The sequence below is a fragment of the Labrus bergylta genome, chromosome 3, assembly GCF_963930695.1.
Source record: "Labrus bergylta chromosome 3, fLabBer1.1, whole genome shotgun sequence".
In the NCBI taxonomy this organism is placed as follows: domain Eukaryota; kingdom Metazoa; phylum Chordata; class Actinopteri; order Labriformes; family Labridae; genus Labrus; species Labrus bergylta.
Genome location: NC_089197.1, coordinates 9,006,056 through 9,116,335, shown reverse-complemented (window position 1 = coordinate 9,116,335; position 110,280 = coordinate 9,006,056). Strand labels below are relative to the sequence as shown.

The following is a 110,280-nucleotide window of genomic DNA, read 5'->3' as shown; positions in this document are numbered from 1 at the left end:
GGTAGTTTGGTACCGGAGCCCCTGGACAGCAGACAGGAGGATTTCTTTTTGAGCTCCCTCAGGTTGTCACTGAAAAACTGAAAGTGATATTTCTTTGATAAGCAGCGATATGGATGATCCTTCAATCCTTATGATAGACTTCGTCCAGGGTTACCATGTTGTGCCAAACAACTCTCTAAGGTCGCTTTCACATGTGAAGTCCGGTGGACTCGGTGCGATTCAAGGGTGAAGTCGTAACAGTGTTGCATTTTTCATGTGGTTTGGTTTGCTTTCACTCTGCTCTTTGTCAAGCGCACCAAAGTCTGTCAAATGTCGTGTACTGTAGCCACCCGCCACTAGGAGGAAAAGTTGGTGGGACTTTGAATTTAATTTGAACACTTTAAAGGAAGCGAAGGTTGTTATTTAATCATATCCTTCATGAAGCATGTTCCTCAAAGCAAAATTATGTCACTACCTTACCTTACAATTCTACAATTCACTTAGCAGATACTTACATCAGAGAGTAAGTACAACACAAGCAAGGATCTAGAAAAATGGGAACAATGTCAGTAAGAGCAAACAAACAGCTTTGAGTCAGCACAGAGGCAAAGCACAACATTGAGGGCAGTTCTTGAGAGCTCTAATCAGTATAGAAACCATCTTAAGTCGTCGTTATCAAACAAAAACCATCGTCACAGCCATCATCATCATCATTAAGTTAGTAGGTATTCATGAAAGAGCTGGGTCTTCAGCTTTTTCTTAAAGGTGCAGAGGGACTCTGCAGATCGAAGAGTTTGGAAGTTCATTCCACCACCGGGGGGCGACAGAGGAGAAGAGTCTAGTCAGAGACTTAGGGCCCCTGTGGTGAAGGTTGGATCAGACGGGGGGAGTAGTGGGGGGAGGGAGAGTAGACCTGGATTATAGAATTTAGGTAAGGAGGAGCCGTTTTGTCGCTGTTTTGTAAGTGAGCAGTTAGGTTTACAATCCATTTTGATGGTATACTGCCTTGAAATAGCACAAGATACCTCCCACTCCATACACTGAACACCTCTTCCTGGGGTGACCATGAACTCCCTCCTGAAAGAAGTGTTTAATACTATTCTCTGCATCTCGCTTTTCTGTCAGAAAGCCCTGAAGGCAAACTGCTCCTCTCCCTCTAAAACAGTCTGAGCTCTCTGTTCTCGGTCTTTACACCAGAGCAGGGTCATGTTGTGTTTACACGGCAATATTGCAAAGTGGGCTAAAAGCCCATACCATCCCAGGGCTGTCTCTGTGCCTCTACATGACAGCCTCCTTTCCCCTCTGCTTAGGAAACTAACGGCGTCCGTGCTTGTCACACTTTGCATTGTGGCTCATTTGGGACTAGCTGTAGCTCTTTTTGGTCCGACTTGGAAAAAGAAAAATCCAAAGTAACTATTTAAAAAAGGGAAACATTGTCAGCAGAAATTATTATTTGCAAGTCATGTCACTGTGTTTCCCACATATTTTCAGAAAGAAAGAGGTTTTTTGATTGTGGCTCTTGCAGAAATATTTTTTGGTCAATGTGGCTCTGAAGTCTAACAAGGCTGAGTACCACTGCTCCAGAGGCATTTGCTAGTAGGCCTACTCCTACTTGGTCACTCTATAAACCTTAACACAGTGTTGGGCAGTAACGTCACTACAAATAGTGACCTTAGTAGATTGAAAACATTCTCCATAGTGTTGTGGGAGCTTCACTGTTTTTCTACCCCCAGCCGCTGGTTTAGATATGTGGATGACGCTTCAGAATTCAGAATTCGTCTGGATGACGTTGAAGCCTTCACAGAACATCTTTTTTTAAAACCGCTTCTTAACTGTTCTTTTTTTTTATCATCTCACACCCTCGCACGGACACACACACTTCTTCTCCGAGGTGTTTCCAGGGTGTGAATGGGATGGATGCCACAGGGGGCTGGAAAAGATGTCTGGTCTGGATGGATGGATGGAGGAATGGAGAGATGAATGAACTCTGGAGGCTCATCTGCAGCAGCCGCCATGTTGGAAATGCTGTCTCAGTCTAACTTTCAGTCAACCTAATGACAGGCTGAGAGCTGGAGCTGAGGCGGGTTTTAAACCTCTTGACAAACTGTTACATCGCGCACACCTGTCAATCATGTCAGCTATCCCCCTAACTATGGATAACACGTATCGTTCATAAAATCAAAACAGAGCCGTTTCTAAAAAAAATCCCCCCCTCTGTGTGTGCCCATGAGGACAATAACTAATCAGACCTGTTTAGTTTTTTCTACCAGGCTGTAAACATGTTAATTTATGCTGTGAAAACTTGCTTTTTTAAATGGGTGTGTATGTGACTTCTAGTGCTTCTAAAGCCAGCCTCTAGTGGACACTCGACGAACTGCAGCATTTTACACTTCTGCATTGGCTTCATTTTTCAAGACCGGATCTTGCTTTTAACACATACACTCACACAGACATCTCTTGTGAATCTGTTTATTACAGTGTGTATGTCCACTCAGTGCTTCAGTCTATACATGGAGATTCTGCTACGAGCGTCTCTTACCATACATTTACTAAAACTATAGTTTGTGTTGTTCTAATGCCAGTGTTTGGATACGCTTATTAGTGCAATAAAAATAAAATAATAATGCTTTAACAGCCTTCAGGAACTGTGGGGGTCCCCAGTCTGCTGCAGGATTATTCTGGGGGTTGCAGGCTGAAAAGTTTGGTAACCCCTGCTCTGTGTTCACTCAGTTGCATCCACCTTAGATATCAAATTAATCCAAAAACAGATTTTGGAAGAAGAGATTCAGACACTGTTCCGCTAACATGCACAGCCACAGCGTGTACATAAAGCTGCCGTATCAGTGAGCAAAAGATTGATTGCTGATTTAAAGAGCACAGTGCAGATTTATTAAATGTCTTGAAAGCAACATCAACATGATGAAAGTTCCCTCTGTGCACAACACTTTTTACACCTGCACGAGAAATACTTTCATTTCTATTTAATCTGCTGGGAGATTTGCTGTGTCGTAAAATCTTCCAGGGAAGGAAATTGATGTTTACAGCGATGCAGCCGAGATGGGAGGGGGGAGTCTGTAAACCGTGGGAGGGATGCTGTGAGGGATGAAGGGTGAAGGACAGCGTGTGACAGCTCGTGTAAAAGATATCAGAGTGAGGCCGGAAGGTGAGGAAGGAGGAGGAGAAGCAGATGTGTTCAAAAGGGGAAGAAGGTCCTTGGCACTGAGCAACATCCCTCTCCCACTGGGTGTCATTACTGACACAGAGCCTGGAGTCAGTGGCTTAAAAGACTCCACAGGGCCACATAAGTTGCTACACCGTCACACAGTCACACCAATAATGACAAAGCAATGACAACCATCAGTTTTGTTTCTTTTTCACTGGCTGTCCGTGAGCCGACACCCTCTGCAGCCTTCTCCTCTTTGACATTTCAGTCTGTTCATGCTCTACCAAGGGCGCAGGAGCAACACTACTGAATAAAGATGTGCTTTGATTTTCAGGCAGCCAGCTTCAGTTTTATTCATATATTTTGATCCTTTTTCACTTTCAAAACGAGGCAAAAGAAAGAGTGTTCAGCCTTGCTATAAGCTCGGGAGGCTGTGCAGAGACGGTGTTTGAGTCCATGACTATGACCAAAGTGTATCAAGACCGAGACATTCAAGGATTAAGACCAAGATGATTACGATTCAGGACCGATTCAGGACCAGCAAAAAGCTATAATGTGGAACCTGCCAACCATAGACTCCTCATTTTGCTCCTGAAGATCTATATCACTGCGGCAACACAGAAATATTTGTACTCAGCTACACAGATGAAAGCATAGACCATAAGTGAACAGAAAATATATTATTATTTCATCTTTGTTTTTTCATTTAAACATTTCTGTCATCTCATGTCAGTTGTATTTTTGGCCTTGTTTATTTATTTCACACATGACATCCTGTATCCGTCATTAGAGAAGGATGTACACATCTGCCTTTTTGTTAGTACCTGATGTTTCTTGAGAAAATGACTTTAAAAATGATAGCACCAGGTAGAATGAAGTTGCCAAACATAAGACAGAGTCCTTGACTGCTCATTGATGAAGAAAACAGCCACACAAAACGTGAATAGTTCAAGGCATTTACTTACTGCTAATTATACTATAGAATCAAAGCTTACTGTGACGGTCTGTCCTCGCTTTTTTGCACTTGCAGCGGCAATTTTCTATACCAGTGATTCTCAACTGGCGGTTCGGGACCCAAAGGCGGGTCGCAGAAGTATTTTCAATGGGTCCCGAGCAAAAACCTGGTGTCAAACAGTTTGGCAAGTGCTATTTTGTTGCAGATTTGTTGTGTTCAGTTTCTTGCTTCCGTCAGATGTTTTGCACCATCTGAGCTACAAAACATTTCACGTAAGCTGCAACCTGCAAAAACTGCACAATTTTATATTCAATTAATCTGATTGGTTGAAAAATATCACAGATTTGGGTTCCGGTTTTTCAGCGACGAGTTGGTGGTGGGTCCTGAGGCTAGACGCGTTGAGAATCACTGTTAAATCAATTTAGCTTAGCATTTTGTGGCCTCACTCCTCAACGTCACTTCTCCCTCACTGACCAATCAAAATCAAGAAGGGGCGGGACATCTGGTACCAGCTTTGTCATCTTATGGGAATGACTTGATATTGAAGCATTTGCTTTGTGAGTATTAAGTAAGACATTAACAGGAACATTTTCTCTCTGCAGGAAGCAGAGCGACCTGTAAGGGCTTGACGAACGCCCCAGAATAATTCACCATCACTTTTTAAATACTCCTCCTTCTAAGACATTTAAGACAAGAGATCTGGAAGGCAGAGACAAACATTGGCATCAGTCTGATGAAGGCATCAGTTCAGAAAGTGTTTATATAACGGGTTGCTCTGGGAGGTATTTTGTCACTTCGTTTGCAGAACTTATTGACTTAAGCTGTCACACTGGATGTAACCCAGGCAGCATTTGGCAGATCAAATTAGTCGTCTATAAATATATCTCCTGCAGAGACAGGGATGATGTGGAAGTGAAGAAAAAGGAGTGTGAGGTGCTGATTTCCTTCTTTTTTGCTCACACCATTAGATAAATCGTGCCTTGTTAACTATACATACGGGGGTGAATGTGAGAGTAAACAATGCAAGCAGCACAGCATGCCTCGTTAAATCTGCACAAATCATCCTCTGTGTGTGTGCATATATAGGCGGGTATGTAATGCGAGTGTGTGTGTGGGTGTCAGAGCGAGGAAGAGGGGAGGTGGCTGCTGCTGGCTGGATCTGGGGCTCGATCTGAAACACCGCCTGTCTGCTTACACAACACACACTCTATAATTGGACTCAGAGGAGCGAGGAGATCCGCCTGCAGGCTCAGGATTATGCTTACATATTGAATATATTGCTACCCTAACATTCCTATATCTCAAATCTGGCTCTGTCATAGGCTGGCACTTAGCAGACAAAGTGAAACAAGGGCGGAGAAGAAGACATGGCGATCTGTAACGGAGCGTTAGAGCAGATTGTCGAGTCGGAGACAAATCCGACGTTTCCTGAAACAAATCAGCGACAGGCCTGTTGTGTTTTTATCGCTGGATACATTTTGATATCAAACCAAAGATCACTCCTCTGGGGCGTATTACACACACACACACACACACACACACACACACACACACACACACACACACACACACACACACACACACACACACACACACACACACACACACACACACTGAATGAATGACTTGAGTAACAGCAGCTCATTCATCGCAGAGAATTCTTTCTGATCTTCCTTCTCGATGACATCAAACTGTTTAGGAGTGATGGAGAAACATCGAGAGACAAAGAGACTTCAGTGTGCAGAGGGGTTCAGAGTGTCACCAGCACAGATGATGCAAACACAGTTTAAGAATGAAAAACACATGAATAGTAAACAAACCTACTACACCACAAACCTACAGAATCATTTTTGTTATTTGACTAAATTTTGAGAATAATTATCTAGATTTTTAAAGCTTTTATATTATAATTTTGGAAGAGTATTATTTGGCCTCGGCCTTCTTCTGATTGGACACCGAAGAGGGAAGTGAAATAAAAGTATATGCTACTAGTGTTGCAGTCTAGACCACACTAACTGACACCAAGACATACCAGAGACCCCCGTACAGTGTGTGCCCATGAGGAAATAAACTAATCAGACCTATTTAGTTTTTTGCACCAGGCTGTAAACATGTTTATTTCTGCTGTAAAAACTGTTTTTTTGGCTGTTAGTGGGTATGTGACTTCTGATGTTCCTGCAGCCAGCTTCAAGTGGACACTCGACAATCTGCAGGATTTGGCACTTCTGCATTGGCTTCATCTTTCAACACCGGAGGTTTCCAAAACCATATCAAAACAAAGACAAAACCAGTCATCGTGATCATCCTTCTTCTAAGCATGGCCTTAGTGCATCCTATCTTATTTCATAATCATTCATCTTTCCCTGTTGTGATAACGCCCTCGAACCTAAAATAATGCTTCAAGAAAGAGATAAAATGAAGGAATGTCGAGCGTTCTTTTTCTTTCAGTTTGAGAATAAATCTCTTACCCAACAAAATAACTGTATTTAAAAGACTTGGACGTCCATTTTTTTTATCCCCCCCAAGAATTATTGTTTCAGGGCTCATTGTGAAAATGCAGTGAATCATTTTTTCAGGGTCAACCAAAAAAAATCCCCACATGTGGACAAAACCAGAAAAAATGCAGCAGGTCTTCAATTTCAGATTTACAGAAGTGACAGTTTGGATCCTTTTCTAATCCCACATGGAGAGCATTTTTCTTGTGGGCAAGATTTTTTATAGGATTTTAAATTGCACGTTCTGTGATTTAGTATCTGGATCAGAATTATAGGTTAAACTTTACACCTGTCTCCATGGCAAAGGAGTATCAGATCAACATCATCAGATAGGACAGTGGATAGAGTTGGTAATCAGGGAGAGAGTGAGTGGGGAATGACATGCGGGAAAGGAGCCACAGGTGGGATTTGAACCTGGGCTGCCCGACCCGTGGACCACAACCTCCATGCATGGGGCGCGCACACCAACCGCTTCGCCACCAGCGCCCCCTCTCGGAAGCTCTTAATGAGACTTTTATTAAGATGATGAGGGGAGATCTTGATGCTTCTGAATTTTCATGTCTAGAGTCTCAAACCTGATAACCAGTAAATATTGGTATTGCATTTCTAAAGCAACAAGACAACAAAAGCTGTCCTCCATTGAAATCTGTTCAACACAGCTGCTTTATTATGAACAAATTAGAGTGTGTGTCCTTGTCTAATCCGCGTCCTTGTCTAATGACGTGATAATAATGTTGGAGTGGATTCAGACGCTGAGAGCTGAACTCGGCAGCTGTTTGATGTCTGAGCAGCTCGCTCTCCATCATCGCCGACCTCTTAATTTAAATTCAACCCTTTTTTTTTATATCCTTTAATTTGTATGACTGTGAATGCTGGTGTGTGTGTGGGTTTGTGTTTTTGTTTTTGTGTGTGCTCGAGCTCTATATCCACACTTTGTTATGGGATGCAAAGTGTTGCCTCAGAGGAGAGCACTTTCATTTGCGCTCATTATGAGGCTGAGGTGTGCCGGCTGTGAGGCTGTCATTAGCAGAGGCTCAGACGGCGGTAATGAGAGGGCTGTTTGTGCACGGAGCTCTTTAAAACCTGGAGGAACGGGGAGACAACAGGCTTTCTATGGGGAATAATAAACTTAGAGGACTTATAAACAGGGCATATTTGCATACTTATAGTCATATAAAACAACAAATAAATAGCCTATAGCTGACTCCCTCAAGCAAATACACCTCCTAAAAAACTCCCAGAAGTTCCATAATTTCACAGAATTACAGTATTTTTTCTTTGTTTTGCTGTTGTGGCTTAAATATTTAAATTTTGTCCTTCATTGTAGTTTTTCTCTTGTGTTATACCTCACTGACTGCCCTTGAGCTCCAGAATGAAACCAAAACAAACTGCTGTTTGGCCACACCTCCTCCATACTGAACCCCTCTCTACTCGCGTTCACATGAAGGAGTTATCAACTAGAACGCACCATAAATAAACACCATAAAGCGAAAGTGGCCGCCAAAATTGTCCTTTGCTCGAGCTGCAATCACCTGTGTCCTGCATTGTTGTGTTAGCATGCTAATGTTAACGCTCTTTAGTTAACCCGTAGCTTCATATTGCACATAAATTGACATTGCAATTTAGATGCAAAGGGGGCAAAACTTTGGAACTCTGCCCACTGGCATAAAATTAGAGAGCAACAGTAATGCTTTTAACAAAGGACTCAAACAATGGCTAAAATCAAAACAACAGTGCTCACATGAATAGCTTCTGACTGGGTTATTGTTTGATCACGCTGCCTTTGCTCTACGGTTCTATTTATTTATTCTCCCGTTATTGTTTTCTCTGTTTATCGCTTTTCTCCCTATCTTAATTGTTTTATTTTCAAAAGCCTCCTGTGGACCAGGTGTTGAGAACTAGCATGCTTGCTAAAACACTTAAACAATGCATCTGGTTCATCCATTGTATCTGTGATGTCCATGCCAAATAAAGTCTATTATTATTATTGAATGACCGTTATCTAAAGACACATACGTGACAGCCAAATAATCAGTGAGTATGTTCTTCTTCTTCTCTCTAGTTCTTGATTAAAACAGCTTTTATACACAAGGGGAGGAGCCAGCCGTCCCGTCCATGTAAACACGTCTCTGACAACAACACAGCCAGCAGGACTCGAGCTTCTCACACATTGTAGACAGTCATGACTCAGAGACACATTTACAAAAGGATAAACTTAATTTCTGTTGTATTTATGTGTAAAACGTCACACATTCTTCCTTTGACACTACGTGATATGGACATGGTCGTTTGCTCCACGTAGCTACTTTTCAGTAAAATCCGAGCTAAAAACAATGTTGGGGTGAATGAACGTTGATTGGCCTGAGAGGGAGAAGTGACATTGATGAACTGTTTTCTGCCGCAGTGAAGGTGTCGTACATTTTCCAGGGAGCTAACAACGTTAAAGCCAGCATTTCATATGTTAAATCCCCATGGGTGGACTCACACCCATCTCACACACCGAGACCTATCCTGTCAATAATGTGTGAAAGACTGTGACGTTTGAGCAATTTAAATAAAGAGAGCATGTTGACCACCATCTCTGCAGCCTCACATCTTGTCAACACAAACATGATGATGCTTTGACAACAATCAAACCAACAAAAGCATCATCATAAAATAAGTCTGGGAATAAGTGAACGCCACAGGCTTTTGAGTTAAGATTTTTTCTGGCATGGAGACTTTCTCTAATTTCACAGCTGGTGTTTGGCATTCAACAGCTAATTAGAAAACAGCTGCTTTGTTATTCCTGAAGTGCAACAATGACTCGGCTGCCATGCTCGATTTAGACTTAATTTACTCTTTAATGAGGATTCCAGTGTACAAACTGTGCGTTTTGTGTTTGTGCATTTACGCGTGAAGATCAATTTGGATGCCTTGGGAGTGTTGATGACCGGCCGGTCGATAGTGGCCGTTCCAGGAGCCGAGGCTCAGCAGCTTTAGATGCTCCTGTCAGCTCTGATCAGTGTGATGGAGCAGAACGCAGGCGAGCAGGGCAGCACTGTGCCACAAAGGTTACTGCAGTATCAGGAAAACCAATATCTGTCTTTTTCCAAGAATATTAACCCCAGAGCCACTGTCCTGGGAAACCCTTTGAAATCCAGTTTGGTTGATCTTTGACTTTATCATTGGGGAGCCATGATGAATGTTAATAAAAACATTTGGTTCTCATGCAATCACATAATTTGAAAAGATTGTACTTTGAGTGCAGAATGCATGTGATAAGACCAAAGACTGTAGATAAACATGAGTGACATCACCCACTGGTTTCTGAAGGGCTGCTTTGGAAGCTTGGGCTTTACTTGCCTTATAATCTAATGCAACATGAAGGAGCAGCTCCACTTCACTGCCAGTCCAAACAAATGAACCTCTTGCCATATTTACCGTTTTGAAAGGAACAGGAAGTCGGTAGTGTTATTCATTGTTTTTGTTGATTCTGAGGATTCTGATTGGCTTGCATGGCTTTCTCCTTCCCGTCACACTGCCGCTTATAGGTTTGGCATAGTTATGATGGCGCTCGACTGTGTATTTATGCGGGTTCACAGAACCCAATTTTTTTTTTTTAACGATCTGGTGGGTACGATGTTATTATTGAAAACGGAGGGGGGGAAATATTTGTTTCTGTGAATACCCGGCTATGTGTAAATGTGGCCCTAGTCACCTGTTGTGATAATAATGGAGTCTCAAGTGAAATGTTTTTAAACAAGAGTTTTGTTGCGTTTTACGGAGCCTGTGTGCATTGATGGACTTGCTCTGGGAACTGCGAAAAAAAAAGGTCTGAACGTTTGCAGTATTTCTGTGTCAGCGTCATCATATGAGCTCTCTCACGCAGAGGAAAGAGTCACATCTTTGCACATCAGATTCTTGTTTGTTTCTATTGTTTGTCATTCTTGAATGGCTACTTGTATAAAGTTACAGCTTTAGAAATTCTGCAGGGCTTGAATAGTGCAGAAAGACACAAATTGATCAGAATGCAAATTTGATCAATGCAATGCAAAAATCTGCACACGCTAGTGTTCAGGACTTTCGAGTCTTTTGAAATCAGCCTCAAGTTGACAACTGGTGGAACTGTAGCTTTTTGCACTTCATTGCCGAGGGCGCAGCTTAGATCATGATCACACATTGTGTCTTGAACTTTGACCAAGTCTGCAGCAGAACATTTTAGTAGTTTTAATTCATGATCCATGGATGTACAAAAGACCATTCTCAATGCTCACAAGACTGTCATGAACTTAAGTCGACGAGTGATGCTGTGCACTTAAAATAATGTGCAAACTGTAAAATGGAAAAAGAGTCTGTGTCTGAATCAGGTTGATACAATCTACTGTACTTTTTCTTAAAAATAATGGGACTAAAGTCAGATGAATGACCTCATTCTGAATAGAAAAAAAAAAGATTTGGACCTGTTAAACAACCCGGCTACAGTACCATTCCACCCCTGCTTCCAGTTTTTGTGCTGAGCTGAGCTACAGAGAATACCCACAGCTACGTTGGCATGACTACAGAGATCAAACTAAACTTTAAGCCAAACTCCAAACATGAAAACACAACGTTTCCAAAAATGCTGAACAAAGTATTGACTTAACCAAGGGGAGGAGAAGTTTACTCTGTAAATCCTGTATCTGCTGGAAAATAATCACAGTCAACTGTCAACATGGGTTTGTTGGTCCAAGTCTGCCTCGTGGTAAAAAAAAAAAAAATCATGTCAGAGTTTCTCCACGTCTGCCAACATACCGGTCTCAGTATTTAGCAGCAGTTTATCCAATCTGCGGTGTTGTTTGTGTTCTAGTTTGGCAAAGTAAAGCGGCACTCAGACGTAGCATTGTGTGTTGTTTGAGGCAATCTGTCTTTGCACCATTTATTCACATGGTAACATGTCCGACAGCCAATCAGAGAGCCCCTGGAGAGCCCTGAGGAGCGCTGTCTTTACTCGATAACAGCAGAGACTCGCACACTCCCCTGACCTTGAAAGCATGTGAATGTATTCCTCTCTTCTCTGTTTTATTCCTGTGTTCATGTGATGCTCCAGATCGAGGAAAAGATTCCAGAGAGGTTTCATTTTTTTTAACTGATCTACTTTCATTTCAAACAGATTCCTCTCTTCAGGAATCCATTTTGTCATTTAAGAATTACATACAGTGTGAGTTAGAAGTGTTTTCATTTTGGCTCTGTAATGAAGTCAGCAGGGAAATGACCGTTCACTGAATCTGGACATGTGGCAGGTTCATTAAGGACAGAGTTTCTGAAAAAGGGATGTAGTTAGAAATACTCCACCCAAAAAATGCTTTGAGTACATTAAAGTGTATCATGTTTAGATGGTCACTGTGACAGATATGACATTGTATCTATACAAGTAAATTCTTGCTTTGACATAAACACATTTTATTCCAGTCCAGAATCCCTTAGTAGGACATGAGCTCCCGAGAGCAGGATTTATTAAATTTTGTTGGGTTACTTTTTTGTATCATCATGGTTATGTGTCACATTAGGCTGTACAGTATGATTCCCGCATGAAGGAGATTCATCACTGATTCCCTTTCATAAAGATGCTGACATGTTGTTCTTGCCATCACCCATCAAAGAGTGGCGTTGCAATGTCACTCCGTCCCTCACTGTCAATCACTGTCACTCACTCACCTTCATTCAAGAATAAGAACTTCTTTTAGTGTCACTCAGTCTTTGTACTTTGTGTGTAGTCACTGAAACCTGATGTCAAAAAGTAACAAAGTAACGGGTTGAAACGGCGCGACAAGCTGACCAAAGACGCTGTTACTACCGGTAACACTTGTTTACTAGTTTACTGATTGTGGATGGCAATCTAATAGAGATTTAAAAAAAACATTTAAAAAAGGTTCCTGCTTGGCCCAGCAGCCAATAGTCAGAGTGTTTACACCTGAGTTAATTTAAAAACAAGAGCGCAGTTACTTAATTTGTTGTCGCAGTCATGCAGCACCTCAACCTTTCAATAAATTCAAGGAAATTATTATTATTATTATTATTATTATTATTAAAGTAGGCTTAAGTGTAGAAAAGTATTACTTACTTATTATAAGTATTACCTGAGGACTTCTGATCATTTGCCATAATAAGGAGGTCTGAGGTAATCTGATAATAGTAATCCTCAATTTAGTAGTTTTTGGTGGTCATTTTCTCAAGAAGCTATTTCTGCCTCTTTTTGTGGTCGAGAATTATGCAGGATGTAATGTAAACAAAGGTTTGACTGCATTTTGGTTGCAAATTCAGCTGACTCATCTCGCTTCACATTATGGAGAAATAATATCAGAAGAAGCAGCTGTCGAAGATTAGATGGATGACTTGCTTTGCAGCATGAAGTGAGGAACACCCAAATCGCCTTTGTAGTTCCAACAGTTTGTGTACATGAAGGTATTGTTCCCTGCATTTCCTTTTTCCTAAGAATTCAAAAAGAAAAGAGTGCAGCACATTATTTTTTGTCCTTGTCCTGCAGCTCCAGCCCTGTTTATTCAGTGTGAATGCGTTGCACCAAACACTGATGTTGGGGAGTTATTCCCAAATGACCAGAGGTCTCGGAGGGATACTTATCCCATGTGAATAGAGCTTAAGAGGAGACGGTTGAGGCGATAACAAAGGGTCAATAAAGCATTGGAAATCCATCTCATTACCTTTCACCAAACTAAATAGTCTACTTACTGATTTTACAGTAACATGTCAACATATTGATACAAGTGTCATCCAGCGGGATGCACTGCAGACAGTGGATTTACTGGAACTCTGTGCCAGAGAGAGATGACACACAGAGATGAGTGGTGTTGATTCTGTGTGTGTTTACAGACAGTTTTTGGATTCTCATTATCACTTGCAGCTCGTGGGAATCATTCAAACTGTCATTCACACTCTCCTCTGGGACGTCTGACTCGCCAGTGTTTTTTTTTTGGGGAGGGTTGGGTATTTTCCTAGGAAGGGACAACAATTAATTCTATTTATGTCACTTGTTCTCCGCGTATCTTTTTTCCTTACAGTACATTCAAACCTATCACTCGTCAAGGTAAACACTTTAAATATTAAAACAGTTTTTTTCTTTTGTATGCTTAATTCACTTTCACTGGTCAGTAGCATGAAGCATTTGAAAAGTAGCATTCCCTCAGTACGCAAGGGGTAGAGAACAAGCAGGGACACAGGGAGGCGTGTGATTGGTTCATCAGATTGGTACCTCGTGGCAGACATGGGTTGAAGTTTTTACACGCTTACAACTGATATAGATGACAGATTTACTTCATTTCTTTTTCAGGGCACCTGAGTTATTCATTTCTGTCAGGACCTAAAGACAATTTCATCCAGAATCATAAATGGATCTGAAGAAAATGCCCAACCCTGCCTTTAAATCAGATAAATACTCTTTACATTTTATGCATTTCCAACACAGCTGAGCATGTACGGTGTTTGAGTGCATGTTAGACTCCTTTAGTAAAGTTTCATCTGCAGGTGTGATTTCCTAAAAAAAACACACTTCCCTTTAGTCAAGGTAGCATGTTTCGTCAGAATCCTGCCGTGTGGAAAAATGTATTAAAATATTGTGCCAGGTAGGCTCAGCAGGTATTAATAGTTCTTAATACCTTTCATTCTCGTCACACTGCAGCTATTTATTCCTCCTGATGGAGCAGGCAGCTGCAGAGTGTAATAAGGTTAAAACACCTGAACCGCACTTAATCATCCAAAAGTATCATCAAATTTGCAAACAAAAAAAAAAAGATCAAAAGATGAGGTTTTAATAGTGGACTGCTGCAGTTTACAACAGTCCACTGCTAAACAAAGTGCAGTACAATCAATGTATGAAATGATAGCCAATAGATTTAGACTGCTCCATAGCAGCAGGTCGTTCCCACCAACCATCCTGAGGGACCTATAGGAAGATGTAAGAGCACAGGAGCTCCCAGGAAATGATGTGGTTAGTTTAGTTTATTAAGATTTTCAGATAGTGACATGCAGCAATATGATGTGAATGCACAGAGAGAGAGAGAGAGAGAGAGAGAGAGAGAGAGAGAGAGAGAGAGAGAGAGAGAGAGAGAGAGAGAGAGAGAGAGAGAGAGAGAGAGAGAGAGAGAGAGAGAGAGATTGGAGCTCAAGGTGCCAGTTCCCCCAGTAGTCTAAGCACATAGCAGCAGAACTAGGAGCTGGTCCATACCTGCACCAGGCCTAACTATAATATTTATCAAAAAGAAAAGTTTAAGTCTATTCTTAAAAGAACAGAGAGGGTACAGATTTTAGTAATCAATCTTCAAACGTGCCCTTCGATGGATGCCTCCCCCTGGAATTGGGACACAGCTACGTTTTGCTATAGACGTTAGCTATAGACGCAGGTGAATTGTTAATGTTCCTGGAGCAGCTGGTGTGCTGACTCTGGAAAGCCATGTAGGCCTACTGTATGAACGCTTTACAGCAGCAACATTAGCAACATTTTGCTAAACAACAATCAATCATACATTAGTTACATAACATGCTATGGGCGAGTTTGCTTTAATTTTAGATGATGAAATTTGCCACTAGGTTATTGTGCCACGGTAAAGCTATAAAAGGTAGTTTCAACAGAAGGGGGAGAACCAATGGACACATTAACAGCAAAAACATCAGGTACAAATATATTATGAAATACTTCTCAGCTTCAGTCCCAAGTTTTTGATGTAAGGAGACAATTTAGTAAAGTAAGCAGTGCCTGTCCTACATGACATGACACGACACATTTTATCTATAATCCTGAATAAATAACATTATAAGCGTCCTTTTCTGTATTCTCTATTTCATTCCTTTCAAACCACACTGATCCTGTTACTTTCTATCTCTCTGGTGGCAGGAGCTTTGACATCTATGTCTGATGAAATTCAGCATGGTCTACCTTTTAAAGTGTCCTAATCTAATCCGTTTTACATGCATACCATCATCTTTTATGAAGCTCTCAGAAGGCCGGAGCTGCGCTCCTTTTCAGCCACTAACCGGCAGAGAGGCTGAGAGCAGCTCCAGGCCATGAAACTCTAATGACACCCACATCTTCTTAAATCCATCATCCCTGACCTCTGCGCTGTGAGTGCATCTAGCGTCCTGTGGGGGATAAAGGTGCTGCCGCCTCACGTCTCCCCCATTGCAGTCTGATCAGGTAGGAATAGCAGAAGACAGGCGGGCAAGAAACCCCAAGGAATTATCGTGATCCAACCTGTAAGAAAAAAAAAAAAAAGTCAGAGAGATGAAACACAGAAGAGGCGAAAGATGAGACAGGAAGTAAATGGCACCTAGAGAAGAGCGAAAGAGAGGGAAGGTGTCGGATTAGAAGATGAAAAAGCGGTTCAAGGAGGAAAAGAAGGAGAGGAATGAGAAGATGAGAAGGGAGAGGGGGGGAGAGGAGAGGTGAGCAGTGATGGCGGAGCTGAGAAATTGCATTTTGATGGAGGCAAATTGAATCAGCTCTGCAATGGACGCCTCCGGGCAGAGAGACAGATTGAGACGGTCATGTCAGCACAGAGAGATTACTGCCACCTGTGTGTGTGTGAGTGTGTGTGTGTGAGTGTGTGCGTGATGTGATGATTGCCTGCCGTCATTGTCTGCAAGTCTCACACACTTGCACTCACGCTGTGACGGTCACAACGCCTTCTTTGGAGTGAATAAAGGGGAACACACACACACACACGCACGCACGCACGCACGCACGCACGCACACACACACACATACAGTATGTTATTATGTGGCTTTTCAGCTAAAATAACACCAACACACACTAACAGGATTATGGCTGAAAAGTCAAAGTCACATTGAAGAAAGTCAGAATCTCACTCTAAGCTATGCCTTGTCTTGAATGCAGATGAAAGTCTGTAAGAAGATCGTTTGTCTCCCTGAATGAGCCCATGTGATCGGTTCTTAATTTACACAATGATGGTTTCAGAATATAAGCTCATGATCTGAGATAAACAGCAACATTTCGTCCCACGTTAGTGTTTTTGTCTTTGTCTCTTTTCAGCTGTCAGTCATGTTAGAAGTGAGCTCCCTTTTCTTCTCTTTAAATTGCCTCAGCTGCACCTCCAGGAAGTTTATTTTCAGGAGAGGAATTTCACATTGAGCTGCTGAGCAAGTTAAAAACAGCAACGACAGAGGCTGTTCAAAACTGTGAACTTTCAAAGACCTTACCTCTCAATATTAGCAAATTAGAGGCGGGAAAAGCCAAAGAAAGCATGGACTAGTTTTGAGATATTCTTTAAGAACAAGTCAGAGGAGCGACGAGGGATGGAGCTGAACTGCACAACAACAGGCATCTTCTACGGCCTACGTGTACTCAGGAAAAAAAAAGAGCTTGTATAATTCGTCCATCGTTTCAGGAGCTGCCGAGCGTGTGACCCCTACTGACCACCGTAGTCTTCACTTATTCTGGAGTTGAAGGTGGTTAGAGGTTCACATAAGTACCGCACTGGATCTACTTATCATACTGTTTTCACACAAAACTAAAACTCAAAAAAATGTCCTGAAATGTTTTGGGTGAACTGCAAGTATGAACACAAACGGCACATTTTTTATTAACCCAGAAATGTTCCCTCGAGCCCGCAAGTAAATTTATTTTGGGTGAAGTCAGTGTAAGCTGATGTAAGAACGCAGCAGGTATTATCCAAGAATAATCACAGCATGATGACATTCGTATCCTGCGACTGATGCTGTGCTCTCTCTGTTCACATAATGAATCTTCATTATGTTTCTTGTTCAGCAACGGGTGTAGGTGAAGAGGCTGGGGGCATTAGCAGTAAGCAGAAATCAAGGGATAGCTGATAAGCTCAGACAGTTAAAAGGATGACAGAGTGGATTTCCACGTGTTTATTCTACAATACTTAACATCGACCATACAATGCCAGGCCTCCTGGACGCCTCCCTTTGGAGGTTTTCCAGGCACGCCCAACTGGGAGGAGACCCTGGGGTTGACCCAGAGTCCGCTGGAGGGATTATATATCTACATCTAGCCTGGGAACGCTTTGGAATCCCAAAGGAGGAGCTGGAAAACGTAGCTGGGGAGAGGGAAGTCTGGGTTGACTTACTGCGCCTGCTACCACCGCGATCCAGCCTCGGATAAGCGGAAGAAAATGGATGGGTGGATGACTGGTGGTTGTTAACAGAACAAGTAGTATAAGTAACGATGCAGAATGTGCACCTGTTGCCTCCTTTGCAGTAATGAAAAATTTACGCCACCCTGTTTCAACCTTGAGTTTTGTATATGAGTATAACTCATCTTCTCTCGACCAAACAGATGTGTCATTATCTGGGTTCACTTCAGGTAGAGACTTTTATTAACTGCCAACGTATTAAAGAGGCTGCATTTAAAGCTTTTCAGGACCTTCTGCTTTTCCTATAGTGTGCTACATAGCAGGGAAAAACAATATGTGCAAAGCCTGACTCCAAGCTGAAGAGGTACTTTTTCACTCAGCTGACACAACTGAACTGAATGCAAACGTGCATCATCTTTTTAGTTCAGCAGTTTTTGCATCCTGTCTGCTAGTTGCTAGTTTAGCATGCCCTTAAAAAACCTCAATAGTCAGAGTATAGTCAGAGGCATAATTCTGGGTCCAGGCTCATTGCTAATGTGAAAGTCTGATTTTAAATTTGTTGAAACTTTAAATTTCCTCCTGAAAATGTGAGCAGAGTTGTTGTTGGCGGAGGTGGAAAAGCAAGCTGTGTAGGTTTTTGTTTTTTTCCTCGTTGAAACAAAGGTCTGTAGCTCTCTAGGTAATGTTGTTATTTTTTCAAAGGTCAGGTAATGTCCACCGCAGAGAAGACCTTCATCAGTCCATTAGTTTTAATGGGAAAATTGGATAGAGGCTACAAAGCTTTCAACTATTGTTTTTTTTTTTCTATCAAATATAGACACTGCAGTACCTGAGGCTGCTCGGGCACAGACCACAAAGACACAAAGTTATGGAAATGGTAGGAAGTAAGATTTCCATGAGATTGGTCCATGGCCCATTCCCACCAGAGGAGGTTCAAAAATTAAGAAGGGCCACAGAATTGTCTGGGACATTTTTTTTTTTTAAGATTTATTTTTGGGCATTTTGGGCATTTTAATGGAGAGATATGAATAGAGGATAGAGTTAGAAATCAGGGAGAGAGAGAGGGGTGAATGACATGCGGGAAAGGAGCCTAAGGTGGGATTCGAACCTGGGCCGCTCGCTTGGAGGACTACAGCCTCCATACATGGACTAGCCACTGCGCCACCAGCGCCCCGTCTGGGACATTTCTAGCAGGCTGGACAACATCATTAGCGAGCGATTGAGGAACACTTTGACATTATCTTGAACCTGTTAAAGGATGCAGCATGTTTGAGATTCAGGCAGAGGTCGACAGTTTAAGAAACTGATGTTGAACTCGCTCAAACAGCGGGACACAAGAGAGAAGAAGAGAGCTGTGGGTGTTTCTCTGAGGCGGTGTGAAGGAGTAGTTAAGTGTCTGCCAGCTCCTACAGAGAACTCTTGGTAAAAGACCCTGACTCTGTGACACCTGTCCAAGTGTTTGAAGAAGCACCAGCTGCTATCAGTGAAGGGCCAGCTGCCAGTGTTAATGATGCTGAAGCCGTTCCTGTAAGACCACCGCACACAGAGTTCAAGAGCGGTCTGAATATAACCTCTGGACTGTGAAAAATCTCAATAATCTGAAGATTAACCGGTCAGGTAATGCCATCAAAATGACAACACCCTGTGACAGATGGTGTGGACGGATAACTCACTGTGTGTCAGCAAGGCTTGATACACACTTGACGATTTTTGGCTTGATTTGTTGATGTCAGAGGTCCCGCCCCTTCTTTGTTTTGATTGGTGGGTAAGAAAGAAGTGCCAAAGAGTGCAGCAGTGGTCAAAACATTAACTATCTGTAACTGAGAGTCTGTGAATGCAGCAACAAAAACAGATGATGCCAAGGGCGTTTGTGCACTTACAGGAAACAAAGCAACAAAAACACTGAACTGGGAGGTGATCAAGCACTTCTACCAGCCACCACCATTGGACTGTGTCCTCCCCACAACCACCGGCGTCCTCATGCACGCCCGGCCTGCTCCGAGCTCAAGTGTAGACAACAGGAACACGAGGAATACAAAGGAAGATTCTTTCATGCATCTTATTCCATCTCCCCCTATCCCAGTTTTCTTTTGTAACATTACAATGAGGTCTTTACCTGCTCTTTTGTAAGTTAGGAATTGGTGCTATACAAATAATGATTGTGTACATTATGTACATAAACTAGGCACTTCCAGGGAAAAACCCCCCAAAAATTCAACATTTTTCAGAATCAGTTAATATCACTGTCTTTCCTCTGTGACACCCGTAAGCCTGTTTTTTTTTTTTTTCAGACAAACGTAGGAGTGAGGAGTTCTTTGTGTGTTTTGTTTTTTATGCCCTCTTTCTTTTTCTGCTCACCTGCCCTGCTTCTGTAACCAACACACCTGCCTGCCATCGAGCAACAACTCCTCCAGAAACCTGCAATGACAGTGAGTCCCAGCAGGATTGTTCTGTTGTTCCAGGTTTGTTTATGTTCCTCACATCCAGCTCGAGTTCCAACTTTTGAACTTCTCATTTCCTCCCTGTTTGTTTGCCATGCCTCAAACCTGCTCTCTACGATCTCTAGTTTGCCAGCCAAGCTCGCCAGATCATCCCGCGAGGCCTGCCAGCCCCCGTTCCTACTGGATTACTTTTCCACTCACAAGCCCAAACCGGCCCCCTTTTAAAACCCTTCCCGCTAAATAAAGCTCAGATATTTTACACCGGATACCTGTTAGTCTTTACACGTCTAACTCCTACGTTATGTTTATAAACGTAGACTCACAGTTATTGGTGTAATCCCCAGACGTGGTTTCCTGCTGCTCTGAACGAGACTTTACGAGAACTTTGTGAGACTTGGCCAGAACCTGCCGACTTATTAGTGCAGAAACAAGCATGGAGCAAATATAGGACCCGCCCACCTTGGCAGCTCTTTCAAGGACACGCCTACCCAGGAAGCTCACTCAAATGTCCCTGCTACTGCAAACAGAGCTGGCCAATCGGCGGAAAGTGGGCGCATAGAAGGGGGGGGGGGGGGGGCTTAAAGAGACAGCGGCTGAAATGAAGCGTTTCAGGCAGAAGCTGAAATGAGGGATTTTACTGACACCAGTATGAGATAAATAAGGGCGTAGTTGATTTACACATCACACAACGCTACTCTATAGGTGTCCCAGACTGATATCGTGAGTATAATAGAACTCCTTTAAAAGTATTAACTCAACAAACTTTTATTTGTCACATCAGATGTCTGGCTCTCGTTGCTACTTTAAACCTGAAAGTTCAGAAATTATCGTGACTCAGCTACATAACAGCGTTGTCTTCATTTAGCATTAACAACAACAGGCGATGGGTTTGTTCTTTTTCTGCAGTGTGACTGAGCCCACTCTGCTGCTATATTTAGTTTTCTATCCTGCTCCATAAAAACAGACCTAATGATGAAACTAGGGCAGCCCACAGTGACAGAGCCTCTCGCAACCTGCAGCAACGCTCTTGATGTTAATAACAACCCCAAGTTTTCTGTGGACGATAAACTAAAGTAACCCCAATCTGTTTTCTGTAAGTAACCAGAAATGGTTTATCTTTTTGTTATTGAGCTTTGAAGATATCAAGCCAGATGATTTATGGCTGCAGGAAGGAAACTGGTTAGTATGCAAATGGAGCCAAAAAGTCTGGATTTTAAGTATGACGCATGCCAGGCTGCCATCTGTGTTTGGGAAATTAAGAAATAAAATATGAGATGGGGATCCAAGATAGGGGGAAAAATTAAAAAAATATTCAAATTGATGGATATATATATAGATAATCATCAACAATTAAATGCAACAACTCAAAATCCACTCAATCTTACTTTAACATATTCAAATATTTGAAAAAGTGGAAGCATGCTTTGGCTCCATGGAGGTTCAGCTGGAGTCTGGAGTCAGTGAGCGTCCATGGATCTCTGTAATGAATATTTAACAAGAGGGAAATCTGAATCTCTCTAATGAAAACAGCCGGTTACATCACTGCCTGGAGGAACACTCAATCATTTTTCTCATCAGCATATACTCACACACTCACGTTCACGCTCTTCATCGTAAGCTGGTTTCACATCTCCTGGAAAATTCTAGAAAAAAATTAGGCAGGCTGCCCCGGCCCCCATAATGAAGGAGTTTCCTTACATGCATAGAGATTAGGATACAAACATCATCACCAGTGTAGTGCAAGTTCACACTTAAAGTAAAAAGAGCTAGCTTAACGTTCAGATCACACGGCTAATACAGATGCACTGAGCTTCTTTTTCAGTAAAACCCTCCATACTTCTGAATCTTTTTGTAGTCCTCATTCAGATGATCTTTAAATACCTCTTTTCCCCCCATTATGATTCTGCGAGTGCAGCTACCACCATCACACAACCCTAACCCTAACCCCTTGTGTATTTGTCATGATTTGGTCTTGTTTAAGTTGTATACGTTGTATTTTCAGAGTTTATATTTATATTTCCTGTTCTAGTAGTTCTCGTTTCCTAGTTTAGTTACGAGTGTTTTTATTTTGGTATTTCTTATCCCAGTTTTCTATGTTCTAGTGTTTGTCTACATTGAGTTCCCTGTGTGTCTTCAGTGTTTCATGATTTATTTTGTAGTTGTCCTCAGTGTTTCTTGTCTTGGATTTCATTCCTGCCTCTGTGTGTTTCCCTCCAGACTTTATTGCCCTGATTGTCTTCACCTGTGTCTTGTTGGTCTCACCTGTGTTTGATTACCCCATGTCTATTTAGTCTCAGTGTTTCTTCCCTTCTGTGTCAGATCATTGTTGTAAGCTGTTGTGGGTCTCAGTTGTTGTATGTCGGTGTCACATGTTCTTTGTTATTTCCTTATTGCTCTCAATGTTTTTTACCCTTGGTGGTTTTTTCAGTTTAACATTTTTGGATATCAATCCAGTGACTTTTGTTTTGTCTGTCTCTTTTAAAATAAATATTTTTAGTTTATTCTGCACTCGAATCCACCTCCTTGTTTTCCCACAACCGTAGTATAGGAAGCTGTGCTGGGATACATAGAGACGCAGAGCAGGTATAGGCAGCGCCACTTTCAAACATCTTTTCTCCCTTGTTAGGTCACAATCCTATATTAAAAGAAAACTGTGGTATATTGTTCCGTAAATAAACCTTGTGGAGTGCTCCTTTGATTGAAGGATTCCTCGATTAAAGTTAACGAGTCACGAGGGTGGAGGGTCAGCGTGACTCGTGGGCTGTGGGTCCATGCTTCAGAACCTTCACCACAGGCTGATAGCTCAAGCGTATCTAGTAGGAGTGCAAACTCCACAAAGTGAGAACAGATTGAAAGACACTGCTGATTCTGGACTTTGCTGAATGCAATGGAAATCATCACGCAGGAAGACAGCTTGAACCCTTTTTTCTCTCTGGGAGACTCCTCCAAAAACAGACTGTATCTTCATGGTGCAACTTATATTCTGCATAATAGGGTTTTTACGTTTCTTGGTTTAATAAGGATCGATCACAAAATGTAATTACCAAATTAAACTAGACTGTCAATTTTTCTGCAAAAGTACTTGATGCAGAAAATATGGCAGTCTCTTGGTTTGAGTTGTAACAGTCAGATTATTTGAACTGTGACGACCTATTCTGCTATAAAAGTACTAAGTATGTCCAGATTATATCTTGAGTGTCAGCAGGTGTAGAAATACACAAACAAAAACTAACCATAGAAATCAAACCCGACCTCAATCCTTTAACCTAGCTTAGCATTAGGCTAGTTTGCTGTATAAACTAGAGTAAGTGGCTGCATCATCATCATGAAGTTCTGCTCAGGTATTGAGTGAGGAGGATTCAAAACGACTGTGACTTTAATAAACTGACTTTATGAGAGGCTCCCAGGGTTTACAAAACAGAACTCACTGTGGTTAATTAAAACTCAGGCAAAGATCAAGGTTTGATTATATACCAGCTCTATATGAGAGAGTGAAGAGGTTTTTAAAAAATGATGAATGCAATACAGTGTTAGCTTTCCTTTACAAATTCTTTCACAAGGTGTCTGTTTGTCATTCATCTTTCTCTGTTTCTCTGATCACTTCCCCGCAAACCTCCCCTCATATCTATTTCTCATCCTTGCATCCATCCATCTCTCCCTCCATCTGTGTCTCTGGGTGGCATGCAGCAGTATAAAAGCATAATGTCAGCGAGGATGAAGATGTCATGCAGCAGGCTTATCGTCGTATCTATTTCCGCGGATGAGACTCCGCGCTGTTATTAACAAGGTTGCCTGGAGCTGCCTACACACGGCGTCACCTTCTAGCTGAAGATGAGTCTTAATTTTAACACTGGGGAAAATAAAATAAAAAACAACTCTGCTGTTTGCGTTTATGAGGAAATATTCCCATATCTGCCTCCTTTTGTTATCTGAGCATCCGCTTCTCTTAAATTGGTATTCCGGGAGATGACATTTCAAAGGCTTTTGGACTAGCAGTTGCATTTGCAGCAGATGCTTTTCTCACTAATTAATGCCAGCAAAGACAACTCTGACATTCCTTCACCAAGAGCAACAGAAACATGGGCTCCTTCTTTCCAAACACGTAGAAAGAGAGAGACATTGGCGCTGTTCATCTCTCTGCTTGGCACTTCTACACCGGCTATAGGTTAATTGGCTAATCCCAAGTGGACTGAGGGATTGATGGCCGAGGATAGGCAGAGAGAGAGCGAGTAAAAGACTGACAGTGAGGGTGGAGATGGGGAGAAAATGGCGGGAGACATCGGGACTAATTTGCAGTCTTCTCCCGTCATTAAGTGATAGCTGGGGCGGGCCGTTAGCTGAGTCTGTCCTGCTTGCTGGTCTCATGGTGCAGGATCAGAACACCTGCTGGAGGTGGCAGATGGTAGAATAAAGGGCCCAGAAATAGACCTCCACAAAGGGAACAGAAGATTAAGCCCCTGCCCTATTTTCAAATTTATTTTGCAAAGGAGAAATGTGGAGATTTTTAAAACTTGTAAAAATGTGTTGCTGTGAAGTGTGAATCCAATACAGGGATGTGTTGAAAAAAAATAACATGAACTATGAGCTTTTAGAGCCGACGTCTTCAACCTTTTTTAAAACTTAGTCCCAATGACAATTTGACAATTTAATTTCACAAAGTTGTTTCACAAAGGCGCCTCTGCCCGTCAACATAGTGGGAGCTCTAGTTTGTTTTTGTCTGCCGCTGATCTCATGTAAACAAAAGTGACAGCGTTGCACAACGATGTCAAATTCTGCTTACTAATTATGTGATTGATACATTTTTAATGAAGATTTCTGATCTCAAACATGTGATATATAAATGGATACTGCCTAAACATGTAAAATTAAAAGAAATTGACATTTGTTACATTCAATCCCTTTCCAAACGTATCACTGACAGGTAAATCTCTAGATATAACTGTATACCAGAATATTTTAATCTGGTGTGTTTGGTGTCTTCTCGAAACATGTCACGTCAGTTATGATGTGTTTTAGAGGTTTTAAACTTTATAAATTAGTTGTTCATCATTTATCTGTTTTTTAACAAGAGCAGAATAATTCAGAGAGGTCGCCTTCTCTCAAAGACAAACACGCTGTTGTCAGAACCGGTGAAAACGCTTCATAAGTTTTACTCAAACACTCAGTTCTTAATAAACTATCCAAGATGTCACCAGTTCTCTGATAGAAATGTGTCAGCCTGGGGTGCTGATGGTTAGTGCTCCTCTAAGCGGGCGGCCCAGGTTCAAATCCAAACTGTGGTTTCTTTGCCGCATGTCATGTCCTACTCTTTCTCGCCCTGATTTCCAACTCACTGTCCTGACTCTCCAATAAAGGCACAGAAGCCCAAAAATACATCTTTAAAGGAATATGTCAGCCTCTTAAATAATACCTTGTCAACAATGTCTGATTTGAAGAGAAAAAACAAAAACGATTGTCATACATGGAAGATTTTTCTGAACATCTTATTTCTTGTGTATTTGTGGGTTAACTAAACAGCAAACTTTCACAACAACACCTGATGTGAGTAGACCTGAAGAGACCTGTCCTGGGCTTCACCCTCTATTACCTTCCCCCTCCCTGGTCAAAGCAGATGCACGATGCCAGCCTGCCATCAGACCTGTTCAGCCTCATTGCGCCGCCCTGCTTCCCACTCTTTTAATTCTATTTCTGCACGTGGCCAAAAACACAGAGAGAGCGGTTTGCCGAGAAGCATCCAGGATGCTCAGAGGCAGCAGAGCGCGGCAGCCTGCCAACGCTGCCAAGAAAAGCAAAGGCACAGGAGGGATTTAGTCAAGTGCTCATTTAAATATGAGCGAGCAACAGACTGTGGATTTTGAATGAGATTATAAAGGGAGACGTGGTAGGATGAATTTCAATTTGAGAGCATTACATGTATTCTCTCTCTCCCTCTTCCCTCCCTTTGTAACTCCCCCGCTTCACCTCCCTCCCTACCAGAGGTGAGATAATGACTTCCAACAACAAGCAGGAGGGAGGAAGTTGGCAGCGCTGTCGCCACGTAGCGGAACACCAACGGTTATTATGGCACACTTCTCCTCCCCTCCTCTTTATCTGTGAACATAAAACACACACAAACACACAAACATACCAGTGAGGGCAGGACATCAGCACCCTTCATCCGTCAAATACAGGTGTTTCTTGCGGTGGTAAATTTGCTCAACCTTTCGGCCACAGTGGCAGGTAAATAAAAGATTTGTGACAGAATACAACATTTATTGAATCCCAGGCTTGTTCCACTCTGACTTGATGAACAGAAGCAGGCGGGTGGATGTGCTGGAATGGCATACAGACACTGGCCAATTGGAGACGTCTGTTTCTGTAATTAAAAAATGTTGGATAACAATTGTCTTCTTTTGTCTGCCATCTCTTCACATCTGTGAACACATACTCACACACACACACACAAATGTATACCTATAGTACAAACAGGGGACTGTCAGGCTAAACTCACCAAGTGGGGACCTCTGATTTTGGTCACTTAAAAAATAAATCAAGATTTGACTTTAAAGGCTGGACCTTCAATCATATTTATCCATGAACACACACACACACACACACACACACACACACACACACACACAGACATTCCTATAGCACCAACAGTGGTCATTAAAGGCTCATTTATTATAGCTAACCATATATTCCCATGCATCCTTTGCATTCGGATGGATGTTAAAAAATGCATTCACTAGAGGGCACGGTTTGCACCAACTTTTACTTCTTCTTGGCTGCCGTCTAACTGACATTCAGTTCCCGTCTGCTCTCAGCCAGCTGTGCTCAAGTAGTTGTCCCGGTGCCGGGCGAATTATTCTTCTACATTGTTTTTTGCTTGTCTGGCTCAACACTGCCCCCAATATTTCCAGTGGTATTGCAACCATTAGTCCGTGTCCATAAGCTTCCAGAAAACGTGCAGAAATATGTAACGCAGAGCTTTGAGTATCAGTATATGCAAAGTGGACGTAGAGCATGAATTAGCCTTGAAGCTATACTCAGCAACTTTTAACCATTAAATTACTTCAGTTGTGTGTGTTTTTTTAAACGCACAGTATGTAAAATCCACCACCAGGGGACTCTCAATCAAAACAATAACAAAAGATGACTTTGAGGCTATAGCGGGGAATCATGGGAGTTCTCCCTGCTACCCCCTCCTTCCCCAAAGGTGAAATCCAACTCCGTCTTGACCGTAGTCAATACCAACGGGCGAAACCGACCTGAGAAAGAGAATATGTTTACCTACGATGTATCCGAGTATAATTTACATGACCTTGTTATCAAAGCAGCAGATACAGCAACAGCAGCTCTCCGCAGCAATTCCCGCTTCCTTATGCAACGTAACATCCGGTGTTTCCACGGCAACGATAAACATTTCATGCCTGTCGTGACGGCTCATCATGCCGGCTGCCGCGACAAGACACGTCCCATTACAACTTTAAAATGATTGATTTCTCTGATTTTGATAACTGTTGAAAATATTTATTCTTGAAAGTAAGAAGCCAACAACAAAATAAATATAATTATTTTTTATTAATTTAGATATTTGAATGCAAACATTTTCATATAATTCTACATATTATACCTTTAAAAATAAGTTTCCAAGAGGGGTCTTGTAGGCTTGAGGGATATCTAAATAGGGGACCTCTATATACTGCAGTGGAACCGTGTGTGCTCATTTTGTTACTCTTATGAGCACACTCACTCACTCACTCTCACACACTCTCACACACACACACACACACACACACACACACACACACACACACACACACACACACACACACACACACACACAGAGGGTAGGACATGATTTCATAGAGCATCATATCTGAGTCTAACCAGCAGATCACCAGCAGATCAACTGCAGTGGTGCGCATTGCACCTCTAGAACCTCTTTATTATCACATCCCTCCTTGGTATACATATCTCTATTTGTGTAGGTGGTGATGCTGATGTGGGGTCGAGGGGGGAGGTTATCTATCGAAGCTTCAAAGACAGCAGTAGGTTGAAGAAAGACACTGAGGAGGGTGAAAGCAGCAAATGGAGAAAAAAACAGCAAGTGACAGGAAAAAAAGAGCAAGGAGGGAGAGTGAGCAGGGTGGGAAGGGAGCAGATTGAGAGAGAGAGAGAGAGAGAGAGAGAGAGAGGGTGAGGAGAACAAGAAGGAGGAGATAGAGAGAGTAAAGAGGGAGGGGAGGAGGGGGAGTAAAGGGAACAGAGAGTAAAGAGGGAGGAGAGGTTTATTCAGAGACAGAAGTTTGAGATCTACGTTTCACACACACAGCCGGGAGAGAAGATATCACTCACAGACAAACAGGTGAGACAAGTCCTCTTCTTCTTTGTCTCTGTCAGAGATTTTATGAAGCGTTATTGCATGTTGTAATAGCGTCCAGATTCAGAGACACGGAGTGAAAGCAATTAAGTTCGGGAGAGTGGAGTGTGCAGGCATGCAGCGTAAACACCGGAGCGTCATTCAGAGGGTTTTTGTTGCTTCCAGAGGGATGAATGTCAACAAAAAACAAACACAAAGAGAGAGAGAGTCCAGAATGTGCTGCCTTCAGTATCATTCTCCAATTCAACTCTCAACGCAAAGAGGGTGCAAGTGTTGGTGTAATATTAATGGAAGCTTTCATAAGTGTTGCATGCTGTGCGAGTGCTGCTGGAAAAGCGCTGTATAGTGTCTGTGTCCGCTCAGCAGTCGTGCCGCGTCTGAGCCGCATGCATTATTTATCTGCACTGATCTCCAGAAACAGCGATACCTCTGTGGGAGGAACTGTATGCACTGTAATGTATTCATCAGTGTTAATATCGTGTGATAGCTGGGCTGATATAATGCACTGTGTGAGAGGAGACCTGCATCTTTTATACGTTCAGCTGTGCCACACTTGCCTCCTCTTGTTTGTAGCATCTTGTCACAGTAGGATGCAGCATGGCTGAAACAGTGTGTATGGATATCCTATGGTTTATTCATTGCCATTGTCCATGAGGGAGATACCAGAGTGTGACCCACAGGATGATGAGGAGGCGGTGGATATGGTGATGAAATCTTGCTTATCTTAAGATGGTTTTTTTCCACCCATTCCTTTTGTCTCCAGATAGAGTATCTTCACCTACATCGGTGTAACACACATCTGCTGCAGGCTACAGATTCATCATCTTACTCAGTGTGCGTGCACATTACACATTGCTAAGAGGGCATATGCTCGTGTTATTTACAGCATCTGTGCGTCTTTGTGCACCTGCATACAGCTGCTTCTCTCCTCTTTTATTGCAGCTCCTGCAGAAGAGAGTGCAGACAAAGACTGTAGTCACATTTCACCTGTATCTAGATCTGCAAACACATACAAACTTACAGGACAGACAAATGTTAGACATGCAAAGGAACAACTCACATAACCCCCCCCCCCTTCCCGTAGTAGAGAAAGTTTGAGCTTTGCCAATTCAGAGGAGATTGCATCAGTCTTCAGATTGGATTTTCAGAGTTTGGAGAAAAACACCAAAACATTTATAGAACTCTTCACACCTCTATTACAGTTTGCTCCAATTCTTTGCCAACGGTAATGTTTTTGCCAAAGTAAGGCTGAAAAAACTTCTACTAGAGAGTAGTTCCTGTTGTTCATCTCAGAACAGAAAGCTTTTAAAAGACATTAATGAAACCTGCAAAGATTGGACACCACACACAGTATGTAAGGGAAACACACTGGATGTGGCATCATGCAACTCAAAAACCTCACCTTATTTCATGTCTGTGTTTAATACTTGATTATGATCGGCCAATTACGCATAGCAACGGTCTGCTATCAGTCAATAGTTGACCGGCGTTAAGAAGAACGCACTGTTACTAAGACAAGCAGATGGTTGCTAGGGACGAGTCTCAGAGTCTGAGGACTTCCTGTAATTGTGTCAATCCACTGTGAATGTAACATCGGCCTTTTTACTTTAGGAAAAAAAGAGAGATCAGAGAGGAGAGTAGATAACAGCGGTTAAAAAAAGTGGTTCAAGGGCATAAAAAAGCTGTACACTATGACAGAGAAATCCACAAAACTGAAGATGGCACATTGTTTTGGGGTTTTTCTCACATGAAGGAAACGCAAAACTTGGCGGTGATGTTTTAAGAAGGGTGAACAGAACAAAAAAAGTCAGGAGACTGACATGATAAGGCAGAAAAACTCAACCAGGTGCGGTGCTGATTCATGCGGATGTGTTCACCTTGTCTCACAGTGTCTCAATGTGACTGATGAAAGCTTCTGTAGTTCATTTTATGAAGGCTACAGAGTTAACTGGTGCTGATGATGCAGCTCTAACTGTAGATTTTAACAGACTATTTGTAAAGTGGAAGAAATACATCTTTAAATGAAAAACAATACTTTTTGATAGCAGGAGATTTTAAATGACACAATCTTTTTTTTAATGATGATTTGTCAGATTTTTTTTAACCACAAGCTGCAGCGAGAGAAAAGGGAAAGGTGGTGTGCAGGAGGGAGTCTGCAGTTTGTGATAATTAAAAACAACAAAAGTGAATATCAGAGCGACCTGCAACCTCCGGTCTTGAAAAATGAAGCCAATGCGTGTGTGCAAAATCCTGCAGTTCGTCGAATGTCCACTTGAGGCTGGCTCCAGAAACACCGGAAGACACATACACACAACAGTCAAAAAAGCCGTTTTTACTGCATAAATAAACATGTTTACAGCCTGGTACAAAAAAATGGAATAGGTCTGATTAGTTATTGTCATGAATGGCATACACTGTACGGGGGGGGGGCATTTTTAAATTCAAAATTACATAATATGAAGAAAACGCTCTTTATTTTTTTGTGCAACGACCACTTTCCCAACATCTCATCTGAAAGACACAGGGCCGTGACCCAAATCAGAAGTCCACAAATCCCCCTGAAACAAAAACAGAAGAGGAGCCTTTACAGTTTGTTTTTTTATCCAGATCACAGCTCTGACGCTCTCATTTAGTCTCTCACCAGGTTCCTGTTTAAGTTTCAAAGGGGACATATTATGAAAAATCCACTTTCACAGTGTTTTTGAACATTTATTTGGGTAACCTGAGTGTCTACCGACCCACATAAATGTGAAATAAACCCATCCAGTCCTTTGTTTGTGGTCTGTGTAAGTCTTAAAACACAGAGAAAAATGCTCCGTTTCACATTTGCTCTCCTTGTGATGTCACAGTGGGATTCTGGTACAAAAAAATCTGCTGATATCGCCACCTATGGACACCCCCAGCCTAGAGCAAAACTTTTGCGCAGGTCTGCCATTTTTATTCTCGCTACAGAGGAGTGATGTCTACCTGGAAAACTCAGGAGGCCTCATTTCATTTAAAGAGACACACACACCAAAACGGAGCGTTCTGAGAGAGCTGGTTTATACAGGGTCACAAACCTCGTCTGGTGCTTAATTCATGTTATATTTTGACCAAAGCACAGCACATATGTTTCATTTAGACCACAGGGGACTGTCTGAAAAGGTGGAGGAGGGGAATAATATGTCCTCTTTAAATAGTTTCACTGCACAAAGAATGAAAAGGATTGATCTGCTCATTATTGATGCACCTGTGACAGGTGGTGTTCCTTACAGCGTGAGTTCTTCTGAGGGGATTTTTTGGACTGAATCCATTAGTCTGAGTTCATTTTAACATTTTCTTCTGCCTTTAAAGAGAGTGAATAACAACACGCCTCAGACTTTTCATGCTGCAATTATTTTTAACAAGTCCCGTCACGTATCCCACACAGACTCCCTCTGCCTCATGCAGAGCTCTGAATTACTGAAGCTCAGTTTCACACAGTTAATTCTATTAACACATGCACATGAGCGCAGACCGATTCTTAATGTTGTTGACGGATGATCCACTGCAAGATCGCAGCTCTTTAAGAGACGCTGAACGTGATGCAGTGCAGCTCCGACTTTAAGTCATGCTTTATGGTTTACTGTTTGTTTAAAAAATAACTCAAAGAATTCACCAGAGAAGAGGGAAATAATTATGACATCCATAACATACAATTAGCATTATCTCATTATAACAAGAACGATAAGATTTTTGAGATAATTATCTCATAATTACAGGACAAGGCAGTGGTAATTAGCCTGAACGCACCCAATCATTTATTATGCACAGAAAGTAGAATATTAATCTTGTTCATATTTTAAGCAAATAGATGAACATGATTAACAACATTAATCACGTTCCAAGAAAACTTAAAGGCAGGGTTGGTAATTTTCTCCAGATCCACTTTTGAAGATTTAGGTTGAAATTGTCTTTAGGTCTTGACAGAAATTAAAAACTCATGTACTCTGAAAAAGGAACGAAGAAAATCCGTCATCTGTCGGTCAAAAAACTTTGACCAATGTCTGCATCGAGGTACCAATCTGATGAACCAATCAGGCGCCTCCCTGTCTCCCTGCTCGTTCTCTACCACATGCGTGCTCTAGCTCACACTCAAAGCTCGTCACCGATGACAGAGTTTATACTGTGAGTTTGTCGTTGTTCATTGTGAGTAGTAAAATTGTCATATTACTTGGTGCTAATTTTTGCTTCAATGAGCACTTTAAATAAAAACACATATCTTAATTTGATTCAACAATATGCACTCAACATGAAGCTCACAACATGTAAGTTATAGATTTGTTTGTGTACATTGAAGTGAAGGTATCTATTAAAAAAAACATGTTCTAGTGAAGACATAATATGGATTTTTGTGTCTGTGGTCCTGCAGCACTTTGTAAATGTGCAATCAAAAACCTAAATCAAATCTGAAATTGATTCAGAAACTGAGCTGGTGCAGAGATCTCAAAACTGAAATCAATCTTTTCTACATTTTGCAGCAGAGTAGAGACTCGTTGTTTTTTTCAGAGAAGACTGCGGAGCGAGGCATGAGCGTCTAATTGCATGAGCGACCTTCTGTAAGTCAGTCGAGGACAGCAGCAGTTTGATCTCTGAAATATCTCTAAGATGTAGAATAAAGTCCCGAACAACAGTCATGAAGCGCTTCTGCAAAAACAAGATGAATATTTCAAATGAATAATCATTTCTCAGCCACAAGAAAAAAAAAACACGTTTTCTAGGGATCGGTTTTTCAAAGTGTGAGGAGATGGTGTTGTACAGAAGAGACGCAGTTAGAAATTGAATGTTTTTTGACCTTTGCTTTGCTGTAAAATCACCGGTTTGCTCTGAATAAAAACTGAATGTAGGCCATTTGCTCAGGCAGTTTATAGCTGCTGTCGAGTACACCTCTGCAAACGACGAGCAGAATGCTCAAAGCAGATGGAGGTCTGTTTGTTCTGAGCCTGCATGTCTTATAACCACAACATTAAGCCTACACAGGACCCTGAAACCACACAGCCGGCTGCAGGTGAGTGCATTAAAGCAGCGAGGAACAGCTGTGAGGAACTAAGAAATAAACTCAAGACTGTTCTAAAGCATTTACTTCACACCTCCAGGTTTGGATTTCTGCGAGTGTCTGATATAAATAAGCTCAGAGCAAAGAAACATGACAGCACTGCAGCAGGGGATGACTTTGACTTACAGAGGGAGTCATCTGATAATCCCTCCGTTGCATCACTTATCTGTCTCCTGCAACACCCGGGAAATCTTGCAAACACACAAACATACACACATTTTACCCCTTGACACTAATCCCTGAACCCTTCCCATATGTGCCCAAATTCAACCTTCACCAAATCTTCAACTTCTTGTCCCAGACTTAAAGCTTAGGGCACGATTTCTGTCTACTTTTGACTAGACTCGGTGAAGAGTGTTTGAAATTAATTTGGCAAATTAAAGGTGAGAAGCTTTAGGGTGTTTTCTGCATGTTGAAATTTCTATGGCGGCAGGGAGTGCAAATTAAGCATGACACATTAGACCATATGGCTTCAATTACAGAACTATGTCGAAAAGATGGCAGGTGCTCTTTCTTGTTTCTTACAGTGTGTCTTCACAGAATTGAGGCCATTTTTTAAAACAAAGTGCGATCGCATGAAGAGTCAATGAAAAGGAATGAACAGAAAAGACGGATGCTTTGTGCAGCTTAGATTAAGCTGACTATATGTCTGCATATGAAATATATAAATAATTACATGAAAGACTGCCATATCATTTTAAACAGACATTTGGAGGCCCTAGTGGATGGATTGTGATGATTGCCACAAATGTTTTGAACAGGCATTCATAGGGCCAAAAAGATGAAATGCTTCATCATCAGGGCAAGTTTTTTTTATTCCAGTTATTCTTTTGTTTACGACACACTATACCTGAAAAACTGATGGCATTCAAAACAACATGAGCTGTACTTTATGTTAAGAGCTAAATACCAAATGGTAGAATATTAGCTTGCTAATCTACAAGTATGGATATAGTGATGAAGCATTGTCTTTATGAGCATGTTAGCCTTCAGAATAGGGATTATCTCAGCCGACTAACTTCCACAGTGGTTAAACAGAAATGTTAAATTTGGTTCAACCAACTAGTCTAAAGAAAAGAAAACAGAAAATCAGTCAAAAGAGAGCACAATGTATAAAGAATTGTCAGCAGGTAAACAAAGTCATTTGGTTAGTCAAAGTCAAAGTCAAAGTCAACTTTATTGTCAATTTCAAAATATGCCAGACATACAGTGGAATCGAAATTTCGTTTGTCTCCGTCCCGCGGTGCAATACAACCAAAATAAGGTAAAATAAGATAAGGTAAAAATAGATAAATAAAATGAGGTAAAAATAAGATAAATAATATTTACAGTAATAAATTCTAAATTGTAAATTGTGCAAAAGGTAGTAAATAAAACAAATACAATAAAATTTAAAGAAAAAGTGAACTTGTGCAGTATGTGCAATGTGCAGTAAACTGAGTGTACAGAGTTTTTAGTCCAGAGTTTTTAGGTAGAAAACGGGAGGGGGTTTCAACGTCCAGTGTTCGTGGGGGACAGAGGGGAGGGAAGGAAGAGAGGGGAGAGAGTTAAGCTTCCTGACAGCTTGGTGGAAGAAGCTGTTTCCCAGTCTGGTGGAGCCGGCCCGCAGGCTGCGGTACCGTCTCCCCGACGGCAGGAGGCTGAAGAGGCTGTGTGAGGGGTGGCTGGGGTCATGCACAATGCTGGTTGCTTTGCGGGTGAGGCGGGTACCGTAGAGGTCCAGAAGAGAGGGGAGTGGGACACCGATAATCCGTTCAGCAGCCTTCACTGTGCGCTGCAGGGTCTTGCGGTTGGCAGCAGTGCAGCTCCCAAGCCACACAGTGATGCAGCTGGTCAGGATGCTCTCGATGGTGCCTCTGTAGAAGGAGGAGATGGATGGGGGGGCTCGTGCTCTCTTCAGCTTGCGGAGGAAGAAGAGGCGCTGCTGGGACTTCTTGGCCAGTGATGTGGTGTTGGTTGTCCAGGAGAGATCCTCACTGATGTGAACCCCCAGGAACTTGGTGCGGCTCACTCTCTCCACAGCAGCAACGTCGATGGTCAGTGGGGGTTTAGGAGTGGGGACTCTCCGGAAGTCGACAACAACCTCTTCCTGAACGTCGACAAGACTAAGGAGGTTGTTGTCGACTTCCGGAGAGTCCCCACTCTCTGCACCACGTGGCCAGTTGGCTGACCTCCATCCTGTAGTGCGTCTCATCGATGTTGGAGATGAGACCAACCACTGTTGTGTCGTCCACGAACTTCACAATGTGGTTGCTGCTGAAGGATGGAGCGCAGTCATGGGTCAGCAGCGTGAAGAGCAGGGGGCTGAGCACACAACCCTGGGCTCATGACGATGGTTTTTGATGTGCTGCCGTCGACCCGCACTGTCTGAGGCCTCTCGCTGAGGAAGTCCAGCAACCAGTTGCACAGGGAAGTGCTGAGCCCCAGCTGGTCCAGTTTGCTGATCAGCTGCTGAGGGATGATGGTGTTGAATGCTGAACTGAAGTCTATGAACAGCATTCTGACGTATGAGTTTTTGGTGTCCAGGTGGGTGAGGGCTGGGTGAAGAGCAGAACAGATGGCATCCTTGGTGGATCTGTTACCTCGGTATGCAAACTGGTAGGGGTCCAGGGTGGCGGGGAGGGTGGATTTGATGTGGGCCATGACTAACCTTTCAAAGCACTTCATGACGATGGGGGTCAGTGCAACGGGTCGATAGTCATTGAAAGTGGATGGTGAGGGCTTCTTTGGAATGGGTATGATGGTGGTGGCTTTGAAGCACGACGGAACAACAGCCTGACTCAGAGAAGCGTTGAAAATGTCCGTGACGATATCTTTGAGCTCCTCTGCACAGTCCTTCAGCACACGGCCAGGAATGTTGTCTGGACCTGCAGCCTTGCGGGTGTTGATCTTGGAGAAGGTTCTCTTGCTGGCTGCAGTCTGGCACAGGGTCTGGTCGTGGGGAGGGGGGGTGGTCTTCTGTGGGGGTGTGCTGTTGTGTGCTTCAAACCTGGCAAAGAAGCTGTTGAGGTCGTTCAGCAGAGAGGTGTTGCTGTCACAGGTCTGTGGCTTGGGTTTGTAGTCCATGATGGTCTGGATACCACGCCACAGGCTCTGCACGTCTCTGCTGTCCTTGAAGTGTCCGGTTATTTTTAGTGTGTAGCTGCGTTTGGCTTCCCTGATGCCATGGGACAGGTTGGCCCTCGCTGTTCTCAGGTAGGCTGCGTCCCCAGCTCTGAAGGCGGTGTTCCTGGCCCTCAGTAGCCCGCGTACCTCTCCTGTCAGCCATGGCTTCTGGTTAGCCCGGGTGGTGATGGTTCTGGTGGTGGTGACATCAGCAATACATTTGCTAATGTAGGAGGTAACAGTGTCAGAATACTCCTCAATGTCTGTGTGGTTGTTGTAGGTGGCTGCCTGCTTAAACATCTCCCAGTCTGTGGTATCAAAGCAGTCTTGTAGTGCAGCAGAGGCCCCCTCTGGCCACACACATACCTGCTTCAGAACTGGTTTGGTGACTTTAACCCTGGGTCTGTAAGCTGGCATTAGCATTACACTGATATGGTCAGAGTGGCCAATGTGGGGGAGGGGTGAAGCTTTGTAAGCACTTTTAACTGATGTGTAAATCATGTCCAGAATGTTACCTTCTCTTGTGGAAAAGGTCACGTGTTGGTGGAAGTGGGGTAAAACCGTCTTTAGATTTGCATGGTTAAAGTCCCCAGCGATGATGAAAAATCTGTCTGGGTGGGCTGTCTGTTGCTCATTGATGGCGTTGTAAAGTTCCCAAAGTGCGTCGATTCTATCAGCATATACACAGCGACCCTGCTGGTCGCTGTGTATATTCCCCCCACCACCAACAATGTTGTTATCTCTGTATATATGTTATCTCTCTCGGTTGATAGAAAGGACGGCACTTAATGATCGTAAACTCCGCCAGCGGTGAACAGTGTTTACATACCACAGCAGCATCTCGACACCAAGCATCACTGATGTAAACACAGACTCCACCACCTTTCTTCTTTCCTCCTTTAATAAGGATTCTGTCCAAACGGTAGCATGTGAATTGTTCAAAGCTGAAAGGCGGAATCTGGGATGCATTTGTTCAGCCATGTCTCTGTGAAAATGTACGCACAGCTGTCCCTCACGTCGCGGTGCGCAGCTCTCAGTAGCTCTATATGGTCCATTTTATTGTCCAGAGATCTTACATTTGCCAGTAGAAGAGTTGGAACAGCGGACCTGTGTGGTGTATTAGCCAGTCTCGCTCTTATGCCTCCACGTTTACCTCGCTTTTGTTTCCGCTCGTACCGTTTACGTTTCCGTCTCCTCTCCGGGGGGTAAACCGGCTTGCGAAGCAGTCCCAAAGTTTGAAGCTGTTGTCTCAGTGATTCGGGTAATAACTCCACAGAAAGGCTGTTACTGTTTAAGTCCAGTAAAAATCGACGGCTGTAATTGTGTTTTTCCATAGTAAAACACGGAGAAAAGTCAAAAGAAAAGTTAGGAAAGTTAGAAAAAGAAGAAAACACCGCTCTATCGGGAGAGAGAGGGGCCGCTGCGACTGGTCGCACCACCAGTCAGTCCCATTAGCCGAGTGTGGCTAATGTTAGCACTGCTAGCTCCGCCTGCCTTCGGTCCTCCCTGCAGGTTAACATCCACATGACTGTGCTTAACGTTTTTATGCATCCAGTCAATATCCCAGTTTAACCTGACACAGGTTCCATACAACTTTAACTTCATTGTCTCTAGATTAAAATACTGCTAAACCACGCAGCTCCTTTGAGATGATATCCTTCACTGTGCTTGTTTACATCTATGTTGTAGAGCAGGCCCATTAACCGGAGCGACATCAAGTCCATGGCAGGTGGCTACTTTGCAGTTTGAGCTTAACATCTGACTGGCATCGAGGGCAAAAATATTCATAAGTAATTTAACCGATTTGTACTTCTGTGGCTAAGCGAGGGTGATGATGTTTATCGTTGTAGTCCACTAAACGCTTGCATCCTTAATTCTGATGTTGACATCTAGCGCAAAGCAGCTCCAATGCAAAAGCTTTTGATTGAGTTGGTTCAGTGTGATTCAGTACATCTCGTTCACAATTTAAAATGAGTCAGTGAAGGAACACCTACGGTTAATCAGGGAAGCTGCACGGCAGATGAGTTATTTTGGAGCCACAAAGATAAAAGCAGATTATTTTCATGCATGGTAAATGGATTAACGATGAGTAAGTGGATCAATCTGTGACTGTTACTCCTCTGGTTCATTTCTCTCTTTATAACGGTTGGATATCGGTGCGAGAGTGAAATGGCGGCTGTGAAAACAAGTCCTTTGAATCCAAGGAGCAGATGCAAAAAAAAACTAAAGTATATTTACTCAGTTTTACATTCCATAAAGTTGTTTGGTCTGTTATCCAGCAGGACAAGAAAATGTTGTAATCAGAAAATAAAAGAGGTTGTTTACTTCTTGCTCTGCAGTTTTTACCACAACCTCACTCTCACATTTTAATCCCCAACCAGCTGCTTACACGACTGACATTTGTGTATTTGGTCTTCAATATCAGACACGTAATGAGCTCAGCGTGCTGCCTCTCTCGTGTCTCGTCTGTCACTCGTAGATCGAATCCTGCCGAGGTTGCTGCCAGAGCTGTTACTCTTCCCTCCTTCTCTCTCTCTCTTTCTCTCTTTCTAATTCTAGTCCTTTCTCTGTGCAGCCGTTTCAGGTGAATTGGCAGGATTGAACAATCTCTCTCTCTCTCTCTCTCTCTCTCTCTCTGTGTTCTTTGTACTCAGACTTGTGGCAGGGGAGAGAGACGTTTGCAGGACGGATTACAGTTCAGAGAAATGTATCCCCTCTGTTGTGTGCTTCAGTTGCCAAGCCTACACCTAAAAAATCTTCCTCTCTTTTGTATTCCTTCTCTCCATCCATCCATCCATCTGTCCGGTCCCCAGGCTGGTCCTGCGTGTCTACAGCTGAGCGGGCAGCTGACAGCACGGTGACAAGTGTTGAGGATGAGGAGCAGAGGAGGGAGGAAGGGAGGGTGGCTAATGAGAGGGACAGCAGCAGCAGCAGGGGTCTGTCAGTGCACCACCAGATAACAGCCCCCCCAACTCTCTTTGATATCCGTCCCAAGTGACCAGGTCTCTCTATCTTCTGCTTGTACCAGGGAGATGGGAGATGGGGGCTCATTAGTCACCCTCTCGTTTTTCTTTGTGTCCTTGTGATGGGAGGAGGAGGAGGAGCAGAGGAGGGAGGGTGGTGTCAGACGAGGCATGGATCAAAAAGCCAAAAGCAGATAGCAGATAATCCGATAACGAGAAGGAATGTGAGGATTAAATTGTTTATTTTACTCAAGTGACCGATCTGGTTCTCCACCCAATATATATTCTCTTATCTCTGAGTTTATATGAAAAATGAAGAGAACTTTACTGTGATACTGCAGGAGAGTGGAAAGAACTGAAACTATGATTTAGAAAATAGCAAAAAATCTTCACTGTTAGCTCAGAAAACTTAAAAAAATCATGGAGTCAAAAGGATTAAACATGTTAATTTAATTTAAAAAAAGGTGTACATAGCACATGTGTTTTCATGCTCATTTATATGTTAATAACACAATGCAAAATCCCAATTTTCAGGATTCAGAATCTGCAGGAGCAGATTTGTCTTCAGTGCTGTGGTTTTCCTCGTGCAGTCTCAGGTGTATCGTGCTCTAAGCTGTAAGTGAGCATTAGCTGTTTGCAGGAAAACAGATTGTGTTGGGAGTAAAAGAGGTGGAAAGCAAGCTGTTGTAATGCAAACACAGAATCCACCAGAAGACATTTGAATACATTTAGCATTCATGTCTTTAAAGGTAACATATAATTCTAAATACACTTCATCATGTTTTTTCTAACACTATGTGTCTCTAGTCTGTCTACAAACCCCCCAATTATGAGAAAAGTCCATCCTCTCCGTCTTTTCCCTGCTCCACTTTTCAGAAAATGTGTGCTCAAACAGGCCGTTTGGAGATTTTCCCTTCATGACATCACAAAGGGCAGTAACCCCTCCCCCAGGTGGGTGACACTCCCACAGCTAGGTGTTTGTTCTGCCCTCTGAGTCTGCCTTCTCACCGTAAACAATAGGACATGGAGCGAGAGATCTGGAATCCACCAAGTAAAAATGCTTCAGATTCTGGGACGAGACCAAGACTGATTTTGAATCAGAAAACATTATGTATTACTTAATCCTCTACGATCTATGCAGGGCTAAAAAAAAAACCTGACTGAGAGGTCAGAAGGTGGAATGGTTATAAAACCAGTGTGTTCAGAAAAAGGAGTAAAAAATAAGGAATATTGAAAATGGTATCAATGAAATCAATGTGAAACTTAGAAACTTAGAGCTTGCATGTGAATAAGAAATAAAAGTAGAAGACTTTTTTGTTTTGAGTTTTACAAAGGAAGTCAAAATTACAATATAAAATCTTCCTCCTCCCATTTATTTTTACACTAATGTGTAAAGTTTGACTTAATTCAAGGCATTTTTGCTTTTCTAACACTGAAACTCCAAACAACAATTATATAAACCGTATCTCCCCCTTCTCTGTGTTTCTGTCACATACCTGGTCCCAGTACGACTCTGTAGTTTTGTCCATTATTGTAGAAAACAAACCTCCTCTTTTTACCCTGACAGCTGTGTTTTAGCTCAGCAGGTTGTCTGAGCACGACACGGAACAACAGATTGATCCTGATAGTAGCTCTGCTGATACCAGTGTGTGTGTGTGTGTGTGTGTGTGTGTGTGTGTTGTGTGGGTGGGTGATCATCAGATTGTAAAGTAAGTTACAAAAGAGCTCAATTGAAATGCATCTGATCCCTGGACAGTAACTTCAAAATGGAAACAATGTGTGTTCTGTTCATCTGAATCTATGTTCTCTAATGCGTTTGTAGTAACATGTAAACGGAAAATTTAACCACTGATTTCATGCAAAACAGTTTCTTGACTGAAATCCCAGTCATCCCTTCAAAATCTATATTCATGGGCAGAATTTCTGTCAGCACATGAAACGCAAAACAAATTTAAATCCTCTCCTTTTCAGTTTGTCCCACTTAAAACTGCTTTGTCTCTGAAAAAGGTTCTCGTCTGCATATCCCAAAAGCTAGCCTGAAAAATCTGAGTGTAGTGTGGAGTAAAAGCTTTTTTTATTTATTTTTTTATAGATAAAAAAATTTGAGGCCACAGAAAGATATTTTAGGAAGGACTCCAGGGGCTCGCTGTCACATCTCCTGCCCAGACTCCTCTGGGTTTACACCTGCCAGATTATATGAAATGTGCAATCCCAAAGTCAGTGCACTCAAAAGACTGTTCTCTATATTAGAAATCCTTTCTCCATCCATACCTGAGAGCTTAATTATTCAGGATCCCCCTTTGATTTCAGAGACTTTTATTTCCCCTCTTAAGTCCACACATCCTGATAATGGCTATAACAGTAACAATAGGCTGAACACTTTGATGTCCGTCCTCCTTTAAAGTGCACGTTTTGATATTGACTCCCAGCCAGAGGTGTGAACTTTTATATCCACCTTCCCCTCAGAAGCCTGCGCTTTGATTTCGCCCTCCCAGCAGGTACTGTAGGAGTTCGACTCAGAGGGCTGCAGAAAAAAAAACAGATTCACCCTCCAACCTTCATGAGAAAGCAGCAGCATTATCGATCATTGTGGAAACCTTCTTGAGAACTGCACGGCCTTCTCATGAAGATGTAAGAAAATAGCGTCGTCTGTGTTTTGTATCAAATGGACTGAAGGAAGCGAGAGAAAGAAGTGTGTTTTTCTAATAAGCGCTGGAAGGTTTCTGAGGAATCAGTCACCCAGCTGACTGAAGGATCCAGGTAAAGAAAATATTGATTTCTATTCTTTCCAAACCGCAGCGCTCGGTAGATGTGAAAGGCCACTGAAGTCTGCTCGGGGGGGGTGGGGGGGGGGGGTTGTGTGCTTACTATATGTGTCCGACAGTGTACTGAACTTAATCGACTTTTTCATCCAGTCTGTGGTGAATGATGTTGCTTTAAGTGAGATTCAGCTCCAGACTAGTAGCTGTTTGGTTACGCTTTGTTCTGTTCTTATATCTAACAACGTTTCAAGCCTTTTCAAAGTCAGGGACAAATTTCAGTAGTTGGAATAAAATCGCGACAGTGTTGGTAGAGTTTCACCACGCTCCCGTGATCTTGGTCGTTTGGTGTCAAACTTAATCCTGGTTTTAAGTTTGTGTTTTTCTTGTCTTGGAGTTACAAAAAAACAAACATGTTCAATATCAATGCAGGTCTTTTGTCTTGTCATATGCAAATTGTGTTTAGTCAATGACATGACTGTTGTCAACAACCAACAGGATCGGCCTCACTAGCAGCAAACAGGAAGTTGCAAACTAGTAAGCATGTCCACTTGGAAAAGGAGGAGAGTTGTGGAAGGAGCAAGAATGTCTCTTTGACATGGCCTCCTCTTTGTAACGTGATAGATTAGAGAAGAAAAAAATGGTGGACAGCGATTGCTGCAGCCCTAGAAATGTAGCTAGCTATATACTCACCGGGGGATATCCCCAGTTGTTGTTATCGTCTGGATACAGTTGATCTATTTTGTAACCACCAGCCATGGACATGAGCTTTACATAGTGACCAAAAGACAGAGACGCTGCTTTTCAACAGGCAAGGCAGGCAATAAAACTGTATGGAGTTTGTCAACCCTGAGAGTTAACAAGCTCTAAACCACAGCAGTATCTCAAAATGTGCACATTTTGCAACGAGAGTAGGAAACCTCCCTAATGAGGCCCCATCTTACTACGGGGCACTCAATCTCATTGCCCTGCTTAGCATGTCATGTATTACTCCTGAAAGTCACTGAAGAAAATTTAAGAGAAATTATCTGTCTCGACATAAAAAAAAAGAAAGAGGAAGAGCGTTGGGTGCAGGGGCCCAACAGACTCGAGGATCGCCGTCAAGAATCAGGTCCTGGTTACAAGTGGAGGATTACTAAAGTCAGTTTGCTTCATTCACTCATGACTCTTAATGTTGGTACCAAATATCATTGTGATCCATCCAGGAGTTGTTGAGATATTTCAGTCAAAGAAAACAGGACCAAAGTTAACAAGAAAAAGGAATGCAGCTTATTTCTTGAAGTGTTTGCTCATCGTTTTAAAGTTTAAAAAACATCACCTGCACCATTTGCAAGAATATTCAGTATAGTCACGCAGGGAGAGATCCACCGCACAAGAGACAGATGAACACTTTTTTTTTTTTCACTCACAGTCGCGGTTGCCTCTCTCTTTCATTACTGTTGCTATCACAACAGTTTCAGTTTTGCTGCATAATACGGATCGAGGTCAGACGAGAAATTGCTGAAATGCATTTCGGAGAAAATAACATGATCACAAACCAATGTAGTGGTAGGATGCTCAGGGGAGGAACACAACGGATTGAAAATGCAGCGCACAGTGTTTTTGTTCTGTATTTTAGAACATTTGACCTAAAATGAAACAGCTTGGTGTGAGGAGTTCGGTTGTGCTTTTCACGTCAGGGGATTTCAGCGAAAATCTCAGGAACCCTGTAGGAACTGTAGTACTTTTTATGCCCGCCTAATACCTACATTATTGCTTTTAAAACTACATTTTTAAAACGGGGTTGGTGCAGAACTGAGAGAAACAAGCAAGCATAACTCAAGACAGTTACGAGCGGATCCAATCCAGAAACCAGCAGAGGCCAAAATCAGGCAGACAGAAGACCAACGTGCAGGAAGGGCAGACGTTTAACAAAAAAATCAATTAAAGGACCGGGGCTCTGGTGGTGCAGTGGTTAGTGCGAGCGCCCGTGTATGGAGGCTATGGTCCTCCAAGCTGGCGGCCCAGGTTCAAATCCCACCTGTGGCTCCTTTCCCGCATGTCATACCTTACTCTCTCCCTGATTTCCAACTCTACCCACTGTCCTATTTCTTCATTAAAGGCACACAAAGCCTCAAAATAAATCTTTAAAAAAAGAAAAATGATTAAAGGACCAATATGTAACTCTGACACCCAGCGATTAAAATTGGTACGGCAGTCCACGTTCAAAACATCGGAGAGAGCTGTCTCCCCCACCCCCTCCATACCAAGATGTGGGCCCTACTGTTACCTACAAATGTACATCTTTTATCCTTGGGGTCAATTTGACCACATGCAGCAATTTAAACCTCCAGAAAATGATTATAGTTAAAATTGTTGCCCAAGTTTTTCTGTCAGATACTTTATGTTTGTTTGTTGACAACCGAAATAGCCCTTTATATAAAACAGACCTCCAGTATTGCAATAGTTGCATAGCGTGCGGTTGCCATCATTGCTTTTGAAAAATCCTCAGGAGGGACCGTGTTGATATACTATCATCTTTCAAGTTATTATGGTCCATTTGTTAGCTAACAGTTCCCCATCTACACGTCAAGATGTAAGACAAATATTTGCTCTTTTATCTTTGTTTTTAGTCCCCACCAGCTCCGAAGGGAAATATCTGGCTCTTTAGCTGTTAAATGCCCCACTTTCCTCTCCAGATAGTCTCACACTGAGTCTGTCTGAAGACAGCTGCCTGCTCAAGTCATAAAACGACCCCACGGGATGAGTGAAAGGGAAGCAGAAGACTGAAGTGGGTCGGACAGCTGAACAATGAGCCGAAACTCGGCATAAAACCCTTTAAACCCACGGGGAGATTCAGCAGATTCACTCGACTTCTTCCTTCAGCGGGCTGCCAAAATAAAACATAAATTATAATCGATTAAATCACGGACAGAAATTAACTGCACTGTGGTGTGATACCTGACTGATCATGATACAATCGTCCTCAGCAGCTTTGTCAAATTGATTATCACACAAGCCCCAAAATGTTATGGGCTTTTGATTTGTATTATTTAATCCATGAAGATCCAAACCATCAGGGATCGTTTAATAACTCAGACTAGATCTTTCCTTTTGTGTCTGTGTGCCTCTACTGAGAAAGAGGACAAACACACACACACACACACACACACACACACACACACACACACACACACACACACACACACGATGAGGTACATCCAACCTTTGAATATGTTGGCGTGCAACCTTTCCGATTTAATATCTCACCTTCTCCCGTCGCTGTAAACCAGCTCTCTCAGAACGCTCCATTTTGGTGTGTGTGTCTCTTTAAATGCAATCACATTTTGTTAGTTGGTAGACACTCAGGTTACCCAAACAAATGTTCAAAAACACTGTCAAAGTGGATTTTTCATAATATGTCCCCTTTAAAGAAAACACCTGATTGAACATCTTTTAGGAGATGAGTTGTTAAAAAGGGCTGAACTATTCCGACATTATGGCTGTGATCCGGAGCTTAAATTCAGCATTTCACCACACTGAAAACCTCACTGCCATTCTTTCTGAAAACAAGTTTTTAAAACATGTCGGATAGCCTACTTCATCACAGAATGACTCCCTCGAATATAATTTTAAAGCTGTTGACAGCTAAGAGGACACATGTTCCTTGAATCTTCATTAAAATTCTTGTTGATGACATTACACAGCTCGGGGAGATATGAAAGCTATTGTCATGAATAAGAACAACAGTCAGTTTCCATCGCCTCCAGCACCTCCTGCTGTGTCTTATTCACATTGTTTGATAAGCTTTCATGCTGCTTAAGACAAAGTGTCAGAGGCAGTGATTATATCCTCATCAGGGTCCAGAAGCAGAGGATTTGGACCTGCTGTCTCTCTGATCTGGCGTCTGTGTGCCCGCTGAATCTCAGTGCTGATATTCTCACTAAAGTCATTTTCAGAGGCGATTTCTCTCACATGGCGGAGTGAGAGGAGAGAGCAGCAGCAACATCCACCTCTCCCCCCCACCCCCCTTTGTTGTTGGGAGATGAGCGTGGGTTTGGCCCTGAGCTGGAGCTTCACAATGGGTGTTTGTCTGAGCTCATAAAGGACAAGATATTTCATCCCCTGATGTATGTCCTCAGAACATGTTTTTGAGCCTGGAGAAAGTCCCAGGAGTGATGGACGATCAATCATATATGTGGTCATGACAACTCCATAAGTTTGATTTAAACTAAAGTGAAATAAAGTGTATTTTGCATTTCTGATGGCAACATTTATATAGAAACTGTATAAAATAATCAGGGGCAACAAATTAGACGATTAATATAAATCTCATGTTTGTGCGGCGTCAATGCCACTTTATGTTCATCATGTAAGAGGGCTGGAAAAGTAGGAGGGGCTTTACTGCCAGTTTGCTTATATGAACAGTGTGGGCCTCATTCTGTCTGCCAGAAGCGCCACTACTCTTTGCTCCAGCACAGATATGTGCCAAGTCCCTTTCTGTTGGAGCCATCAATTGAAAATGTACTGACTCCAGCTCGTATTTCCTATAATGTTATCAACATTACATCAAAACAGGCATCAAATGAACTGCAGAACAACCTTGGAAAAACAAAGTAAATTGCTGATTGCACATTGTTGTCTTTATTTCCGCGTGATCTTGTAGTTCTCATGTGGTCTTGTGAACTAGGGAGTCCAGCTGCTCATAGCTGCGTTTAAGCTTCAGAAATCAAAACCCCGGTGAAGACGATGAGCCGTGCATACAGATCCTGTAGAATCCGTCTGTTAGGAGGTACCCAGTGCCAGAGCCCTCCGGCCTGTTAGGTAAATCTGAAACACTGGAACATCTAGAGGACTACTCACCACATTGTTAAGCATTTCTTATGCATGAACAGAATCTTTAAATAATGGTGATTCGATAGAAAATATAAAGCCCCTTTCACGTGTAGTTTGGAAAAAATGCAGGACATCCTACCCCTGATAATCCTGAGTTCCCCTTTCACATGTGAGTAATTTAACTTATATACTTTGGTGCTACCTGCTGCTGGAATCTGGATTTCCTGAGGGAACCTTCCCAAGGGATTAACAAAATTCCTATCTATCTATCTATTTCCCTGCCAGACAGTGGTTTACATCATATCCAAGAAGGCGGACGCAACAATACAGTCCAAAGCTAAAATGACAGTTTTCAGCTTTTAATCAATGCTACTGTGTAATTGGAAATATTTGCAATATAAGAATAGAATATCTTTGTCACTGCACAGCTTTACAGAATACATAAATACGATTATCAATTTACACATAAAAAAGTTAGTGTCATATAAAGCTGTAATCTCCTTGTTTTATGTAAATTAAGAAGCATAGAGAAAGATAAATAGTGTGTGAATGTGGGTGTGTGTGTGTGTGTGTGTGTGTGTGTGTGTGTGTGTGTTTGTGTGATTGTGTGTGCCCCCATGCATGAGTGTTTCTTTGTTAATTTGGTTCCTGTGCAGCCGTGCTCGACTATACTACGAAACAATAGTCCTCTGTGTGGCTTTGATCTAATGAGAGAGAGAGAGAGAGAGAGGTGGGGGGTACGAGACCGACCAAGATGGAGAGAGAGAGAGCGGGAGGTTGCAGATGGATTTACGCTTGGATCATGCTGAAAGTGAAAACAGCCCCTCTGAGAACTGATAACACTCGGCTTCAACAGAGAGCTTACAATAGAAATTGAACCGTGTGGTTTTGGAGAGTGATACCTGTATTTTAGAGCAACCTGCAGTTACTAGCTTGTCAATCTGTGCAGCACCAGCTGGAAAAGTTGATGGAAAAATATCAGTCTTCTGTTCTCACTATTTGCGGCAAAGTCAACAGCTATTGTAGCTATCGATAAACACATGTTCAAATAAATGTTAAATAGATGACCCAGCCTTAGAGTTTATGAGCTGAAGGAATTGTTAAAGGTCCTGTGAGGAGTTTTAGCTGCTAATGAAACTGATGCCCGTATTTGACACAAAAACGCAAACAAGACCATCAGAGGGAAGATGGAGTATGTCTGTATCTGGATTTTTAATGCATGTACACATTTCCATAGTGGGGTACCATAAACAGCATGCTGCCTAAACAGATAATATTCATCATAAGTTGCATGTTATACTCTTAAAATTAAGTAGAATGGCAGTGACTGTTAGAAAACATGGCATTCTTTCTCCTCTATGCAGATGACACTCAAATTTACACATCGGGTCCTAATGGCATGAAACGCGAGCGCGCCTGCTACCAAACCAGCTTGGTTCCATTGTTTCCCATTACTGTGTCTTAACAGCCCATGTGCACTGCAGTGATATATACAAAGCACTCTTTTTTACCTCACTCTGTTTGTATTTTCCTTTCTGTCACTCCCGTACACATGTATGATGAATAAGCGACAAGGTGCTTGGCGTGTTCTTCAGAAAGATTTTCTTCACTTCCTTTTGCTTTTTTCACCCGACATAGTTTGTTTGCTTGTTTTGCAAAGTGGAGACAGTTGTACATTACTAATACCCGCAACTCTGATTGAAATATTGAGCTCTGGACCGGAGCATAACTATTTCGCTCAAAACTAAAAGTACCACACTTCTGATCCTCCACCTTCAAAAAAAAAAGCGTAAGATGTCATACTGTTAACAAGTTGAAACTGGAATTCAGAGAACGGAGAAGTACGTATATATCGAACAGATGCAGTCTGCCGCTTGCATGCTGTTAGGACACGCTGTACGATATCTCAGTCCTCTAAATTCAAAAACAATCATGGTAGATTTTGTGATATCAAATTTTGTACAGTCGTGCAAAGAATCGATACATTGTGCTCAGGCTTTTGATTTATACTACCAGTAATTAATTATTTATACCAACAGCATACATAAGGTCCCTAGGTTCAGTGAAACTATAAATATGTTCATTAAAATGTGGATATAATCATAAAACTTCACATTGGAATAATACCATGTTTCCAATCTCACTCTAACTTTGAGGGGAAAAAATGGTACCCTAAAGGTTTAACAGCCTTTTGAGACATTTACATGATGGAATTTCTGTGAGCGCTGCCACAGGAGGAAATATATAAAAGCATTTAAACAGGTTCTAAGGTAAAGTATAAAGTAGTAATCCTCTGTGAGAGTGGTTGTTTAGCTTCAGTCTGAGGGGCTCATGTGTTTGTTATCAGGGAGAGCAGATGGCCCAGCATGGAGGAGAGACTCCCTCACACACACACAGAAACATGAACACACACACTCATGTGCAGGACCACAAATGGCTCATGCATGACCACACCAAACACATACATGAGCACACAAATGATTCATGGGACAGATACCCCAATTCTTCTACACAGCAAAGAGACATTTAACTTCACAATTTAAGTAAGGAAACAAACAAAATTGCGTCATACATGCAAGCCCATTTTTGCACAAAGTTTTCTTTTATGTCATACATATTTCTTCAAACAGCAACCTCTGCAGAAATGACAGCACAAACACACACATTACCACCCACACAGCAAAGTTATATCGGCCACACGGACACACACAAACACGCTTTCCTCAAAGCCCAGTCCCACATACACACAGAAATAACACTAACGCTGCCAAACAACTTCCCACATATTAACGTTCTATTCTTAATCCACATTTGTGCAGCCTTTCTCTCTCCTATCATCTCCCTCGTCTGCGTCTTTTCTTCCATCAACTCTCCCCTCCTCCTGTCCCTCCTTTCATCCCCGTCTCAATCATCAGTTATTGATCTGTCTCCAGGGAAAAAGTCATCCTCACTTCTTTTTTCTATTTTTAGACAAAGGGAAGAGCCACAACCTGAGTTAGAGACGGAGTGGAGGCACAGATGCAGCCGATACTGCGAGGTGGCGCTTAATTCGGTTTTAAGGGCGATACAACAAGAGCTGTTTAAAGATGAGGTCTGTAGAGTCATGAAGATGCCCGAGTTCAGCTCGTCTTTGAGGATGTGTGGATCGCAAACACGGCCACGCTCATATGCAAATGTGGTCTACTTTTTCCAAACTTTTGCATTCTTACTTAAATTTAAAGTCAGATGCAGCTTCAGGCGTCGAGAAATACTGGTACTAATCCTTGAGTTTTTGGGAGACTTAAAATTCCACTGTTAAAAATGCATGAAGGGCAATCCAAACACAAGGCTGCTTTTGAAATTTTAAAATACGCTGACCTTTTGGAGGCAATAGGCGTGGAGCTGACAGGTATCTGCTGGCTTTAAAAAAAAAAACGCACACAAATAAGTGATGGTGTTTCAGGCAGCGTCCTTCAGTCTCTCCCTGCAGCCGCTGTCTTCTTCTACATCAATCCTTTAAGCCTAAACAGACTGAGCCCAAATATCAAACACTGCCACAGAGATGGTGTAGATGCTGCAGATCACATGACAGTGTGTGATGGCTGAAATAATTACCCTGACGTGGAGTTAGATCAGAGCATTCTTCTTCATGAGGAAAAGAGTAGAGTACACCAGCTTGCTTACTTTTTAATCTTTTTGCCAGACAAGACGGTGCACATTCAAGGATTCAGCAACTCTCAGGATTACATTTCATATCAATTATTTCAAAACTTCAGTCAGGTAATTAGTCAACCCGGTTGTAGCTCCAGAAGAAGATCTAACTTTGGAGTTACTTCAGTTGTTGCAGACATTTTGGGGAACCTGGAATCATACCAAGGTGAACTGCAAAACACTTCAAGACATTTTTGACTTTAGCCACATGACAAATGTGACCTTGGACAAGACACTGAACCCCAAATTTCTCTCACTGCTTCATTGTATGAATGTGTATGATTGGGATTGGTTAAAAATGATGGACACTTCAAAGCGCAATTTAGGTGTGACCTGCCATGTAAAAGCACTTTGAGTCAGAAGACTAGTGCTATAAAAGCATAAAGTCCATTACTGTAGAGGAACCCACCAATTTGGGCCAATTTGCAATAAGAAGAAAAGCAACATTGTAATTTGCAAGGGTTGTGTATTTGTCACAGCATTTGGAGGGAAACTCAAAAGGGCAAGCTCATAGAAACCTAAAGAAATGTAAAGATGGAAGACATCCATGGCAGTTTGCAGTAAGGATATTTTTCTCATCAGGCCCTCAAGTAATATTATGAAAGCCTATTTAAGTAAACTGAGAATATAGCTTACAATAGGAAGCAAATCATATGTGAAGCCCTGATATATAAATCAGGCAAAACAGAGATGTTGGAGGTCAATTCATAATTCACACAAGGTCCATATACTGGTTCTTTGTGAATGGAGCTGATGGTAACAGTTATAGGAAATAAACCAGGTTAAAAATAGAAAATGTTCCCTTTAAATTTGTGGCCAGTTTTTGTAAACAGATGATAGAAAAACAAACAAAGCAGGCCTGTGACAGCATCCGAACCCTAGATTAATACATGCTTCACATCCATCTATCGCCCGGACCTTTTATTTTCCACCCACAAACCATTTCCTGCATCACCACAATACATGAATCGCAGGTTACAGACTCATAAAACGGATACTGGACTGCTTTGTGTTTTGCCCGTCAAGCGCTGAACCAGACGTCCACCCTTCACGTCATGTGTGGTGAAATAAAAAGGAAAGCACACACACAAGCAGCACTTCACTGTTACATCGGGCTTCACTCGGCAGAGCTGTGGGGAGTCATCGGGCCGTGCAGACAGTGACTGCTCGCCTGAGACCACTTCTCCTTGGCTGACCTCCCTTAAGATCAGAGTCCACCTGATAACACCGCAGCCAGGCTCACTGAAGCGTGCGAGCCTTCGTCTTCCAGGATGATAGTGTTTCATACTCCAGTTTTGAGTTGGAAGGAAACAAAATGAAATAGATGAAACAAACGTAATGAGAACAGAAAATATGTTTTTTATGATTTTTAGCCGTCTGTCAATGCGGTTTGTTTTTAGGAATAATGAGTCGTTCACTGATTTCCTGAGGATTTCCTTTAAGGATGTTTCTTTTCTGAAAAGCCGATATTGACACTGCTGTCATACTGTGCAGAAAACATTTGATGGGGTGATTATTAAAATTTTCATGAAGTTATGTTAGTTTAAAAGAAAAACTCCTCAGGCGTCTTGAAAACTTTTCTTCAGAAGCCATCACTGCTCTCTTTTTCTCTTGTAGTCTTTACTCCTCTCAGTGAAGATCAAGAGGCGTCAGTCAGTCAGCCAGTCAGTCAGTCAGTCAGTCCTCCGAGCGGAGCTAGACTGAAATATGCCAACACATTGGAGGATGTCTTGAACACTACAGGATGATTAATCATGCATCTGGTCGTCCGGTCGATCAAGCTGTTTAAGAAGCTAACCCTCTCTGAAACACTGGTGACGTATGAGTCGTTCATGTGTCAGAGATCTGCAGGATCAAACTCTGTCTCTCTGCAAACTCTGTTTGTTCCACGAACCACAACAGTCTGCAGCAAAGTGCGCGTTTACTTTCTCAGTAGAAATCTGCATTTGAAGAGCAACAACAGAGTTGAGGGTTTGTCTTCATGAATCTATCTGATACCTCAATCACGGAAAAGAAAAGAAACAATTCACTGGACATAAAAGAAAGAGGCTCTTTGGTAACCAACAAAACGAGGTTGCTAAAATCCAATAAGGGCCTTTCAGAGAGGACGCGGTGTGTGCTGCACTCACTAAGGAGTATAGGTCGCAGAGCAGAAGGGGAGGGGACACGAGCGAAAAGCAACGCTGCATGTTGCTAGGTGACCGAAACATTAGTCGGGAAGATAGCTAGCCTACTTGTTGGATGCACATTATGTTTGTATCGGTCCTTTATTCAGTAGAAAGCTCTGATCTTTCTACTGCTGAGGAGGACAGAAGCAGCACAGAAGGAGAGGCTGAGTGTTCATGAAATCCTCAGGGGAAGACAGGACTTGAGAGAGTTTAGGCTGTCGGCTTTATAACGACCGTTTCACAACCAGAACACACATTTCTGCTGCTGTTTTAAACTCACCTGGTACGCCCAAACTGTTGGACATTTCTTTTCAAACCAGACATTTCTCTTCAATGTCCCGGAAGGTGAGTAAACTAGAGCTCAGGAAAGTGGGAAAACTGTTTGTTGTGATATGATCTTCCCTCCTATTAGACGCTCGGAGGTAACGTCACTGAGCGCTGCGCCCAAGTTGAACATTTTTTAAATTCAGAGCTGTGCTTGAGAACGGCAAGTAAGACCTTGTGCTGCACTCAGCTCGGCGGAGCGGAGCTCTAAAGATCTGAACCCTGAAACCTTTATACGCCTTGACACAGACAATTTCTGCTTAAACCATCAGAACTAAAGCAAGCGTGATGAAATGATTGCTATGAGTGTGAATATAACCATTTAAAATTGTGTGCATACTGAAAAACAAGATCTAGTAAAAGCGACAAAAATGCAAACCATGTGTACCGGTGCTACGTGCCTGGATTAATTCTGCTGAAGTCTTTTCTACTCGGCTGTGTTCTGTTGCGTCTCTCGGTGCTTTTCTCCCATGGGTGCTCATTATGGAAGAGGTTTGTTTGATCTATTCTTTGGTTTCTGTTTGAACCTGAAGCGTCACACCGACTCTCTGAGGAGTTCAGTCTGTCGGGTAAAAAGAAACGGGCTGCCATCACACACACAAACAAACATTATTCCACCGTGCGAGCTGCCATTACACCAACAAGCCTCACTGATGCACCGTCAATGAGGCTCTTATTGTTTTAGGCTATACAGTTAAAATGTGAATTCACTCTCATTAAGGCTGAGTTGTACTATTTGCAGAGAGTAAATAGTGCAGCACTGTTTGCTCTCACAGAATGGATTTCTCCCTCTGCTGCAGCGGGACGAGTAATCAGACAAAAACGATCCGTCCTGCCTCAGTGCCTTAAGTACAATTAAGCGCTATAATTAGTTTCCATTTAAAGAGGTCAATTCGGTACAAACATACAAGAGGAGCATTCAGTTTTCAACTGTAAATAACTTCAAGGCTCAGGCGATGACGCGCTGAGACTGTGAAAGCAGAGAGAAGCCGTAAAAAAAAAAAAGCAGCACATTTCACATCTTCAGCATCTAAACACATTTCTACTTTCAGTGATGATGAAATCCTTCCTGCAGAGTGAAGAGGAGGCTGTCAGAATGAAACACGGCACGACGAGCACTGATTCATACCAGTTCTGTAAATAAAGTGATGAGTCTGACACACATGGATGTCCTCTTTGCCAAAAACTGTTCCAAAACAACATAAGCAGGATTTCCAGGGATGTTTTCAAACCGTCTCCACAAACAAAATGAAAAATGTACATTTTATGGCTGGAACAAACAAACATGAGTCTACCAAATCGAATGTATGTTTAATACCTTGGAGGGGGGAAAGGGAGACAGGGAGATGATTTGTTTTAGGTTTCTCGGGTTTAGCATATTGTTTTTTTATCTCACAAAGGAAGAAGACTGAAGGGCAGACTGTGACATTTTTAAAATGAACAAAAGTGGGTATAAAGAATTACCATCGTAGCAGAGTCCATGAGATGTTTGAGGTATATCCAAAAGAAATCAAACCAAGAAGTTCCAGCAAATAGGTGAAAACACAAGCAGACACAATAAGGGCGAGGCTCACAGTCACAAAGGAAGGGAAGGAAACAAAGGAAGAAAGTAAAGCATCAAATGAGAGACAGAGAAGTGACAAAGTAAACCAGGAAAGGACAAAAGAAGTGATCATCAACTGGAGGCATGCTGGCCACATTTAGTCCCCCAAAGCTTCCCATCCAGCCCTCAGAATACAAATTATATTGGGTGATTAAACAAAAAACAAAAACATTAAATCACAAGGCTGAAATACTTACATTAGGTAAAGGGGATAAATTACATTTCCCTTCTGACACCAACTTTCTCACATCAGGCTTGATGGCTTTCAGGATAATGTACAAACATTATTTTAAAGTCCGGCCCCCCAAAGTGTCTGTCAAGAAAAAACAACTGGCCTTTGTGCAAATGTATTTGCTGACCCTTGGACTAAAGTATAAAATGTGTTCACACTGTCAGACTGGATCGTTTATGATGCACGACCAAAGCTCAGACTGGACAGGTAAAAACAGGACGGGTCATGGACAATCATCAATAAGGTTTCCTTTGAAAACTCCCGCAGACAGAGGATGTCCGCTGTCTCATACGCACCACTCAAAAACAAACACCAGACACTGTCTGTCGGTTTGTGCGGGCACAATCAGGATGAAAGCCCTGGAGATGGGGATTCAGCTAGTTGTTCTGCACTCACTGTCTGTAGCAGCTGATCGGTCCATATATGGCCACCTGTTCACTGCACAACTATAGACATGACACAACATCCACAAAATACAAACAAAAACAAAAGCGACCCGGACAATTAATATGATGGTAAAGTTTCAGAGACTGATCAAAGGGAATGTAATAGAGTGCGCAGAATAGGAACAGATAGGGAACAAAGTTTTTCATAACACTGGGAACAATGGCCTCAGGGACGGAGATAAGGCCTTCTGTTTGATCAGAGTTTAGTTGTAAGCAATTGTCTACCATCCATGCTTTAATGGCACTTAGACAGTTCAGTAGAGTTGAGAGTTGAGCGACATTTTGTGGAATAAATGACAAATGTTACTGAATGGGCTGCACGGTGGTGTAGTGGTTAGTGGTGTTGCCTCACAGCGAGGAGGTTTCTGGTTCTAATCCTCGTCTGACGGGAGCCTCTCTGTGTGGAGTTTGCATGTTGTCCCTCCTGCTACTCCTGTACCTTATAGTAAAGTGTCATAGAAGAGGTTTACCGTAGATACCTGGACTACCTGTACTGCTGAGGCCTTTTGCATGAGAAGAAAAACTAAACAGAAAATGCAGCAGCCTTACATGACCCACTTCTTAACCTCATTATTGAGGTGATAAAGGAGAAGCTCGAGCTGCGTCGTATATTTTCTCTCCTTATATTCTCCTCATGTAGGCCGATAAACTGCACTGAGCACCTCCTCTGGGTCTGAAGCTCTGCACACGGTATCTGTTTCTGTGCGAGGATACTGTGAGAGCGCTGTCAGCTCCACCTGTGTGTGTGTGTGTGTCTGTATGTGTGTGTGTGTGTGTCTGCTTCCTGCTGCTTCATTAGTGGAGGACAATGAGACTACAAGAGCGCTTGTCTCTGCTAATAAAAGACACATTAATACCTCCTCTGCAGAGGGCGATATGCTTGAATAGCAGCACAGGGATTCTGTGTTTGTGTTTTATGCATGAAGCCTATTTGTTGAATGTTTGTGATGTGCAAATGCATGCTGTCTTAAATTATGCGGCTATTGTCTGTTTAGGTGTAGGGCTTCAATGCTTTACCTTCAAACATTTGAAACAAATGTATCGTTTGTTGGGTCTTGTTGGAATCACAATGGATTGTGGGATTTGTAGTTCATTCGCTTCCAGAAAAAAAGATGTAAACAGTCTTTGCCCCTTTTCTCCGTTTTATGTGCTGAATCAAATGTTTTATAGTCACGAGTATTCAGGTTGCTGGTTGTCTTGGTTCCAAGTTGTTGGTGTAAGGATTTTCTGAATTGTCAATCTAGGATGCGAATGGGGAAATTGACTTCCAGAACCACAGCCGTGCAGAAAAGTTGGTGGTCACTGTACTTAAGACTGCTTTTTAAATGGCCAGCAGGGGGCGACTCCACCGATTGCAATTATATTTGGATTTTTACACAACTTGCTAGGTGACTTTTTAAGCTAGTGTTACCAGCACCAGACCTAGGGGAAATCTGGACCGGCAGCAAAGGTTACACAGGCTAGGAAGCACTGCGTAGCCTAAAATAAATCTGTGGAATGATAAGAGGAGAAACTTTTAGCGTCTTGCTCATGCCAGCTCGTTTATTGTCTGAACTGCGCATGTGCAGGACTAAGTGCTAAAGTAGCTCTGGGAATCCACAGTGGCATAATAGCGCCATCTCCTGGGTAAAGTGAATATTACCATGTGAAAATCTGTCATTACAATTAGAATAGCTCATAAAATATTACAAAAAAATAGGGGGGTGTTTGTTTAAATAAAAACTTCATATGTAGCGTTTTGAACCTACTACGCTAGTTTTAGTTTATTCAATAGAGCAATGTGCTCATATCCCTTTTCTTTATGTTTCTGCAGATACAATGCTGCTCCAAGCGAGCGTGCTGATTGGCCTGCTGTGCCTGAGCCATAAGGGCGGTGTCTTGGGTTTCGCCCGTCTGCAGGATGAAGTGGAGCTACGTTCGGCGTTCTCCGTCGCTCGCACCAACAGCATGGAGGGCGGGCCCAAGATGACAGTGACCTTTGACGCTGTGTATGTCAACATCGGTGGGGATTTTGACCCCAAAGCTGGCATGTTGCGCTGTCGTATCCCCGGGGCCTACTACTTCTCCTTCACAGTGGGAAAGTTTCCACACAAAGACCTGTCAGTGATGCTGATGAAGAACAGGAACGAGGTGCAGGCCATCGTGTACGAGGAAAACGCCGGAGAGGAGAGAAAGGTGGGTTGAGACCTCTGAGATTTGTTTGTCTTTGTTTTGTTTTGTCTTCTGCAGCTCCAACCAGCCGATTGTTTTTCTCCTTTATTTTCATTATTTTAAATTTATCCCATTAAAAAAACACAACAACCTTAAATCTTCCTTCAAGTATTGTGTGTATAATTTCAGACACAGACATTTACCCTTGACAGTGAGTGTAGCTTTTTTCCCCTGCTTCCTGTCCTTGTGCTAAGCTAACTGTTGCCTCTAATTAGAACAACAATTCAACATCAGCAAAATGTTGAACTACAGACGTCTATAAGCCTCTTATCTAAACAATAACAGAATGCTGTTGCAGGATGGATTTCACCCTCGAGGGAAATGTTAACAGAGGTCTTTTGTCATGTCAGAGCTCACACTGTATTATGAAGCCTTGCGGGTCTTATCTCAGAGTGTGTGTTCATGTTGTTGTGGTGAATGAAAGCAGAACAGAGCGGATTACTCTACACGTTCCTCTGAATGAGGACCTGTGAGACGTATAGACGATCGGGTTATGTTTTGGTGTGAGAGCGACCTTGGGGTGTGGATCAGGTGGGTTACTAAAGTCTGCTTCCCTCCTCAGGTGCAGAGTCAGAGCGTGATGCTGCAGCTCGACTTCGGCGACACCGTCTGGCTCCGCCTCCATGGTGACCCTCGCTACGCGCTCTACAGCAACACCGGGCACTACACCACCTTCAACGGCTACCTCGTCTACCCTGATACCTACGGCTACCAGACACACCACCACCAGCACCCTCCTGCCTCCAACTCCCAGCAGCCCCTGCAGGAGAACAACCCCCTGTCAGACGATAACCAGGGCACAGAGCATGAAGTGTCTGCAACAAGAGACACACAGGAGGAGAGGGTGCAACATACTGAGGAAGAGGAGGATGAGGATGATGATGAGGAGGATGACCAGAGGTCTGCTTTCTCTGTTGGACGCACCCAAAGCATTGTGGGAGTCAACCAGGTGGGCCTGCCGCAGCACCAGCCAGTCAGCTTCGACACCGCCTTTGTCAACATCGGAGAGGACTTCAACGTGACCGAGGGTTTGTTCACCTGCCGCGTGCCCGGCGCCTACTACTTCTCCTTCAACGTGGGCAAGCTGCCGCAGAAGACGCTGTCTGTGAAGCTGATGAAGAACCACCTGGAGGTGCAGGCGATGATATACGACGACAGCGTGGGGGAGAAAGCTCTGCAGAGTCAGAGCCTGATGCTGTCGCTGAAACCCGGAGACACGGTCTGGCTCTACTCGCACCAGAGAGACGGCTTCGGGGCCTACAGCAACCACGCCAAGTACATCACCTTCACCGGCTTCCTGGTCTACCCAGACTTCCCCACAACCACCACCTCCACCAACACGGCCACCGGCAGCCAGTCAGAAAAGAAACCCTAGCTGCAGCACACAATGATACAGACTGAACATTGTCAGAGGAATTCATGCAAAGTGGGAAAAGTCTCAGAGTCCAGAAAAGTCGCTGGGCAGATTATGAACTGTGTGTAAACACTCATCATGAATGTTTTCTGTGAAGCTTCCTCTTCATATGAATTCCTTTGCAAAGTCACAGAGACCTTGAACCTTGAGTGCAGAGCTTAAATGAAAATCTCTTCATTTCCCAGGTAATGGTTTCCCAGGAAATAACTTCATCACACTCAAATGTGGACCCTGAAGGACTGCAATCGTGAACTCTGAAATGAAAATTCAGTCCTTACCTGCTCTCCTCTGTGTCAGCGTAACTCTCAATTAAATGGGAACGGCCACCGCCGAAACATTGGAAATGATTCCATCTACTTTACAGCTCAAAGACTCCTCTCTGCCCAGTTTCAGTGCACCGTGATTTAAGTGGACACGCATCTTTTCATCCTCTGGTGGAAGGATGTCGGATCCAAAACTTGCAGCCAACAACTCCCCTTTAAAGTGAAAACAAAGACTCAATCCAGTCTAATTATCAGACCTAAGAACAAATTGAATGCTGTTTTATTGAACAGTAAGCCAGGATTGTTAAATTGGAGCCGTCTTGGCCCCATTTCTGAGACATTTTGGGGGAAGTTTCTAAGTGGGACAAAAAGTTTTGGAGTTGCTCCAGTAGATTGCTTCAGCTGGTGATTGCAAGACGTTCTGTTATGACTACAAAATAATCCTCAGAGCAAATTGGCCTGATCGGCACGGCTGTGGCTCAGTTGGCATAGTCGGTCATCTCAACCAAAAGGTTTGGGGTTCAATCCCCAGCTTCTGCAGCTACATGTCCAATGTGTCCTTGGGCAAGACACTTAACCCTGAATTGCTGACGCTAAAACCCTGAATAATCCTTACAGCAATATACATTTATAGAACTAAACAACTACTAGCCTTGCTGCCATCACTGCGTCTTCTTAAAGACTACCAGCTGGAGCAATCACTCGGAGCGATCCTGTGCTTTAAATGAAAAATATGTAAAAGAAATCCCAGATTTCCCCCTAGGTGTGGTATCAGAAAGTGTAACAATCCAACATGAGTTTTAACTGACACGGAGGCGAGGGAGTAATCACAGAACTTTGATTTTACAGTGAAATATTTCTGTAAGTGCATTTGTTATCCTCGTCACTGACTCTGTGTTTCTGCTTGTGTGTAAAAAAAAAAAAAAAGTCTTTATTTTTCTTTATGTCTTTGGAGGCATGTGAAAACAATATGCACAGTGTGTTCTGTGTCAAAATGAGTTTTTCTTCTCTTCACTCTTGAGCGTTTTCTCGGCCACAGCGGGAGCAGAGGACAGTGGGACGAACCGACACAGTTCTGTTCAAAAAGTGCAGACAGCATATCCATCCCGTATACCGACTGTTGACCACATGCCGCCTCTGGGCCTGCTGAGATCTGGACCGTAATTTGATTCTAATTTGAGCAGCGTTTAAATCATTTCTTCAGATGGGGACCACTGTGGGGGAAATTGAAGTGCTTCTCTCGGGGCCCGCTGTAATATGCATGTCTGTTTAATTTCACGCCGCTCGGAGGAAGATGACGCTGTTCAAATTGTGATGAACCTCGACTTTATGAAATCACCGACTGTGCTGCAGAGGCACCATGTGAAGTGATACTTTGCAGTGATTTAACGTTGACATTTACTTTTTCATCAGAGTTAACTGGATGAGAGTTCTGGAATAGTTAAATTCTGACATGAACTGTGGTCTCAACACACCAGTGAGCTGTTTACTTACTCAGCAGAAAGAGAGCTCTGTTTCCACTTTAATTAAGTCACATTGTAATATATTGAACTAATCAGTTTTTTGTGTTTTGTGCTGAAAGGATTGAAAAAGGACATTTTGAATTCCATCCATCTATCCATTTTCTTCCGCTTATCAGAGGTCGGGTGGCGGTGGCAGCAGGCACAGGAAGTCAACCCAGACTTCCCCTCTCCCCAGCAACGTTTTCCAGCTCCTCCTGGGGGGATTCCAAATACAAACCCTGAGTTGGTGGTGACCAAAACAGAGGCTTAAAGGCCCTGACACATCAAGGAGATCGTCAGCCGTGGGTCCTAATTGGACCGTCGGTGAGCGGTCGTCACCCTCGTTTTTGCGGTGTGTCCCGCTCCATCGCTATCCGTCGGCCCCCGTCTTCCTTTTTTCGGTCGGAGAGAGTAATGTTCCAAGGTTTCATTTATCTCCAGCTCTCGACACAGGTTCGGGAAAGCCCCTTGAGCATGTCGCTGTAGTATCCATGAAGACATGAAAATGGTCTTCTCGTATCCTAACAAAGGACTACCGCCGCCTGCTGGCGTGGAGAGTTATTTCCTCTCAGGCATGAGTAGAATGTACGTGGTGGTTGGCCGTCAGCTGTAGTCTTTGCGGTGTGTTCAAGTGCAATTTTTTGGCAAAAGCAAAAGGCACCCTTTGTCTCCACTAGTTCTTTGCCGTCTGCTTGGTGTGTCAGGGCCTTTAAACACAGTGAATGGTGGTTTTATACTCACCAGATTCACACAAGCACAACTTGTAATACGTTTGATAAGTTAAGTGGTCCTCCAAATAAGTCACAAGCTTCCAATGTCTCTTAAGACTATATCTGGCAGGAGCAAAAGATTTGATATGTCCATGTTGAAGTCATGACGACTATGGAAGGGGGTCTCAAGCTGAAAGGACTCCTGCAGGTCCTGGAACAGACTTTTAAAACCACCAGGTTCGTTTTTTAAAACGTGTGTCATGCTAAGAAGCTTCCATTAAACCTAAGTAGCATTTTTTTTTAAAAAGCTTGTGGAAGGCAATACTCTAAAATAGCTGATGCAGGACAGAAGCTTTCTCAACTCGGGGTCCGTTGACCCTTGAGGGGTCCTTGAGGAGGTTGCAGGGATTCCCCAGAAAATGTGGACATATTTAGGTTTGTCATTTACTTGAAGACGTTGGCCCAACAAAGGGAATAATGACCTTTCTGTTCATAGCTTTCACAATCATCACCGTGAACTGATCAGTATAAAATATTGACGGTAATGGAATAACAAAATCTCATCAAGTAAATGTCTGCAGCCTGATGTGCATCAGTTGGGCACCTTGAGAGTCACTAAAGAAAATAAAAGCACACTAAGAAATGTACTATGATCTGTAAAAAACATTAAAAAAATCTATCTAATACTTTCAGGATAAGTCTGGAAAGCTGAATTTTTCTCTGTCACCTCTCAGTGATCTCATCGTCAGCGGGAAATGGTCTCACACCTTCTCCAAAAACTAATAAGAGACAGTTACTCTCTGGAGTCACACTCTCAGCAGGACTCTCTCTCTCTCCTCACACTGTTACTAATCGACAATTTCCTGTCCTCCGCGGCTGCACTGACTTCTCAGAAAGTGACAACACTTTGGACAATGAGATAATTTCGTTTTTCACAGTATGAAATTAAACTGTGACTGTGCCTCATTTCAGATCGTAATGTATTCTGTCACAGTCGGACCCTTTGGTGGTTTCTCCATCCCAGCCTCACAGGAGCTCTGCTTTCAGTTTCACCTTCAGATGGCGCTGACCCAGTTAGACAAACCGGTGTGTGAAGGTGAAAGCTGGTAATGAAAACACAGAGTTCAATCACTATGGTGTCAGAAGCACTTTTGATATGCATGCACGTAACTGAAACTGCAGTGAGTTAAAAAAAAATAATGAAGATGTCTGAGCAGCTTCACAGGCTCAATCTGCGCCTGTTAACTGTCATCCAGAGATTTATCTGTACAGTTCCTGACATTATGTTGGATGTTTCTGGTCTGTGCTTCTTTATTTCTGATTGAACTGATGACGGATCGATCATTCTGTATTAGAAACTATGTCGAGCAGACGTGGGTCGTTTGTTAAATATGAAATACTTCCTGGTTGTTGCCAGGGGCGTGTCCAGAAGGATGGTGGCATAGGCCCCCCCTTAAAATTTGATTGGCCACCCCGGGTGCCACCCCAAATACCTGAACTATAATTAGCTATATGTCTTGTTGGAGGGCCATAGGAAGTAGGGCCATAGGAAGTAAAAATCCTATTAAAGTTCTTCATAGCGGACATGATTTTTAGCCATGTCATAACCATCCAAGTTAGGCTGACCACGAGCTACCTGAGTGTGAAACGATGGTTTATGATCTTGTAGGAGACACAAGTTTGTATGATATCAACCTCGTTTTAAGAAAAACAAGAGTTAGTCACGATATGGGGGCAAAGAACTACTCTACTTACGATCATAGAGTGTCACAGCGATGTCTCTGATTGGTTTAGCTTGCTGTTTCCATGGCAATGTTTCCCGCCTCTCTGTGCCATGTGCGAAACCAGACAGTTTCAACCGGTTAGCTAGCTGGTTAGTCACCTAACACGAAACGTAGGCTACTAATAACCTTCCTATACTCACAAAATACAAACTGCAAGATATATTAATTAGATTAGATTAGAAAACTTAATTGAGCTCCAGCGGGGAAACAACGACAAAAGTTACTTTTAAGAGGAAACTATATCATTTGCAATGGATTGTGGGATGTGTAGTTCCTGGACTCCGGACGAAAATTATGTACACAGTCCTGTACCTTTGCCTTTTTCTCAGTTTTTAATGACGTTTTGGCGCCAAATTAAATTAACTACAGTCATATGTTTTGGGGTAGCTGGTTGTCTTGGCTCCAGGCTTCAATCTCTTGATTTAAGAATTCAGTGAAAAATCAAGGGAGGATTTGAAAGGGGAAATTTACTTCCGGAAACGGAGCCGCCGAAAAAGTGGGCAGTCACTGTTGCCCTCTATTTGGACTGTGTCGCAAACTGACAGACTTGAAAAAATACATTTATCTGCAACATTTTGGTACTAAATAATTTCCATGAGTTGCAGTGTGCAGGACTTTTCCTGCAGTTATTTTAAGTATGTAAAATTGTAACTTTGGACATTATGTTGGGTTTTTTAAATCCTTAAATTTAAAACTAAATTAAGCCACAGGGATTTTAATGGTGCTGCCATGTCTGTTTAGTTAACATGTGAATGATACTTTACTGTAAGTAGTTATAAATCAATGGACACCCCAGGAAAGTCTGGACACGCCCCTGGTTGTTGCCTCTTAATCTTTGCATACAAGCCAAAGAGGAACGGGAAAAACAACAACACCAAATGATGGAAAAATAAGTAAAAGAAAAACTAAACAACTTGTTGACCCACGTGTTGTTTTCAGTAGTCCGGCTCATGTTGACTCTTTGAAATGTTTTGAGTATTTCTTTGGTGTAAACTGAATGCTTCAATGAACATGTTTGACTGAATAAAAAACAGAAAAGTAAAGACCGAGCTGTTGTTCAATCACTGACACGAGATAAAGACAGAAGTTAAAGATCCCCGCGTTCAGCAGGTAGAGAAATGACTGCTGCACGTTCCTGCGTACTGCAATGCCACCTGCTGGAGAAGGTCAGTATGGGTAGATCTGCTAAGAGGGAAAACAATCATACTTCTCAACTAAAGTACGAACATTTTAAGATTTAACCCTCTTACTGGTTAAAAGGAAACTTTTAAGATCTTTTCTCAACAAGGGTTTCAAACAAGGGTTTGAAACTGCACCAGTTTAAATATCATACATGAAGACTTCACTGTTGGAAGTTTACTCTTTTCACGTTATTTTAAAGGGATAAGCTAAATGGTGAACGGACTTGAGCTTGTACTTTTCTTTTCCAGTCTTCTGTTTACTCAAAGTACCACTACCGCTCAGTTTTGTTGTCAAAAATATATTTATGTAATCAAGAGGATTGGCTGCTACTTTAGTTTTAAGTCCAACTGAAATTAAAAAATATATATTTAAATCCTTCACGCTTACACCCCTTATCATCACATTTGGCACCTGTCTAATAATATAATCTGACTGACTCACCCTGCCTACTCTCTTTCAGCTGTTTCAGTGACATTATCCAGCATGTGTCACAAATGTACGCTTTGCAGAGAAAGTTTTTATAGGTCTTAAAGACTCTTAGTAATTATTGAAATGATGATTCATAATTCAGTCAATTCAGCAAAAGATCAAATGATTCAGTTGATCAAATAAATGGCCAAGAATTGTGAACACCCCCTTGTCTTCTTTTTATTAGGTCTATTTTTCTTGAAGCTTTCTTAGCCTGAAGTTTAGAAAATCTTTGTCAAAATAAACGATGACGGGGAGCCAGTAGTTGCACGCCCCACGTATGGAGGCTGTAGTCCTCTTCACAGCGACGGTTGGCATCGAATTCTGCCTCAGCCTTTTGCTGCATGTCGCCCACCACTCTCTCCTCCCAACTTTTCCTGTCTATCTTCAGCTTTCCTATCTGACAAAGGCAATATAAACTATGACTACTGGTCCTAATCAGGAGGAAATCCAGGCAGCAAGGAGACCAAAACACACTGAAATGCTGAAACCAGAAAAGAGGACGCGGAAATATCAGCAGCTGATTTTAGAAGGTTGTAAGGGTAAGGGATGAAATGTGGAGTCACATTTAGAGGGGTAAAGTTCAGGTGTACACACACAGTTGACCAGATAACTTACAGCACCACAAAAAATCTCTTTTCAGGATTGTTTTATTCTTATTTTTATTTACATAAATATTCAGGTGGCTTTGTTCAGTTGGGGGGCGGGGGATCCCAAAATGACTCGGACAGACAGAACGTGGGGATGAATCATGAGGGACATCATTTCTTCTCAGGAGCCTCTCCAGCCTCCAGTTTGGGCGGAGCGTCTTTGGGCTCCCTGTGCGCCGGGAAAACCTCCCAGGGCGTGTTCAGGTCAAACTTCCTGAACTCCTGCGACAGCTCCACAGGCTCGGCCACCACGCGCTTCACCTCGTCGTCATAACGCACCTGAGGAGGGAGACACGCGTCAGTTCTCAATATGAATGCATGTTTACATCTCTTCAAAGCAGTTTGAGGGTTTTTGAAGTTATCATTGCATCCCAAAGACTAAAAAAAACTGAAAAATGTAACAAGAAATAATCCACAAGGAGCTTCTTCTTTAATGAGATCCTGACCAGATGATACATTTTTAAAACCAGATCTAAGAGGCTAATTTAATTATTTATTCCTTCAAGGAAATAGATGCACTTAAAGTACTACTGAAAGTACTTTGAGGATAAATTATCCTTTCTTGGCAGGAACTATAGAGGATGTGTTCAGGGCTGGTGGGAGCCCTGACTTCATTACCATGAGCTCTATTAATAATTTAATTTAAAAAACAAACACAGGCTCCAGCAGAGGTTGAGACTAAACGTCTGGGCACAGCTTCCATCCTGCCAGTCTCACTGACATCCTGCCAATACTACTGCATTTATTTTTGGAAGGAAACAAAATGATTAATTCACCGATGAGGCAGATTAAAACAGACCAAGCTGCACTGGGCAGACGTGTTGTTGTCAGGACTCACCTCCACGTATCCCGAGAGAGGAAAGTCCTTCCTGAAGGGATGACCCTCAAAGCCGTAGTCGGTCAGAATACGCCTCAGATCTGGGTGGTTGGCGAAGAACACACCGAACATGTCCCACACCTGGCAAAACACACAGAAACGCCAAAATCACACACAATTACTCCAGCTAATCTATTTGACTCGCTAAAGAGGAATTCTGTTTTTTTATAAAACAGGCTCCATTTTTTTACAACAAATTTAAAAGGCGCACTGATCAACTGACATTGTAGCTATAAATAGATTGTATTCTTTGTTGTTGTCGCTCTGTTTGTCTCTATCCTTCTCTTCTTCCTGAATCTCCCTCTATCCCACTTTCCAAGCCCAACACAATCTCAGCAGACGGCTGTCCATCATGAGTCTGGTTCTGCCTCTTAGGGTGCACTCACACGCTTCACCCCTAATGTCCAGTTCATTTGACTAGTGCACGATACACTTCCCCTGGCACGCTTGGAAGAGGCGATTGGCTTTAGCACGGTACGGGACAACTGGGCCTAGTGTGAGTGCGCCAGCAGAGGCTGTACATACAAACTTGACTGAGTTGAAGTTGTCTCATTTCCCCGGAACATTATTTTGTAGCCATCACAGACTGTTTCATGGCTGCAGGATGAAACAATCTACTGAAACAAATCCAAAACTTTTTATAGCTTTTTTAATCCCCACTGAGAAAGACTGACATGGGATTCAAATAAATAAATACTGACTCTTCAGACTGGGCCTGCAGGTTCTGACTCACCTCCCTCTCGTACCAGTTTGCAGCCATGTGGACCGACACAGCAGAGTCCACAGGGGTTAACTCATCTGTGTACGTCTTAATACGGATACGGGAGTTGTAGCGCAGCGACAGCAGGTTGTACACAATCTGTGAAGCAACAAAGACACATTATCAACAACATTCAGACAACTTAAATGCATCTTAGAGTACCAGAACAGGCGCAGAAATATTGTTAGAAGAAAAGTAAAAAAGTGTAGAAAGAATGAAAGTCGAATCAGTCTCTGTCTGTGTGTCTGTGGTGTGACAGCTACCTCAAAGCGGTTCTGCCGTGTGGGGATGTCGACAGCCGTCAGGTCGATCATGTTCCTGAACTGGGCGTTGGTGTGGTCCCTCAGGAAGGTCAGCACAGGGACAACTCCATCAGGATGGATCATCACCTCCAGCTCATTATAACAGGTCACCTACACATCCAAATGAGTAAATGCATTTAACTCAAGTGTTCTGCCAGCCACCTAGAATTTGTTCTGCATGAAGTTTGAGTGAACTGATGTTAGAACACAGCATGATAAAATCTCTGACTTCTTAGGGGCGTCTGTAGCCTAGTTGTTGGTTGCGTGCCCCATGAACTGAGGCTATAGCCCTCAAAGCGGGGCGGCCGTGTGGCTCCTTTATATGACCCTAGCCACTGTTCTTTCTCTAAAAAATAAATGGCATAAAAAAAAAAATCAGAAGAATTCCCCTTGAGAGAGTGGGAGGGTGTGACGTTTATTCCCTGCAATCCGTGCACAATCACAGACTGTATGCACATGACCGGTGCGATCTCTGCGCACGTAATTGAACAGCTGCGTTAAGTTTCCTGTTCTCCAGAATGTTCTTCTCTGCTCTTTTGTTGATGTTGTGATTCTGCTAAACTACACATAACATGAGTATAAAGACAAATATTGCAACAAATTGAAATTTGCAGGGTTGCATATTTTGTGAAAACCACTCTAGTATATAACGTTCATAAAGAAGCAGATGAACTGACCTGGACCTGCTGGATGTATTTGGGCATCATTTCGGACACATACTCCCCAAACGCTGTCAGCTGGTTATGAGTGACAGCATCTTTGGGCCTGACGGTGGCTGCATGAAGAAAAGAGGACAATTCAACAACAATAGCTCTAATCACACAGAACTCACATTCACATCAATTCAATCCCCCGCTGGGGACCAGGCCACCACCCCTAACTGTTAAAAAAAGAGGAAACACTGCTGTCTATTTATTTCTCTACCATACTTTTTTTTTTTTTTAAAGCCCCTCCCCATTTAAGGCCCAGTCCCTTTGACTAGCCTAAATGTTGCCGTATGTTTTGACATCTGAAGGCAGGTCTCAATTAGAGGCCCCAAAATATTAAGTGTCAAAATAGTTTGTTTGACGAATTAAAAATAAGGAGAAAAAGCCGACATGGCGACACAAACACTTGAAGGAATCTTGGTGTTCATGCGTTACTTTTAATGACAGCTGTCCTTTTCTATCGGAAAGGTATCCTTAAATGACTTCGAAAAACGGGGGGCCGTATACTGTTATGTATACAGGCCATGAGGCAGGTTTGCATGCTGTCCTACAAAACAAGATCAACTAAGTGATTCACTTTTTTTTTTTTTTTAATTGATATCCTAAATTTATACACATTAAGTTAATCTTTCTGGTGTACATTTACAATGTCTTTCCCATCTTGGGCTGTGTACGAGTTTTGTTTGAGCTTTGTTTTCATAGAGTGAAGTAAACAGAAGTTTTGTGGTATCTATCTATAAATCTACTACTTGAAATAGAATAGAATCACTTTATTGATCCCAAACTGGGAAATTGTGGCGTTTCAGCAGCAGGTTATCCAACACACAATATTCATTAAATAAACACAATGTTAGCAAATCTAAACACAATATAATATAAAATACAAAGTAAATAAGTACTAAAAATATCAAAACTAAGAATGTCAATATATACAACCAGGATTTAACTAAGCTTTACTAGTCTTAAATGGGAAGATTAAATATGGAAGATTAAATGTAAATGTGCTAAAACAGAGTTGTAAATGGACAGTATTGACATAAGTTAAAGAGCATGAGTGTAGACATATAATAAGCAGAAACTATTCAACATAACAGCGAGTAGACAGACACATGAAGTGAACATGAGTGCAGGGATAATTTGTAAATATTGGGTAAAACCATAAATTAAAGGACATAAACTGCAACTGCATTCAACTTTTCATTTACATAAACACACAAGACATAGACATGTGTGTAGTGTGTAGGGTGTTGTGTGTAGTGTGTAGTGTGTAGTGTGTAGGGTGTAGTGTGTAGGGTGTTGTGTGTAGTGTGTAGTGTGTAGTGTGTAGGGTGTTGTGTGTAGTGTGTAGGGTGTTGTGTGTAGGGTGTTGTGTGTAGTGTGTAGTGTGTTGTGTGTAGTATGTAGTGTGTAGGGTGTAGGGTGTAGTGTGTAGGGTGTAGTGTGTTGTGTGTAGGGTGTAGTGTGTAGGGTGTAGTGTGTAGTGTGTAGTGTGTAGGGTGTAGTGTGTAGGGTGTAGTGTGTAGGGTGTAGTGTGTAGTGTGTAGGGTGTAGTGTGTAGTGTGTAGGGTGTAGGGTGTAGTGTGTTGTGTGTAGTGTGTTGTGTGTAGGGTGTTGTGTGTTGTGTGTAGGGTGTTGTGTGTAGGGTGTTGTGTGTAGGGTGTAGTGTGTAGGGTGTAGTGTGTAGTGTGTAGGGTGTAGTGTGTAGGGTGTAGTGTGTTGTGTGTAGGGTGTTGTGTGTAGTATGTAGTGTGTTGTGTGTAGAGTGTAGGGTGTAGTGTGTAGGGTGTAGTGTGTAGGGTGTTGTGTGTTGTGTGTTGTGTGTAGGGTGTTGTGTGTAGTATGTAGTGTGTTGTGTGTTGTGTGTAGGGTGTTGTGTGTAGGGTGTTGTGTGTTGTGTGTAGTGTGTTGTGTGTAGGGTGTTGTGTGTAGGGTGTAGGGTGTAGTGTGTAGGGTGTAGTGTGTAGGGTGTTGTGTGTTGTGTGTAGTGTGTTGTGTGTAGGGTGTTGTGTGTAGGGTGTAGTGTGTAGGGTGTTGTGTGTAGGGTGTAGTGTGTAGGGTGTAGTGTGTAGGGTGTAGTGTGTAGGGTGTAGTGTGTAGTGTGTAGGGTGTAGGGTGTAGGGTGTTGTGTGTAAGGTGTAGTGTGTAGGGTGTAGTGTGTAGGGTGTAGTGTACTCACGACTGGTCTCTGTGGTGGTGCTCTGCAGCCTGCTCTGCTGCTGGAGGACACAGGAACTCCTGGCAACTAAACAAAGCAAGAAGAAGTCAAACCCGGAGTAAAACACCTTAAACACTTTAAACACCTGAATCTACAGCTGAGGAGGACATGACATCAGCTGGCACCAAAAATGGTCCTCTATACACCAATAACACCTCATGTCACCATTATATATCAGTAAACCTTCACATTATGATGCCTGTGTGGTTTTCATGCTCGTTATTCAACCCGCTGCAGAATAAAGCTAACATTAGCATTAGCTAGCTCGAAGGTCAAACCAGAGACGTTTGACTGTTCAAAATAAACCAGTGTGGACTTCACGGGTACGCAGACGCACGTAGATTAAGACAGCACACTGAAGGACACACTACACGCAAACTACAAGGAGATTAGAGTCTTTCTTACTGTTGTAACTCCTTCCAAGTCCTCCGCGGACAAACCGCATCAACGACGCCGCCATGTCTGCTCCGCTTGATGTTTTCTTCGGACGTAAATGAGACTGTTGGCGGTCTGTCGCCCCCTGGTGGTCAGGAGCGGTCTGTCGCCCCCTGGTGGTCAGGAGCGGTCTGTCGCCCCCTAGTGGTCAGGAGCGGTCTGTCGCCCCCTGGTGGTCAGGAGCGGTCTGTCGCCCCCTGGTGGTCAGGAGGAGGAGGAGTCTGGTTAATGCAGTGTTGCCAAATGTATTCAGGCAAAAAATCTCTTGTTCGATAATGAGGCTAAGCGTTTACCAAGATCTCCAGGCACTTACTTGTTTGAATGCTGTTTTTTAATTCTCATCTTTCATCACTTCCTAACAGCAGCAGAGCCACAATTTATACATTCAGCTGCACTATTTGTAAATGATTGCCACCCGATAAGAGACAAACAGGTAGTATATGTTTATATGTATTTATTCATAAATGTATACATTAAGATACATCAACATAATTTAGCTTTTACAATAACGTTTGTTACCATTCATGCCAATAAAGCATCGTGTACCTCAGGGAGGGGCAACTTTGGTCACAGCAAGGGCCACATTCATTTAATTCTCACTGCCAGGGGGCCAAATTGTAGAATACAAAAACGATTACAGTCAATTATGTCTCAAATTTAACTCAACATATGCCAGTGATCAATCATAATTATTATATTTTTCTGGTTTTCATGATTTTGTGGCATATTTAGTCATGTTTTCTTCATGTTTCCAATTCATTGATATGTAAAAATTGACCTGAGGGTCACATTGAGGGTTGATGGGGGCCACATGTGGCCCCCGGGCCACCAGTTGCCCACCCCTGGTGTACCTGAACCTTCCCAATGTTTCCGTCTCACTTTTATACTGAAGTTTCTTAATTCCTCTGCCTGCTCATTATCTCTTATTCTTAATTCCTTTCATGCTTTTGCATTCATGACTATGTTTTCTTGACTCTGTAGCACTTTTAAGATTTCTTTAAATAAAGTGTTTTCCACTGAAAAAAAAACCTTTTCATTAAATCTAGTTCTGTGTTTATTTAACATAGACATACTGTAACATTGGTAATATAACCTTTAAACATGTCCCAGATGCACCGCTCTCAGTGTTTATAGCAAAGTGCTCATTTGCAGCACCTCTCCACAGGACGCTTTTAGAAGTTACAGGTATAAAGAACAAAAAAAAAAAGAAAATATCTTTTCTTTTAAAAACAAGTAGGTAAAACAAAGCAGGAAAATAGAAACATGTGGAGTCCTGATTTGAATGTTGAACTGTTTTAGCAGACATCAGACAAATCTCTCTTTCTTGATTTTTGTCTGATTATTTCATTGAAGACTCATCTTTGTTCATTTTCTCATTGAATAAAAGTTTAAGGGGAAGAAAGAAGTAGGGGAAAGAGAGGGAGAGGAATCAGTCAACACGTGTGACTTAAAACATGAGAGCGGTGACGCACAGTAAATATTTAAACATCTGGATCTGAAATCTGAAAAAGCAGTATGAAAGTTTCCTCAACATGCTCAAAAATAAAAGAGAAGAGACGCCATTAGACTGTATTTATTTCACAAATATTTTATTTCAAATAATTTTCAATGTTTTTAAATGTACGAGGAAACACCAGAATCTGACCTCTGGAAATACAATATTTATAAAAAGTAACTTTTTCATAGGAGAAACATGAACTGAAGTGTCGTCCTCCAGAACCACTGAAGTCTGAACTCAGCCAGTTTGCAACACGTCTTAAAACTGGAGTTTTTATTTATTTATTCATGTTTTCATCACAGTCGGCATTGCAAAGGATTTGAGTCTGAAACAGAGCTAAGGCTAGCTTGGCTAAGCAAACACTCAGAGGGGTCAGAGGTCAGGAGAACTTTCCGAGTGTTAACTTGAAACATTCCTGAATGTAGTTTGAGTTTTAAGAATTACAGACTTAGAGGAAATGAGTTCCAGCAGCAAGCAGGAAATCTGATGGTCAGGTAATTAAAGGAGAGAAGTTGAACTTTTGTATGATGACAGATTGAAACAAATCTTTTAGAACATTGCTGGTAGAAAATGACTTTTCTTTGCTAGCTGAGGCGCCGCGTCCACCCAGCGTTTTTCCAGGCAGAAGAGCGCTGGCTGTGCACGAAGCATTTGCGCGCTGAGAAGAAAAGCGCTGCACGTCCTTCCTGTCTCCATGACAACAGTCTGTTGACAATGACAGCTGTACGACCGACACTGCTCCGTTACTTTTTACCGCATGTTTTATATCTGAGATCGTTTTTTTCCCCCGATCAGACGCGGAGTAAAGAGGATGTGGATACGAGGCACGATTCTATGGGGAATATTTTATATTTTAAAAAAGAGCACCAGTGACGTGAACAGCATATTTCTGAGAAGTACAAAAAGAATTCAACTCAAAGAGGTCAGGGCAGCCTCACAAATAGGCAGAAAAAAAAACGCTGGCCGTTGAGTCTTTTCTCTGGGCAGCCGCTGTTGCTGTGAACGCTCGCGCTTCGGAAGAAAAAAAAACGCTAGTTGGACACGGGGCCGGATTTGATTTGAATCGATGTCAGCCATTCTCCAGTAAAGCTCTTGAGATTTCATAATTTTGTAGGAAAAAAAACGACTAGTTTTGGCATTTTGTCTTCAGTGACTGAACACAATAATGGAGGATTTGTGTCAACTGAAAAAAAAAACCAAAAGGCTCTGAGTCCACTTTGCCAGCTGAGATCATAACGAGGTCGGACCCTCTGCTCTGCTCTCTCAGCTGGACTCTCCGCACACCTGCTGGTAGTATCTCCTCAGCATCTCCAGCTGAGCCGAGCGCACCAGGACGTGCGGCCGAACAGACGCCAGGTTCTGAACGGCCTCCTCAGGAGTCCAGCAGTGTAACTGTCAGGTTAAAAGAAAAACACACACAATCGATTTCATTGAATAAGAATCATGGGATAAAAAAAACTGAGAATGTCAGAATCTCCTGGATGATGACACCAGTGTGAATGTGACCCTCGTTGGTCCGACACTGTAAATAAATTCAGGCTGAACCTCCCGTGGTGAAACACTGACCCGGATGAGGTACGCAGCAGCCAGCGTCGCGCTGCGGGAGCGTCCGGCCTTGCAGTGGACGTACACGCTGCTCCCCTGCTCTCGGTGCTTCAGGGCGAACTCCACTCCTCGGTGCAGATTCTCCAGAGTGGGAACGCCGGTGAGATCAACGGTGCTCAACCTCAGCTGCTCCACACCTGCAGCCTGCCACTCCTGAAGGCGGCACCAAACACATCAAATGAACTGACCTGGAAATCCGCCATGTTTTCCATGGCTGCCTGGCTTCTAGTTAATCACAACTCTCAAAGTCCTATCCCGTCTAAAGCTCTTAGGCTGCACCTGACAACAATTCAGCAGTTTGTGTTATAGACTCATATTTCAATTATTGTGTTTAAAAAAAAAAATGCAAAAGACAAAGAGTTATGAGTCCGTTATAATTCCCCAGAACATACAATCATATCTTCAGATTAGATTAATCAGCCAGCAGAGGGCGCTCTCCAGGGTGTAAAAGGGTGATGCATGTACATGAGGAGTCAGTAGAGTGACCAGCTTGTCTTCGTTATAAATCTTTTCCACAAGTATTTGATAACTCCATTTGAGGGACTAACACAATAAATGGGTGTATTTAAATCCACACATCTCTACAGACCGAACATAGATTTAAGAAAGATATCGGCCGATACATCGTTAAGCATATCGCTATCTGCCCTAAAAATCCCATAAAAAGTCAATAAACCAACGATATTCAGTTAACTTGTCTTATTTAAAAAAAAAGGAAGAGCAGAAAATTCCCACAATGTAGAAGCTGAAAACAGACACCTAAAGACTTCAACTGATCAATAATGAACTGATGTCTGCTCTAAACAGATCACTAATCCTCTGCAGAACGTTGGACACAAACACAAGACAGCCACGTTGGAATTGAGGGAACTTTTTTTTTTTTTAGTTAATGAGTATTTATAAATCCTATAATAAACACAAGCCGTTCACCTGGCTGAGTCTTCAACATGTTACGGGAAGAACTCACCTCGGCCGAGTTGCAGAAATATTTGGTTTCATACATCTCGTTCATGGTGATGACACCTCGAACGTTTTCTGCTTCTACCAGCTGGAACAAGAGAGAAGGAAGAAATCAGTCGTCAGAGTGGACGACACTTTAACAGACGAGCTCACTGAAACGGTGAGGCCGCAGGCAGTGACGTCATCACGTGATCCACTGAACTGCTGGAAAAGAAACCTCAAATACAGCAAACTGTTAATGGAACAAGAGAAGAGAAACAAAGAAACAGTCAAGAAAAGGAGAGAGAGTGTAGCTGCCCTGTCCTCGCTTTATTATTATCATCATCATGATGTTGATTCTATTTTATTTTATCTGGTTTTGTGTTGAAAGAAAAACTGATTCATGACTCTTATATGTATTAATTTCTGAATACATTGCTTCTCTTGTTGTCCTTGTATTATTATTATTATTATTATTATTATTATTATTATTATACTCATGCACATTCCTTCGTACATTCTAGTCAATGAGACAGAGTAGGGAGGGTCATCCCTTCAGCATCCTAGGAAAAAAAAAAAATTGTAGCAAACTACTGAATATAAATCATTAAATGGTGTGAATCAAAAGAGATTTAGAAGTGGGCATACCTTATGGAGACTGAAAATAAGTGGGTATACTCCATATACCTGGATATACCTGCACTACACCACAGAGCTGAACGACTCAAATAACTCACCTGGTTCCTCTAATGTAATCATGATGTCACTCAAAACACTAAATACATGTTTATTAATCCATCTACTCCTTTTGATGTGTATTTGTAAACAAACCAGGCCATTAAAGCTGATTCTGATTATGTTGCCATAGTAACCGACTATTTCAACATTATGGCTCAATCCTAAGACTGTAAATATTAACGGGCTCAATGAACCATAATTACGACTCAGCTTCATAATGCCATTTCGTGCCACTGTTCATCACAGTTGGTATAAATAATATTAAAAAATGACCTTTGATGCACAACATGCAGTCTTCAGTGGAAACAGAGTTATATGTGCGCCAGTCATGTTGACTTCATGGTTATAAATAAGAGGAGAAGAAGAAGAGGAGGAAGAGGAGGAGGAGGAGGATTGTGTTCAGTGTTTGCAGGTGAAAGAGGATTTCCTTGTTGAGGCAGTCTGACCTGTTTAGTCATGGATCTGAACGGCAGCGCTCCCAGGATCACGGTGTCGTCCACTCGGTCAAACCAGCGTCTGAGGGACACTTTCTCCATGACAACGTTGAAGGTTAAAGTCGGGTAGAAGAGCAGCCGTGCTAACGCGCCCGACATGGCTGACACTCTTCTTTTGAAAAAACTGAGCTTTAAAAGTCGTGCGGCGTCGCTTTACCGCACACTGTTACTGAGAAAGGTGTGAGTGAACCACGTACTGAAGTCTGACATGTTCACGTGTGTTCCTCTAATAAGGAGCCCGGAAGTCTGGTCAGTGAATAGCGGGACTTCCGGTACGAATCCTTCAGAGTAAATTCCGTGATCTCCACCAGCTCGATTAAATGGCAAATTAAACCCCTTTTATTTCCTTTCTTTTTCTTTCTTTTTTTGGTTGATATTTTGTTTGTTATTTTGGGGGAATTCACATCTTTTTACCGCTCTGTAACTTTAACTGGTTCTTAAATCTAAGATCTTTTTTTTTAATTTCATGTGTCACTGATGGCAGATGTTTCTATGTACCGTGTCCTTCAGTATTAACTATTAATTATTTTTACAGTCTATGGTATTAACTAATCCCAGGGATGGGCAACTTTGGTCACAGCAAGGGCCACATTCATTTAATACTCACTGCCAGAGGGCCAAATTGTAGAATACAAAAACGATTACAGTCAATTATGTCTCAAATTTAACTCAACATGTAACAGTGATCAAATTTTATTATGGACATACTTCTGGTTTTCATGATTTCATGGCAGATTTCGTCATGTTTTCTTCATGTTTCCAATTAATTGATGTGTAAAAAATTGATCTGAAGGCCACCTTGATGGTTGATGGGGGCCGCATGTGGCCCCCGGGCCGCCAGTTGCCCACCCCTGACTAATCCCATTCATACACGACCGATGTAGCAGCGGGAGCAACATGGGGTTAAGTGTCTTGCCCACGAGTACACATTGGATATGTAGCTGCAGAAGCTGGGGATCAAACCCCCAACTTTCCAGTTGAGAGACGACTGACTCTACCGCTGATCCACAGCCAATAAATGTTTGTTTGCAACTCAGACAGCATGCAGGAGGTTACCTCTATGTTTTGAATGACACTTAACTCTCCTACACACCTGTCTTATGAAATGAATGTGTGAAGGTTTATTTCTTTTTTTTAACACAAATTTTAAAAAAGCAGATGCTAAAATGTTCGCACATTCTTTACTGGTTTTATTTTTATTTTATGTTTCATGACTTATGTTAAGCATGTTGAATATTATATCAACATGTGTTTATTTGTTGTTGTTCAAAATCAATAAATTCTCTAAACCGCTGTACTTAAATATCATACTCGGTTTAACTCTAAATTTAGATTAAAAGGAAAGTTTTTCTGCTGAAATGACGAAATACACAAAGTATAAACTCAGTAGCAGCGCTTTATTACAACATATCTAGAATTATTGACCAGACACCTCAGAAGGACGATTGAAGAATAAGTTTGGTGGTGTAAAAATACATCATGGACGACTGATGGAAACACACATTAATCAGAGCAGGGAGACGTCTGAACTTCATATCACAAATTCAAAGTATGCAGAGACAGATAACGGCACCAGGTGTTGATCAACGCTGATTAAATTAATCAAGCTTTGATTAATTTACCCAAATGGTATAAACTAACATCAGCCTGCCCTGTACATTAAGCCTGCCTGAAATCCACCTGAAGCTTTAGTCTTCACTTTCCTGATCACTACATTTGAAGTCAACCGTAGGGTTTTTATTTTTTCCCATCTTTCAAAAATATTGCTTCACACATCCTCACAGAATATTTGTGTTTATCTTGGTGTGGTTAAGAGATTAGCTGCCTTACTCAGGCGTGACCGATCAGTCTTACAGGTAAACCTTTAAGTCTTCCAATCATAGGAATCTGCTGACTGCGAGGTCGGAGAGACGAAGACACTGAAAAGGAATCTTTTGTAATCCATGTTATCTGAGATTTTATTGGCAAAATGTCTCTTGGCTTCAACTCAAGCTAAAAAAAAAAAAAAAGTGTTAAAAGTCAACAATCTCCACAAGACTTTCCGATCAAACAGTAAAAGCCTCAATTCATTTGTGTGCTTTAAATCGATAAAGAACAGATAAACCACCAAACGGAGACATATGATATGCTTTTTTTTTAAACAGATGAATCAGATTCACCCACATAACACTTTGCAAACTTGATGGACTGAATTTCCTCTTAAAGCTAATGAAAGAAAAACAAGCAGAAGCTCAGATTTTCAAAGATACACTTTTTCTCTGGAAGAGCTCGGGTGTCTCGGGCTTTCTCGCTCCATGTCCTATTGTTTACGGTGAGAAGGTAGACTCAGAGGGCAGAACAAATACCTAGCTGTGGGAGTGTCACCCACCTGGGGGAGGGGTTACTGCCCTTTGTGATGTCATGAAGGGAAAGTCTCCAAACGGTCTGTTTGAGCACACATTTTCTGAAAAGTGGAGCAGGGAAAAGACAGAGAGGATGGACTTTTCTCATAACTGGAGTGTTTTTGTAGACAGATAGGGACACATATTAGTGTTAGAAAAACATGGTGATGTGGATTTTGCATCATAAGTGACTTTTAAAACTAGTGACCTCTACATTTCTAAATTCCTAGCTTTGACTCTGCTGGGTGTAAAAACTAAAACGAGTCCATAGGTAGGGAAGTATTTGATCATGTCAGAGTGTCAGGCTTTGTGTTTTAAAGAAATTCAGCAGAGGAGTTAAATAGATTGACTGGTTGGAAAAAAAAAAAGCTCCTGAATGAGACAGACGCAGAAAAGGAAAAGACAAACTGGAATATCTGTGATGTTATCTTAAATTCATGTTTTCTATCTGATGCGTAAAAACTATTAAAAGTGTAGATAGAGGATCCAATAAAACACATTTCAGTCATTTATTTATAAGTGAAAAAACATTTAATGCATTTTGACAAGCTTTTTTCAAATCAGTCACAATAGTGTATTGAATCCAAATGATTTAACTATATTCAAACTATAGCGCAGCACCTATACATGACATATTTCAACTGTCTGTTTAAACAACAAGCTTATTGTCAAACAGTCCTATGAAGAGAAGGAGTGGAGACAGAACTATTTACAGCATACATAAAAATATAAAAACAGAGTTGGATGACAGTGAGTGTGCACTGCAAAAATATGTTCTAAGTAAAAAAGTGCATAAGTAGTATTCATAATACATTTGGCCTTTAACCCCAGATTGCATAAATTCAAGAGACGATTCTTTAACTTTCTTTCGTTTAAATGTGCACTAATCGATGCAGACATTTACTGCCTCTTCATACATTTAGAGAGCCAAAGCAGTGTTACGGATGGAGTTAGCCTGTGACCTCCAGTGCGTCTAACGAGCCTATCATTGAGAGCACCTGTCCTGATTGCACCCAGTCTGTGCTCATCAGCCTGGCTGCTCTATAAAAGGAGGTGCTCTCAATGATAGGCTCGTTAGAAGCACTGGAGGTCACAGACTACCTCCATCCATAACAGTAGTGTTAGTGACATACATATGTTATCCTCATACACACAGTGATGGACAGCGCAAAGTCTCATTTATATAACAGCTGTTTAAAGTGTTTACCACTGACTCAACACTTAATATATTATCACCTTCATTTACATTTTATAGCAGGTAGCAGAGATCCACATGGGAAGGAATCAGAACTTCATTGAAAGGGCGACGATGTGAGCGGGGAGGTCAGAGGTTGGTGCTGGTGGAGTTCAGGACGTCGTGCTGGATCTTGGTGTTGGAGGCTTTGGACAGGTCTCGCTATAGAACCAGAAAGAGTAGACATTAAAGTCAATGTCTCCAAAGTTTGAAAACATGGAGGAGCAGAGGCGACTCAAAGATGCAAATCAAACAGGCACACTTTTTATTGCCATGAATTGAGCCACTCTGAAAGCTGTTAGTGTCATTAGAGAGAAAAGGAAGACTCAAAATGTTTAAACTGTGACATAAAGAGAGGAAAAATTCATTTTTATGGGTCAAACTGTAGAAACTATCCTGATGTGAAGGGCTACTCAGTTTTGGTTTGCACATTTTTCTTGACCCTGAACTGTCTTCCTTTTATACAAACCATGTCTTCACTGCAAAATGTCTGTAAAGAACTCTTGGCACCAATTCCTGAAAAGTCATGACGGTGCAGGAAACAGTCCACATTTTTACTTTCCATTCACTGAATGGAACTGCACCAGAAACCTTAAAATGTAGAGCATTTAAATGAGAGAGATTTTGAGTTCAACATCTCTGTTGACCTGATTATGTTTTTTTGTTTTTTGTTAATGATGGTTTGTGAATCATCGTGATGCATTAAATTGAAGATTCTGTGCCAAGACCCTCCACAATTTATGACGAGAAACGACACTGGATTAGATTTGGGTTGCTTGAAAATATGTTGAAAGTAAAATTGCAAAAATAAGCGATAACTGACTGAAATAAAAGAACTGAGCTGAAACATGGCTGGAATGATTCTTACATTAACCAGAATGCTTTCTGAAGTCTTATGCCTCGTGTCTACTTAGGTTTTTTCCGGGCAGAAAAGCGCTGGCTGTACGCTACAGACCACTTGCATGAAGCGTTTTTGCACTGAGAAGAAATGCACTGCATGTCCGTCCTGTCTCTATGACAATTGTATATCATACATTTGGAAAAGAGTGCCGGAGATGTCAACAGCGCCTTTCTGAAAAGTTGAAATATTTTCCACTTGAGCGCTTTGAGATGACGCACAAAAAATGCGGGGCGCTCGGAAGAAGATGCTGGGCGCACGGGGCCTGACAAAGCGACTGTGTTCAAGTTTAAACATCATCTTTTCTTGAAGGGTAATTTCTCCCTTTGATTAGAGGCATGCAATAACTGCAAGTCATCATGGGATTAGTGGCATTAACACTTAGCTTTAAGGATTCCAAACACACCTTGACTGAACAGATTCAGTGTTGACCAAGTCCCTCTATAATATAAATGTACATCATTAACATGCTTCATCATTGTCTGATAATTAAACAATCATTTTAAGAGTTGAACTGAACATGAATGAGGAAAACCATGCAGAAAGAATTAATTAGAGGCAAAAAATTAAATTACCACAAATTCAGAATATGTGCTGGCAACAGAGGTTATGCTGAAGTTAGGCTGTGGACTAGCGGAGTTCAGCAACCCACCACTCAGAGGGGTCCCCTTCGACCGGACCTCGTTCTCCTTGTTACAGCCCTGCAGTCGTGGGTTGGGGGGTCTACTGCTACCGGGCGTCCGCACCGCAGGAACCTGGAGGGCGCACAGAAGGAGAGAATAACATCAGACAAGTGGAACAAACAATCACTCCTCTAACATCAGAAAACAGCAATCAGTCAATGATTTAGAAAATGAATGGAGGAGATCACGAGTCAACTTTCATTTTGTCCATCAAATATATCTGCACTATTGGTTGTTGTTTAGTTTTTGCTGTACCAGTGTTACATGATGTAATGCTGTGTGTGTTTTTTGTTTTTGTTCCTCTCTCTCTCTCTCTCTGCAGGTTGGTACTGTCTTGAGTCCCTACTGCAGCTGGTGATTGAGCTCAGCTGATACCTGATACTACTAATCAAAACGTCCTCAGCATAAAAAGCAGGAGAGGTGAGAGCAGTCACCAGTGGGTCGTGCAGTGATTGTGTGGAAGTTACTTGTCTGACGTCGTCGTAGTTCCTCCTGTTGATCTGAGTTTTGTGTTGGTGTTTAAATTGAGTCAGTGTTTGGCTTCTCTTCAGTTGTGTTTGACAGAAGCCTGTTTTTTAGTTCAATTGTGAATCCACTTTAAGTTGTTAATAAATCATTTGTCAGCGTTTCGTGATTGTCACTCCTCTCATCCCCTAGACATCTCAGGGAACGTAAAGTAACAATCAGTGTTCACAGATCAATGCAGGAGCAACAACACGGCAGATACAAACTTCACAGAGCCCCTTGCTGATTTTTTAAGACTTTCACCAGGAGTCCATACCTCTAAAACAAACAGATCTGAAGATAAGGATGATTAAAACAGCTGAATAAAGAGGCAGAAGGAACAAGTCCACCCCACTCTAAGCCTGAAACAATCAAAGGGTAAGGAGTATGACACACATTTAAAAGGTCACATTTGGAAAGTGTGGAAAAGTTTGTGTATCAACAGCCATACAGAGACTGGGATCCCTCAACCAAGAACTTAAACATCGCATCAGAAACCGTGTGATATTGGTGTACCTGGTGTGATTTCAGGCAGGAGCTACACACACACACACGGCTCTGATGTTACACATTACCACCGTCTCCCCCTATGATGCTCTGTCACTACTTCAGACGGAGGATCAGGGACAGAGCCACTTCACCCCACCATTCCTCCTCTGTGTTATACATTGCAAAACGAGGTGTAAAGGGTGTTAATAACCACGCATACAAATGGTTATATTTCAGCGCCAAATTAGAAGGAAGAATGAGAGAAGTACCTTGACTCAGGTAAAAGCATTTTAAGTATATTTGTTTTGGTTCATGAGCATTGTCAAAGAAAACCCTGTTAAATAAATACTTCTCCATTATGTTTGTAGTTCTTTGACCAACCTTGTTTGCCGAGAGCGGTGGGCGGGGCACAGGCGAGCGACAGACAGTTCCACCAAAAGCAGAGCGCATGGTGCTGTTAGAGGTGGCGCTAGAGATGCTGGAAGTGGCATTAAACTGATAAAAGAGGCAGAGAGAGGGAGGGGGTTAGTGCCCACAGAGCCAGGCGACCTAACAGAATTCAATTAGTCTTAAAAGAATTGATAGTACCAGTAATATAAACGTGAGCCACAAACTTGGTTTACCTTGCGTGTTTTGTTTGGGGTGGTGGTGCCGAGGAATCTGCGTTTGGTGGGGGTGCGTACAGCTGTTCCATAGAGCATGTCCACCTCAGTCTGTTTGCTCTTCTTCAGATGCTGTCAGGAGTTTGTCAAAGAGACGTGTCAACACATTTTCCACTAAACATACAGGTGTAGCCCACTATGCAATAAGAGGGATTTGTTTACCCTTTCTTGTTTCTCCTTCTCTTTCTCGATTCGGTGCAGCTCCCACTGCTCCTCCACGTACTGCAGGAACTTCTGCCCGCTGACCAGAAACTCCTGACCCTGTTCACTTTCCCACACGTCGATCTCGGCTTTTAGTTTTTTCTCAAGCTTAAAGCAACAACAACAAAGACACACAGTAATGAGTTCCTGAGACATAAAAGATATTTCATGCTTAGACAAAAAATAATCTAAATCCACATTTTTACCTTGGGCAGACTTTTGTGCAGCTCAGACCTCTGCTTCTCCTCTTTGAGAAGATTCCCTCCTCTGTTTGCAAATCTTGTCGGATCTGTGGCTTTTTTCTGAGAATGAGAAAAACACAAAAAAATAAAGATTACATTCCCTTTTTGTATGAAAGTGCTGAGAGCTTCCAGAACCCCTAAATTACATGTGGTCCCCAATGGGCCTCCTGTGACTTACTGGAGTCTTCTTTAGGTTCAGACTTCACTAATTTATATCACCCACAATTCATTACATTGAAGATAGAACACCTTTGCTGATCAGAGGTTCATATCTGTTGCGGCTGTATGTTTCCCTGTGCTGTTTGCACAGGTGAAGCCACTAACGCACACCTGGCCTCAGAGCTTAAAATAGCAGTTCCGGCTTCAGAAAGAGAGCCTTTTGGAGTTGGGACTGCTGTGCCTCTCAGTCAGGGATTGTCTGTTGGGTTTGTCATGTTAGTAATAAATCCCTTGATTTTGACTTGGTTAAGGTGTTTTTAAGTATTTTACTGGGTCTATTTGTGTATTGTTGTTAGCCCCATAGGGCCACTTTATGGTGGGGCGTAACAATGTCCATGCAGAGTCCTTCATAAATCAAGACCAGAGTCGGTGTGCTCACCTCCAGCTCCAGGAAGAGTCTCCAGCTGTCCTCCCATTGGTGAACCCCATCAAAAAGCTCTCTGTGGTCCTCGTAATGCCGCTTCAAGCGCTGGATCTCAGCATCGTGCACGCTCAGCAGCTCTTCAGTGAAGTCCTCTGAAACAGTCAACAGTCTTAGCACTTTGATAAAGTCCAATATTCTTTTGAATGAAACCCGTTTAAATGCAAAGCAAGAGAACCCACCGCTAAAATATGGTGCAAAATCCTGCCGCTGGTCGATGCTGAGGAAGCACCTGTCCCAGAACACGGCGATCTCAGAGCGGATGGCTTCTGTGACATTTCGGATGTTTAGGAGTTTGAGCTCCTCTAGACGCTGGACCTCTGCTCGCAACTGAGGAGGAAGAGTAAAGTGTAAACTGAAGAACTAGAAGCCACAGAATGGACTGTCATAAAAATAAATGTAGCGTTGAGTCGGTGGCTCAGGACACTTGTAATTTCTCACCGCTTCCAAGTTCCTCTTCCTGGATGTGACCATGTGCTCGTTGAAGGCCTCTCTCTCCTCCTGCGGCACCTGCAGTCTGTCCCACAGCTGCTGGATCTTCTCCCTGTGACTCTCACACATCGCCTCGTTCTCTGCTTTACGCTCCTCCAGCTGCAAGAGGGACAGAGACGCATCAGTCACCAACACTCCTGCATTAACTGTGACCATGCAACAGTTAGTTAGACTGGAATTAAAAGAGGTACCGGTGAGGGATCCCTCAGTTCACATATTTCACTGAACTTTATTAAAGAGGTTAAACATCAGCCAGTCAACATGAAAGCCTGATTATAAATCCAACACTGTTTTAAAACTCTCACCTGGCAGAGAAGCAGTTTGAGGGATGTGATATTGTCTCTGGAGAGGCAAAAAGAGTCCTCGTCCTCACAGACCACGTCCTTCTCAAAGCTGGTCTCAGGGATGTGGTCCAGCTGCTCCATGTGCAAGATGATCTGCCTTTTGATGTCTGTGAACTCAGCATACCGCCTCGTCTGAAACACGCGGCAAGAAATTTGACATGTATGGATTAGACCGGGTTTACGAGAGAGAAGAAAAGCTATGTGATGCTGCTATTCATAGTTAAATGCCAGATAAACATATTTTCTTGTGTTATATCTGAAAAACAAAGAGATGTCAAAACAAATTTTAAATTCATGATTTGGGGGTGGTCTTGTTAATACTTTTATCCAGTGACCTTCAGGTTTTTCCTTTACACTTTCTCAATTTCTTGAAGTGATATGATACATCCCAAGTGTCCCTAATATTATGATTTAGGAGAGGAGAGTACGTTAACAGCTCAGGGACATGTGGCAAACACACTGCTTTTAATATCTATTCTAAAATGTCATGTTTCAAGTAGAAGCATGTCAACCAGCAAGAGAAACTATGACCTTAAGAGCCATTTAACGAGACTTCTGATATAAAATGCCCTGTGTGCATTTTAATCTTTTCTAAGCAGCTTTAAAACGGGTCCAAAGATGAAAGGAGGGTTGAAACCGCATCAACCAAACAAAGCAGATGATCCCTCTCACCTTCTCTTCGTTCTGGTTGGCGATGTGCTGCCGGAAGTTCTCCAGCTGTTCCGGGGAGGGGACGGAGTCGGGAGCGATGCCGTAAGACATGGAGCACAGGATGTCGCACAGGTCCTGGTCCTGGTCCAGAAGAAGCTTCAGCTGCTGCATCCGCTGAGTCTTCTCCTTCGTCAGAGCATCCACCTGTGTGCGGATGTTTTTCTCCTGCTGGAGCATGCTGATACCACTCTCCTCCTGAACATACAGAGGAGATAACAACAAGATGCTTATTTTCTCTTCTGCGCGTCCATTATAATTCATGATCAACCAAACAATGACTACTTTATTATTGGATTAGAATATAAATGTTTTAAGACAAAAATGAAAACATAGTAAGCATGTATATGAAGTGTGAACTTACAAAACACTAACAAAACGTTTGTATGCAAACGTCAATCGCTGGCAAGCAAATCAAACAGTTGTGTATCTGTAACAGGTAGATGTAAAAGCTTTTGTTACCTCAAACAATGGCAGCTGAAGTTCCAGACAAAGCTTCTCCATTTCTGCCCTGCATGTTTCAATACTGCTCATCAGCCTGTTTTTCAGAGACTCCTCTTCTTTGACCATCATTTCCAACAAGTTCTAGTGAATAAACAGAAGAAGAAAAAAATAAGCATTCAGCAGATGGTCGTGTGTTGATTTAAGAATCGATATCCAGTGTCTCAATCTGCTGACAGTCCCTTCTTCACATATGAAAACATGGAGAAACAGATTTCTTATTAGCAACTGTCTTAGGGTTTTTAATGCACACTACAGCTGTTTGCTAACCCTTCAGAAAGACCATAAGACCATAAAGGGCCTTGTTGCATAACATTATGACTCTATGAAGAAGTTTTTCTTCCACTTGTTTGCATAGGAAGCTTTCTTGTCAAATATAAAACAATATACTGTTGTTGTTTTTGTCTTGAGGGAAAACACTTTTGTAAATAGCAACCGTATGAATTTTTCTGTCTTTATCCTTCATTCCCTTAAGACCCAGACATCAAGGTTTAAACACAGTTTCTACCCTAGAGCCATCACAGACAAGAACACCCCCCCCCACCCCAACAAAACTTACATTTGACACAGCATGTGTGCCAATATTTTATGGCGCAGTAACAATGTACAAATAACCACGCTTTACATATCTAATGTGCAATATTGTATTTTTCTAAAAGTGTCTCATGTGCAACATATATGCATTTTTTTGTCTTTATCCCTTTAACATGCATTACTACACAGAGGTGCAGAGTTTTCAACAACACTGCCCTAGATTCATTTTCTTAAAAGCTTGTTTTTTATCTGCTTCTGTCTTTTAAAAACATGTATGGATGTGAGGGTGTTGCTGAATGATGAATTCCCCTCTAGTTTTGAACTATGTGCAATGACAATAAACTAAAGGTGTTCAAATGTTTTCTTTTAATTTTGATGTCTGTATGCCCAAGATGAGTCAGATAGCAGCTTTTTTTGGCACCAGAATACATTTGCCTTTAGCCTTTAGTGTGCTCTGGTACTTTCTTTGGATTCTGCTGGAGATAAGACTTCCATTGAATAATAACTTGATCTGCCTTTTCATATCGTACTGCCTTGATAATCCACATTTGTGCACTTTGTTTTAAACTGATGGATGATCCACACGTTTGAGTTAGTGGACAAGAGTAGAAAAAACCATGAAGCACAAGTGTTTTTGCTGTGTTTTGAAAGCTCTTGTGCAGTATGGGTAATGTGTAATATATGGTCTCTAGTTTGACCCTGGACTGACCTGTTCCACTCACCCTCCTCTTCTGTCGAAACCTGTTTATAACGCAGGTCAAGTGTTAACCTCCTCTTCACTATCACACACCAGCAGTGAAATGGTTGATGTCTCACCTTAATGTGGTTCTTGACTACATTAGTCCTCTGCAGTCTCTGGTCTTCTGGGATACCGATCTCCTCCCAAATGTCCTTCAGGTGGATCAGCGCTTTATTCAAGCAGGACACCGACTCTGCTGCGAGCACCTCGCTACAGAAACACAGAAACATCGACTATAAAACCAGTAAACTAACTCAACTGTACCGTGTACAACTTCTACAGTAAACCAAATTCACTATTATGTTCGAGCTAACCGCTACTGCAAGGATAAGCTTGCGTTAAGTAAGTACATTTAAAGTATTTTCCGGGGGGCAGAAAATACGTTTTAATCTTACCTCCGCCTCATTGTATAGTCCAGACTTGTTTGCCGACTTCGTGAACAGTTTAAAACAACTTAAACTTGTCAAATAAAAAAGACAAGCGCCGCGTTTCCCCCTCGCTCAGCTCTCTTCAGTCCAGTCCGGTCCGTTGCTACCCGACAGTTCAAAATACGCGTGCAGCGGCGTTCCGCTCTCTGATTGGCTCCTTCTGCAGCCGCGCTTCGACACCGCCCACCCGAAGCTTTAACAGCCAATCACAAGAGCAGCCCCGCCCCTCGAAAAAAAAACAACCCGAGAATGAAACAGACGCCAGTTTCATGCAGGGCGTGGTGACGCAACGACAATGACACTTTTGTTAATCGTGATTTTTTTGTGTATAAGAATATTTAGGTTAAAGGTAAATTCTTTATACACAAATTTAGATTTTTTAAATTTTGTAGTACTTAAAAATCTTTAGTATTTGAAAAATGTGGAAAAAATAAGTGCCTTGGGACTCTCTGAATAACTTGAGTTTTACACACGTTTTATTTAAAAATTACGATAATACCACATTTTATTTATAAAGCACTTTACATCAGACAAAACAAGTTGAAGTAAACAAAAAATACACAACATTTTTTTCAAGTTATCATATATTTTTGTCTTGTTTTGTTATCAGTTTGGTTGTTAAGTTTGGTTATTTTTATTATATCATATAAATAAGCAGCTTGAAGTAATTAGTGAAATGTCCGACAGTTTAAATGTTTGATGTTGAATAAAGAACAGAAATAAAATCATTATAGACTGAACACTGAATCACAGGTGACTAAGATAAAGAGAAGGAGAATCAGCCAGAGTCGAGTTAAAAACATTTATTCACTTTATACATCTTAAGAGTTCTTTTAATGTCAGACACAGGGCGTTAGTGAATGCTGTATATCCAGCTGTAATGTCAGCACTGCAGGGAATGCATGACAAGTGTCTGCAGGAATGTCTCAGTATCTGTCCAGCTCTAATGGCCGACACGCTTCATACATGGTTGTCCAGCAGAGACTCGATGAGTCTTGAACTGTTGGTGATCGCTGTTGTTACCACGATGAATTTATAACCTGGAAAAAAGGAGCAATAATGTTTATTAAAGTACTGATGTAATGTTAAAACAGAAAGCATTGGTGAATTTATCTTAAAGTTCAACTAAACGGGTCTATAGTTTTTTTTTTTCTGGTGATGTCACGGGAAATAATAAAAAAAACCAATAAAATAATAAACATTCTTTACAACACATCGAGTGTAGACGTAAGCAGGGTTATCTTTATCTCCATACCATAAAAAAGGGACAAATCTTAATTTCATATGAATGTTTTTCTTTTTTTGTCGACATTATTTTGGGGAAAACATTTTCCTTCTGTGATCTAAATGGATCATCCTCATGTACTGGAAGCGCAGGAATACAAGGTCAAACTCTCCAATCCAATATCTACTACTACACCTGGTAACAAGTCAGGACAGAAGACAGTTCAGACCATGTTGTACCTTTCTCTCTGCCGAGGAAGCGTAGGGCTGAAATCTCTGAGAAGGTGCAGCCGCCGAGGAACATGACGAGGATGATGCGCTGAGCGTCGCTCTTTGCTCTTGAATCGGCTCCGTTGCTGCCTGATGAGAGATAGAAAACTTCAGCATTCAGTCGACGTCTTTTGAAACAGTCAAGAAACAAAAAAGTGGAGCCACTCGAACGACCTGATTTCTGTAAATAAAATAATAAAAATTTGAGTTAGCATAGTTCATTTTGTGGTTGTTTCAGAATTAAGCCAGATGGTGAGCTCTCGTAGGTTCCTCTGGATCGTTGGTGGAGGACATCCTGCTGCTATGGATCCCCCCGTTTGTCCCTATCAAAGCATTGGGTTTAGTCCAAATGAGTTAGTTTTTGGACACTCTGTGCATGGTCCTCTGGCAGTTTTGTCAGATCATTTTAAGAGCAGTGATCCACCCAAAAACCTTATTGATTATGTTAATGGCTTCAGGCACAGGTTGTACGTTTCTGGTGAATTAGCGAGACAGAAATCTTATTGTGATATTGTATTATTGTGTATTGTTGAGCGTACTCCTTGTCTCCTAAAGTTTTTGTCACGGGTTTGTGAGATGGCCGTGACACAGTGAAACTAAATGTTGCTTTCATGCTCATGATGGATTATTGTTGGGTGTTTGTAGATAGTATAACAAAGACTATGGTCTTTTACCTGCTCGCTTTCTAGAGTGTCTTGACCTTTGTTATGAATTGGAGTTATACAAATAAAGATTGATGAAATTCATCATTTGAGTAGGAAGATGAATCCCTGGTGTTGGGATCTTTTCTTTCATCCTGCCCCTCTGCTATCACAGCGCTCTCCTGTCTGAAGCCTTTGTTATGTAATTCACACAAGTAAAAAGCCAATAAGAAACTCATTAACACATACACATGGCAGAAACACTGTCTTTCTCCACGGCTATTTAAAGGCTGAAGGCTACTAGTTCTTTGCCGTCTGCTGGGTGTGTCAGGGCCTTAAGGTGATTAAAAAAGACAGATGTGTTTTTCCCTTTGAGTGTAAGATATGTGTTTTCTACAGAAATAATTCACACTGATATTCCTAAGCATGTAAACATTCAGTGAAGCTTCAAATCATGTCTTTACCTGTAACGGCAAATTCATGCCCGTTTAGCAGCCGGGTTACTTCTTCAAGCCCAGTCCAACCGTCTCGCTCCAGCACCTGCAGTTGACCGGAGCAGGACAAAGAACTGTATCATGTGGTTTCTTATTTATTCATGATAAAGACAACCAGTCAGATGCTGTGAAATGAACAAAAACAGCTAGTTTTAGTCACCTGCTCGATGAGTTTGCAGCTCAGGGGGACGTAGGCACCGCTGAAAATGTAAGCCATGTCTCTGGGGACGCGCAGGTCGTATTCTTCATCAGTCTTCGGCACCTTTACACAATAAATTGTAATATTCTCATTAAAATACTGAACTTTCAGCAAGGCGAGAACACGAAAAAACACACTGACATGAGGACAAATGCCTTTTGAAGGAAGAACATGAAAGAAGCTAATTTACCAAATTTAGCCTTCGGCTCAGGGCTCTAAAATTGCTCTTCTTAGCGAGAGAAGAGAAGGCGTCAGTCAACTTTCCTGGAAGAATAAATCAAGCAGAAAAGACAAAAGTATTCCGTCTGTAGAATTCCCAAAAACAATACATCAGGACATGCAAACAGAAATGATTCTGATATAGAAAAGGCTTCTTTTTTTTTTTTTTTTTTACCTGCAGTCTTGTCGTTAACGAGTTTCCCCACTTTGCTCTCCATCACGGTCAGCGTCTCTCCCGGCTGCTGCTCCACCAGCAGCCCGAGCTGCCTCAGGTTGGTGAATGTGAGCAGGTGGTCTACTCCATAGCTCTGATGAGGTTTAGCAAAAAAAAAACATTAGACCAGCAGCTTCACAACTTGGACCCACAGTGAAATCCGATCATTCTCATTGAGCAGACACATTTATTCAAAGCAACACACACACACAAATAAAAGAAAATTGTAGCACTAACAATAAACTCACTAAAATAATTTCCACTGTTATGTTTCCATAAAATGCCTCATAGCTGCGAATGTTTCTAAGTTTAAGGTCGGATTCGAAGTGCAGATCCTGACACAAAAAGCTTTTTTTCAGTCTCTATGTGACTTCCATAAATCACTTTGTTTGGGAACTACACACACCTGTAGATATTGTGCTTTTAATGACCGGTAATCTTTTGGCAGTAGACCTGTGAGAGACAGGAAACAAACACATCTCACAGTTATTACTTCAGCAGGAGAATCTTCTGCATTTCCGTCTATTGAAAAAGACGACTCACCGTTTTCTGTGATGGACAAAAGACAAAGCAGCCTCAGACTCTCTATCATGGAGACCTTTAAAAAAAAAAAAAAAACATTATGTGTTTCCAGTTTGTTGTCATTTTTATATCACCTGTCCTAGTATTTAAATTAGAGCTGTCAGCATGAACTAGTTAATCACGATTAATTAAAGGCATGGTTGGTCATTTTTGAGTTATAATTTCATGATATGTTCCTGCAACCGTGCAAACCTGAGAGCGTATATAGATAGTGCACGGGGTACCCTGTTGGCCTTTGTAATATAATGGAATTATTTCAAACATGCAATTCACAAATGTGTGATTAACTTTTGCAATTTAGCGATGAAGAAATGTAATCGTTTGACAGCCCTGATTGAAACGTTTCCGTCACTGACCTGTCTGTTGATGTGCTCCTCTATGAAAGAAATACATTCACGGATTTCAAATCCTTCAAGTAAAGCTGAAACAGAAAACAACACATCAAGCGTTGGTATAAAAAAATATACGATATAAAAACTCACAAACATCTGAATCAGAGGATGAAATAAATGATTCTCACAGTGTTCAGTCTTCAGAAACTCCTGAAAATCCTGCTTCGTTTTCTTCTTCATGATCGACTCACTGGCACTGATGTCTGAAAGAGAACGTGCTCGTCAATAACGCAGCATTAACCGGAGATATGTGTCGATCACTGTGATTTACAGAATAAAGTCCTGATCTAAAAACTCACGCAGGCTAAGTAATCGATGTTCCTGTTTTAACCCTTTCAGTTCCTCGGACACAAACGTCTTCATCTGCTTTATGTCCATGCCCCGACGCTTCTGCAGGATTAATAATAACGGAGAAAAGTGTAAACATTTTAGGTAACCATAGTAACAGTGATCGATGAGGGTGAGTAACGTTCACTCACGTCATATGCAGTCTGGAGGTTTCTGGCTTTCTGACTCAGAAAACCAAAGACGTTGGAGAAATGCTCGTTCCTGATTTCGTTGAAGACCTAGGAGACAGCAGAGAGTTTAAACGGGATCGTCCCCGAGAGTCCAGCAGCAGAGGACTTCCCTCTCTAACGTCAGCCACACTCACCCTGTCCTGAGAGTTCAACATGACTTTGATGCTTTTGTCCGAGGACGTGACATCGGGGCCAAACTCCACACATCCTGCAAGACAGATGCCGTGATTAGACGACACGTCGACACAAGAATGTGCCCAAAGAAATCTTCAATCAGAGGGTCCTCGCACAACTCGGAAGTTTAGTTCTACAATAAAACAACCCAGTCTAAGCTGGAGCTGGGAGTATTACCCCAAATGGCTTTAGCAGTGATTCTATGATATATCTGTGATGATGGAAGATGTTGAAATATAAGACTCAGGAGTGGACAAGTGATGTCTTCAAATGTTTAAATTTGTCTGAAATAAGCCAAAATTAGACCAATTAACAGAACAATCCAGCATCAAAGTATCTCTAAAATTAGCTAAATATTTTTTCTATATATATATTATAAGAAATATAGATTATAAGAATTTGTCTGATGTTATCGATGATAAAACAACGATTTGATTGTGAGGTGCAGGAACAAAGCCTCGTGGTCTATGAGCATGCCTGTAAGAGATTTTTCCATTTCTCTGTTTTTCAGTTCTGTGTCAGTAAGCCCGGTTCAGATATGTACGTCCCTGTGGCGCGTCACCGAGGCACAAATATTGCGATATCCCTCAGCGCTGACTGTGTGTAAGTGTATGTGCAGCTCCCACTAGGCCGTCAATGTGAATACACAGACTGGGACACCAATATATTTTGTTGAATCTATATGAATGTACAAAGACGGTCGAGACTCCTTTTGAAAAAAATAGATCTGATATCTGAACGAGAATATTTTCCTGGTTAAATGAAATAAAAATGAATAAAAACAGTGTGACTGTATTCAGACACAGTTAACCTTCCTCTGCTATGCTTTGACACTCACCACACTTGATTCTAAATATATCGTCCACGAGTCCTTCGTAGACGACTTGCGAGCACAGAGGCGTGACATAGTCCACATCTGCAAAGACCACGACAACGTTAAAGAGTAAACACGGCACAGTTCAGCATGACGGCCACTTAAGAGGGGGTCCTGGTCTGCTTCTCACCTCTGTCAATGAGGAAAACTTTCCCTATTTCAGCGTGACGAGCCGTCTGTTCCCCCTCCTCGACCTGCTCCCGCCACGACTCGTACGCCATCTAATGTTTGCACAGTTAACGGCAGTTCAAATTGTCATCAAAAACAACACGGTGGATCTGAAGGTTAAACTGCATGTTAGTCTCTGGTCATGCTGCACCTTGGAACATCGGCCGATCCCGTAGACTTTAGAGAAGGGGCCGTACAGAGAGTGAAGGAGGTGCAGGGCACTGCCAGCTGTCCTCACCCACCGCTGGTCCCCTGCCTGAGTGATGAGTGTACAAAATGATTCATCCATTATCCATTATCCATTATCCATTATCCATTATCCATTATCCATTATCCATTATCCATATGCCGTCAACCACAGGGCTGACATACAGTCACAAACTACCAGACTAATGCTTCAGTGTGTTCATGTGATTTCAGCTTGGAAAGTCAGAATATTGTAACAACAGCACAAAAAAAATGAAATGTAACTGTTATAAGTTATATTTGAGCAAAAAGTTGATGTGCAATATGTGAATTAATAAAAGAAATTGTTAACATTAACAAAACATATTTTGCCCCCCATGTGATGATGAAGTCGGGCACCTAATTCTTTTCTGAGTTTCCGAGTTGTTGTTCCGACTTGAGCAGGTGTTCATGTGCATTTTACGACTCGGAAACTCGTCTTTCCGATTTGTACGACAACACATGAATGCAGCAAAACTCACGCTGTGTTTATTACTTACCAGGAAGTTGACCCTGAAGAACTCCGGCAGCTCCAGACTGATGATGTCATCATCCAGAGGAAGCAGGTAGAAGGACCATTCATCAGTGGTCACATCTGTTGGCAGATAAAAACACAAGTACAACAAAAAAATCTCTTTCTTCCAACAAACACGAACCACTGCTGAAGAAAAGTAAATGACGCTCACCACCAAAGATGCCCTGCTCCTCCAGCACCGCCTCACACGCATAAAACTGGAAGACAAACAAATGAAGGAAGGTCGTTGATGAGATAAAGAAAACAAAGCAAAGATCGTGAACACAACAGCAGAGTGAGACGAAACCTTCTGAGGAGTAAAGATGATCTTGTATCTTCTAAGTCTTCCTGCTGCCTTGTCTGCATTGGCCACATCTGAAACAACAAAGAATGTAGCATTAGATATAAAGTAGGCTTCTTAAAGAACGCAGGAAATAAAGGATGTATATGACAACAAAGGTCAAACATGAAATCATTCTGGGTTACGAGCAGCTGTAGGGACTTTGGTTGGGAACTGGATGGCTGCCGGTTTAAGTCTCGGTGTGGACCGAGTCTGGAAATTGGTCTGATAGCTGAAGCGGTGCTGATGTGCCCTTATTCAAAGCACCGTTGGTGGTTTTTTTTTTTACGATTTATTTTTGGGCTTTTTGGGCGTTTATTAAGAGACAGGACAGTGGAGGGAGAGAGAGCGGGATGTGTCATGTGGGAAAGGAACCACAGGTTGGATGTGAAGCTTAGAGGATTAGAGCCTCCATACGTGGGGGGCGAGCACCAACCACTTGGTTCTCTTGGATACCACGGATATCTTTGTCCTTCTTTCAGTTTAATGACATCACATCCAAATGACGTCTAATTGATTGAGTTAATTTTTGACTGTTAAAACTTTTATTGAGCCTTCATGAAACAAAAAAATCTGTTCTCACCACATATCCATTTCACAGTTTGTATCCTCGGCCGGATCAGAAAGCACAGCCTGAAAGAGAGCAATGACACATCGTCATACAGTGACACCAGGTATGTGTGTGTGTGTGTGTGTGTGTGTGTGTGTGTGTGTGTGTGTGTGTGTGTGTGTGTGTGTGTGTGTGTGTGTGGGGGGCTCACTGGTCTGAGGTGCTGACAATAGGTTTGTATTCCACTTTGTAGAGTTTGTCGACTTCATGTTGCTGTAAAGAAAGAAAACAAAGAATTAATGTAGTTTAACATTTACAGTCTGTTGTAGTTTATTTGAGGAGTCAGAAGAGAGAGAGCGGATGAGGGTCACCTTTAGCGTCGACACATTGGCAATACGATCCAGCGGGCTCATCAAGTCGGCCTCGATGAAGAGGTCCTTCTTCCCCGGCAGCTGTGAGACAAAACCCGTCAAACAGAAAACACACATTATATGTTTCTTTAGTGATCACACCACAAAACAAGATTCACATTTTTTTAATGAACTTTTGCAAAGTAAAGACGTTTATTCCAAAGCCCTGAACTCACAAAGAGTGAAGCACGGCACATGTTGAATCGAAAAGAGAGAAATACTCTGTTGTGCAGGTAGGGATTGGATGATTTTTGAGTTTTTTTTTCCACAGTTTTCTCAAAATAATTGTGTTGAATGTCCATCACCTCGGTCAGTGGTTCCCAAAGTGGAAGTCGGGGAACACTGAGAGGAGGGTTGTGACATTTCTTCCAAAAACAAATTTGAAATGTCTTAAAATTACATATTTTACCCACTGTTGTGAAATCAGATTCAAAAAGTTGTTCAATATAACAATAAAACCATAGTCCAAGTGAGATTTGTGCTGAAATTAAAGTAAAAAATGTAAATATGCACATGACTGAAACAATGAAAGTATCTGTTGTGCTTTTAGTAAATGAAAATGCAAACAGACACACTGAAATAATATACTTATTTTAAGCTGCTGTGTTCTTTAGTATTGTTCTAATGTCAGTGTTTGGATTAGTGTGTGTGCTGCTGTGCACGACCTCACATGCTTTAACCTTTCAGGGACAGAGAGATGGTCCCCGGGCTCTCGCATCGCTATTTTGGGTAACCAGGTAACTGTGAGTGTACAGGAAGTTAGAACAGCCGTCTAGCTAACACACCGACCAATAAAAACAGAGGGTACTGTGGGCCGTAGCCAATGCCAGAACAAGAAACCTGCACAGTCATCCAATGTGCAGACATGTCACCCCAGCCTTTCTTCCTCTGTCCACGATCACGAAAAAGTCTAAACGTGGTCGTACTTGCAGCAGCAAAACACCGACGGGACTGAAAACAAAAGCTGGATGTGTTTAGATGTCTGGAGTCTCTGGAACCACTGGACTTATACCTTCTGTGACATCATATTTGGGGCGTGGTCAGACGTGCAACATCTGCTTTTGCAACAGCTGCTTCCTTAAAGCACACAGGCCATTTAAACTCAGTGTAAAAAAAAAATATGCATTGTATTTATGTTTTAGCTTCTGATAATAACTGTATGTAGAGTAAATGTTGTGTTTTAAAAAGCTCACCATGCATTGTGTTACAGTACTGGCAGCATGTGTAGAGTTTGAACCAGGTGGCAGCTAGCCGAGCTGAAGAAAGCAGACACATCATGGTTTTCTTTTCCTACCTGTTCCAGCAGGTAGATGAGCTGATCTCTGGCCAGCCTCTTCAGCAGAGAGAAGTCAGGGAGCTCCGGGGAATCTCTCCTGGCACCGTGAGCCATCCTGAGCCGAGGCCGTCACTCACCCACTGTGCAAAACAATACAATGTTTATTACAAGGTCGTGACACTAGAAAGAAATACACACTGTCAGGGTACTACAAAAACAACTGAAACACAGGGGAGGAAAATCTTTGCTGTTGTTGTAATCTACCAGCTGGTTTAGCTTGTGGGCTAAAAACACACCCTTCACACCACACTGGGCCCACAAGGAAATCTTAACACTGATTTGGAAATATGTAAACAAAAGATATTTACTAATTCAGAAAAATTACGCTGTCGACACTTGTGAAATTATAATACAAATTTGGTATTTAGCAGAGAGTAGAGGCTACCTGCTTCCGGAGCTAAATGAGCGGAACTGATCCCATGAGCAGCTGTTTCTATCCGGACACAAAACAGGAACTGACTACTACCGCGGCTGGAAACCAACCGGAAGAGCGCCGTTGGTTGGTGTTGACTGTCAACACTAGACTCGTTTTGTTCTGTCCCTGCGGGTTATCTTTCCAACATGAGTTCAGACTCGGTTTTATTGTTGGAGACGGTTAATTTCGCCGCAGAGAAACATCGCGACCAAAGACGTAAAGACCCCGAAGAGACGCCGTACATTAATCATCCAATCGGTGCGTAGGAGACTTTTGACTTTGATGTGATGCCTTCAGGTGTTGCTCGGAAAACTGAGATCGACGTTTAAATCGAAATAAAAGCTAATCTGAAACTGTGATTTTTGGGGTCGATACAAATATCGATATAGGGAGAGAAAATAATAAATACGATTTATCGGCCAATATCTTTCTTAGATCTATGTTCAATCTGTAGAGATATATAAATATAAATATACACATTAAGTGCATTAATCCCTCAGAGGCAGTTATCAAACACTTGTAGAAAAGATATATGATGGATATATTATAGCTCATGATGAGTAGACCAGGTTTTTGTAATATAACAAAGAGTAAGGTATTTTTACCTGCTTTTTCTAAAGTGTCTCGAGATAACACCTGTTACGATTTGACGCTATACAAATAAAAATTGATTGATTGATATATAATGAAGACAAGACGGTCAGTCAACTGGAAAGTAACTGTGCATGTACGTTCATTACTTATTGTAATCCTATGAGTGTAAATACAATTTGACTGGTGAATTAATGTTGTCATATTATCGGCTCATATCTTCGCTTCGATATAATGAGCCGATACCGATCGTCACTGGATACGCTACTATCGGCTGATATTATCGGCTGGCCGATCAATCGGTGGGCACGAGTTAAAATACATAAATAGGTTGTTGTAAATAATATTGAAGCATGTGCAGTGTTTCCCCTGGGTTTACAGCGTTGGGGGGGTGGGGACAAGCCGACACGGCGACACGCTGACACAAACACTTGAAGGAATCTTGGTGTTCATGTGTTACTTTTAATGACAGCTGTCCTTTTCTATCAGAAAGATATCCTTAAATGACTTCTTTCCCTGATTTCCGACTCTATCCACCATCCTATCTCTACAATAAAGGCACAAAAAGCCCAAAAATAAATCTTTTTTTTTTTTTTTTTACTTGGCGGGCCGCCCCCCCAGTATAATGGTTGGGGAAACACTGATGGGTTAAAATGTGTTTTTCTAAAATGTAAATATTTCTGTTCATGATTCTCTGAGCGTAACATGACTGCATCTTTCTTTGACGCATTCAAGATGTGTGGCTCCATGTTTGCTTATCGAGCTGATACTTCACTCAGCAGCTGAGAACAAAGAGAGCTCCTGTTGACTTCTCTGATACTCACAGCTGTGTGTGTGTGTGTGTGTGTGTGTGTGTGTGAGTGTGTGTGTGTGTGTGTGTGTGTGTGTGTGTGTGTGTGTGTGTGTGTGTGTGTGTGTGTGTGTGTGTGTGTGTGTGTGTGTGTGTGTGTGTGTGTGTGTGTGTGTGTGTGTGTGTGTGTGTGTAGGAGTAGCCAGGATCCTCAGCCATGAAGGAGGCGTCACAGACATCGAGGTTTTGCAGGTATGTTATCAGTAGAATATCACTGTAGCGTACACTGTTTGTTGTGCTTCTCCGTCTGTGTATTTCTTCTTTGTGTTACAGGCCGCTCTGCTCCACGACACGGTGGAGGACACGGACACGTCACCCGCAGAGTTGGAGGCAAAGTTCGGGCCGATCGTGGCTCGAATCGTTCAGGAGGTGACGGACGACAAAAGTCTTCCCAAACACGAGAGAAAACGTCAGCAGGTGGAACACGCGGCTCACTGCAGCTGCCAGGCTAAACTGGTCAAACTGGCTGATAAACTGTACAACCTGAGGGACCTGAACCGCTGCACACCTGTCGGTCAGCACCTCTCTCACTGTACCTTTACTGTAGCTGCTCATCCAGTGTTGTTTCTGTTATTTTAAAGTCATTTCTGTGTTTGAAACTAATGGCATTTAACACTTACTGGAACTTCTGTTCGGGCTGGACACTTAATCGAGTTTCAATTTCAGTTACAATTTTGGTTTCCCACCATCATGAAAACAAGATTTATTTATTTATTTTTTATTTTCACACTGAGACCGAGGTCTCTTTTCCCAGGGTCGCCCTGCAGCAATGCAGATAATCGAGATTTAACGATTAATTTGTCGCAATGCTGCGCTCGTTTGGATCGTCATGTTTTTTCACGTGTTTAGTTTTTATATTGTGGCCGCAGTAGCTCAGTCTGTAGGGTCTGTTGGGAATCAGAGGGTTGCCGGTTCAAGTCCCGCCTCGGACCAAGTCTGGAAATTGGCCTGGTAGCTGGAGAGGCACCAGTCCACCGCCTGAGCACTGCCGAGGTGCCCCCGAGCAAGGCACCCAACCCCCCCCCCCCCCCCTGCCACCAGCCCAGGAGCGTCCACTGTGGGCAGCCCCCTCACTCTGAGACCTCTCCATTAGTGTCCATAGGATCCTGTTTGTGTGTTTCGGCCTCTGTTTGTGTAGCATGTTAACTAGACAGAGTGGAAAAACGAATTTCGCAGGATCAATTAAGGATAAATGATTAATTATTAAATTAATATTATTAATTATTAAACAAATTATTAATTATTACAAGAGTTCATCACCTTCACCTCGAAAACATGCAAAGCTGTCCAAAACTCCTCTAAATTATTTAGAGACTAGAAGATTTATAAGAACCTGATAATAAATAAGCAGCTAATAATGAGATGTCTCAAGCTGAGTTACAGATTTAGGTTTTGTGCTCCCTCTCTAGGTTTCCCCTGCTGACCATAATTTTACTTCAGAGTTTTATTCATATTCATAATTTTTCTGAGCGCTGTATGTTCAGTCCTTCTCATAACGTAATGTTTTCACATCATGAGAAGTCAAATTGATCTGTTTCATCTTTCGGGGATTATTATCATACTCCGTTCATATAACAGTTTAAATATACGCTTTACTAAATTCCTTATTTTTTTCTATTGGTAACGAATCTCCATTCCCAGCCATGACTTTGATATTCAGCAGAAGATATTCATCTTTAAAACGGTCAAAGTATATATTTTTAACTTTTTTTTTAAAGATGGCAGAATTCCAACAAAATCCTGTCTAATGTAGGTTTAAGAAAATGTTACTTTATACGATTATGTGGTCAATTAAACGGAACCTATTTTCAGCCATGCCAAACCGCTCTACATAGCCAATAGTTTTAGAAGTGTAGAATAGAGACGTTATTCTTTGTGGATTTTTTAGTATTTAAAATGTATTGTATAAGTGTTCAGATGTTAGACGTTGTATGAAACTATTATAAACTGAGTGACTGAACTTAAAACAAAACATTAAATTGGCAGGTACCAGTACTCCACAGTCACCGTACCGATCCCTTCTCTATTTGTGTGTGTGTGTGGCAGGTTGGACAGCTGAGCGGGTTCAGGAGTATTTCATGTGGTCCTCGGAGGTGGTCAAAGGCCTGAAAGGAACCAACTTGGCTCTGGAGGAGAAACTGGAGCAGCTGTTCAAACAGAGAGGGGTCCATCTCTGACAACACGGCTGTAACGCGGTGGACCGTTCAAAGGACAAATACCTTACGATTCATTTGTACACAATAAATAAGTGAAATAAATACTTTTTCATATACGTTTGTGTGATCCTGAATTATTTTTTTACATGATGGTCTGGTAGTTACTTTGAGGGTTTTTTAAATGTAGTAATAGTTATGTTATTAAATCTGTCTATCGTCTAAATGTTTAACCACCAGGGGGAGGCAGTGTACATATTACCTCCTACACCAGCGCTCTAACTTCATATTTATTTCAGAATTAAGCAGCTCTAGTTGTAATCAGTAAACTGGTGTGTGTCAGTGCTCTATAAAGTCAGTTAGAAATGATGTTGTGTTGTGTTTGTTGTCTTATTGGTCATAAATATCCTTCAGAATGAATACTTCAGCTCACCATCCAGTGTGCTGGAGGATTTTATTTTAGTACCTCAGACAAACTAAGTTAATCGAGAAGATGTCATTTATTGATTTTTTAAATTATTTATAAAAAAAAAGTGGGACATATTAGATATTGCGAGCCACACTCCACACCAGTAGGGGGCGGAAATGCACCAATCCGCTGTTTACAAACCGCCAATAAACCTCAAAAGAGACGAAGAAGAAGACACACTTCTGGTAGCTGGAAAGGAGAGACGAGCTGCGGTTGTCTAAGTGGAAAACTCATTTCTATCATTGTGTAGTTAAAACCATCGACCAGGCAGTCATGTCTAGTCGTGAAGCCCTCAACATGAAGCTGCCTCCGATCCAGTCCACGGCCGGAGCCGTGCCGGTCCGGAACGACAAAGGTGAGCCCGATCAGTTAGCAACGTGCTAAGCTAGCTCTCCTAGCCTAACATCACTGAACACACAACAACATGTTGGCTTGATTAAAAACATGTGGGAGAATAATATTGCAGGTTGCAGCAGCATATTAATGTTCTCTGTGTGATATGGATGTTATAGATTAATAGAATAGAATATAAAATAATTACTTTATTGATCCCAAACTGGGAAATTGTGGCGTTACAGCAGCAGGTTATAAAACACACAATATGAGTAAAAAACACAACGTTAGCAAATTTAAACACAATATAATATTAAATACAAAGTAAATAAGCACTAAAAATATCAAAACTAAGAATGTGAATATATACAACCAGGATTTAACTAAGCATTACTAGTCTTAAATAGGAAGATTAAATGTAAATGTGCTAAAACAGAGTAGTAAATGGACAGTATTGACATAAGTTAAAGTGAGTGTAGACATATAATAAGCAGAAACTATACAATATAACGGCGAGTAGACAGACACATGAAGTGAACATGAGTGCAGGGATAGACAGATATTATCATGAGGTGAGCTGTTGATGAAATAAGATTTATTCACTCCACAAGTACAACGAAATACTGTCAGCGCAAACCTGTAGATGCCGAATAGAAGTAAAAACAGAAATACTGAACCCGTCAGTATACAGAATATTGAAGTGTTTATAAACAGTAGAGCTAAATAATGCATCAGATATACAATAAAGTTAAAACTGTGACAGATGAAGAGCCCGTACTGATGGAAAGTTTAGACTGAGGAGGAGGCAAAGGTCTTACAATAAACTTGAAGAGATAATAGAGAAATATCCATTTCCCCCTGAGGCACTTATAATAACTAATAAAAAATACACAGATTACCATTTTGTCCCAGATTAATAATTTTATCGTTATGTTCAATTATCAATTAGTCTTACAAACACTTCAGCCCTTTCAATTGTAAGTATCAGCTTTGAAGAGCTGCGTCCACAAAAGCAGAAGCCAAGCTGGATAATAACGGCTTGTGGTGTCAACAAAACGTAACATCAGAAACTTGAAAAGAGTTTTGCAAAACTGTTACTTGTTTTTTTTCCGTACTATAATTGAATCGGGGGACAAACATCGTCTAAAGCACGTAAACCTGCAGCTCATTATCGTCTCTGCCCACCTCAGGCGAGCTCTCCATGGAGAAGGTGAAGGTGAAGAGGTATGTGTCGGGTAAACGTCCTGACTACGCGCCCATGGAGTCGTCCGATGAGGAGGAGGAGGACTTCCAGTTTGTGAAGAAGGGGAAGGAGCTGGAGGCCGAGGTGGAGGTGGAGGAAGAGGACGTCTCCGACCCGCGTCTCAGACGTTTGCTCAACCGCGTCTCTGAGGACGTGGAGGAGAGGTATGACACCGTTCGGAAGATTTGATCCTAGTCGAGACAACTTTTGTTATGATTGAGCACACGATAAAGAAAAACTTTCTCCATTGCGACATGTGAATGCTGACTTGTCTTTCTCCGTCCTCAAGGCTTGCGAGGCACCGACAGATCGCAGAGCCTGAAGTTGTAGCGGAGAGCAGTGAAGACTCCGATGAAGGCACGTGGCACCCAGAGCAAGAGGAGAGCAGTGAGGAAGAGGAGGAGGAAGAGGAAGAAGTGGATGACGAGGTCGGTATCTGTGCTTGTCCCCCGCCCCTTTGAAGAGTTCTGCCAGTTACACCGAGGACAGTTTTGAGCGTGAACTTTGTTGTTCCGTGCAGGAAATTGAGCGCAGACGACAGATGATGCGTCAGCGAGCCGTCGACCGGAAGAACGAGGAGATGGAGGTGATGGAGGTGGAGGAGGAAGGAAAGTCGGGGGCGGAGTCAGAGTCGGAATCTGAATATGAGGAGTACACGGACAGCGAGGATGAAGCAGAACCACGACTCAAACCGGTCTTCATTCGCAAGTATGAGTGAAAACGAGTGAAAAAGTTTCCTAATACTAAAATCTGATAAACGTTTTTTTGATCACCTGATGTGGGACCAACAGTCTGAATGCAGTTTGCTCATTTCTGTGCCTTTCTTTTGTATTTGCGCCACAGAAAGGACAGAGTGACTGTGGCGGAGCGCGAAGCAGAGGAGCTGAAACAGAGAGAGCTGGAGGTCGAGGCCAAGAAGCAGGTGGAGGAGCGACGGCGCTACACCCTCAAGATTGTGGAGGAGGAGGCCAAGAAGGAGTTTGAGGAGAACCGGCGTACCCTGGCCGCTCTGGACGGACTGGACACTGACGGGGAGAACGAGGAGGAGGAATACGAAGCGTGGAAAGTCCGAGAGCTGAAACGCATCAAGAGGGACAGAGAGGCCCGGGAAGTGTAAGTCCAACACAGATATCCATGTTCAGTACCTTGATGTGAGCACAGTGCTGTGTTATTCCATGAGGGATGGTAACGAGTGTTTGTTCCTCAGCATGGAGAAGGAGAAGGCTGAGATCGAGAGATTCCACAACTTGACGGAGGAGGAGCGCAGGGCCGAGCTCCGAAACAGCGGCAAAGTGGTCACCAACAAAGCATCCAAAGGGAAATACAAGTTCCTGCAGAAGTACTACCACAGAGGAGCCTTCTTCATGGTGAGAGAAAAACTGCTGGGGCTTTGCTCGAGACGCGGTTCGATTGGTATTTAGATATTTAACCTTTTCTGTCTCATCTTACTTATTTTGTCATCATTTTGAATGAAAGGTTCATCTTAGCTTGCCCTACATCTTTGTCTGGATACAGCTCGTTTGGAGTGATAGAGCGATATTGAAAAATTAAGTTTCTAGTACCATAAAGAGCCTTTTGAATGGTGTTAAGTTGTAGGGCTTTCAAACTTGCAAAATGTCCTGAAAAAACTTGTGAGGAGCTGTATGTGTGGACGTGAACAGGCACATTTTTCACTTCACCGGGAGTTTCTCCTGCCAGACGCCTGGTATTTTTTCGGCAGAAAGTTTGAGTGTGCTGATGTGAGAACACAGCTAACAGAGCGGCTTTATAAACCATGTTTGACTTGTAGTGTCACAGACATTGGAGCTGAAGGTTGCTCAGTGTTTAAACTGTATTCATGATTTGTGTTTCAGGATGAGGAGGATGATGTGTACAAGAGGGATTTCAGCGCTCCCACTCTGGAGGATCACTTCAACAAAACCATCTTACCCAAAGTCATGCAGGTCAGCTTCCCTTTCTCAAGTTCTCTTTAATGTTTTGAATTTGTTCTTATTTTCAACACTGGGTATCAGTGTTATTGCTCCGTTAACCTGTTGAGGTTTGTTTTCCTCTCTCAGGTCAAAAACTTTGGTCGTTCCGGACGCACTAAGTACACCCACCTGGTGGATCAGGACACCACGTCGTTCGACTCGGCCTGGGCGCAGGAGAGCGCTCAGAACAGCAAGTTCTTCAAGCAGAAGGCGGCAGGCGTGAGGGATGTGTTCGACCGGCCCACGGTGAAGAAGAGGAAGACTTAAGATGTGAATAGGACTTCATCTGAACCACAGTGCAGCTTCAGAGACTGTACAGAGAACGAGCTGCATCCCGTCGTGACTTAATATCAAAGACTGATTCCACTGCTTTGATGAACTTTTTATCTCCCTGGAAGGTGTTTAAAGAAACTTAATTTTATGTTTCCTGCTTTTGATAAGAACCAGAACATCCCCGATGCAGCTGGTTTTAAATTCAGTGTTCACAACATGACTTTAATGTGGGATAATGGCTGTAAATACGAAGCTTAAATGTCCCTTAAAGCATTGAGCTGCCGTCAAATGATAACATTTAGTCTGCAGATTCCTTTACTGATTATCCCCTCAATATTTGTCGAAGCCCAGTGTGGTGTTATAACTTCATTTTTGTGAATAAAACTTGTATTTTCATTGATTTTTTTCATCCTTTGAACAAAGACATAAACAAATATAAATCAAGTGGTAGGCAGAGAACGAGTCAGTTCAACATTTATTTTAAAAAAGAAAAAAAAAAACTGGGGCAAAGATTAGATCACAACAGTTTCATTTTGGGGTTTGGTTCAGTCCTAATGAGCCCTGTTCACAGACGACAAAGCAAAGCAGTCCAGTGTGTCGCTGCTTTTTGTTCAGTTGGTGAGAGCCACCAGAGCCTCCACCACATTCCCCATGTGTTCCCGCAAACTGCGCTCAGCAACAGCCCTCGAAATCTCCATCTCTGACATCTGCACGGAAAGAGCATGTCACATTATCAGAGGTGTTTTGTGTTTATATTTAGCCAAATCACAAAAGAACAGTATTACATCAGAATATTAACTTGAAGCTTCACAAAATGTTTCTAAGTGGAGAAACTGATTTTAAAAAAGTTCCAAAATACTTCTGGCCATTATGTTTCTAGAGATGCACCAATCCCACATCACCTCAACAGATCAATAGTTAAATAAAAAGAAAAGAACTTACAATGAGCTCTACATCCTCTTTCTTGATGGTGACTTTAGCCAATTCTTTTTCTCTGAAAGCAAAATGACACACAGTTAGCACAGGAGCAGATTCTCTGTCTTCTGCACACAAACATAAGATCACAGCCGGCTGTTCAAAAGTGATCCAACACCATTAAAGGTATCGGACAGGATCAAGAAATCAGATCGTTCAAAAGAAAATAAAGATTATGGTATCAGATCAGGTAATAAAATCCTAATTTTAATGTGGATAACACTTTCTATTGTGTTCAAAACTTCTTTAGTAGGATTAATAAGTAATTCAAGTTTATTTATAAAGCACCTATCAAGAGCAGGTGTTACAAAGTGTTTCAAAAAAATGTCCACAGAGTTCTCAGTTCATGAAAAGCAGCCTCCTTCAGTTTTAAGTCTACTGCAAGGAACAACATGCAGACCCTGATCAATAAGGATCACTTTGATCCAAAAAAAATCAAGATCATCCTGATCCCGTCGAGGGCTTGATAACAGGGAAAAGTGCAAAAAAAAACTATTAAATTGCTCTAAACAAATGATGTGGTCCAAATGGGTCGATCTGTACTGATGTAAAGCCCAGTTTCTGTTCTGTGCCAATGCTCCACATGGTTTCTCAGTAAAGGGGCCGAGCTGACCAGCATCACCTGAGGCTAAAACACAGACTGTACCTCATACCAGTCTTTACAAAAAAAAAAATCCCTTTGATTTACCATGAAAATCTAAGTAGTAAACAGCTGAAGCTTCTTTAACCCTAACCTGCACAGGATGAGAGTGTAAAAGCAGTGACCTCACCTCTCTTGTTTGGCTTTCTGTTCTCGTGATCTTCTGTCTCCAATCACTGACATCGCCTGAGGGGGAAACAGATTTTAATAACACAGATTCAAATATGAAGAAAACACAGCTGCAACATCAATGCAATATTGTGGGCGGCTGTGGCTCAGTTGGTAGTGTCGTCGCCACGCAACTGAAAGGTCAATGGTTCGATCCCCAGCTGAGCAACATGTCCGATGTATCCTTGGGCAAGACACTTAACCCCGCATTGCTCCCGCTGCTTCTGTGGCGGTGTATGAATGGATTAGTTCTTACTCTCTGATGTACGTCGCTTTGGATAAAAGCGTTTAAGTGAATTGTAACATTGTAAAACACAGGAAGTCCTCAAGTGGATTTAACAGAAACATATTAGCGGATGCAACAAGAGACTCTTTTTAAATAATGAGAAAGGAACATTTTCTTTCTGACATCTTAAATTAGGAATACTAATGTTTAAGAGAAAGGTAAAGAAAACACTTTTTGGATTTAGCAGTAAAATGTTATGCAGCAGAAAGGCACAGATACTATGAATCATAGATAACACTCAGTCTTTAATATGTATTTATTTATTGCACTAAATGTTATTGAAATGTTCAACAATATTAGAATATGTTATATATTGTTTTTTTTTTTAAAGGTGCACTTTGTAGATTTGGTCGTGAAATTTGAAAGTTGGAGAAGTGAAACAATTCCCTGCTATATTTTCTGAACTAAATCCACAAACTTTACTCAATAAAAAAAAGGTACCTGGAACAATTTTTGGAGCTAAAAAAAGAAGCTACCAGGAGAGTGACGGTATCACTGTTGACCCCATCATAACTTCATAACTTTCTCCTGAAGCATTTATTTCCAAACAGAGACACAGGGACCAAATGTTCCTCTGAGGAGAGTTTGTGTTTATAGATATGAACACAGAATCTGTACACTGATCCAACTTTTAAATGTCTCTCTACCAGAACTGCACAGTGCACCTTTAAGTGATGCATTGTAACCATGACAACAGCAGACATGAAACTTTATCTGGTTTGATTCTCTGTATTTTAAGGAAAACAAACAGCACTTTTATTTTATTTTTGATACCGTGCAGCCCTAAAAAGTTTATTTTATTATTTATTTATTTTTAATTTGTATTTGCAATTTTCTGTTATTATTATTATTATGGTGGAAAACTTTTGTCTTGTTAAAAAAAATCGAAAAAAATCTAAAAGGCAGCTTTAGCTCGGTAGCTAACAAACATTAGCTAATCCTTAAATTGTTTAATAAAACACGTAAAGCGCCATTTATAATATTTAATGTGATTGTAAGTCTGAATGACGAGTTATTAAAGGGTCACATGTTGAAAACTACACACTTTAGTTTTTTTTAACAGGTGTTGTGTTGAGAAATGTCTCCCTGACGTTACAGCGCTGATGCCGCGGCCGCATGTTCCCCCCGCTAACGTTAGCCCGGAGATCTCACCGTTTCTAAATCAGAGCTGGAGATTTCTTTCTCCTCCGCGTAGTCCGTGACCCTCTCCAGGTCAGCGGCCCCGCTGTCATGTTTACGAGGCTTTTCTGCCGGTTTCCCGGTGCAGTTTTCCTCGGCTTCCAGGTCCAAATCGACGTCTCCCTCAGCCGCCATGTTTGCTCCAGTGAGGCCGGAACCAAAAAGAAGGTTCCGTTCCGTCAAACGTCGGACGGAGGAGAAACAGAGTAGGACCGGAAAAGACTAGATGTGATGAAATAAGAGTTCCGAAATTTTAACTACAGCGAAAATATCAAACAATTTAATTTTAATAAGTCTGTATATTTATATAAATTATTATTATGATCACTGTGTAGAAATACTGTGTTGATTTTCTTCAAAATATATTAAATATTTTAAATTAAAAAAATAACAAATCTATCAGATTAGATTTATTAATTTGAAATGATCATCAGATAATTTTCCGGATTTATTATGAAATAATTTGTTCATTACTTAGACGGCGATACTGTTTAGAAACTGTTTCAACCTTGATACATAGCATATATATATATATATATATACACACACACACACACACACACACACACACACACACACACACACACACACACACACACATATACGTATATTAGGGAAATTAACCTTATTTTAACATTAATATTATTATTATGTGACACATAAACAGTCCACACAACACCAGACCGACAGGGTCATGAGAAACAACATGCTTAACATCATATGTCAACATCAACATTGCCCACAAGCGTCATGCCACACCTGCATAACTCAGTTCCCCAGGTGGGCCTTTGATCCTTTTTTAATACCACGTTTTTTAACAATATAATCTGTTGTTATAATGACCGTAAGTGTTGAAAAGTACCTAAACATAAAAACATCTAATTCACAAAACAGGGGCGTTGCAGAGAAATGATTCCTTTAAAAATTGCAGGCAAACACCCACAGGCTGTCTAAATAGCACAAAAACATCTGCAACGTTTTAGAAGTTAGCCTGCAGCTTTTGAGAATTTAGAACAAAAAATTAAAACATGAAGTGAAAAGGATTTCCTTTTGTTTTTCCTGATATAAAAACATGTTTCCATTGTTTGATTTTCACCAGAATCGTATCCAAGTTTAAAATGCTGGTATCATGACATCAAGTTGGAATAACCATAAATCCTCTGTTAATTCTTTTTGGATGAATCTCGATGTCGTCCCTGAACCCTGAGCCCTCACAGATTTAGCTCGAACGCTCTAGAGTGTGAGGGTGAACATCGAGATTGGGCCTTTGTGTTGAGTCGTAACACGAGAAC

General features: G+C 42.0%; 8 protein-coding genes across 12 annotated transcripts; 3 read left to right on the top strand and 5 right to left on the bottom strand.

Moving 5' to 3' along the window:
• Positions 1-28,307: 28,307 nt before the first annotated feature.
• Positions 28,308-64,592, top strand: c1qtnf4 (C1q and TNF related 4). Of its 2 annotated transcripts, none has more exons than XM_020640184.2 (3): positions 28,308-28,471; positions 57,479-57,840; positions 58,439-64,592. In XM_020640184.2, exons 2-3 carry the CDS (start codon positions 57,484-57,486, stop codon positions 59,249-59,251), a joined length of 1,170 nt encoding a protein of 389 aa, XP_020495840.2. In that variant the 5' UTR covers positions 28,308-28,471; positions 57,479-57,483; the 3' UTR covers positions 59,252-64,592. The 2 variants fall into 2 exon arrangements, with proteins under 2 accessions (XP_020495840.2, XP_065808693.1); XM_065952621.1 differs by lacking the exon at positions 28,308-28,471 and adding an exon at positions 42,170-42,388.
• Positions 64,593-65,831: 1,239 nt separating this feature from the next.
• ndufs3 (NADH:ubiquinone oxidoreductase core subunit S3) lies at positions 65,832-71,244 on the bottom strand. Its single transcript, XM_020640185.3, has 7 exons — positions 71,116-71,244; positions 70,672-70,737; positions 68,466-68,563; positions 67,750-67,899; positions 67,460-67,585; positions 66,688-66,807; positions 65,832-66,128 (listed from the first exon to the last, which is right to left on the bottom strand). The coding sequence occupies exons 1-7, from the start codon at positions 71,168-71,170 to the stop codon at positions 65,961-65,963; spliced, it is 783 nt and encodes a 260-aa protein (XP_020495841.2). The 5' UTR covers positions 71,171-71,244; the 3' UTR covers positions 65,832-65,960.
• A 1,458-nt stretch (positions 71,245-72,702) lies between these two features.
• ptpmt1 (protein tyrosine phosphatase mitochondrial 1) lies at positions 72,703-76,691 on the bottom strand. Its single transcript, XM_020640187.3, has 4 exons — positions 76,372-76,691; positions 75,216-75,296; positions 74,210-74,401; positions 72,703-74,035 (listed from the first exon to the last, which is right to left on the bottom strand). The coding sequence occupies exons 1-4, from the start codon at positions 76,516-76,518 to the stop codon at positions 73,907-73,909; spliced, it is 549 nt and encodes a 182-aa protein (XP_020495843.2). The 5' UTR covers positions 76,519-76,691; the 3' UTR covers positions 72,703-73,906.
• Positions 76,692-79,295: 2,604 nt separating this feature from the next.
• On the bottom strand, positions 79,296-88,207 carry prc1b (protein regulator of cytokinesis 1b). 4 transcript variants are annotated; one of them, XM_020640181.3, is made up of 15 exons: positions 88,067-88,207; positions 87,749-87,881; positions 86,360-86,482; positions 85,862-86,095; positions 85,151-85,321; positions 84,795-84,944; positions 84,536-84,683; positions 84,312-84,448; positions 83,678-83,773; positions 83,433-83,579; positions 83,232-83,342; positions 82,990-83,103; positions 81,508-81,687; positions 81,339-81,373; positions 79,296-80,196 (listed from the first exon to the last, which is right to left on the bottom strand). In XM_020640181.3, the coding sequence occupies exons 1-15, from the start codon at positions 88,075-88,077 to the stop codon at positions 80,148-80,150; spliced, it is 1,839 nt and encodes a 612-aa protein (XP_020495837.1). In that variant the 5' UTR covers positions 88,078-88,207; the 3' UTR covers positions 79,296-80,147. The 4 variants fall into 4 exon arrangements, with proteins under 4 accessions (XP_020495837.1, XP_029134353.1, XP_020495838.1 ...); XM_029278520.2 differs by having other exon boundaries at positions 81,585-81,687; XM_020640182.3 differs by lacking the exon at positions 81,339-81,373.
• A 680-nt stretch (positions 88,208-88,887) lies between these two features.
• On the bottom strand, positions 88,888-97,968 carry vps33b (VPS33B late endosome and lysosome associated). Its single transcript, XM_020640166.3, has 24 exons — positions 97,829-97,968; positions 97,402-97,523; positions 96,069-96,149; positions 95,909-95,970; positions 95,731-95,780; positions 95,115-95,182; positions 94,980-95,025; positions 94,794-94,888; positions 94,220-94,324; positions 94,031-94,121; positions 93,865-93,942; positions 92,987-93,060; positions 92,814-92,900; positions 92,634-92,724; positions 92,463-92,537; positions 92,299-92,363; positions 91,904-91,958; positions 91,767-91,813; positions 91,322-91,454; positions 91,118-91,191; positions 90,889-90,990; positions 90,699-90,774; positions 89,564-89,683; positions 88,888-89,139 (listed from the first exon to the last, which is right to left on the bottom strand). Exons 2-24 carry the CDS (start codon positions 97,495-97,497, stop codon positions 89,060-89,062), a joined length of 1,851 nt encoding a protein of 616 aa, XP_020495822.1. The 5' UTR covers positions 97,498-97,523; positions 97,829-97,968; the 3' UTR covers positions 88,888-89,059.
• A 13-nt stretch (positions 97,969-97,981) lies between these two features.
• hddc3 (HD domain containing 3) lies at positions 97,982-101,571 on the top strand. Its single transcript, XM_020640168.2, has 4 exons — positions 97,982-98,116; positions 99,436-99,491; positions 99,573-99,813; positions 101,346-101,571. Exons 1-4 carry the CDS (start codon positions 98,005-98,007, stop codon positions 101,474-101,476), a joined length of 540 nt encoding a protein of 179 aa, XP_020495824.1. The 5' UTR covers positions 97,982-98,004; the 3' UTR covers positions 101,477-101,571.
• A 501-nt stretch (positions 101,572-102,072) lies between these two features.
• mfap1 (microfibril associated protein 1) lies at positions 102,073-106,136 on the top strand. The gene is made up of 8 exons (XM_020640167.3): positions 102,073-102,276; positions 103,445-103,661; positions 103,787-103,925; positions 104,018-104,205; positions 104,341-104,610; positions 104,705-104,864; positions 105,351-105,440; positions 105,555-106,136. Exons 1-8 carry the CDS (start codon positions 102,195-102,197, stop codon positions 105,732-105,734), a joined length of 1,326 nt encoding a protein of 441 aa, XP_020495823.1. The 5' UTR covers positions 102,073-102,194; the 3' UTR covers positions 105,735-106,136.
• A 44-nt stretch (positions 106,137-106,180) lies between these two features.
• On the bottom strand, positions 106,181-109,157 carry hypk (huntingtin interacting protein K). The gene is made up of 4 exons (XM_020640169.3): positions 108,962-109,157; positions 107,486-107,541; positions 106,683-106,734; positions 106,181-106,447 (listed from the first exon to the last, which is right to left on the bottom strand). The coding sequence occupies exons 1-4, from the start codon at positions 109,121-109,123 to the stop codon at positions 106,352-106,354; spliced, it is 366 nt and encodes a 121-aa protein (XP_020495825.1). The 5' UTR covers positions 109,124-109,157; the 3' UTR covers positions 106,181-106,351.
• Positions 109,158-110,280: the final 1,123 nt, after the last annotated feature.

What these genes read in the sequence shown, in the direction of transcription:
- ndufs3 (XM_020640185.3), bottom strand. Translation starts at nt 71,170, where the DNA reads ATGGCGGCGTCGTTGATGCGGTTTGTCCGCGGAGGACTTGGAAGGAGT. An exon ending in CACGGCAGAACCGCTTTGAG is followed by an intron (nt 67,586 to 67,749) that starts GTAGCTGTCACA and finishes GTTGCTTCACAG; the next exon opens with ATTGTGTACAACCTGCTGTC. An exon ending in CAAACTGGTACGAGAGGGAG is followed by an intron (nt 66,808 to 67,459) that starts GTGAGTCAGAAC and finishes GTGTTTTGCCAG; the next exon opens with GTGTGGGACATGTTCGGTGT.
- c1qtnf4 (XM_020640184.2), top strand. Translation starts at nt 57,484, where the DNA reads ATGCTGCTCCAAGCGAGCGTGCTGATTGGCCTGCTGTGCCTGAGCCAT. An exon ending in ACGCCGGAGAGGAGAGAAAG is followed by an intron (nt 57,841 to 58,438) that starts GTGGGTTGAGAC and finishes TTCCCTCCTCAG; the next exon opens with GTGCAGAGTCAGAGCGTGAT.
- ptpmt1 (XM_020640187.3), bottom strand. Translation starts at nt 76,518, where the DNA reads ATGTCGGGCGCGTTAGCACGGCTGCTCTTCTACCCGACTTTAACCTTC. An exon ending in ATTTCTGCAACTCGGCCGAG is followed by an intron (nt 74,402 to 75,215) that starts GTGAGTTCTTCC and finishes TGCCGCCTTCAG; the next exon opens with GAGTGGCAGGCTGCAGGTGT. An exon ending in CTGCTGCGTACCTCATCCGG is followed by an intron (nt 74,036 to 74,209) that starts GTCAGTGTTTCA and finishes TTAACCTGACAG; the next exon opens with TTACACTGCTGGACTCCTGA.
- prc1b (XM_020640181.3), bottom strand. An exon ending in TTCAGCTGCCATTGTTTGAG is followed by an intron (nt 86,096 to 86,359) that starts GTAACAAAAGCT and finishes CTGTATGTTCAG; the next exon opens with GAGGAGAGTGGTATCAGCAT. An exon ending in CCCCAAACAAAACACGCAAG is followed by an intron (nt 83,104 to 83,231) that starts GTAAACCAAGTT and finishes CTCTTTTATCAG; the next exon opens with TTTAATGCCACTTCCAGCAT.
- hddc3 (XM_020640168.2), top strand. Translation starts at nt 98,005, where the DNA reads ATGAGTTCAGACTCGGTTTTATTGTTGGAGACGGTTAATTTCGCCGCA. An exon ending in CAGACATCGAGGTTTTGCAG is followed by an intron (nt 99,492 to 99,572) that starts GTATGTTATCAG and finishes TTTGTGTTACAG; the next exon opens with GCCGCTCTGCTCCACGACAC. An exon ending in GAACCGCTGCACACCTGTCG is followed by an intron (nt 99,814 to 101,345) that starts GTCAGCACCTCT and finishes TGTGTGTGGCAG; the next exon opens with GTTGGACAGCTGAGCGGGTT.
- mfap1 (XM_020640167.3), top strand. Translation starts at nt 102,195, where the DNA reads ATGTCTAGTCGTGAAGCCCTCAACATGAAGCTGCCTCCGATCCAGTCC. An exon ending in GCCGGTCCGGAACGACAAAG is followed by an intron (nt 102,277 to 103,444) that starts GTGAGCCCGATC and finishes TGCCCACCTCAG; the next exon opens with GCGAGCTCTCCATGGAGAAG. An exon ending in AGGAAGAAGTGGATGACGAG is followed by an intron (nt 103,926 to 104,017) that starts GTCGGTATCTGT and finishes TGTTCCGTGCAG; the next exon opens with GAAATTGAGCGCAGACGACA.
- vps33b (XM_020640166.3), bottom strand. Translation starts at nt 97,497, where the DNA reads ATGGCTCACGGTGCCAGGAGAGATTCCCCGGAGCTCCCTGACTTCTCT. An exon ending in TCATCTTTACTCCTCAGAAG is followed by an intron (nt 95,026 to 95,114) that starts GTTTCGTCTCAC and finishes TTTGTCTTCCAG; the next exon opens with TTTTATGCGTGTGAGGCGGT. An exon ending in GCTGCAAACTCATCGAGCAG is followed by an intron (nt 90,775 to 90,888) that starts GTGACTAAAACT and finishes GGTCAACTGCAG; the next exon opens with GTGCTGGAGCGAGACGGTTG.
- hypk (XM_020640169.3), bottom strand. Translation starts at nt 109,123, where the DNA reads ATGGCGGCTGAGGGAGACGTCGATTTGGACCTGGAAGCCGAGGAAAAC. An exon ending in CCAGCTCTGATTTAGAAACG is followed by an intron (nt 107,542 to 108,961) that starts GTGAGATCTCCG and finishes TTTCCCCCTCAG; the next exon opens with GCGATGTCAGTGATTGGAGA. An exon ending in CAGAAAGCCAAACAAGAGAG is followed by an intron (nt 106,735 to 107,485) that starts GTGAGGTCACTG and finishes TTTTGCTTTCAG; the next exon opens with AGAAAAAGAATTGGCTAAAG.